A 144,179-nucleotide genomic window follows, 5' to 3' on the forward strand; every position below is an offset into this window, starting at 1 on the left:
TCAAATCATTCCCCCAATTCCATTAGATGACACATGGCATTACTGAAATTATAAAACCTGTTGTAGCCCATTTATGATTGAATTGTATAAAAGATGGAACAATGTGTAAGATACTATTTTTGGGAGCTCAGAGTGTCATTACTTGCATTAATAAGCAGTAACTCTTTTAAAGCATCACCTAAAGGGCAGCAATGACATCAAAATCATGAACAAATCTCAGCAAATGAGTCCAGTCAATTTTAGATGATCATTTACAGCTGTGTTGTGACATCATAGTGAGATCCAGACATGACTGAAGCACTGAACGTGACATTTATTGAGAGGCTAATTTCAGACTCTTCAGGATTAGACTGCAGTCATCAAGACCCCATAGAGTTCAGAACTACACTGGAGCGCACATATTACAATCTTGTGTAATACATAAAACTATCAGTGGCGGCTCGTCAGGGGAGGGAAGGGAGACACAGCCTATCTGCAATTTGAGGTAAAAATGGGAGGAGGATTTAATGTTCATACAATTCCTAGTTATTAATTTCATTTCATGTCTCAGAATGTGTATTTCTTGTTTGTAATTTCACTACTGTAACACCATACAATTTTACTGAAGTCGGAACCATCACTGCTCTTCCCCGACTGTGGCAAATCTGGCGATGCAAGTACAATCGTTTGGAAAACTTGGCAAGTCTGAGGGGATAGAGAAGGTAACAAAAATAATCCAATCATTACCGAGTATTTCACTTTCAGGGGTTGGAGTGTTGAGAAAAAAAAAAAAATACATCACAAGGGAAGCTAGCCTCCCTGGGCATATATTATCATAGACTATGTTTACATGTGCACCAATAATGCAATCATTTCTAATACTCAGAGTAAGGGCTTAATCACTGTAAGATGTTTACATGACACGAGCAGAACTCTTCACTCCAGATTACATGCAGTTTTCATTATTCTGATTATTCGCTGATGTGATTATACCACAGTCAGATAGGCATACAGTATGTATGTTAATCTACTCACCTCAAATAAAAAATACATGATGAACATCGCAATGGCGGTGTTGTGCCGAATTTCGACCCCCTGCCAAATTATTACCTCCCTCGTTGAAGTCAGTACCTGATTGCTTAATCCTAACCCCCACCCCTAATCCTAACCCCTCCCCCACAACTAATCCTAAACCTACCAATGCTAGGGGGGTAATATTTTGGCGGGATATTACACAGTGAGACATGGTTCTGAAATTCAAGAGGTAAAATTACTATGGTTTGTTTCTCAAGAGCATTAAAAAAGGTTTGCCAAAAAGAAACAACTTCATAAATGAATTTGAATTCATTATTCACAGAACATTTTGCTCTCCGCAATTCTTTGTGCGTTTTCTCTGCACAAACCCACGCAACCTCTGCGCAAACACAGATGTCGCGGACATGCGCATCACGTGTTCAGTCCGTAGGTATGCATGTTTGAATATATATGTGCGCAGGCGTGTAGTCATTCTTTACAACCCTCAACAAACTACTTGTCTGGCCTTAAAAATTTAGAATACTGAATTATTTATCGTGTCCGCGTAGCCACGTGGTGATTTGTGATTTTATTTTCTATTGGAAACATCATAGCTAAATTGCTTTTGTTGGCAGGTAAAGGATGATGATATTCAAGGGAAAGAAAACACAAGGTGACTTGTTCTACCCAGATAGTGTGAATATTTTGCTTTGATGATGTTCTAATTTAGAGTTGTCTTTTATCTCTACACTGCGATCAATGTGCAGACTAAAAAATCTTTTATTTGCTGAGTAAATATTTGAAAGGAAAAAAAATCTGAGCTCTGTTACCCCTGTGACTGTCCAATTCACCCTGAAGTACTTTCCAGTCTTTGAATTTCTTCCTATAATTGTGAAATAAAAAAAAGATTATTCAAATGCACGTTATTCATAACTCCAGTCACATGAATTGAGCAATCCCTGATGCCCTGTTATAACCCCACATGTAACACTCGCCCTGAATCTCAATAAGGCCAAATAAACCACAGAGAAATTATTTGCCCTGATCACCTGTTCGTTTAGTCACCTGGCACTCTCTCGCCATCAGCAAGGCAATTCATAATCAATATTCACCCAGAAAGCACACCTGCATCCAAGGTTGTGCAGCAAACCTGATTAATTAATGATGCTTTGTTGTGTCCCTGTTGATTTCATGATGATCTTTCACAACCAGAATGACAAAAGATCGAAAGAAAGATCGTTATCATGTTCTTAAAGAATGAAGCTGTGACATCAAGTGTAAAAAGTTTCTGACTGTTTTCTTGCCTCATGACAACAAAAACGATTAGGGGAGACAAAATATTTAAAAACAATATGTACATTTTACAACAAAAGTGATTTACTGATAGGTTAAGTAATCTTTTTTTTTCTTCCTCTAAAACATTTAAACTTTGTTTCCCTTTGTTCCAAGCTCACACACAGACAGTTACAACAGACAACAAGTTACAAAAGACATTTTACTTTACTTTGGGATTTACTGATCGTTTAAGAAATGATAAGATTGTGTCAAATTCCGTTTTTCCTATCATTCTTTTTTCCCCCTGTACCTGCAGCAAACGAATACAGTGTTATTTTAATCGCTGCAGATGCGGAACGTATTTTCAAATTCGGTTTCCCCACCCCAGGATAAGATCATTTAGTGTATTTGGTGTACTTTGATGTTGCAGACACATCTAAAAAAATAAAATAATAAAATAACAAAGGAGTGAGCTGCTTCCGGTGCACAATCTAAGTTGTCTTAAATATGAGATGTGCTTTATTTTAAGCGCTTCAAACTAAACCATAATAGTTTGCCCTAATGTCAGAGGCTTATGTCGTTCAATGCATTTGAGACAAGTTTTCCTCACTGTACAACTTACACGTTACATTCATTCATTAACCATTTCAGTCGTATCCATATCTTTTGCTCACCAGGGCTTTCCACCAGCCATTTCATAGCTTGGGATTCACACACATGCACGCCCACACTCACAATTTAGCATCTCCAATTCACCTATACTGAATGTTTTTTGGATTATTTTTTTTTATTATTATGGGAGACTCCTGAATATGCAGGCAGACTTCTGTATGCAAATCCTTGCTCAGTCGGGACTCAAACCTGAGACCTCCTTGCTGTGAGACAACAGTGCTACCCACTGAGCCACCGTGCTGCCCATACAGTTGTATATTAAAGCAGCACTCAGTAGCTTCGGGATTTCTTCGCTGTATTCTCGCTTTTTTGCTCGCAGGTTTCTCTCTAGAGCTCCCCCCACAGCTTCGGAATAGATATTTGACAACACTGTTGTAAAAACTCGTTGGTGATTCTCAGACACCAGAGGCTATAGATCAACGACATCAAAGCAGATGGGACATTCTTTAAAACGTCTTCTTCATTCGGGTTCGGACAGCGTGAGGGAGCGCAATAATGACAGCATTTTAGCAGATTTCTTTTGGCCGCAAAGCAATTGTTTACATCGCGAGAGCTGATATCACGCGATACTACCTGACGCAGCGGCCGGCGGCCCGCCGGCTCAAAGTTGCAAGGGCGTATTTTCCGCTCACGGGCACCAGGGGGGTGCGAAACGACCACCATTCAACCCGAAATAAGTAATATAACCATTCCAATGACTCCGAAGCTGTTCAGTTAAGGTAAAAAAAGTTGCTTAGTTCACCTTTAACATGTAGTACTTCCATTTTCGCATAAAGGATCATCCTGACAGCAAGCGAGTCTATGTTTAATGCTGTCTTCATGTGTTATTAGAATGATCATAAATATGAGTTTACTGGTTAAAAATTGGACATGAATTTGACATTTACCACTGGGAAGCCCTGGGATCATTTTGATACCCGAGTCCCCGAGTTGGGCAAGCCATACGTTTTAAAGATGGCAGAGAGGAGAATGATTTCTGCTGTGACAGGTAGGCCTTTGCATTATTCGTTTTTATTATCCACAATCAGCGACATCGCCTTGTCTTGTAATTAACGTAGTGCATATTTACATGTATGAATAATCACTTGAAGCATATTGCATGTTTTTGGGAGTTGAGACAGATATCATGAGGGAATAGGCCCCCACCCTAACTTTAAGGGGCTGGTAGATGCAATGATTCGTGCCATGGCCAAATTAAAGTTAGACTGGCCAGTAAAGAAAGAGATTGCCCCAGGCAGACTGGATGAGCGGATCATATGGGCCCAACTCTAGTGAGCTTTCCTTTTATCCCTGATCTCCATGATGTGTTTATGAGATTGTGGGATAAAACATTTTCAGTGCGTGTTCATGCCCGTCTAGCAACCAGCTATTCTAATGTGAAGGGGCCTGTTGAACATGGCTATGCGGGGATGAATGCATTGCGAGCTATATCGTACCTGGTGCAGCATCCTCGTGGAAGGCTCAAACGTTACCATCCAGGTCTTACCAAATGACAGCGGCCCAGGCCGGCGGAGCTCTGCACACCATGACTGTGTTGAAGACTTATCAATCCGACCTTCTAAAGGATCTCAATTGGGGTGACGGAGTACATCAGGACGCAGTCCTGGAGCTCTGCCGCATGACAGATATTGTCCTCTGTGCATGAAGTGTGGGCCGCTTGATTGCCGCCATGGTAGATATTGAGAGGCATTTATGGCTTAACCGGGGCTCAAAAAGAAGGAAAAAGCTTTTCTTCTTGACGGCCGGTGTCGCCTACTGGATTTTTTGCCACTGCTGTTGAGAGAGTGATCCAGAAGTTTAAGGAGTCTAGTGTTAAGTTAGCGGCATTTGAGCTGTACATTCCCCATCGCGGTCCCTATGTCTTCTGACCCTGTTGCTGGTCCCAGCTGGAGACAGGGTCAGAAAGAGAGTGTTTCTGCCCATGCCCCACCTCCAAGGAGATCCATTAGATCCATCTTCTTGGTTGACAATCAGACTAGTGCAGTTGGCTTAGTCTCCTTAAGTCTGGAAAACAGTGTTACTATGTGAAGTAAGTGGCATCATATTGCCCCACTTTTTCAGAAATAACTCTGGTTTTCAGGGCTACTATTGTGCTTCCTCTGTTATCACTCTTTTAGTAATGTCGGCGTGTTACTTTTTTAGCTATGAGTGTGTCTCCTCTATTAAATGGGAAGAGCGCGATACAGATGGGATAGCGGCTTTCACTGTGAGCACCTCACCCCTTTGTCTGTTTTGCCCTGGAACACTATGGGCATCCATATGTCTTCTTAACAGTAAGGCTAGCCTGTTGTAGAGGAGGTAGAGTGATTGTTACAGTTAATCCCTTACATTTTCTCCAGAAGCTTGAGTTATGGAGATTTTATGGATGTTGTCTCTGGTGTAGTGTGGCAGGTTTAGAGCTGGGCTCTAAGGCTGTCACGTCCCACTCTTCTACCTGCTGTCCTTCCTAGTGCAAGAGGGTTGATGCAGTGAATGTGTCAGTCACATGTCACTATATCATTTCAAGCCTATCCAGTACTAGAAGCATGGGGTTGTTATTGATGTGCCTCCCTGATGGCACATGAATAGCGGACCCAGGTGAAGAGATTGCCCATTCACGCTATTGCGTCCCACTCTTTCATCTGCCAGTATAACAGTATGACTGGCAGTTTCAGTATCCTTAATGTTTATAGGGGCAGAAGGAGGAAAGATGGCAATTCTGTTGTCCAAGCCTCTTTCTGGGTGCCGGGAGATCAGAGGTGGTAGCAATATGCTCCCTCTATAACAATTAACTTGTGAGAAATGTGGATTATGGGCAAATAACGCAACTTGCGTCCGACACCATCATTGGTCACCCTTCCCCCTCCGGCATTAGGAGTGCAGAAGTGTTAGACATGTGCTGCCTTTGAGATCACGTCAATAGGCTAGGCAATACAGGAAGATTGGGCAATACCACTCTAGCATCCCACTTCCCCTCCTGTCACCTTTGATGGCATGGGACTGAGAACATTGCCATGTTTCCTAGGTAGTGCAAACAGTGAAGAGGAAATTAAGGGTTCTCTTCTGAGGCCTCTCCAGTATTTAGGACGGGATGTTAAAATCGCTTGCTCCCCCAGAGTAGGTTTTCCACTTGTAGCAGAGATTTTCTTAATGGTTCTTGAGGGTATGAGACAGAGTTTAAAAGTGGACTCTGTCACAGCTTGCGACCCACTCTCTGTCATTAGCTGGAAATATAAGAATGGGCAACCACCAGCCGATAAGAGCTACTTGGTAGAGAATAGTACGAGAGCTTTAAAGCGCTCTGTTCTCTCAGTGGCCACTCCGTTTCATGCTGGAGTTAATAGTCAGATGACTGTATGTCGACTATTTCTTTAGGGCATTCCTAAAGTGTTTGGCAGCGAAGATTCTTGGTATCGGCATTGGAGAGCAAGGGGTTGCTATTGCACTCCAATCAGATGCTCTCTCGAAAGGTCTACCAGAAGCATATTGCTGTTTTCTAGGTAGAGCAAGCAGGATCGGGTCCTCCTGAGCCTCTCTCGGCCTTTAGGATGGGATGCTAAAATCACTTGCTCCCCGGGAGTAGGTTGTGCACTTGGACCTATAGCTGAGGGTCCGGTTGGCAGTGTTCGAGGCTGCCCCTCTTTATTATTGATCAAGAATATTGCTATGATTCCTTGGTAGAGCAAGCAGGATGTGGTCCTCCTGAGGCCTCTCCTGGTCTTTAGGATGGGATTCTAAAATCACTTGCTCCCCGGAAGTAGGTTGTGCACTTGGAACCGAGGGTCTGGTTGGCAGTGCTCGAGCCTGCCCCTCCTTATTGGTGATGAATGCAGTGAGTCTGCGATCTATTTAACAGTTCTATTCCCGATGATATAGTGAATAATATGGGCGTATTGAGCTGCCTCGTTGCCACAGGCTGTTTCTGGTCACTAGATGCACAGTATGGCAATCTTGGGCTACAGCTTAGCTTGCTGGTGTTTCACAGCACAGTGAGCAGGTATTTGTCAGTATGGTCTAGTGGGTATTTTGTTAAATCCCATTAAGCACTGTTGAGTTCCACTTTGAAAGGGAACGTCTCAGGTAACAACTTTAACCAAGGTTCCCTGAAAAGGGGAACGAGAAACTGTGTCGTGTTGCCATACTTCTGACATGCCTATACGCAGTGGTTAAAGTGGGATTTGGCAGGTGGGGGAACCCTCAAATTTTGTGTTGGTGCAATAGGGAAAAATGACTCGCCGTGGGACAACATATTGAGTATCGTGGTATAACAATACTTTTTGGGACAAGATTGTCACTGTGGCACCAAGTATCACAATACATATTTAATACTTATTTTAATGTTTTTTATTTTGGTCCATCTACATCTACACTGATATGATGACGATACTATGTAAAAATTGCTGAACACCACGATATGGAACACAACCTTGTTTTTCACAATGTAAATTTAAACATAAAAATGTGAAGTCCAAAAGTGACAGAAATGTGCGGTAGTTAGGGGGGTTCGGGGGCATGCTTCCCCGAGAAAATTTGGATTTCTCTGACCAACATATGTGCAATATAGGGCTTTTGAAGGCCAAAACAAAATTTGATAAGAAATAGCTTTAAAACTTTGTCATTAGATTATTTGTCAATACCTGCTCTCTCCTCATCTTCATCTTTCTTTTTCTCTCAGTCTCCTTCTTCCCTAATTCTTCCCCTCCTAAAGCTGAACTTTGACTGATAGTCTTTTCATTTCCGTCTGTGTCAGTGAAGAAAATAAACAGGCTCAACTGATGTTTATATGTTTTATGAATCATTTTCTGAGACAAGTTAATTTACTCAAGGCTACCAGGAAAGCTGTAGCCTAAGTCAGTATTGCCAATAGGAACCTTCTACAAGCTTTGGAATTTGAAAACGTCTGTTTTTAAATGTTAAAAGTAATTTTAAATAATACAAATTATAGTCTACGTTTAACGCAGTTGGTGGAATTGGCAGACGTTCCCTTAAGTACCATGCGCTGTGGAAACGCGTCAAAGCATTCTCAGGTATAAATATAATATATAATATAATAATAAATAATAAAATATATTACAAGGGAAAACAAATGTCCGGCAAATATCGAACCCAAAACTTACTTTACCGCGCTCAACCCCCGTGAGTGAAATCACGCATTAGTAGTCGCTGGCGTTCAGCGGGGAGGGGAGGCGTGAACCGGTGCAGATGCACTCAAATCAGACCGGAGAACCGTGACTGAGAACATAACGTCGGGAAGCGTGTTTGTGAAGGCGCGGCCAGGCGGTGATATTCAGTTTTGATTTGATGGATGATGAGAATCATTGAATTTGATGAGAATGATTTGATTCTAATCTATTTATTTATTCATTTATCTGAGGTGCCGGAACGCAGTTCCGGACCGTTCCGGCCCACTTTAACCCCTGCCTATACGTCTTCCTTTAGACAATACAAAGTTGATGTCGTTCTCTTTAGGCGCCCTTTTATATCCTCCCTGCACGCCTGTGACATCACCTTACGGCGGTAGCGAATCAAGATTGGCATCAAGAAAGATCACACAAGCCGAACGCACATGCCTATAAACACAAATTACATAATCTATATATTTTTTTGTCCTATTTTCATTCTAATCATCTTCAAGCCAGAAACATTCACTGACAATCTGATAAAAAAGTCCCCTTTTACTCCCTTTAAGAAAACTCATTTGGATAAATATTAGGTACACAAGATAAGCAAATTTTTCTCAAGAAAAAAAACAACTCACCTAATGCTGTAAACAGACAGAGAGCGCAGCTGGCAGTATTATTTAAGGTTAAAAATTACTAAATATAATGCGTTTTTTTATTATAATAACAACTTTATTTAATGATATAAGAAAAAATATAATAAATATGTAATATAGTAGGCTACACATATTTAGCAAAATACTCTCTATAGCTCTTTTTTTCTTGCCAAAATGGCTTTCCTGAGGTAAATCTGACATAATTGTTCTCCAGCTGTGTTATTGACCTCTTCACGCTGATAAAAAACACTGATTGGTCGATATTATGTATGAGGAATATACATTTCGGTAAGTTGTAGCCTAGGCTACTGTATCTTTCAACAGTGTTCGTGTTTTTTTTACTATTAGCTAGTAGAGATGATCGGTTCACGTGCGTTAGGGATCTGTCACATCACATTTAAGCGCCAAAACGGTATTTATTGTTTGAATTTCATAATAAAATTGACAGAATCTGAGAGCTGAGATTTTTTTATATCATAAAGTAACCTGCTCTGTCTAGTCTGTCGGTCTCCGTGTCCTCTTTGCTTCGCGATTTTTCTGTGCGTGAGAAAATGGATGTGTGTGAGAGCGTGTGAAAAGTGTCAATTGCCTGTGTCTCACGGTGAATGCGTGGGAGTTGGCAGCTCTGTGACATAGTTCGTCCATCCTCAGGATGCTGCTGTTCTTCTTCGCGCAATTTTTTTATCCCCCAAAAACTAGTTCAGCGGAGCCTACACCAAACACGGATCCCTAAACCTACCCCTCATTGTAACCTTAACCAATGAAATTAGCTGCAGGGCGGGATTTCTGCTTAACTGGTGTGCACCCAGTGGGATTTTTTTTTTTTTGTTATATATATAGAAAGATTAAAAATACGGGAGAAATACGGGAAAATATGGTACAGTATGCTTTGAACACAAAGGCTTCAAAAACATATATCATCCTTGAGTCTCTTGTAAGGAACTTTTACTTTTTCATGATAACAAAATGTTATATTGTGTTGATTTGTGTAATTCTTATAACCCCATTTCTTACTGTTGATATCTGTATCTTTTCATTTGCAAAAAAGAATAATAATAATAATAGACTAAACATGTAGGCCTACGCATGTGCATGACGTTACCGTTTTCACAGATTTGTGTTTTTGTAGTTTACACAGAGATGATAAGGGTGTTGTTTAAAAAAAAAAAAAACGTGCACTTTGAAACACGTTTTCAAAAGCATGCGATTTCTGGCCACCAAAACACCGTTGTCGTGTAACTGAATGGCCAAAACGCATAAAAAGACTTCTGTTTTTAGTTGAAAATGGTGTAGTGTAAACGGCCCCTAAGACACTGGCTCACCCAAACCATTTCCATAGCTTCTGAGAGAACTATGATTACAGTAACTGAGACGTCCCCTGTTTTTCAACCGAAGGCTACTGTTTAAACTGTTATTTTGCTTTGCAAACTTTTAAACAATAAATATATCTTTCAGTGTATATTATACAGCAGTAAGCTAGTATTTCAATCTGAACATAACCATTGTCACATCATTGACTCTTACGTCTCCTGACATAAGTTGTGAGGATTTCAGATTCAGAGGAAAATGTAGAGGTTACGTCAGCAGGTGCAGTACAAGGAGCTGTTTGAAAGAATATTTCTGAAGAGTAAGAGTTTGAAACAGGACTTCAGAGGGACAGGTTCAAAAGTTTTTAAACTAGTTTTCTCCAGTAAATGAACCTGTCGTTCCCCTGTGCACTACACTCTAGCTATAATGCAGCAAACTGTTCTCAGGCTGTTTATGAGGGCTCATATTGCAGTTTATGTATCAGCTTACAGTGCTTTTCACTTTGATGTTCATCACCAGCTTATATAGCATAAACATGCCACACCACTGAGATAAAAGAGCAATGAAATACTGTCTCAGTTTTAAAATGGAGTGAAATTTCTGTTTCTGAATATTTACACAAACAAGTAAATACACACTCATATTTTTAATCACTGGTCTGTAAATAAAAAAAAAAGGCATTAAACATTCAGTTAGACAAAAATTCACATTTATTTATTGTTAAACAAGTGTAGAACTTTACATCCTTTGTAGAGATGGGCTCTTTAACATGTTTATCAGAGATGGGTTTCTTAATTATGCTTATGAAGATGAACTATGCCGACCAGTGCTTTAAAATATTCACAAAAGTACCATTTTTAAAGAATAATTTAATAAATAAATATCCAACCCCAGCTGCAGTAATAGTCCTTAAAGAAGAAGGTTCTACTCCAAGCTCAGCTGCGACCTTTAGTCACTACATTTTTCATGCTTTGCACAGATTTGGACAAAATTCATTTGTGCAAGGCACGAGAACATTATAATCTAATTGATCTAAAGTGGCAAACCCATTTTCATGAACAGGACAGAGGGATCTCAAAGTCTTTTGCAGCATACATGAGGTCATCCACCAATTGCATCATCATAAACAACCTTCTGAAATTTTTACATAGTCATCTCATTTTCAAAATCTCTTCATTTGCTTTATATTTAGGGTTGTTATTATTTATTTTATAGCAATTTATTTTACACAATCAATACAACAAAATATATTGTTCTATGTTATAGCATTACCCTTGACAGTTCCGTATATGATTGAGAAAATATAAGGCCTAGGGTTTGATTGCTAGTGGTCATATGGGATTTTGTTGATGATTGTAAAGGGGGAACAGAACTCCTTTAGTTCAGTCAGGACAATCTCTGCATGTCTTAAGGTCCTGGAAATTCCATTTTTGTATATAATAATAAAGAAAAATCAAAACTGCATTCGAAAGAGAAATATGTGAACATATATGTACATCCTTTGAGAAACGTATGCACTGGAACGAGAAAGACTTTTTTTTTTTTTGGCTTAATTTTATTTTTTATGTGAAACTGTATTCTTATTAACAGGCCCACATGGAATCTGCAACCCAAGAACACCGCAGATTTCCGCATAAAACCCTCATTCACAAAGTTCTACTGTACACATCACGTGACCCTTGTATGTTTTTTTTATTAAATAATTGTGGCTAATCTGATTACATTCAGCTACCAATAATAGGGTAACAATTAATAATTGGAAAAATGATTTTCCCTATTAATGTTTTTTGTCTTGTTTTCAGTAAAACATCTTTGAGAGAATGTCTTAAATTAAGATTTGTCTTTCTTCTTTTAAGCACTAACCTACTTAATTATTGAAAAAATAACAAATATTCAATAAATATTATTTCAAAACAAAACTCTCAATGAATCCCAATTACAAATGTTTGCTACTCAAGTAAATTGATCTTGTTTTAAAGATATTTCGATATTTTTACTGAAAACAAGGCATAAGCTTTGTGTGTATCTCGCTGCAAGTTTCTGCCACAAATCAGCACAGAACATGCAACAAGTCGTCTGCAGATTCCGTCTGGGCCGGCCTGTAACTCGTTGGACAGCAGCGGTACTTCTCCATTATGTGTGCAGTTATGTGGTAGGCTAAAAAAAGGAAGACCACTCTGCCATCGGTGGATGGGCGGGGTTGTGTACATGGTGGGCGGTGCTTACAGTTTGTTTTAAAGGCTTGTGACCAGCTGCATTTGTCCCTCTCGTACGTCCCCCTCGGGGACACAAGCGTCTTTAGAGACGGGGATGATGAGGCCCTCGCTACTGTCTCTGCTCATCTGATAATACGCGTGCAGCTGTTGGCCTGACCCCAGGTTGGGCATGCTTTTATAGTAAACGTCTTCGTTCGGACTGTGTTTGGATGGCGAGAGGTCCTGGCCAATGTCTAGGCTGCTCTCCGAGAACGGCGAGTCTCTAAGGTTTGGCATGCTGGTGTACACCGAGTCTCTGTTGGGGGAGGGCAAGGCGGTTTCGGCCGGAGGAGGGAGCTGGTCGATGTAGCTGTGGGGTTGAGAAGCTTCCATGTCAGCCCTCGCTCTCTCCTGTGTGTGGTACAGGAGCGAGTGAGTTCGCTGGGGGATAAGAGGGGCACCGAGCGTGCGGGGATGCGTGTGGTGCAGTCCCAGACCGTCCATCTCGCTGTCCCCGCCCACCTGCACCAGGGACGATGTCTCTGCAAACACAGGTCCTCTGATGATCCCCTCCCCCTTTTTGGTGCTGATATGGGACTCGGCAGCCCTGAGGTTGTTGTGAACAAGCTCTGAGATGATCATCTTCTCGAAGGCCGTGTCATTGAGACTGAGCCCGCAATCCACCACCTGCACGCCATCGCTGTAGTTATGAAGAGAGTAGCTGTTATTAAAGTTGCCGTTGAGTGGTAGAGTACCGAACGTGTTTGTATCTCTGCCGCTGGTCACCGAGTGTCCTGCAGCAACACAAGAGGAAGAAAAGCATTTTAATAATCAGAAATAATCATCAATATAGTAATAAAATTAACAAATAATCTCACAATAATAAAAAATTAAAATTAAAAATCGAAATGTTTAAAGCTGTTTAGGACCTGCATTTGAGTCAAATGCAGAAATGCAAAAAATTTGGGAAAATGTAAAGATTGGAAGCCTTTAGAACTGTAAGGGGTAAACTCACTAAATAGTTCCCTGCAGAAAGGGATTTTCTTGTTCAGTATTCTTGTCTTGTTTTCCAGTACAAATATCTAAACATTTCTAAATCAAGATTAATTTACTTAAGAAGCAAAATAACTTAAGATATTGTTGTTTAAAAAAAATAACTACCCAAAATTACGGAGCCCTGTATATAACATAACATAAAAAAAAAAAAAAATATATATATATATATATATATATATATATATATATATATATATATATATATATATATATATATTATACATCAGCACGTTTTACTTATTCCTTCCCATGTTTTAATTAAATTGTGCGCACAATATAATTATTTGTTTCCTCAATTTACTCAATCGTGGCCACATTGTAGTAATTTGTTCCCTAGTTTTAGTTAAATCAAAATGAGGGAATAAATTCATTCAAATTTGTGGCCACGATTTACTAAAATGAGAGAACAAATTCTTAATTTGTGGGAACAAATTCTTACTTCATGGCCATGATGAGTTGTTGCTTAAAAAAAAAAAGTATCTGCCAATGGGGTCAGAAAAAGAATCTTGTTTTCCCTTTGAATTAAGTTTATTTTTCCAACCATGTAAGTCAAATTTTTTTTCTTGTTTTAAGCATAAACTCACTTAATTTTTATACATTTTCAGAAAACATGTATAGCATGCAATTTTGCTTCTTAAGTAAATGTATCTTGATTTGAGAATGTTTACATATTTGTACTGGAAAACAAGACAAAAATACAGAATAGGTGTTGCACTTCTTTTAGTGTGATCATATGCGAATGACTCGGAATCCAGTTTAACTTGCTGCTAAATGCGTTTAGTTCTGGATTTTTAAGTGCTAGGATAAAAGTTGTGGAGCGCAGTTCTACAGCCCCAGCAAAGTATGCCAGATCCACTTCATCTAGGTTTGCCTGACCCGCCAAATCTGATTTGCATAATTTCTGTACTGAATTGGCAGGCACAGGCACAACTTCATTCTTTGTGAATTCCTCCCAATTTGAGGTTCTAAATTTTTCCTCAATCAAACAATAAAAAAAAAAATGTACAATGTCCAATTTCAAAACATTGTTTTTAACTACATCCTAAACAACATTAAAATCAGTCAGTAGGCTTCAAACATCACAGAAATGAATGAGAGTGCGGCACAGATGTGTATTCACAGATGAAAGAGCGATGACAGTCAAAGAATTCATCAACATCAGCTTGTATTGAAACAGTTAAGGCGGTGGGGTGAAGGGTTTGAAAGTAACAACAACAAAAAAAGAGCCAAATAAAAAATAAATTAAAAAAAGCAAACAAAAAACCACAAACAGCCATTTTTCACACTACAGAGAGTGAATGAAAGCGAAAGCATCCAACAGACAGGAGAGAGAAAACTCACTCTGAACAACTCACATCAAGTCTGTCTGTTCAGGCCAGCAGACCTGAGCGCTGCTGATGAACAAAAAGAACACAAAACAAAAAGGAAAATGATTTATTGTAAAACATGATGAGTTATCACTAACAGAAAAAAGGAAAACAAAAACAAAAAAACAAAAACAAAATTACAACGTTAGTGCAAGCGAAGGATTTAGCAAATTAAATTAACATCACAATTAAGGCCTTTTCCCTCTGTTAAATGTCACAGTTGGGTTTGTTTGCTGGACTGGAGTTTATGTGGTAATTTGAGCTCATTTGCCCGCTGGTAAATGGGTGGCCGTCTGCATGAGCTACGATAATCTTTAACTGCATCTTATGAGAGCGCACCGGTGGGCGGTTTGGACACAGCCATTCTCAGAACCTCTCCACAGAAATGACAAGACAAAGGAAGGAGATGGCAGATGGGAACAGAAGAGGGACAGTAATTTGAGGAAAGGGAGTTTAAAAGAGATTTCTGCTGGATATTGAGACAGAAGAGCTAAAGAAACATGAGGGTTTTTCTCTGACAGAATTCTTCACCAAACTCGTAAACAGACAGAGAGATGTGGAGGGTAACAGAGAATATACAGTGGCCCCAAAAAAGGACACTATTTGGACACTTTAGCTAAAAACGAATGGAAATAAAATAATTTGCATTAGAGCTGCACGATTCATTGTTAAATGATCGCAATCTCGATTCAAAAATCCATGCAATCTTATTCCCAAATGACAGCCACTCTCCTGTGTCTATTAAACCTTTGACAAAATCACACCAGAATATACAAATCTGTGTTCGCGCTGCCGCTGACCCAGAGAAAACCGTTATCACGTATAGGTATAAAACAGCTTTACAAACAGTCTTTTCAACAACACAGTATGGCTATTTCTGTTTCAAATAGTCAATTTATCACAGAAGTACTGGGATAAAAGTTTATAGTTTTGATATAAACACTGATGTTTACGGTAGCGATTAAAATAGAAAATCGCCTTTTGAAAGTAACTTGGCACTTTAAATAACGATTGTATTATTATGTACTGTATCATTCAAGCAAAGCGTTCAAAAAACGCTGATTCATCCAGTAATATAACAAGTACAGTATTTATGAAACAGATTTTTTTTTTTTTTTGTAAAGAATACATTCAAATTTTTAAATAGACTGCAGCCATTAACATTTTGTCAGAACCTCTAGTAAATTACTTGCTATTTTGTTTAGATGTCTGTTAAGACAAAATCGTGATCTCTGTTTGAAACAAAAAAAAAATCATGATTCTCAATTTATCCTGAATCATGCAGCTCTAATTTGCATTATGAAACACAACATCGAACCAAATAGAATTTGTATTTTTAAAACAAAACATAAAAAAATAAACTGTGTAAAATAATTAAACTATAGATTAAAAGACAAAAAATAAGACAAACGTATTTGGACCCTTTCTGGTTCTGTCTTTCTTAAAAGTAAGACAACAGAAAAGTGAAGTTATATGGCTGAAGTGTCAATCAATCAAATCCTTTTTGTAGCCTAAATGAATTTTTTCATATAACATCTGAATCGGAGATTCTGACTTCTGACTAAATAAGCTGCAATAGAAGCTGTTGTAACATGCAGATAAAGGCACAACTGTAACTGCACATTATACAGACTGGCCTCAACATCTGTAGCCAAACTCAAAAAAACTCAATAAATCCAACCTAATGTCCAACGAGACCGTATTTAACAAAGAGAGAAGGCGACTGCTTTCAGTAAAATCTCCATTCAGAATGATGTGTGTACATTTAGACTTCGAAAAATATTAATTGTGTGTGCAATGTGCATGCATCGTGCCAGCATCCCAAAGTTGTAAATGCAGAGGTGATGAAAATATTGTTTCATTGAGAGCAACATTTCCTAATTTTAATGATTTCCAAACCATGTGCTGACAATATGCGGATGATCTGTTAATGGCCACTGAGTGTGCAAGAGTTGTGCTGATAAAATCATGGTAAAACAATTACATTTGATGGGCAAATTTAAAACTGATTGCATACTTGTCTCTCTGTAGGTCACTGAGTGTGTGCAGGAAAGGGAAAGAGAAAACAAGACACAAACAGTTAACAGTGTCATGTCACTCGAAAAAAATAAAAAATAAAGTTGAATTGATGTACATTTGCTTGCTTAAATATAAATATTAAATAAATTAAATTAAATAATCTTGTGTGCATCACAATTGTCTCTTGGTAAGGGAAAAATTGCTGTAAAAACACAAACTGAGAACTAGAGTTTTAATCTGTGAGCAATGGATCAATTCCTGTAGAAGAGGAACTGTCTGCAAGAAGGTACATTTTCTGTTTTTATTTGTAAAGGTTAAACGATCTGATATATTGGAATGATTTCTCATCACAGAGGGTCTGATACTACCTAGTACTCTGATGATACTCATAGTGCTACATAGTACCCAAAAAAAAAGAAAAAAAAAGAGAGCAGTGTATTAGTAGTCACACCTGGAGAGTGAAAGACTGGCACCGTTGGTGTGTTACATACGATAGTTTCAGCCAGTAAGGTGTTGTAGGGGTTATTAGTGCCTTGTGGTCTCAGAAGAGGGTTAGTAAGAAGATAATTGCCCGTCATTCCTAAAGCGACAAAAACAGAAGAGGACAAATAAGATTATGACCTCTAAGACGTCTATTTAATTTGTCCTAAAGATAAAGGTAATGATGAAATAAATGGATGTGTTTTATCTGGAAGCATGTTTATTTTATTTTATTTTATTTTATTTTATTTTATTTTATTTTATTTTATTTTATTTTATTTTATTTTATTTTATTTTATTTTATTTTATTTTATTTTGCTGCTTATTTATGTTATTTCATTTTAACTAATTACTAATATAAAATCAAATGGTAACATTTTACAATAAGGTTCATTAGTTAACATTAGTTACTGTATTAATTAACATGTAATAACAATGAGCAATATATTTGCTACTATATTAGTTAATCTTTGTTAATATTAGTTAATAAAAATATAGCTGTTCATTATTTGTTCATATTAGTGTACAGTACATTAACTAATGTTAACAAAAGTAAAGCCTTTTGATTTTAATAATGTATTAGTAAATGTTGAAATTAATATGAACTAAGATTAATAAATGCTGTAGAAATATTGTTCATTCTTAGTTCATTCTCATGTTAAGGTAGTTATCTGATGTTAACTAATAAACCTTATTGTAAAGTGTTACCAATCAAATTAATGTCAAGAAATGCACATCACCAATTGTAAACGTTAACAACATTTGTCAATGTTAGGCTTCATCATCCTACATACAGTAGATCAAGCAGTTGCGAAAATGGATGGATGAATATTTGTCAATGGCAATATTTTTTTTTTTTTTTATTGTATTCGAAATGTAACTACTATACTGGGCGGAACTTCTTACTAATTCAAGATCTCTGCTAAAATATTCAATGCTAAACATAATTACTATTATAACTTGCATCCAAAATGATTTTTTTTTCTTTCTTTTTTTTGCGATATGAATATTGCAAATAAAAACTGTCATTGTTGTGTTTGTTTCTGAAGAGAGAGACACTGAAGCACAGAAAGACAAATAGCATTTTTTCTTCTTTTTTTCACCTTTGTGTTTTGTGCTTGAACGCGTGCATTAAAAGCATGCTGAGTGTTTTAGAGCAAGCCAAAGCAAACGGCTCTGAATAATACAACCTTACCGCAGGTCAGCAAGAGTTGAACATCATCTTCTCATCACATGCATTTCAGCCCTGGCTAAATAATAAATGACAGTTTTTTTTTTTTTTTTTTTTTTTCTAAATCCTTCAAATAGCTGACCGAGGTTACATTGTCTACTGACTCACTTCTGTAGCTATGTAAAACAGGCCCAAAAAGGACTTTATCTGTCTTTAAATGAACAGTAGTCGTTTCATTTTCTATTAAAGTCAACATGAAATCAAAGTTGACCCTATTTACATTCTCAATACAGTACATCAGTCCCTGATGTTTTTATAAACGATTCATTGGTCCATGTAAAAAAAAGAAAAGAAAAAGAAAGAAAATGTTTGGCATCATAAGCTTTCATCAAAATGTAATAACTTGCTTCTCCTTTGAAACGACTTTCCTTTTTAGCTGATGACACCAATCCCTCTTATTTTTCACTCCCTCCCTTCCCACCACCTGTCATACAGAGACCACTTTTCACCATCTAATTAATTCGCTATCGGACAAATATGTCACATCACATTAGTAAAAGGGTTGCGGATACTGTTTCATGTTGACTTTAACTAAAATCACATATGAGTGGTTTAAAATAGATACTCGAGCATGTGTTCTATTATCATGCCCTTCTCAAGCTTATCAAATAAACTAACATCCTATTTTACATAAATATCAATCATATTTAAAATAAAATGTTAGAATTGTAAAGAGATAAAATACATAAAATAAAAATTCACTAAAAGCATTTGATATTTTATTCAAATTGAAAATGGTGAGTTCATTAGTGCAGAGCTTCCCAAATTATTGGATGTTAAGAAATTTGATTAAATTGGATGTAAAATTAAATACTAGAATATTATTAAATATGGTAAAAGAAATGTAATTAAACATGGATAACTGATTAATTTAGTCTCAGTCTATTAGTTAAGTTTCCATGAAACAGAGATGAAATGAGTTTGGCTGACTGACCTTGGTTGAGGGTTGATGTGCTGTTGATGTCTCCTGAGATGAAAGAGGATTCAGACTGTTTTCTTACTGTGTCATTCCACATTCTTCTGATTCGACTCTGTTAAATGAACAAACAGCCAAGAAACACTGATCACTATCTTTGGGAGGGAAAAATTACATGTTACATCTTCTTTCTTTCTTTTTTTTCTGATATGTAGTGGCCCCAAAAAGTATTTGAATACTTTTGGATACTTCACTTGTACTTATCTGTTCCTATGGTATTCATGCATTTACAGTATAACAAAATATCAAGTGGCATCTTCAAACAAATGATAGCCTTTCTCAGAGCTAACGTGACTTTTCTGAGCCATTTCAATGACTTTCAAGCAACTTGTGCAAATGTATCTATCTATCTATCTATCTATCTATCTATCTATCTATCTATCTATCTATCTATCTATCTATCTATCTATCTATCTATCTATCTATCTTTTCATTGAATAGTGAATTTATTTTATGTTTGATATTATGTTTTGTTTTTGTTATGTTTTTTTGATCGGGACTTTGTTGATACAGTATTTTGTTATAATGTGAAAAGTTAAAGATTTTATATTATTAAAAAATGTAGACCAGCATATATTTCCAAAAAGTATATATATATATATATATATATATATATATATATTTTTTTTTTTTTTACTAAAAAGGGCAGATTTTAAACATAAATGTTACATAAGATGCTGGCACATCATAATACAGCTTAGCAAGTAAATATTATTTTATACCAGAACCCTATCTAAACATTGTACACAAATATTATACACAACTATCGGTATGATTCCCAATATGATACAATCCATCATAAAGACTTTGATATAAAATCTCAAAAATATGTCAAAAAAAAAAAAAAAAAAAAAAAAAACATACATAAAAGATCTATGCTGCAGTACTGGAGCAGATGGAAGCACTCAGAGTGTTTCATTTCATTCCAATAGGAAATGTGTCTCATAACTGAGCGTCACATTAAAAGCGGTTGAAAACAATGGAAATTGGGTCAGTAGTGTTTGTACCTGAGTACCAGAGGAATAGCGAGCGCTTGTCCGCGTTGTTGAGGTCTTTGTGGAGCTGTGCGAGCTCTCTGTCGTGATCCCGCTACAGCAGTACGTGTGTCGGAGGCATTTGCTGTACTCTCTCCGAACCTGCAGTTTAAAACAACGTTTCTTTTTTTCAAGTGAACTTTCAACATGCACTTCTCGTTAAAACCAACTGCTGCCACGGCTCTGGTAGAACAACATATATCAGGGAGCACTTACTTTCTTCTGAAGCAGGCAGTGGAAGGTAAAGATAAACATGCCCTGGAAAGTGTTGAAGATGGTGAAGAGGTACGCTAACACAACGGACGACTCGCTGATGAAGAACAAACCAAATGACCAGGTCAGGCCCAAGAGACACAGCAGAGCAAAGCCGCCCATGACCCACGACCTTAGAGAGCAAATAAAAGAGAAACAATGAGGCGTGAGAGAGGGACAGTTTCATCCAGCAGAGAACAAAAATCATTACAGCATTACATCTACAATATTAGTAAAATAATACAAATCAAACACGGGTCCTGAAAATCATTTGGACTGACATCTTAGGCACAAGTAGATGGGAAATGCAGTGGAACATATCACTGAGAGGTTAATCAATCCCATATGAAAAGGGGATTATCATAAAGAAGGTTTAATCAGTATTGAGGCAGTGGAGTGTGGAGATATTTTTTGCATGCCACACTACTGGGTAAAGACGCATGATACTGGGCTGCATTCAGACGGAGGGGAAAGAGAAAGAGCAGTAATCATCTCTGATTGGTCCATTTTAGTGGAGGAGGCGCTGACAACAGGTCTCGGCTGGCTAAGGAACCAAAGAGATAGAGCTCGCTTTCATCAGAAGAGAAATGACAGATGAAACGAGAAACCAACATATGAAGATTTGAAGGGATGATGAATAGGAGGGCTTTGGGGTATAATGATTTTTTTGAGGGTACGTCGGTATAAGCGCATTGAGATCTATAAATGAGGAGCGAAATAGATAGAGCTAGAGATGCTTTGATTATAAAATTGTGTCCAATACGGATAAGCCAATGGTTATTCTCATGGTATGGACGACAACTGATAAATGATAAATAATCAAATATGGTAACACTTTATTTTACAGTGTCCTTGTTATGTTACATGTACTTACAACAATAACAGTAAATTATGCACAATTACATGCAACTAACCCTCAACCAAATCCTAATCCTATCCTAACCCAATATTAAGTACATGTAGTTAATTAATATCAATCAGTACTTAAATATATAATTACACTGTAACAATGACACCTTAAAATAAAGTGTAACCTAAAATACTATTGTGTCTAAAAATGAAGAAAGAAAGAAAGAAAGAATTATAAAAATATAATTTATATAATAATACTATTCAATAGAAGCTATTATTTGAAAAGTTTAAAATGCAAAAGCAAATTTTGACGTAACAATATTATAATGCATTAGTAGAAATAAAAAATGATGCATACATTTTGCCATAAACTAAATATTTAATTTAACATTGTTATTAAATAATACGTTTTATTAAAGATAAACTTTAAGTGAGTGCTAGATGACAGTAAAGTTCTCTAACTGTAAAATATATGTGAAAATCAGCAGTTAAATATGCAATACTGGTCATTAAATACTATTTGGAAGATGGATGGATGGATGGATGGATGGATGGATGGATGGATGGATGGATGGATGGATGGATGGATGGAGGGATGGAGGGATGGATGGATGGATGGAGGGACGGATGGATGGATAATAGTCATAATGAGTGGTATGACTGGTTTGGCATATGAGGGTTATAAGAATAGGAATATATCAGGTTGGCAATATGAAGGGTGAGTAATAGGAGGGTAAAAAGTGTTATGGGAATGAATATTTTTGAGGATATGAGGGTATCAGGTTAAGATATACAGCAATTTAAGACGGTCCAGGCGGAATACAAATTAAGAAAGTTAAGCCACAGAAAGACAGACAAACAGATAAGCGCGCATGAGAAGCACAGAGAGAGACGGCGCTTCTGGAAGAGCCCAGCAAACAGACAATAAAATGACAAGGGGAGCAACCATGAAGCTGTGGCATAGATGTCTAGCTAACGCTCTTACTTGATAAATGGTTTATTATCTTCATAGCTAGAGAGCATGGCCAGCAGAGGAGAAAGACAACATTAGATCAGGCAAATCAGTTGGATTATCATAAAAGTCCAAATGTAAGAATTCTGAAGTTAAAATGCAAATGAGGCTGGACAAAAAAACAAAAACAAAAAAAAGTGTTAGATTATGCCCTCAGCTGTGTACAAAACAAAATTATCTGAATAAATGTACCTGCCCAGGTTATAAATTCTTAAAGACAACATGAAACTACATCACAATGTAGTTGTGCATCAAATAACTTCCATAATAATATGTATAGTTTTCTATCAGTTTTTGATTTCATGTTGTCTTTAACACACTTGATGATTACATGACAAGACTTTTCATAAAACTTTACCGCCACAGTAAACGTTCTTTCTTTTTTCTTTTTTTTCTACACAGACTGCCAAGTGTATTTAATTTACCCATGCTGCATTGCCCTATCCCGGATTGTAAAGGGACTAAAGATGGTTCTCTCAGGGCAAATGTGCCAGTACTTTGCCTTTTACACTATTTAATATGGCAGTAATGTTTTATGAGCGACATAAGTTACGGTGTGCTGTGAATCTTACCCAGGCAAATCAGAATTATAATAGCCATCACAGACGCGATAATTACTGGTTAGGGTAAGAGAACAGATAGAGAACAGAGAAAGAGAAAAAAAGGACAGAGAAAAACAAGGGGAAATGGGAAACAGAGAAATGAAACGGAATGCTGCAGATTAGCTTGCTGAACATGCAACATGCTGCAATGAGCCCAGAGTTTAGCGGGTTGTTTCATGTCGCCCTGTGGTGATGGGTGGAGATAAATTTAGACAGCATACGGCCGACACAATGCCCGTGAGCAATATATTTCTCTAACGTGTTAGTCATGTTTATATCATTGTTAAATCTACTAAAATATGCATATTTCCCCAATGGCTGTGTGTTAAGTTTGAAAGATCACATTAAATGCAATCAGTGCCATATATCAAACCCAAAACATATACAGGCTCTTTCCATGAACAGGGTCCAAGGGTTGTAAAAAATGTGCTACCAAAATGTGGGACGTGGCTAAAGTTTAAACACTTAAAACACTTTACAATAAGGTTACATTTCTTAACATTGTTTAACTATATTAGTTAACATGAACTAACAATGAACACTACTTCTACATCAGTTGTTATTCTTAGATGTTAATTTCAACATTTACTAATACATTTTTAAAAGTTGTATTTCTTAAAATTAGAAACAATGAACAATTATATTTTTGCTAACATTAACCATAATTAATAAATGCCTTTAAAATATATTATTCTTTGTTAATTTGTTAGTTAATGCATTTATAATGTTATAAAATGAGACCTTATTGTAAAGTGTTACCAAATACCAATTATATTTGATCTTTTAATAACAAGATTGAATAGTTGGAATAGATACAAAATTGGTCTTCCCTACATGCAGTAAAAATGGCCCAGATTATGTTACTTCTTGCCTGACATTAAATAATGTTACATTTTTGTAATATAAGGGCCATTGTGTGGTAAATATTACTTATATTAGTACAGCTAAATATTACTTATAAAAAAAACAACAACAACAACAACAAATGTTTAACCATAAAAGGGGATACAGACATTTAACATTTTCAGGCTATAGCTACTATTTTAACATCTAATTGTTTTACAAGCTTATTCATGGAATGCGCCATAATAATTGGAAACACATTGGGAAAAGACTAAAAACTTCTTTAAAAAAAAAATCACAATTTTAAAACAATAAAAATATGTCATACATTATCAAATAGAACCAGTAAGACATGCATTGCCATGCCAGCAAAAAGAACCAAAAGACTTGTGTGGTCAACCAGCACACTTTTTCTGTTCTTTTCCGCTACAGAAAGAGATCTCCCTCTTAGCAACAGGAAACACATGGAAGTGCTTTCACTGTCTTTACACACACACACACACACACACACACACACACACACACACACACACACACACACACACACACACACACACACACACACACACACACACATCTGAATTCACTCCGCAAGCAGACTCTGAATACAGGGAGTTGTTCCAAAAAGAGTTTTGTGGTCACTGTAAAGGAGGAACAGCACTGAGCCTGTCTCAATCATTACGTGCCTCTCTGGCCATCGCTCACATTAATAGACGCTGTGCACCTGAAGAGAATAACATCTGTCTAGAGTCCATCTGAATCCCTTTAGTCGATGCACTTAAATTCATCCAAGCAAACAGTGTTGTAGACGCTACATTCAATGTGAGCAAGGAACAATGTCTGTTCCCATTCTGAATTTTAGATTAGCAGTGGTGCTACTTCTTAGTGTGTGGCGGCACACTTTGACTCCACATGAGCTGAAATATCGTGGGGAAAACAATGGGACTTACTTGATGTTCTCCAGCCGGCTGGAATCAGGTTTCAGCGATGTAGAGTGTTTCATCATTTTGTACATCGTGATGAGCAGGAAGATGAGATTGAGCTGTGCAAAAGCAAAAAAAAACATTTGTTAATAAACAAAAAACGAAACTTAAAAGATTAGATAAGTGTAGTTTTATTGGGAACATTAATTGAAAACAGCCATCTAAGCATCCCTTCAGCCAGTGCCTAATACAATAACCATCTGGCATATTGCGAGACAAAGCCAAGATGACTGGCGCCAAATGCAGTGTCACTATATATCAATACAAGAATACAAAAAAGCAATAAAACTGTTTAACTGCAGAATGAAAACACAAACATTTCAGAGAACCTCAGAGACCACACATGGAGAACGGATATTTGATATTTCCTCAGGGAAAAAAAATAAAACTTGAAGGAATATACCGGGTTATTTCATATACAAACATATACGGACCGCATTTGTGGCAAAACATCAGAGGGAAAACATCCCTCAGTATGTGAAAATGCATATTTACAGTGTTACACTCAGTGGAATCTTAGCAGGGAATCATTCAGCACTGCAAATAAATGTAAAATACTCAACTATCACTATTGCAAGAGTATAACTGTTACTTTGCACGCAGCATTATGGGACTTGCGTGTTTATTAGTTTGACTGGTTGCATTGTGTATTGATTATATTTCTGTTCTGTACATTTGTTTTACATTTTTTTTATTTAGAGTCAAATTTATTTTCTGTGGTTATCAACCACATACATTCCGCATATAGTATATTGTCCATATATATTAGGCGATTAAATAAAATATATTATTTAGTAAATATGTTATATTTAAATAGTAAATAACCTAGAGCAAATAAGTTTAATCTTTGCTCCGTGTACAAGAAAAGACAACTTAAGATAAATGATTAGAAATGTCCAAAGTGTTCAGAAAAATGTAGATATAGAATGTAAAATGATTTCAGATTCGAACAGTTAAAACAACTCACTTTTTAAAGCTATGCATTTTGAATGCACACATAAAGTAACAAACTGAAATGATTGTATCTGCTAAATACGATAGTTGTATAAATGTTTATTGGCAATTGTCTGCTAGACTTGCATTGTAAGTGTACTTGCTGTAAACACAGTCTTATTCAGTCTTAAATTAGTTATTAATTAAATAATTTTTCAATAGTTAATAAGCAAGAAAAAAATATGTATATATTATTTGCTTGGTAGAACAAAAAAAAACAAAAAAAAATAAACATCTTAAGATAAATTAGTAAAAATGTCCAAAGTGTTCAGAATGTTATAACATGTAAAATGATCAGATATTTAGGTGAGTAAATAATCTCCCATATCTGTTTCATGCATTTTCCATTTATTTACACAAATAAAGTAACTTTATTTAATTAAGTTTTTTATTTTTTTTTATGATAGTTGCAATTATTAGCAATTGCCTGCTTGCACTATAAATAACTAAGAATATTACTTAAAATGGTTTGATTTTTGCTCAGCGAAGAAAAAAGACAAAGATAAATTAGTATCCAGGGTGTTTAGCTATAGATCTACAAAATGTAACATTTCTGACTTTAAATTATTTCCAATCTTTTAGTTAAGACAAAAATCTCCTGTATATCTGCCTCATTTGCGAATGTTAAAACATTCAGGGACACTGAAGACAAACACTCTCTCACACACACACACACACACACACACACACACACACACACACACACACACACACACACACACACACACACACACACACACACACACACACACACACACACACACACACACACACACACTGTGAGAGGGGCTTTGTAACAACCTAAAGTAATACATTGGTCATACTTTATCACGTACTGTGTAAAATGACTTCCCAATAGCTACAACTATGTGGGACAACTATGTGGTGACGGAACATTTTCTGGTATAATCCATTTTCTGGAGCATAGACAGACGAGGACGTAGCAGTCTATCATTTGTGGCCGCTCTCATAAGTGGCGGTGTCACCAGCTCAAACAAGCTCTTCAGTTCGGCTCCTTGTTCGGGTGCACAAGCTCATCATTCTGCCATCAAAACAGCGATGGCGATCAATAACGCGCTGCTCGTGCAATCAAGCACCGCGGCTTCTCAGAGACAGCGCGGCAAGAGACAGAGAGAGAGAGAGAGAGAGAGAGAGAGAGAGAGAGAGAGAGAGAGAGAGAGAGAGAGAGAGAGAGAGGAGGGGTTGGTGGGATTATACCTGGTTTTTGTGGCCCCTGCGCCTGAATTTATGAGCACAGAGCTATAAAAGGCCTCTCACGCCGCCAGAGCGCTGACAGTGATCTGATGAGACGAGAGGAAGTAAGGACGCTCAGCAGAGGGAGAGGTAACCTAGCAAGGCAACCACTACACTCCTAAAGCTCCTTGTTCCTGCCCGTCCCATGGGCTTCCTCCATTTCGGAAAGAGCTTTTCCTGAACAACCCCCCCCATTCCTGAATCATCACTGCTAGCCAAGCAGAAGACCCTCAACTCCACTCTGGGACGCTGGAGATAGATGCATGTGTGTGTTTGTACGTGTGTGTGTGCGTCTTGAACTCCGATTGAACCAGATTAAATATTTAAGGTGCAGATGGAACTGTCTGCATGATGCAAATGTGTCACAGTCCAAGCGTGTTTTAACGTCACTCACACGCACTAATGGTTCCCGACCACTCATTAGCTCAATGTCCTGGTTTTCATGGATCTCATATGCCTGGTGCCCCAGAGCAGAGAAACCACTTTTCTACCAAAATGGTGGTGGCTCTCCTGCCTCAGCCAGTGCTCGACTGGTGGATATGCAAACTTTTCTCAGTACAACTGCCCGCATTTTCCACCAGGTTTTCACAGACTCATATGATGATGTGACAAACTTTGTTAATATATAAAGTGTCTACAAACAAAAGGTCTTTGTTTCCAAATGTTATGTTAATCTTACTCTGAGTTTTTATTCCATTATAAACTGCTTTTGATTAAAAAAAAAGAATTAAAAAAGTGTTAAAATGTATTGATACAAACTATATTTGAAAATTAAATAATTTTAGTCAGACATAAAAAAAAAAAAAGTAGAAAGACATGTATGTCCTTTAATTAAAATAAATTAATCAAATAGAATCAATTAAATAAATTAGAATGAACAACTTTGCTGAATCGAATTTACAGATCATTGCTGGTCTAGCTGGTGGTCCAGCATGGTCTTTCAAGTGAATCTATTTGACTAAGATATTTATCTTAGAATCACTGGATATATTTGCCTCTACCTACATTTCTGCAAAACTCCAAAAAGTACCTATATATACAATTCACAGCAGCTTCCAACTGAAACGACCACTAGAGGTGGCAGGAAAATGCCAAGAACTTTTACTCCTTTTCACACAAATGATGATCATGGGGCATATTATTCATTAATAAAGACTTATTTTTTGTGCTGTTCCTTGCACAATACTACGTTATGTCATCAAACCGCTTTTACAATAGCATATGATTTGTAAACTAATACATTTTGATGTTTCCATCACACAACCAGCTCAGAATGTATGTTTTTTCTAGCATAGTAAACTTGCTCAGAAGCTCACCTAGAATAGAACTAACCTAGAGATGGGGAGCACACAAGTCTTGTGCAACACGAGTCAAGATAAAAAAGCTTAAAGGCTTGAAGAAATTAGCTAAAATGGCATAGTTGCTTCAACAAATGTGTTTGTATCTCACATTTTCTTTTGTTAACACAATCGACTTAGGTATAGGATAGGGTTTGGTGCAATTTTTGACATCACTCACTGGACATTTCACAAACACACACAAACTTACACTCACTCACACAAACTTTGCTAGATTCACATTCATCTGTTTTGGATAAAACTGAACACGATTTTGGCGCCATTTATTCATTGGACAATTCACTCACAATGAAAGTGTCACAAATATAATATCAGTATTTCGAAATGACGTCACAGGCACGTATTTCTAATGCACCTGGGTTGAAGATAGCCTTGCTGGTTAAGATATACAACCGCACACATGTTGTTTGAGACCAGCAGGGTTTAAAAGCAAACGAAAAGCCAACATTTCTGGCTCAGAATCGCCTTTTCTGTGGTGGAAAATTGTGCAACGCTCCCATATTAGACACCAGCTCATGAGCCCTATTGGTGGAAAAAGGAACTAGATTAGCTGTGAAATTCATGGAGCTCTACATCGCTGCAGGATCGGGCATGAGGACGCTGAAAATAGATGTAGTATAATGAGAACCACAATGGGCTTCAACTAATTGAACAGGATCACACCATTCTATCCCTCTGCACAGCGAAAATGGGTGAAACTCTGAATAATGAGACTCGCTCTGGCTCTCTCATTGACAAGGACAAAGCCAATCTGCTGAGAATCAGGGGTCGGAGGTCAGGGGAAACCTTGGTCCTGCGTTCCCCTGAGAGGCTCTGGTCTTTGTGCTTTATCTAGCATTGTCAAGCAGCCTGAGGACTACGAGTCCTGCTTGCTGTCCGAGCAGAGCACGCAACAATAAATCAGCTTCATAAAGGGTCACAAGCGTCCTGCCGCTGATGGCTGGAACACGTATTCTGATTATCAGCAACACCGCAAACACATACATCACGCTTCATCCAGCGCTGTAGCAACTAACTAAGCAGATCTTAGGGTTTGTAGGACTTCCTCTAAGAGTGGCTGCAAAAACATGCATTGTTTGTAGTATTGTACAGTCTGTCAGTATCTTTAAAGTCAGATTAACATGTCCACAGACACGGCAGGCAAAAACATTGTTTTGTTTTTCACTGGTCAATTTTGAGATTTTGGGATATTTGTCTTCAATAACATGTCTTCTTTCAGACTTGTGTCCAAAATACACATTTAGGTCTTTATTTTACTACACTTTGTCTATTTGCATCTGTAGATTTCTCATAAATTCAACAAAAGTTGCCGTTCTAAATCAACATGCTGCTCCGCGATTGCTGCCTGCACCCTGTCATCACATATACCGTTGTAAAGTTCTCTCTCTCCTGTACAATACTGTCGGATCCTAATATGATCATTTCCTTTTTATCAGCAACCAATCGTGAAAGTAAAAGGGGGGATTTAACTCTAAATGCGCAATCTCATTGGCTGATATAAATCTTTAAAGCCCGTTTTCTCAAAATGACTTTTATCTCATACTCCAAGTCCGAAATCTCCACTTCATTTCGTTTATATATATATATATATATATATATATATATATATATATATATATATATGCAAATTAGCACATATTTTATTAGATAATACCTAATTTGCATATTTAAACATAAAATTACAGAAAACGTGTAATATTTTTTTTTTTCTCATCGTAATGTAGGTAATCAACTGGGAAAGTTTCATGCTGATAACTCCTAGTTAAAAATGTTACCCTATTCACCGGTAGTGTCTCGCCTTAAATTCCATTTAAAACTATTTAACAGCCAATTGATAATTATTTAAAAAAATTATGCATGCTTTATAAATATTAAACTTTTGTGACCTCATATTAATTGAGAGAATATATTAAATATTTGTACTTACATTTGCCACTCCAGAGAAGTATGTTTAATTAACTAGTCAAGGTAAAATGGTAAACAAAAATGTTGAGAAATGCTCTTAGTCCAATTTGTGTAAATTCAAGTGGCAAATCACATTTCGTTTTGCCGTATTATTTTTGTCAGTAAATTTGGAGGTAAATGTGACATACATTATATCGGCCTTGGTCGACCACTAAATTGCACTGATCACATGAATAAACTGATTTAAAAAAGGTCTGCAAATTGTCTTTTTTTCTTTTCCTGGTCTGCTTTTAAATTTACTCTATGGTTAGGATGCCATTAAACAAACCCCATTTAAACGCCACGGAGAGAGAAAAATCATTGTTTGTAAAATTCACATTACTGCTAGATTATTTGATAGTGTTTGATTATTAAAAGCAGATGTATATGTTTCCTTTACAATTGTATCAAGCCACTTCGCTAATTGCCTTTTAAATTTGATTGCGGAACGAACCTGTGTTCGAACCGTCTGCGTGTCTTTAAATCTGTTTTCAACTAAAACCTAAAGGCTTTCCAATAAACAAAGCTTCCATCACTGTTCACCCCGGCATGAAGGTATCACCAGGTCTGTTTATGTAACCATAAAGGATATAATAAACTCAACCCTCCACAAACATCTCTACTTGTCCTTCCATTTTCAGGAAGATGATTTTTTTTCATCCAGAGATTAGAGGGCAAACAAACAGCCAGACAGATGTGAATGCCACCTGCTAGTCTTCCCATCATGCAGACTCTCTCTATCTTTGTCTCTCTCAGGCCTACTTCCTCCCCAATCTAGTCTGAGGCTCTAATCTCTTAGTTCGGAAATAACAGCCCGTTTAAACTGCAGATGTGTCGATTTTGTAGTGTCAGTGAGGGTCATGAGCTACTCTTTAAAAGGTTGAGTCAGGAAAAAAACTATATATATTTTATATTTGTACTATTTGACATTGCCGTTTTTTTAATACGCATCCCGGGGGGGCTGTCTCGACCCTGTAGCTCGAAAGCGCCCCGCTGAGTATCATTTGAGGATAATGTTGTGCTTTAATGCCACGTTGAAAAAGCTGCATCGTATCAAAACGATTCCTTAGAAGAGCAGCATTTCCGAACCTCTCTGCAGACCGCATTGACTGGGTCTGCCGAGACTGAACTGATCTAAGCAGAAATCAATGGGCTGCAATATGTTGAATAAGACTGAAGAAACAAAGTTTTTTTTTTGTTTTTTTTATGCATGGGAGGATTCTGTCAATTACTCTTTAAACTGGGAGACACAGTCTTGCACTGTACAGAACTATTCTCTTTCTTGTTCTTTCACCTGGCGCATGCATTCAGCAGTCTATCACACACACACACACACACACACACACACACACACACACACACACACACACACACACACACACACACACACACACACACACACACACACACACACACACACACACACACACACGTACACATGCCATATACAATCTTAAGTCATGAAAAGGTCAGTAGATACTGAACACACCATAATAATGAAGGTGACGGGTCCAATGAAACTCCAGATAAAGTGATTGTCCATCCTGAGCCAGCATCTGCAAAGAAGACATGTTCACAGTAAAAGGAATGCAACAAAAGCAAGCAGTTTACAGAAAACATGTCAAAGTAATCCTGTTATTTAAGACAAAAGCTAGATTTTCAACTTGTTTTTTTTTAACAAAAGAAGCTTGCCTAAGCAAAACTCATAGTCAGTGGAGTGTTGTGGGTCAAACCCAGGATGTTGCCATGCGGTTGCTAGGGTGTTCTTGGTGATTGCTTATTGGGCCAGGTCAAAAGAGACCATCCTTTCTAGATACAACTCATCATTTTGCATAATGTAAATGTATTTTTATTTTATTTTTATTTTATTTATTTTTATTCCAGCTGTCTTATCATTCATCAGGTGAAAAATGGAAAGCTGATCAACTATTGAGCAAAACTATCTTTTGAGAGAATTGACTATGGAGAAAATTACTATAGAAGAAGACAGTTTAACCTATTATAATGCCCGCCTACTGGCTGATTTGGCCCGCCCCAGAGATCAGTTGGGTAAGTAATCTAGCAAAACACACTTACATGAGTGGACTTTCAATACCAATGCCATAGATACCATAGATATAATAGTTTATGGTAAGTGATGTTACATATCGGATATATAACATAACCACTATAAGTGGTTGACTGGGCCAACTGACCAATTAGATCAGACTGGGCTAAAAAGGTGGGTTTTAAAGAGAAATAAAACAGTTTCAAACAGAGGGTAAGGGGTACAATAACAATGCACACTATGGGAAAAATAATTTGTTTTTAAATCATGTATATATACATATATATATATATATATATATATATATATATATATATATATAGAGAGAGAGAGAGAGAGAGAGAGAGAGAGAGAGAGAGAGAGAGAGAGAGAGAGAGAGAGAGAGAGAGTCATACTGTGTCTGTATATTAGCACTGTTTGTTGTTTGCTTTTGGCATCTGATAGAGCATTGGGACCTGGAATCTGTGACACATGACATCTAACTTAACAAGCAGACACTTGCATCATAGTGTGAAATGCATTCTGACATATCTTGGAATGTATTAACGCATGAAATCAAGCAGTTTTTGCATTCATGTTCTTGCATAGAGAATGCTTTGGGTATTAGGGTTAGGATTCAAAACCTGCACCTTAATTATCTTATTAGAGATGCTTGCCTTTGAAAACAGCGGGAATAAACATACACACTGAGGATGATATCTGTTACTGAGACAGACTTGTGTGGGTTATGTTACAGTGTTTTATATGGGTTGATTCCACATTAGTTTATTTAACTTTGCTCAAAGACCTGTAATTTCCTGTAACGGATCCAGTTTCTCCAGAGTGCGACTTCCAGCAGGAAACACTGATCATATAAATTGTCGATGTTACAGTGCTCTAAGAAACCAAAGAAACATCTGAGACAAATGCAATGCTACAAGCATCACTTTCATACCAATATAAACTAATCTAAAGCAAACCACTGCACTCAGTATTAAAAGAAAATGACGTGGCATGCAGGGCCGACACACTTCCACCTGTTTATGTGTTATAAGGAGCAACCCAAGAGCCCATGCAGGGCTGAAGCACTGCCATTAATCTGCGTAAAAGCCTCTTTCTCATGCGGCCCTCGTCTGCGTTAGAGAGCATTTACAAACAACAGGTCACCAGAGACTCTTTGAACAAAAGACACTAACGCATGCAGCCTTGCCTGGAAACCGCATTTTGTACTGTAAGGCATCCTCTGAAGACTTTTTGTGTGTGTGTGTGGTACCTATGGAACCGTTAGATTGTGGTACACTCCCGCAGACAGCATTTCATTTAAAGAAAAAATCAAAGAAAATGTTCACTTACACTTTCTTGGTCCCGTAGCTCCTATAGTCTACAGCAGCGGACACGCCCACAACCACAGCAGGGAGGAGGTATCCCGCCATGTAGAAATACTTCCTGCGTGAATATTCGCTCTCAAAGACCTCCACCAGCATCAGATAGAGCTGAACCCCCTCCAAACACATCCACGCGAAAGACGCCAGAAAGAAGTAATGCAGTATTCCTGCAATTATGGAGCAGGCCATCTGTGGGACAAATGCGAGGGTCAAAGACAAATAAACTAGAAAATCTAGAAAATGCACATAAAAAAAATAAATAAAAAAAAAATAAAAAAAATTGTTTTGTTTTGATAACATTTTAGAACATTTTGAAAAAAAAATTTTGATGCAATGGTTCTGTTTTTTTAAGACTTTCAGAAATGTAATGACATGTATTTCTTTATTACTAACCAAGGGCAGTTAAATCACATTTTGACATTTACATTTTAAAGTTTAAGCCCCACAAAGGGTTTATAAAAATGATTTAAATTCACAAATTTAAAATATAATCATTGTATATGTGAAATGCATTTTTTTCTTTTACTAAATTCCAGACAAAAACTGTCAATATATATATTTATGTCGGTTTCATACTTTTATAACACAGTTTTGATTTAATGGCTCTAAAAATGTCACATAATGTAACCAGCAAGTACACAGCCAAAAGTATGTGGACCCCCTTCTAATGAATGGCTTTGGCTGAGCCCCTTAATACCAGTGAAGACAAATGTAAATCTATGGCATAAAACGACAGTCTAGAGAATTGTGTGCTTCCAACTTTTTGGCAACCGTTTGGGGTCTTTTCTGTTCCAGGATGATAATACTCCTTGCAAATAAATTGACGAGAAATGGTTTACTGGTGTGAAAGAACTTGACTGTCCTACACAAAGCCCAGACCTGAACCCCACTGAACACATTATCACCCGGTTTCACAGACAAGGCTTAAGCCTATAGTCCTAGACTACAATGCATGTTTGAGCTGTTTTAACTGAACGCAACTTGCACTGGCATATCTAAAAATATGTCAGTGCCATTGTTTTGTCTCAAGATGCACAAATCTGCCGGCAGTCGCGAGTAATCTTCCCCTCGCATTCGTCACGGTGACACTGAGTGTAAAAACGCGAGAGGCGAAACTTGAATTTCCAGGTATGTCCCTCTTTGGCTAATGTATTTTCAAGATGGTCAAACGACTCGCTCGTATGTATTCTAAATGGCAGATTCTACGCTTACGAGAATACTTGATTAGTTGGTAGAAGTAATTACACATTAATGAGCACATATAATTTTGAAAGAACAAAGTGTTTTTTGCTGAGAATCAACTTAAAAAATTATACAGTGTAGGTTTAAACATCCAAATTAAACTAAGGCCTAATCCTGGTTTATTCTAAGCCCTGTGTGTGAAACCAGGCCAGTGTATAGTAATAGTATAGCTCTTATGTTTAAATAGGAGACCCCCCCCCCCCCCCCCCGTTATGTAAAAAAAAAATGTGTAAAGCCTTCCCAAATGAAAAGGGACGACCAACTACCTATTATCATATTCTTTATCTCTATATATATTAGGAGTATTCAAAAATATTAATGAAACCTTTTTTTTTTTTCATAAAAGAAAATACAAAATATTTCAAATAAATTCTGGACAAAAAGTGACAAGTTACTGACTCACAAGCATCCAGTAAGCCTGAAAAACTATAATCATGTGTCAAAATACAGCTAGAATTCTCTGGAACTCCCTTCAAAAATTTTGTTTTGGATGTTGTGGACACGTCTCAAGACATTTCCATGAGACTAGCTGAAAACATCACATCCACTCAAGGTAACATTACCCTGGGCTCCGTCATGTCGATTCCGATGAGGAAGATGAGCTCAGCAATGAACAGGTTGATGCATAGGTTCTTGTGGATTGTGTTCCTGTCACTCTGCAGCCCACGGAAGAAACAGAAAGTGAAGATGCTCATAGCCAGACAGATGAGGGACACCACGATACCCACACGACTGATGACGCTCAACAACAGCTCCTGGACTGCATCTGCACCCTGAGAAACAAACAAACAGAGATGGAGTGAGAAAATTTAGATGCAGATCATAATCACCAACTGAGTAAATAATAGAGGACATCTAATTATTTAAATTTTTTGTTTCAGTTATACTTTATTTTAAAGTGACTGTTAATTAACTACATATACTTACTAGAGAGTTACAGTTAGGGTTTGGTTTGGGGTCAGTTACTTGTAATTATGCATAATTTACTGTTATTACTATAGTAAGTACATGTAGTAACGTGTATCCGCCACCTTAAAAAAAAAAGTTACACTTTATTTTAAAGTGTCGTTGTTACAGTGTAATTAGACATTTAAGTACTGAGTAATATTAAGTAACTACATGTACTTACTATAGGGTTAGGGTAGGATTAGGGTTTGGTTCGGGGTTAGTTGCATGTTATTATGCATAATTTATAGTTATTACTATAGTAACTACATGTAACATATGTAACAATGACACTATAAAATAAAGTGTTACCATAAATTGTTACAGAATGTTCCTTTCTCTTTTGAAATAAAGAGCTTGATGTCTAGAAGATATACAAAATATAACATCCAACAAATAATTTACGTGTACGTAACAATAACAAAATAAGCAAGTAAACACAAATATATATATATATATATATATATATATATATATATATATATATATATATATATATATATATATATATATATATATATATATATTTAAAACTGATAATACAGCGAGACACATTGCCAATTACATCAAATTCGATTTTCATGATTAGACAACTTTATATGGTTTTGCGATTCCATTTGGTAACACTAGTGGAACAAAAATGTCAGTTTTGAACCTTAACAGTTTCAAACTAATTCTAACTGTTTTTGTTTGAATGAACATTTACTAATACTAAAAGTGAACTAAAAACTTTTAAATAGGGTGGTTTGCAGCTGTCTGCAACCCAGCGAGTTAGCGTTTGGCTTAGAAAAGCAGATGAGTGTTGGCGGTGTCTATTATAACAGCTGGGTTTCACAGTAACGCACGGACAAAAGCTTAAATATTTATGAAGATCACATCTTACCAGCAGCTCTCGATGAGCCATGAGCACCGCAAAGTTGGTGAGATGACTACAGGAGCAGGTGGTGTGACTTTTATTGGCGTGGATGAGTTTGCAGCCCTGAGTGGACCAGTATCCCATCATGGTTCTCTCGGAGTAGTTCCAGAAAGAGCAGTTTGAGTTATAGTAATGCTGCATCTGTAATCGACAGGAGGAGACAGAAACATTCCTCATGAGTTAGCGGATGATAATAAATTGATATTTAGTAGCTGTCCCTCTGATAATGGCACCCGCGCATAAACATATGAGAAACGGCATTGTAATTCACTCTGAGTGTTGGCGTTCATTCTTTCGCAAATGATACGCTGGCCATATCAAACACTCTTTTGAATGCGCAGTGTGTGTTCTCACATAAACGACTAAAGAATCTAATAAGGTTAAATGACTGCGAAATCTAGCATGGGACCATTGATTATATGAGGTGCTAACAGGGGGCAGAATGGTTTGAAGGCATGTCTGTGGAAATCACACAATTACTTTGATAGAGAGCAAAAATCAAGCCGGGTCTCCTCTGGGAGTGTTCCTGACACTTTAAAAGAGAGCGAGATGATAATTGGTCCTCTGGTAATTTCATCCTGCATTGTATAGCTAATCTGGGAGTTAATTTTCCACTCCAAAAAAAGGAAATTGCATCATTTACATCCTAATGTCGACAAACGAATTAGTTTTCATTAAGAATTTGGTCTAGGCTGGTAATAATCATTGGTTCAGACTTTGTTAATTTCATGTTCGATGGCTTAAATAAACCCCTCTGTGACCTTGTAGGGTGTTTGAATTGAGACTGCTTTTATTTTATTTTCTTCGCTGTCTTGCTTTGCTATCCTGCTGCTTTTACGACCCCTTTGTTTGTTTATTGCTTGCACTCACATCGATGTGCTCCAGGGTGAAAATCACAGGCTCCGATATAAATACACGACTGGATTCTTTGTTTATGGAGGCGGCAATGACGTCGGAATTCACAGCCACGGAGAGGTTGCGTCCGTTAGCCTCGTGGCCGAGCTTCATTGTTGCATTCTCCGTGCTAAGAAACTGCCCGAGGTTCTTATAAAGGGCAAAAACCAACTTGGCAACACCTGCAAAGAGAAAACAGCACACCTTACTTCTCATTACAGTCTATTATGTCAGTGAGCCTCACAAAAACTGTCAAGAAGAAATCTGGGTTTTCCTTCAGCTCTAAATGAATGTTTTGCATAATTAAGCTTATTAGGAATAGGATTTTGCAATGTGAGATTCTTCTTATGACATTTAAAATACCAGTTCTCAGTAGCCTACTGTAAATCAAAAAATAAATAATCATTTATCATTCAAGTATATTTGTAAATTTCTAATTCATTAGTGAATTTTGCATTCACCCAAGTATACCAGAAAACATAATAGTCCCATAAATGTATATACCCCACAAAAGTTTCTAACCTCAGTAATTTTTTTTTCAAAGTGACCCAACAGCAGACCCAGTTATGTTTGTCGAAAACAACATATGTTGAACAGTATGTTCGCATCAATGTTCAGATCTTTCTCTGACCATGAGAGCATTTCTATCTCCATAGTTACAGGAGCAGTTAGATCTTATATGTTCTTATTCTCACTGGACTAATGCAGTTCAATGACCTTATATGTGTGCGTAGGCTGGAACATACCATTACGACTGTTGAGTTTCACAGTATTGGAAGACAATTGGATAGAAATACCACCCCTGCCGCTCTGGGGAAACCTGAAATCTTGAACCTGCCCATCTGTGCTCAGCACGTAAACATCCAGAACTGCAGAGACAAATGTTTCAAAATGTTAGTTCACCAAGCGGAAACAGAGAAAAAAAGGGGGGGTGGTTTATTTGCATGCACTATCTGAGTTGTTCGAATCACTAAAGGAATTATGCAAATTAGTTAGCAATGAAAACGCACCCACAAAATCTGTGCTGAGCGCAATTTGCATAACGCTATTCTGAATTTGAAGTGCAGACTTTCGCAATATGGCTTACTTTACTAGCATTTTATTTGTTTATTTTTAAAGTGTGCTTGTCTACTCCACATCTCTGCTTATAACACTCTTCTCCATCACCTGATGACTAAGTGATCTCATGATCAACAAAATTTCCCTATTATCGTCTGTAAATAAGTTTTCTAAATAAGGCACAATATGTAATGCGCCTCATTTACATAGGAGGGAGGCATGTTTGTGCTGAATATAATGACTTTGAAATATGGCACAGCGTATACCAATGAAAAAAAGTGAATTCACCCCATCACCTATTTTCATTTAAGCCTAAATTCAAGTGTTGATTGGTAGGTCCTTGTTCTTTATTATTCCCAGCAGTATATAAGAAATAAAAGTTTATAAGGGAAAGTGTATAGGTCCAGTAACTGGTCAAAATTTCTTTATACACCATTTTTAATCACATTTTTGCCTTCACTTCATTTTTAAAAGGTCCTGCGGTGTGGCAAATGAATGAAGTAGAACTATTCCATGTAGAGTCTCAATTAATATGAGGTCGTAAAAGCTGCATGCATAACAGTAATAAAGGAATTAGGAAAATGCTGTTTAAAATAGTACGAGATGGAGTTTAGCATTCCACACTGCAGGACACGTCAACTTCCCAAAAGTATTTTGCGTCAACTACCCATGTGTTAGTGGATGCTGTTATTAAAATTTCACGGCTGAATCATATTTGAAAACTCAAACTGATCAGCAGCAAAATAAGCCTTTTATGTTGTCAGTTCTCTTAGTTTTGCACATCTCTCATACTCACTTATATTATTGGCTGGTACTTTCACGATGGCCGGTTCCATTAAATTGTCAGCAAGGACAAAGGCTCCTTCCTCCAGGGTGTCCAGTAACATAGTTGCGGCGTGCGTCTGCTCCGTGGTATTCATATCTCGCCACGATTTCAGAGCCTCCGGTCTGAGGAGGTTGTCGACTGTATCCACGATAGCCTGCAGCCCAATGAGACGCTTGTGTCAGCACTAACCACTGTAATAAGGTCAAATGTCAAAGCCTTGACTTTATCAGCAGCTGTCTGCCCGTGCCCAAATGAAAGCAAACATGCACACTTTGTTTTAGGTCGTTATCAGGTGACACACATAAAAACAGACTGCAGAAATGTGCCCGACATGCTCTGTCTGTCTCAGAAGTGCAGTATTGAATGTCAAAGGCTCTTCAAGCACATAAATGGACACATATGCGTTAAAGAAAGACAGCCAGTCATGACACCTTATAAATGTGTCCTTTAAGATAAAGACACCATTGTTCTGTGTCATCAGAACTGAAGGCAAAGACCACTATTTTCAAATTTCATCCATTTGATCCTGCTTTCAATATGAAAACACAGTAATGTTTCTAGGTCTTTATGATGCACAAATCTAAAATGAAGAAAATAGCCACTTGTTAACACTGACAGATAATTTCTTTCTTCCATAAATTTTTGCTTTAACAGTGAGATGACTTTTTTGCACCATTAGTGACAGAAAGCTGAATCACAATCTGTTTGATACAATGAGGCCCTTCATTAGGCAATTTAGTTTGGTTCTACTAATGACAGAGAAATTACATATTTCACCTAAAAAAAATTCACTTCAAGATAATGGTTTTATGCTGGATATTCTTAATATTTTCAATAATATCATATGATATCAATAAAACAGCTTCCCCAAATGTTTGGTTAAATTATACAAAAAACAAACAAAACACACACACACACAAAAAAAAACAAAAAAACATTACACCTCACAGACTTACATTCTCATACTGATCAATCAGAGCTAGTGCACACATGCACCACCAGACTAAAATATCGATTCATACTTGTCGCCTCTTTGATAATTATTGTTCATCCGATTGGTTTTGCAGCTCTGACTCATATGATAATAAACTGCATTTACAGCTTTAATTGACCACATTTGTATGGTCATTTTGAACTACTCTTAATGCTAAATCGTTTTTTGCTCCTGCACACCAATAAAATTAAAAGATGCTATATGCATCGTCACAGTCCAGGGTTTCACAGTTGCTTAATTAGTTTACACAGCTTTGCCTTTCCAAAACAGAATCATGCCTTTCATCTGATCTCTACATAATATTTTCTGTCATACTTTTTTTTTTTTTTGGTAGGTCTAAAATCTTTAGCAGCTCAAGATGGTGTGGAAAAACCAATGTAGCAATCAATAGATTTCAAGCACCACAAATTGACATCTACCCTTTACAACAAATAAGAACAAGTTGAGCGCATCAACAACACATGCACCACCAACCTGCAAATCAAGCACACGTCAACAAATATTAACACTTGACTTTAACAATAAAGAAACTGAAAAATAAATAAACAGACCACCAACAAACACATAAAAAGTCATGAACTGGGCATAAAAATTGCAGCCGCATAATTTCCAATCCACTGAAATATTCAACCCCCAGGAATGAAGACAGACACTGGCGGAGTGAAATGCTGTGGCAACAGTGAGAATGAAGGGACACAGGACCATGCTGAGAAACAATAGCAGAAAAAGAAGAGGAGAGAGTACAGAAACAAGTGAAAACCATAGTAGCGTAGCACAGATATACCTTCATATACGCCCTGCACGTCCTTTCTCGCTTTTGAAGCTTTTTCATTTGAGAGAGGACACACACAAGAACAAAAACAGACCAAAGAAACACAGTTAGAAAGGTTGATGGTATACTAATGGGTTCTCCAATCCACAAGCACTTCAGAAACACAGTATAGCAGTTGGATCTGCTATGATGAAATCATGTAACGAATGAATGTAAGGGTGTACAGAGTTGCCTTGCTTTGAGAACAACAATTTAGTCTGGTGATTTCAAAACCAAAAGGTGATCTTGCAAAGTAAAAAAAAGAAAAAAAGAATCAGTAACTCATTAACCATCTGAAATATGCAAATGAAACATATGCAAAACAATATGCAGACACAGATTGCCTAAATCAATGTGTGGTTTACACACTGGGTGGATTGAGATCAGGGTTGGGGAATGAATGTGAAAGCTGAATTAAGAGAAGAGTTTGAGGTTGCGAGTAAAGGTGATTGTTAGTAATAGGAATTAAAAGGTAGGTTTTTAAATTGTGAGTCCTATGCAAAACATATGCTAAACAATATGCACATGTCTAAATCGTCTAAATCAAGGTGTGGTTCTCTCTACTCTATAAGATCGAGATCAGGGTTGGGGATAGCTAAGATAAGCTTAGCTAAGAGAAGGGGTTGGGATTGGATAGGGTTGAAGGTTAGGAGTAAAGCTGAGGGTTAGAAATAGTGGTTAGGCTAGAAAAGTTGGTGCTTTGTTAGAGCCAAAGGTTGAGATCCAGGTTAGATAACAGAGTTTACAGTCAGGAAAAATGACATATATATTAATTAAAGTTTAGTTCAATGGAAGGACAAAACAACAGTCTTATGGATTTGGAATGGGTTCATGAATAAATGATTCCTTTAACAACTAATGTCCAACCCCACCAAGTGATTTCAATTAAATATAGGCTCAGAAGCCTTGCTGAATAGAGCCATACATCTTTAAAACTCATGTTTGATGAATGTATGCCCCCAAAGCTGATCACTTATGATTGAAGTAAATGTTACATATCGGCCAGTAACCAGAAGGGAACATAAAGTGGTCGTACATATGAATTGTAAATGCAATGCAAAGGTTTTATATAAATCCAGCTAATATTTTTTGTAAACTGATAACTGGCTTCATTCATTTCCTTGTGACCTACTTTCAGAAAGTTACTGAGGCTGCATTCTAATTAGCATACTTGTAAAATGCACTAAAATATGTACTATTCTGGTGAAGTGAAAATGAAAAGTGTGCAGTAAGACAGTGCGCTAATATTGGGACATATTGCCATATTATACAATTGTGCCGTGAAACCACAGCCCCCCAATGTCATGTACCTTTTGTGTTTGCATCAATACATTGCCTAAATATTAATTATTTCTTAATCTTTTTATCCCTCTCTCATTTCAACCTTGTCATTCATTTTCATTTGTGTATTTAAAAACTTCAAACAGGCCTCACCATTTTTACAACTGAAAAAGTCCTCTTCTGTTGCTCAACAAGTTATATTAGTTCAAAATGCATGTACGGATGCACACGTCATCATACGGAGACACACTAATTCTAATTAGACATACTATTTAGGATGGCTAGTACGCAAATTGCACTGAGGGATTCGCTTCGGTCAGTGCATTTATTCTATTTTTGATTCTCTAAAAGCACAATGGGGTGTAACAAAATTAGTTTGATGCTGTTTAACAGTCAAGTGTCCTTTAAGCAAAGTGCCTCTGAAAGAGACCAAGGCATGCTGCTGCTTATTAAAAATCATGTTGAAAATGAAATCTTGTTAATACCTTATTGAAGCTGCGGCCGGTGGAGTCTTTCTCGCTGGGTCGCAGTTCCTGTAACTGAGCGTCTAGAATATCCACCAGCTGCTCCATGAGCCTCATGGTAGAGCTAATGTCACCGGCAAAAATGGCTCCTTTGGTATGTTTGGCCAGCTCGTTCGCCAGGTTGGCTGCATTTTCCCCACTCCGGATCTGAGAGATTACACAAATTAACCTCACAGCATGGCTCTGAAAAATATCATTTTGTATCTACGAGGCTCTTGACTCCCATTATGACATCACCATGCTGATTCAGCAACAGCCCCCGTGAGCAAATACAGCTATCATTAGAAACTGGTAACACTTTGGAAGAGCATTTGGAAACACTTCCTGTGTTTCAATGGCTAAGGCATTTCTGTAACTTTAGTTTTTTGTGGCTGTACTTTAGGAAGTTTGATGTCCCATTGTGCACATTCATTCTATTTACAGGAAGCATCTCACATTAACACAAAAGAACACACTGAAACGTGCACCAGATCAATCTGTAGGATCCCTGTTGGATGTTTGAAGGCTGTGAGTCTTCGTCTTAACAAGTGATGACAGAAAGAATGAGCTCCAAAATATGGCACTGGAGAGTATTTTATTTTTATGATGTTATGCTCTAAAAATTGCCGCATTTTTTTGCTCCTCATTCTGCGAGGACAGAAATGGTCTGGAACTACAAACCTTTTGAGCGACTTGATTCACCCAGTGGGAGGTACAGTTGCTCAGATCTGGGCCTTTTGGGTTCCAGGTCCCAGTGGAGAGAACACATAGGTAGGAGGCAGTACCTGTTTAAAAAGGACATCATCATTATCATTATTATTAGCTGCATTTGTACTAATAGTCCTTTGTATGCAATAACAATATAGATTGTTCAAGCTCTAAAATAATATTGTTTGATCTTTACGATTTGAAGTTACCAATAAGGACCAACTGACTGTACATCATTTTGATTATTACATGGCTACTTACCAATAAATAAATAAATACATGGACATTAACAATTGTTCATTACTATCAACAAATAATTGTAGTAAACACCTTTGTTAACAAGATGTGGTAAAATCACGGAAACGCTTGGCCTCTCATGGCTTTGTTGCTTTATTCAAATGTTGATGAAGTCGATCCTAAGAGAATAGACACATTTCTCTGTGCCTATAGGCAAAAACGCATATCAAAATAACTTGTGTGTGACTGATAGCAATTCAAAGAGCCCTGAGCGGAGAACTGCAGTGTGTTCCACTCCAACAGGTACATGCACCCACCTCGAGTTCCTTTGGGACAGGGTCGTTCCACCAGCATGCCCCTCTGCGTCTGCGGCCACAGTATCTCCCTAAGCTCTACGCTCTCACAGAAGCGCTCAGGTGGAGGGAAAGACTCCAGTGAGGGTGGTGTGGTGGTTTGGGGAAGTACAGCTGGTGATTTGGGTGTCTTATTAACAGCTCTGGTCCCTGTAGTGGTAACAGTAGTCACTTGACCTCTCGGCTGAGTAGTGGTTGTTGTAGTGGTTGTTGGTTTTAGTAACTTTGGCGTTGTGGATGCCTCTGGGATAGGTGGTGCTAAAAAGAATAATGGGTAAAATTAGTAATTAGGCGCAAATTATGACATGTTTTGGTTGTTTTTGTTATTGCTTGAAATATCATCTTGTCATCTGAAATGTCTTATCTGAAGAAAAATACAGCATTTTTTTTTATTTATTTTTTTATCCTGAGATATAATTATCACTGTATAATGCTTAATAAAAAATAATAATTTTGAAATAAAATATTCTTGCCTACAAGACCTTCAAGCTCTGTTATATCTCAAGAACTTATTTAAGAGCTGAATCGTTTAGTTGTTTGAACATACAGTATATTTTCTCTCACCCTCTCTTTCTTTGTTCCTGTCTCTTTATTTCATAATCATAATATATAACTAATGTATTGCCACAGGCAAGAAAAACATGGTACACATATCAGCGTAAACTGAGCAAAGTTTGCAGGCCACACTTAAAAAATTGTATTACGTTTTTTCTACCTAGAAAGTTACATAATGATAACCAGAAAGACATTCATACATGAACTAAAGGGTTTGAGTCCCAGATAACTCAATATTCTTTGCAGTTTGTATTGGTTCTTTCTTTACATGAACCCAAAAATCCCTCTGAACCTCACCCACTGCTTTCTAACCAGATGCTTTGAATGACAATGTGCAGCCAACAAACCCGGTGATGAAGTGGCTTATAGAAGTGAGAGAGATTTTAGCACAGTATTGGTTTGAGAGAATCTCCATCTATGTTTGTGAGATGAAAAAGGCTGATCAAGTGAAAGAAAAGGCTTTCTTTTTGAGGTTAGATGTGACCTACTGTGAATTAGTGTCAACTGGCCAGCCAGAGCTCTGGTTCAGATAAAAACTGAGCAAAAACAGTTGCAATGTAGACCTGTAGACCCCCATCTTTACTGTTTTCATCCATGTGTGTGAGTTTTGACACGGTTGGCATGACTGGTGTGCTATTATTGGGTTTTCACTCCAGATTCTGGCTGTTTGTCATGATGGCTGTAAAACAAGCTTAAGCTCAATGTTCCAGAATTAAACCTCAGATGAGAGAAGCCTGTTAAAGTCAACCGGAAACCAAATTTGCAACCCATTTTACTATATATTTCTGTAGCCATAACTATTTGTCTATTAGGTAACATTATCCATGCTCAGGTTACGTGATCCAAAAAAGTCATTCAGGCAGAATAATGTGTACTGATGAATTGTGAATAGAAATGTGTATTAAGAAAGAGAACAGTCAATTTCCCTACTGATCAGACAAAAATAATGACCAGTGTCAATTCCAAAAGAAGCATCCTAGTACAATGGCACTTTTTGTGAAAGATGTGTGACACTATTGTCCTTTGTGCTTTAGGTTTAATTTCAGTGTGGATTGTGCTGAACACTGAACATGCAGGCAGTAAATGAATACTTAGTCAGCTTTCTCATAGCACCTAGATGTATGTTATTATTTTACAGAACACCTTTGAAATCTGATTTATGGGTAGAAGTATTCATTTTCTCTTTGTTGTAACAAAGGCAATTTCTCTTAAGATAAGTACGTTTGCAATGCTGTAATGAAAATGTGTCTGACTCCCATTAAGCTCAAAGGAACCTTCAGTTCAATGTCAAAAAAAGAAGAAATATTATCTTCGCAACAGAACAATTTCAACCCAAATATTCAAATTAAGTTGTGCTAATAAGCCCATACGTACTAGCTCTAGTATGGAGGGGAATTTCCAGTAACTTATTTTGTTTTTTACATTGAGCTAATTATACTTTTTTAAACCTTTCCAAAAAATAGACATTTCTATGTTTATTAAAATGTTTGGCCGGTCCTGAAAATGTAGGCAAATTCAGAAAACACGCACTTACCTGACTAAATGACTAAATTTTCAGTGTGAGAACTACAAAAATGTACAACAACCAAAAAAAAAAAAAAAAGAGAGAGAGGGAGGGGAAATTGGCTAAATGAAGTTATACTGTGCATGTGGGAGGGGCTAAATGAGAATTAACTGGGGGAGGGGCGAAATTTGATTATCTGGGGAGGAGCTAAATGTGGGAGGGCTGGTGACAAGAGTAAATGGTTGGGCTGGAGGAGGAATTTACAAATAGCACCTAGAGACAGATTGAGAGGTGTGGGCAAAAAGAGGTGAAGCTCACAAGGTGAAAAATGGCATCTAATAGATATTGTAGCTGTATCAAAAGTAATCATTTTTAATCCAAGGAAGGTCTTTAACAAAAATAGAGGCCACAGAACAATCTCTCCAATTGGAAGTAGAAGTGAGACTAAAATAAAGCCAAATCCATTAGTGGTCTTCTGAACCCAAAACAGTATTTTTGCAGGCAGGAGAAGAGCAGGCTCTGCATAAATTTTGCAAACCATCAGCAGTGTAATATCACATGGCAATTATCACAATCAGTGTCAAACTAATTCCATTAATGACGAGCAAACATTAGATTAAGTGGCAAGCAGCGTAATGTGCGTTTTCCACCCCGATTCAGATGGCAAATATAAATGCTGTCTGTCTCTTTCACATCAAGATGATTCCCCATTATGATCCCAGTATGAATATGCTGCTAGTTTTAATCATTTTCTCTTTCAACAAACAGCATCTATGATGCCATTTAGATTTTTTATGAGATATCACACTAATATGTTATGCCTGCATTCAACATGAAGGAACAATCTATCAAGCCAGCAAACAAGCAACCAATCAAGTATTCTGGCAGGTGTGTGGTTTACATTCAACAAATACATAATATTTTATACATTTAAAACTTATATTTAATATGTATTACCAGAAATTAAAATACACAACAACAATAAAATTAGATTGCAAATTTCATAGAAAATTATCAGAAAATTAAACAGCACTCATGTATTGTGTTTGATCTCCTGAGATTGCCGACCATCATTTTCAGAATGTTAAACTTCTTCTTTCACTGGTCATTCAACAAAATGTTATATTTGTTAGAAAAGTCAAAACAGTTTCAGGCCTATGTGTGTCTGTGGCTGGGTATGATCTGTTGTTCTATGTCAGAAGAAGTGAGTCAGAATTCAAAGGACCAGAGAAGCATAGGTCTCCTTTCAGCGGAGAGCATAAAAAAAATAAAAAATAAAATTAAAAAAAATCTGCATTTACAGCCAGAATAATGTGATCATTACAGTCTGAGCAAAATGAAAGAGTTTAATTTCTAAATGAATAACTCTAATTAAGCCAAACAGTATCAGCGGCAAACAAATAAGCCACACTTAATACTGACCTTCTGCAGTCATTGATGTAGTCATTGGAGTATTTCTGCTAGTTGCATCAAGTAAACTAGATATACTGTACACAAGCAGAACTGTAATTATTGTTTTCTGAATCAAATAAATCCAATGGTATCTGATCTGTTATAAATCTGATATAATTTTCAGCACAGTCTGTAGAGTTTTACTTTAGTTTTTCTAGTTATTATTATTATTATTATTATTAACTTAATATATTATAGTGGTAATAATTGTTTCAAATTAACCTGTCCCTAAACAGCACATAAAAACAAAACAAAATGTTGTTGGCTTTACATTTTGATCAAGGTTTCTTCCTTTCAAAATGGGCAGTTCTTGGCTAGAATAAATTTCAAAGTGGACCAGATTTTATTCCAAATGTCAAAAGTCTGGCTATGCAAGATTGTATAGGCCAGGAATGTGATTTGCTTAATAGCCTGACAATTAATCTCAGAATCGCTCCATCCCTGAAAAGGAGGAGCTTATCTTGCCCTCTAACTTAAATGAGAGGCCTTATCATGTCTTACATACTCTAGTGGTTCGTTGTACCAGTGTGTCAAAATCAAGGTAATTTCACAGCTATCAAAGTAAAGTGGAGCAAACATCAACTCTATAGAGCACAACTCTGACGGCTGTGTGAGTGAGCTGATTATTGAGATGATGAGATAATAACCACATCTAAAATAGAGAAAACACATCAGTATACAAATGATGGCAGATTAGATTCAAGTGGGAATGGGGGGGTGGGGTATCATTCAACCCGCGCACCGCACAGGAGCTAATGCTAGTGAAATTAGCATGTTTTTGTCCTTCATCAGCACTGATTGTAGAGCTAATTACTTCCTTTACAGGCGGCTAAAAGAGAGGCAGAACATACACGGGCATATTCAATCAGCCACATCGCATAAGTGTGAACCACAAGTGGATACATTGTGGTAACAATGTGATAACATTTCCTTAATGAAAGATTCAAACCCTCCGAGGTAACACCCTAGAGAAAGGTTCAATGAATTTTATATTGAAGCCCCTAATACTTTGAACCTGAAGTGATATTGAGTTGATATTTCTTACTTAATTGCTTGCTTGTGCAGGGATGAATTTGTTCGATGGTTTTAATTCAGTGTTAGCAATTGCTTCAGGCTAAAGCAAAGCTGCTAGCACATGCTAGAAATGACTCAGATGATTCTATACTGATCTCAAAAATAAGTCTGATTTAATAAGTAGTGCAGATAGTAATATGATTATGAATGTCATACACAGCCTTCCAAGAGGTGTTTTGGCTCTGTTCCAAAGCCTTTCTGTATACGGTTTACATAGACACATTTTAAAGCAGTGTCTTAACTGAAATTAAAGCTGAAATTAAAGTGAATGATTTGCGAGGAAACAAATAGACTCAATTTACAATTGATTTATATATGTTTTGTAGTTAGCATGTTCTTAATCTAATGCGATAATTCATAAAAATGCACCTCACTTACAAATATTGGGTAAATTAGTGTTGATATAACTTTTTATATAACTTTTTCTCGATAATTAATTAAATATACAATGTACGGTCATTATCCGTTAAGTATATGAACATTTTCTTTAACCCTAAAACAAAACACTGCACAATACAATACATAATACAAAATATGGGTAAACACCTGAAAAATCAATACACAAGAAAATTGCTTCATTTTAACACAGTACAGTGCGCACTATTTTGTTATGGACTTTTCTTACTGTATATAAGGGAACAGCCTTAATTTGATTCTCATCCTACCTTAAGGGGAGATTTTTTTTCTTTAGCCATTGAAAACTATACTTCTTTCTCTGCTGCATGCGCATGTGGCGTAGCACAGGGTTCCGTTTTAGGCCCTGTCTTATTCTCCCTCTATCTTCTTCCTTTAGCCAAGATCTTTAGTAAGCATCAGATTTTATATAATTTGTATGCGAATGTTATACAGATTTATCTTCCAAAGAAACCAGATGAAAACACATCTCTTCAGTCACAGTTTGATTGTTTGAGTGAAGTTTAAGGTTGGATGACTTTCTTCAATTAAATGACTTTCAGACGGAAGTGTTGTTTTTTTGACAGCTTGCATGTGCTAACATCCTCTCAAAATGTCTTATTCCTGTGACCAACTCTGTTGGTAGTCATGCACGGAATCTGTCCGTGATTTTTGACACGACTCTTACACTTAAAAAAATAAAAAAACGAATTAGTTCAGGCTGATTGCTAAAACAAAATGTACTATTCCTCTAAGGGATCTGAAAACCATTACTCATGAATTTATAGACTGGACTGGACTACTGAAACTCAATGGGTTTAGCGATTGCTCGATTTTGTTTTTCTCGCCTCCAGCTGGTCCAAAATGAGGCGGCCAGGCTCTTAACAGGGACTAGAAAGAGGGAAAGTATTACTCCTGTTTTGATTAGTTTGCATTGGCTTCCTATTGAGTTTAGAATTCAGTTTAAGGTATTATTGTTTGTGTACAAGTCGCTGGTAGGCTTGGTACCATCCTACCTGTCTGATCTTCTGTCCTACCATCAGACCAATAAGGCCTTTAAGGCCATTGAATACTTTGCTGTTGTCAGTACCAATGACACGCTTGAAACTCAAGGGCAATCGTGCATTTTCTGTGGTTGCACCCAGAATGTGGAATAATTTGCCGTTGTAAATACAATCTGCTACTTCACTTCAGGTTTTTAAATCATTGCTTAAGACATATCTTTTAAAACGGCCTATGGGCTGGAGTAATCTGCTGTATAATACATAATTTACTATTTTATTGTTGGGTAAATTTGTGTTTCGTTTTATTGTTATTAGTTTTTTGTTTCTATTTTACTTTTGTGCAGCACTTTAGTCGATTATGCTGTTATTACATGTGCTATATAAATCAATAAAACTAAACTAAAACTGTGTGTATTTATAATTTATAATAATAAATAATAATTTATATAATAAAACATTTTGGTCAATTCATACATTATCTTTTTTTCATTGAACTTTTTTCATAGAGCTTTGATGCTGCCTTGAAATTTTTGTCAGTTAAAAAAGCTGCAGCCTTCAAACCTGAAGCACACCTATGATGGCTGGTTATTAATGCACATTTTAAGTTCTTTTGGATGCTATAAGCAGCCAACGATGCTTTTATCCAAAATACTTTATTCAAAGTACACTCGTTACGAGTACAGTTTCACGGTGGCTCTGGGTACAGTTACTGCGTTCAGTGTCTGCACAAGCAGATTCATCAGTAAGGTAGACACCGCTGGGTCTCAGCTGAAGAAAGACACTCATATTTTAAATTCTTAAGCCCTAGTAATCTGCGTAAAGTTGTTTGACCTCTATGCTTATCCAAGTCTTTCTGGAGTAATGCAAGAATCTCAGCCTCTAGACTGAGCTGGGATTATGGTAATTACAGTTATTATTTCTTCAATGTAAAGATGATCTGCCACATAGTATGGCCATCTTCTCACCGCTCTTGACAGCTAAATTAAAAACAGGCTATGGTGACGTGACCTTCGGGACTGATCCGGTCTCAATGGAGAGCCATCTCTCAGCTCAGACACATTGAGAGGCCTGCGAGCAAAAGTGTAAGTTGTTTGTTTTGAGGTGGTTAGGGAACGAGATCCACTCTGTTGGGGGAAAGCCACCTTTGCCGCAAGGCTGCCGATGTACCTGTCCAGACAGGTAAACCCTTTACCAATGAGGAAAGCGGTATCGTTCTCAGTGAGACAGTGAGAGGGAGTTTAGCCCCAAGTGTCTAAACATCGGGGAGGGATGGCTCTGTCTTCTGAAACCCCAAGGGATGCGTCTCTTATTATATGCTAACAACGCCTATGATGTTGTTTACTGCTGAGACCCACCACTTCACTCTGAGATGTTGCTTGCACTGAGAAAGGTTTCCGGAATACATCAAGCACATATTAAATCTGAAATTAAAAATCAGTCATCCGTGACATTTGACACACAGACTCGGGTGCCAGAGGAATACCAACTCAGTGGCTGAAATCTCACGACCACTTAAACAGATATCCAGAGGGACTTTGTGTGTGTGTGAGTGGCTAGACGGATTCGAGACAGGGCTTACCGTGAGCTGGATCAGGTGGTCCAAACACCAGATTGTACCGCAGGATGTAGAAGTTATTCCACACATACAGCTGGTTGTCTCGGGGGTTGTATTCCACAGCGGCGATGTACTGGTACTGGTTGGGGAAGTGGATGTCGACGTATTCGCCTCGGTTCAGTTTGGTGTTGTACATGTAGTCGATCAGGCTCTTACTAACCTCGCTCTCGTTGTCTTCATATGTGGATCGGACAACATACAGAACCCCGCAGATCATGAAAGCATTGGAGGCTGATCGCTTGTCGTAGGTGGTCTCCCAGGTTGCCTCAAAGCGAAGGGTGTAGGGGTTGAGCTGACTGATCACCATCATACCGTTGTTCTGCTCAGTGGCATAGATCACCCAAAGACCATTTTCATCTACCGCCAAGTCAATGTCTGTTTTCCCACCCCACTTATAAGGTGAGGTGTCATGGTAATTTGCGTTATTTATAATAGCCTCCCCGCTTTTAATTCTGGTCCGAAGGTCAAATTTGACAATGTTACGAGTCCTTTCCTTGTTAAAAAACACCGCGCCATCGTATACAACAAATCCTGTGCCGTCGACCCGATGGGGGAGTTTATATGTCGTAGTCTGTCGAGAGTTTTGAAAGTCGTCGAGCGAGTTGTACTCAATAAGAGTATCTGTTCTGTAAGGGGTCCAGGGCATGAAATAAACCTTGTCTCCTGCTTGGAGGGGGTCTTTGCACCACGACCCTGCTTGTTGCTCCGCCTCGTACAGAAATGACGGATCTCCAACCGCTTTCAGAGTTCCGGGACAAACAAAAACTAGTGATGGGAAGAACAGAGCAGAAAACAGTCAAACGTAAGCTTACACAGATCACACTAGTTGAAAGCAGAGGGCAAAGTGCCGTCTGACTCTACATCACTCTGATAACTGGGTAGTCGGTGAAAACAGAAACACACACTAAGAGGTCTAACAACTACCCACATTCACAAGCAGTAAAAGGTGCGAAGAATCTGCATCTGAAGGTTATTGAAGCTTAAACGGAAGCAAAAACAGTTTTTATGTGTCCATAAGCAAACAGTTTCGGCTCACTGCTGCTTGGACATACTGAAGGGGAGTGATGGAAAAATCAAACCACAACCAAACACAAAGGAAAAAAGGAAGGAATACGACAAATCTGCCCTGCAAATAAAAGCAGACGACTAAATAAGGCTTGAGAAAGACGCAGAGAAGAGCAGCATACAGGCAGTCTGTGTCCTGAGACAAGTTTTTCCACAGCTTTTACATCTTTCCTACGGGCCTAATGTTGCAATGATTTTACAGCATAAAGCATTTCCTTTCTTCTTAACAAAGCCATAATAATCAAACATGTAGAAAGGGTAAAGTGAGGAAGCAAGATAAAGACAGAGACAGAGACAGAGACAGAGATAGAGATAGAGATAGAGATAGAGATAGAGATAGAGATAGAGATAGAGATAGAGGGAGAGGGAGAGAGAGATAGAAAGACAGACAGACAATAAGAGGAACGGAAAGCGAGAAACTGTAGAGGCAGTGTAAAGTCTAGAGTAAATCTGTTACCAGAGCATGCTGGGAGTCTGGAGTGGGACTGGGGTTCGAACAGGCAATAAAAGAGTGTGGAGGAAAGGAAGAGGAGGGGGAAATGGGGCATTTGTACCCTCGGCATTACCGCTAACATTTAACTTGTGCTTTATCATTTTCTTTTAAAGCTTCCCTCCGATTGCAGCTCGTGCACTGACCTTTACTACAATATAAGACCCTTTCTGCTACTGCCTGCTATCAGAACAGCAAGAGTGGGCACAGGAAGGTTTTACAACCACAAAAAAAAAAAAATGTATATAAATATATATAAAGAAAAAAAAACAAGGAGCTGATTGTGTCAGTGATTTACCTTTTTGCTCCACTTCTATTTTAAGCGTTGGAAGAGAGAATGAAAGGAGTGCAAGGGGAAAAAGAGATTAAAATGAATTAACCATCATGTCCACGATCACATGCAGTTAACATGTCATGAGGTTACGGGCATAATGCACAGAGCTACAGCTGTCAGAGGAGGAAGAGAACGCAGGTAGACACCTTAAACATGAAAGAGAGGCAGGTTAAAGGCTGTTCTGTCACAGTACAAAAGGACAGCGTATGTGGCATTGAAGACAAATCAATCTGCTTTTGTCGAGGGAAAGCTGCGGGGAAATACACGGGCTGAATTCTAGATAGCGGCGTATAGATTTTCATAAGAACTCAGGGACATCGACCAGGGAAATCTGAATTCCAGGTGGACAGATGGTAAGTTGTGCTGGAGGGAAACTCAAAACCAGAAAAATAAAGCTGTTCCTCATCTCTACAGATCCTCTCCAACCACAGAGTTTTTGTCAGCCCTTCTAGGCTTTATTGGAACACTAGCTGTTTGGATTTCCAACATGCACATAAAGTTTGTCAAATATAGTCATACTTTTTAAAAAGCCATATTTTCATTTTTCTTTCGACCAGTTTAGAGTGCCAGTGGGTGATTGGTGGGCTGGTGCTTCTTACTTTGGAAATCATATTTCTGTCATTTTCTAGGGTTACTTTTCCTAATGAAAGACTATGGAGCCAAATGCAAACCATTTTCTCACCCTCAAAAAAAATAAAAAAAAATAAAAAAATATATACATATATATATATATATATATATATATATATATATATATATATATATATATATATATACATATACATATACATATATATCATTCTTATCCGTGCAATTACAGTAAGGCTGTGCATCAGCTTTGAGTAAAAATAATATTAACTTTAAAATGTTTTCAGAGTTTTAAATTTACAAATCTATCAAATGACTTTGAATAAAGCACACAAGTCACATGAAAAACCACTTTCATTACTTTTTATGGTAGTTCTCTGTCATATCAGAGTTTAACAGCATTTTCAATTTCGTAATATTGAAATAAGTGACCAGAATTTTCTTTAAAAAAGGTCACTTTATATATGGGATAATATTAATATAATTATGATACCCATAATATAAATAAATATGGGTTTGGAACATCATGAGGGTGAGTAAATAATGAATGTTTCATATGTAATGTACATGTAATTTATTTGCCTGTTTCACTGAATAACAGTGCAGTGCCAGTTCCAAATGTTACTGACAGCTTTTTCCATGGATAATAATTTTCTTAAATATATATTTCTAAACATCAAACAAATCATTAGCTTACACAGCATATTTAGATTTTTCAGATCTTTTTGGCTGGAACGGTAATGCTTGTTTAATATATATATATATATATATATATATATATATATATATATATATTTTTTTTTTTTTTTTTTGCATATCATTTTCAAATAACTAATTTACTAGCCAAGAAGGATATAATGCTAGTAAGATCAATTAAATTCAAGTTCAATTCTTATCGTCATTGTTTTGTACGAGCCAATACACTGTCCTTCCAATACAACTGTCCAGCACCAGATAAAGAGAGACATATAGACAGACAGAAAGACGGAATGCAGACAGACATACAAATAGAATCTTGACAGTCTTCAGGAGTTTTATCTCAGCAGCAGTATGTTACATAATCCAAAACGTGAACATTTCCAACAATATAAAGCTACATTTCTCAGATTTCCTTCTTGTATTATTATGATCGATCTACTAAGGGTGTCCATTCCCTGGACAATGAGACTGAGCATGGTGTTCTTTTTTATTGAAGTCACCATTTTGTACAGGAGCTCTATTAAGCATTTAAATGAATCTCATAAACCTTTCCAGAACACAGAAGAAATACAAAGAAGATGTAACAAAATACATTTTGCAGAACATAAATTATATTTGTCAGTAGGACCATTAATAATAAAAAGTATATGTATATTTTACTTATTTTTTGCAACGTGTCAAGTTGTATGATAGCTTTGATAGTATTTGTTGTTTTGCTGCCTTTGATTTATGCTGATTTAACAAATAAATACTGTAATATATATATATATATATATATATATATATATTTTTTTTTTTTTTTTTTTTTGTAGTACTGATGTATAATGTGAATCACAATTGAGAATAATCAAAATTGCAAAAAAATTATAATAATAATAATAATAATAAAAAACTCCCATCTGGATGGAACACAGTATAATATTTTAGGTTTGAAAATTTTCTTGATTGTCCTTAAAATAATATCAATGCAAAAAAATAAAATAAAAATAAAAAAACAATGGTCCATAAAATTGGTTTCAGTTTCTTAATATTACAGAAAAAAAAGGCTTAAATGAATGAATGAATAAATGATTGAATGAAAGAAAGGATAAATAAATAAACAAACAAATACACAAATAAAAAATTGTTTAGCCTTTACCCATTGAAAAATAAAATAAGTTAGTAACCCTTATAGTTCAGGGTTACTAATGAGGTAGGTTACAACTAATGGGAAAAAAAGAAAAGCATGGCAACTTCCATCTATGAGGCAAATCATTTATAGTTTAGTCAGCCAATATCTTTGGCTGGATCACAAAGTACGCAGTCCACTACTGAGACAAATCCTGTTCTCTGGGATACCATCAGCCAAAGAACCATGAACATTCCACTGTTGCAACCAAACAAGACAAGAAAATAATAAAGTCGAAAACAGCATTCAGCAGCCTGAGGGTGACATGAGGGCTCCTATGGAGTCAAACTGTGATTAGTAAATAAAACTGTTCCGGACTGCCAGGAAATGCCTAGAGGAGGTAATGCAAAAACATTAAGACAAAAATAAAATAAAAATAAAAATAAAATAAAAATATTCTGTGAAGGTTCTTGCATATCAGCATAGAAAAGGTGAACAATCACAGATATTCCAGGAGAAAAGCTGAAAAACATGAAACTTTATGAAACAACAGCTTTCAAAATTTTCTGTGGAATTTTGACTTCAATAACCCATAGATACGGATGTAGACTAAACTAATATTAAGCACAAAAATCCAGAGGGCCTTTGTTATCTTGGTGGGAAATGTGCGGCAGAGGACCCCGTCTGGCATGTGAAGTCTCTGGAAACATTCTCTGAGAAGACGAGACAATTCAATCAGAGAATAATATTACTATCTAATTGTTTAATGGAGCAAAACAATCCATACTCTTAATGTAATGGGAAATCTGAGAATAGAAGTGAGGCGTTTGTTTGGAGTTTGCTCATGTTAGATCCATGTGCAGTCATTTGTCTTTTCTGACAGTCGTATAGTTGTGGTTTCTTACAAGCAAACACAATAATCAAGCGCTAACGTAAAATATTTACGCCAACGTAAAATATCATAACTATACTTAGCCAAATAATTTTTTTAAGGCCAAAGAAATCATGCTGGTCTGTCTCTAAGCGATTATATTACTGGACAACAGAGAATGTTGCTTTGCTTTCATGTATTGCTGTGATGATCCTGATGGTTTACAGACGGCTAAAAAGAAACTTTTCAAAGGGAGAAAAGCACATTGAAATGGTTTACATGTAACTGCTTACATTTTAGTTTTTGTCAAATTTAAACAAGGCAGCAAAAAGCATTTTTGTACCAAGCTCTGTGCGCTAAAATCGCGCCTAATCCACTCTACATGGTTTTAGGATACAAATCAAACAGTAAAAACACAAGAAATCATGAATAACTATTTATGTCCTGAAGGAAATAGCAGTGCTTGCAAGGCAGCAAACGGATAGTGTTTTACATTTTAATCTTAGATTTTGGTGCAAATGAAACGCTGCATCAAAGACACTTTGGTGTTTTCATGACACTGTGTGCTCGTTTTATTTTCCAAAGACAAAAGCAGCTATATATGGTTAAATAGCAAGAAAACAAAAATATCAATCAGGATGCATGTGTACAGTAAATAAATGCAAGAAGACTAATGAGAATACACTGTGCAAATATGCCATCACTGTCATAAAATCACTACAGATATGTATACAGTCTTGCAAACACTGATATTGATAATACAGTGCCTATAAAAAGTTTTATATACAGTATATATGTATGTATATATACACACACACACATATATATATATATATACTGTATGTATATATATATATATATATATATATATATATATATATACACACACATACATATATACATATATATAGCAGTATGCATATTCTTACATATTATTATTATTACTTCCATGTCGAACTGCAACTAAATTTCCCAAAAATTTGTAAAAATGTATTTCGGCTTAGAGTCCTGCACGGGTTCGGGTACCGAATTTTGCTCAAACGGGTGAAAAATATCCAACTGTGTCGGATACGGGTGCGGGTCGGGTCGGACACGGGGGAAACACAGGTCTAAAACAATCACATGCAAACGTAAAAATATATGCATATTTTTAGGAACACATCTACAAAAATATTCCTGTATTTCAAGTTGATACAATAATTTAAAATCCACATCAGTTTATTTGTGCCCACGCGCCACCCCTCCCAGGATCTATAACGTTACCTAGGCTACTACTTTCACTTTGAAAAAATCCTCATAACTGCTTGCAGTCATCGAGATGGATGCTGAGGAGTTGAATAAAAGAATAGCTAGTGGAGATTGTAAATTTGTTGACAATACGTCATCAAAAGGCAAGTCCAGTGTGTGGGAGAAATTTGGAGTTATCTGAAGAAAACAATATTGTGCTGCAGGCATTTTCGTGTTGGATAGCCGCAAATGTGGAACTTCATCGCCGAGGAAGCACGCAGATAACTGTGGTAACAAACCAAGCAGTTCTATCGAACAGTATTTTTCAAATTGAACACTGTTCAGTATGTGTGGTGTGCAGGGCGTGTTTGAACCCATAATTGTCAGCAGGGGCGTAGCACAAGATCCCGGGCCCTATGCATAGGCCTAGGCAGTCCTGATGGGCCCCCATGTTCCTCAAAAAAATAAATAATAATAATAATATGGCCTCTGCTGCACACATTAATCTGTAGACCTAGATATTTATAGCGTAATAACTATTAACTGTAAATGCTTAGAGTAGCCTGATAATTTGTCATGTGTGCACACACATTTTAAACCTCCTTTTAACATTCTCTAGCCTACTTTACTGTGGTTACTAAGTTTAAGCTAAATGATATTACTTTTTTTTTTTTTATATATATATATAACACTCAGCGTAGGCTATATAATTGCTAATTTTAGATATTATAGCCTATTAATTTAAAATTAAACAGGTTTCAATTTAGGCTATTATAATGGTGTGTTGTGCAAACAGCATTGTTAGTGTACAGTTTATTTATTTAGCCTTTACCTCAGATTACATGTATAACCAAATTATCATCTGAAAGTGTATGTTCTGCTCTTTCAATGGGTTGTCTCAGTTGATTTTTAGCACTAACGATCGCGGAGATATTCAAGCAGTTTAGCACTACAGATTTCGTGTTCTAGATTGTGCTCACCTTTCTTTGAAAATAAGTCAGTTACCAATTGTTTCCCCTCATTTTGTTTTCTTTCCTTCTAATGTCGTTCCTTTCATTTTGGGGGGCCTGATTTGCCTTGCTTTGAGAAAGAAATTTCTACAGCAGAAGTTTGCGCTCCTCCAGATGCTCAACTAACTAACATAAACAAAATGCGTGCAGATGGACTAAACCATTTGGCACATTAGCAAGGGGTGGGACCAGTCAGTCAATCAACAAAGTTATTCAGCCAATACACTAATTTTACATTTCATCTGACATTCATTAGGCAATTTAATTAGGAAATGAAAATATCCAGGTAACATAAAATTAATTCCAGACTTTCCCTTTGGGGCCCTGGTAATCAGTACTGGTTTTACCCCCAGTCGACGCCCCTGATTGTCAGATGTAGGCTAGACCAGAGTCATAGAGAGAGAGAGTTGCGACACTCCCATAGACCTCCGTTGTAAATAATGGCGGCGCTTTTAACCGCCTACTTCCGGGATATGAAGATCGGAATAGTTCCAAACACTGTCATTTGGGCGTTGGACACCATTCACTTACATTGCTGCGCGTCGAGTTGTTCCAGAGTTAAGTTGCCGAAATGTCGACCTCTTTTGAATTGTCAACTGTCTATATTGTATCAGAGGCCCTTTGCGATGCTTATACTGGTCTTCATTTGTACATGCACAGCGTAATTATTTATATTTTATGTTGGTTGTTTCAACCAATTTTCAAGCACTGCCTGCTAGCTAACGTTAGTTAGCTAGCGCGACTTCGTCAGCTAAGAGTTCGGTAATGAATCGCTACCACCTTTATAGCAACTTTTATTTAATTTAATTTTTTGGGATATACTAACTTTTCATTATGTTATTATTGTCTTGAGTGAAGCGGCTTGTGAGAACAATGCTGGACCTTTAGGATTGTTATGGCCATCACCAGTCCTGTCTGTTTCATGGATCACCTGCCCCTGGTTTTTGTTTTTCTTGTTCACACACACAAGCACACATTTTTGTTGTCTGTTATTGTTTAATAAAAAATATTTTATTTGAAAACCTTCATTTGTATCAGCCATGCTTAAATTCGTTTTTAATATGTTATAGTTTTGATAATGTGTATGGCTTAATCTTAAAATAATATTCTTAGTCTTAACATGATTATGTTTCACGTTGTGGTCCTGGGGGTGGCCACTTTCATCAGAAGAAGTGAGCTAGCTTCTAAGCGAATTCTGAACGGACCGCCACGGCAGACCTCTTTGCGTGATCACAAAGGTAGGCTAATGGCTAAATCTAAATTTATAAGCAAAATCACGGGAATCAATAGCCTAATACAGCCCAGTTGTGCTAAAATAAATATCATGAGACGTCCATCATCAGATGAATGATATGGAAAAGTTAAGTTAGAGCCGCTAAAGCCAGTGCTACTACCCATGCGAACATGAACACTAAGCTTTTCCCTCCAAAAATATAGCTTAAAACTTATCTCCAAATGCAAAACTGACATTAACAAAATGCAATAACAGCTGAAAAAGTACTTGGGTGTGTGTTTTATTTTATATTTACCGTTCAATAATGCAATCGCTGCTGTCTGTCCCATAGAAGAACATGACAGCCAGCGTACGTTTTGGAACTATTGGGGCTTACATGAACCACGTGACAGCCATAGCGGCGACATCAAAGAGTGTCGCAACTCTCTCTCTCCATGGCTCTGGGCTAGACGAAATTGCGTGGCAGATAATAGGCTTGTTCGACTTCATACAGCTCTGCGCAGACCGATCGGCGGCTGACTTGAAGCAGTGCATGCCGGTTAGAAATTTTGTCCGACTTGATACAGCGCCGACGCCACGTGACTGTGACATATGCCATCAAAGTACCGCGAGAGCATTTCGAGAGTAGCCGGAGAACTCAGCCAGCGCAGCTTCTCAAGAGCGGCTGCACTGGGCTGCAGGAGGGCTGATGACGACACAGCTGTCCCACGATTGGCCGGATTCACCGCATGACAACGATCACGTGTGTTTCGTGTTTATTCGAACACCTTTAGTTACTCTAAAGCTCACAAATCAGTTTTTTATAACAGTAAACACTCTTTTCATGTCGTATGTTATATTGTGTCATGTTTATCAAATTAAAACTGATTAAAAAACGTATAGACTCCACTTCATTAATAGTAGCAATTATGTTGAACTTTATTATTGTTCAAACAGACGCTGTATGAAGCAGTACATAAAGTAGGCCTACGCTATTGAATGAAAATGTCTCTGAAACATCTGTGTATTATTTGGCCAATATTACATTTATTTCACTTCAGCTGTGGTAAAGTACGCGAACACCACGTGAGCGGTTACGGGAACCAGAAAGTGTCCGACTTCACGTCTCCGTTTGCAGCTCCTCCCCGCCTGCACGCGGCTACTCTCGCCAATCGGTTACATCCAGCCGCAGCCGATGTCGAACACACCTATAGTGTTGTAGCCGCGTCTGTTACTCAGTTTTGTGGTAACCTTAGCCATGTTCTTCATGTACCGGCCTTTTGACAGTTTCGGCTGAAGTTGTCCTTGTGTTAATTGTCGTTTTAACTTCTGTATGACCTGGCAATAAACATTTTTGTAATTGTGTCTATAATGTGATTGGCTAAACTGATTTTATTTCGGGTGCGGGTCGGGTGTCGGTTCTATTTTAAGCGGGTCGGGTCGGGTGCGGATTTTAATTATTGCTGTTGACGGATAACGGGTCGGATGCGGTTTGAAGCACTGCGGGTACGGGCGGGTGCGGATTTACAAAATCTGACCCGTGCAGGACTCTGTTTCGGCTATTTTAACGAATATTCACTAATTCAAAAACTGAGACCACACAACCTTCTTCCACCTGTTTTGAGACCTCGTGCCTTGCAAATTGTAGCCAAGATGTCATATGACTTATTTTTAACAACAGTAGCTTTATCTTTGGCACTCTCTCATAAAGCCCCGACTGGAGAAGCACCCAGGCAACAGTTGTTGTATGCACAGTCTCCAATCTCAGCAACTGAAGCTTGTAAATCATTGGTCTCTTGGTGGTCTCTCTCACCAGTCTTACACGGTCACTCAGTTATTGAGGACGGTCTAGGTAGATTTACAGCTGTGCCTTACTCTTTCCATTTCTTAATTGTTGATTTAACTGTACCCCAAGGGATATTCAATGACTTGGACATTCCCTTGAATCCATCCCCTGCCCTGTGCTTTTCAATTACATTTCACTTTCACTGTTTGGAGTCTGAAACTTCTGCAATAATGAATGCCCAGAAGTTGGGCCTTCTAGATAGAGCTGTATTTATACTACAATCAAATGAAACTACTTAACTTCTCACAAGTGATCTATTTAACACTGACTTCAGAAAACATATTAGCTATGCCAATGATTGTCCATGTGTGTCATTCGAAAGAGTTTTGTCTGTGTGTGTGTGTGTGTGTGTGTGTGTGTGTGTGTGTGTGTGTGTGTGTGTGTGTGTGTGTGTGTGTGTGTGTGTGTGTGTGTGTGTGTGTGCGTGTGCGTGTATTTTTTAACTATTTTACTTTTGACATGAAAAAGTCTATTTTTTAGTTGATCAGTGGCAAATGCTGTACAATGACAAAACCTGTAAAAGTGCCAACTGAACATGTTTTATAAACACTGTATCATCAAGGACAAAAACTGTATCCTGGAGAAATACATTTGAAGGCACAACCAAAAAAAAATGCTTTTAGTCTTAAACATAAATATATATATAGATAAAAAAAAAAAAAAAAAAAAAAAAGGCTTATACTTACTGTAGGGAACACATTCATACTGGACTTCAAGGTACTTATACGTTCCAGGGCAGGGGTCAGGAAAAACATCTGGTCCAGTGATGACGATGCACTGCGTTCTGTTGTTACACCTGAATGGAGCAAGAGAAATATAAAAGGAAATCAGATGAGTAAAACACATACACACAACACAAACACACACACAAATGCCCCAGAGTTTAAAGGAATGTTCTGGATTTTGCTCTAGCAACAGAATTTGTGGAGTAATGTTGATTACAATAGAAAATTAAACTAAAACTAAAAACGTATGCATTTTGGCCGTTCATTTACACAACAACATTTTTGAAAATGATACTGTTCTGTAAACTATAAAAACTTGAATTTGTGAAAACGGTTGTGCCACTTGCATTCAGTCTATAGGTGCACACTGTAAAATAAATCTGTTAAATTTACGGTAAAATAACGGTAACTGTGGTTGCCAGTACTTTACCATAAACAATAGGGTAGAAACATTTTAGGTTTTACAGACTTAACTTACATTTACAGTAATTTATCTGACATAATGGTAAATTACCGACATATTTTTAGTACTAATATTTGTTTTGTACCATTGTAATACACTGACAGCCACCAATCACAGTGGTGATTAGAGTCATTTGATGAATCAAAGCTCATCACAAGCAGCTTTTCCACAAGCTGAGAAAGATATTACTATTATATCAAAGCTGCACAGTGTCATTCATACAAGCACTAAACACCATCATGGTAACACACATGAAATAAAAAAAAAATGAAATAAACATTCATTTAACTACATTTAATGTAACATAAAACCAGAATGTACATAACTGAATTTTTTTTTTATAAATAAATAAATAATAATAATAAGAAACACTATGAAGAAAGTTATTTCAGCAAAAATACATCAAATGTGAAGTGTCACGCAGGGAATTGTGGGAATGTCATTTACGTTTTTCACTGTAAATTATACAATAATTTGAATTTACTGTAAAATGTATGGTTAGATCTATTACAGTTATTCACCGTATATAGTACGGAAACTTTCTGTTAACCAATTAACAGTTTTTCACCATAGCATGTTTACAGTCTTTTACCGTTAAAATCACAATAATTTTTTTCACAAACTTCTAGCCTGGCATGCATAATTCAGCCTTTTTTGTTGTTTTCGCGGATTCATGTGAACGAGGATCGTTTTGACAATATTATTGTCTGTAACGAAAAGCGCAAAAGAGTGGTGGTGTAAGCGTACCCTAAATGGTTTTTGTGTTAAGCTTAACTTGTATTGAACCCTGAACATTCCTGTATCAATCAGCTGTGAATACAATAGCTGCTCTTGTGGCTCACATCAAACCTAGAGCAACCCTGCAGACAGAGCTGATGGACGGAGGGATGGTGGCCCAGAGCAGGAACCAGATAAAAGACGGCGGGAATTAGCGGAGCGGATAGATGCCAAAGTGGACCTTTTCAGCCCAACGACAAAGATAAACAGCCTCATCTATGAGTGTTCATACCTGCCAGCACATGAGTTATACATCTGTATGAATCCCCCCTGGGGCCAGGCTGATTGTACCTATGATGGATTCATTTTCCCTATATGCCATTTCACTCAGAATGAACTAACCATCCCTCCACTGCCTGTTTAACAGGAAGTCATGCAGAAGGTGGTTTATGTGGGTTCTAGGAACTAAAATTAAGCACATCAATAAAAGATAAAGTGCAGAAATGATCTCATGGCTTAGAGACATGGTGTACAGCAAAATGCTGAAAAAGTAGCGGCAGTGTAGTCCATCAATCTGTGTCACGTTGTTCCTGAGGTCTGCATCTATGCTGTCCCCTGGCTAAATCTTCTAAGCAACTAAATATTTCCCTGAAAAATAATGGTTCAATTTAGAGCCAAAAAGGTTTTAAAGCCTTAAACGTGTTTGTTTGTTTTTTCTCCCCAATTTCCACAAATAACTCTACTTCTTTATTAACCATCAATATACTTGTTTAAAAAAAAACAGAATCCAAAACAAAATAATGGTTCAATTTAGAACCACAAAACCTTAAATGCTGTTTTCTTTTTGTTCCACAACTAACTTAGTTGCTAACAAAAACAAAAAAAATATGTTTATATATGTATATGTAGTGTTTGTATAGTATTTTTGTTTTATTTTAATTTTTTCCATGTTATCCATTCCTGTTATGGCAAAGCTGAATTTTAAGCAGCCATCACCTGGTCCTTCAGAAATCATTCTAATATGCTGATTTGGTGCTTGAGAATTTCTTATATCAATTATATTGTTAAAAATAGCTTTTGTTGCATCAATTCAGCATTTTATAATGATTTCTCAAGATTCACGTGACACTGAAAACTGAAGTAATCAACTGAAAATTCAGCTTTGATCACATGAATGAATTACAACATAACAACAAAATTTTAATTGCAATATTTCAAAGTTGGAAATACGAATTTGACCAAATAAATGCCTCCTTGGTGAACATAAAAGACTTCTTTCAAAAAAATTACAAATCTTCAAGATTTCAACTTTTGAATGGTATAGTGTAAATGTAACATCAAAATGTTTTATTTTTATTCATTTTTATTATTATTTTTATCTCCAAAAGAACTATAAAGCAACTCAGAAACAATGAATTATTGGTCTTTTAGAAGAGAACCACTGATACATATGTTTAGTGATGTTTGTTGGGCCGTATCTACAGACCAGGATATTATTGTAGATTTTAACATGAAAAATGTATGTTGTGTCTCACAATTTCTGAGAATAATGTAGGGTGATTGTCCTAACAAAGGTCTTTGGTTTGGGAATAGAGAGCATGTTTTACTGTAAGCGCAGCACGTTTTTCTGACCTGGCCTTGGGGCAGCATCTCTTCCTGCAGTAATTTCTCTTTACCTCAGCACGCGACCCTGACAATTCATTTGTCTTATGTTCTATTTGCTAATAAACAAATGGAGACTCTTCTTTTTTTCCTTTCTCTTAAAAGCAGCGAAGCACTGGAACTGAGTGCTTCTCCGTCCACAGCTGTGAATTCCCACGGGTAATGTTTGAAGATGAAAATTTATACATAGACACGAGCTTTGCTGAAAAAACACGTCCCTCATATGGGAGTTTCTTTATTAACGAGCACTCATATGTGGTAACAGATGAGGATATCAGCATGTTTACCCATATAAATGAATTATAGATCTAAAATTATAACACACGGCCAAAGCTGGTGCCATAATGTGGCGATTGGGTGTTTGGTTAGTTGTATTATAGGGAGACTGTTCCCATTCATATTTCATTCAGTCACACAGTGTTGTTCATTTGCATAATGTGCCATGTGAATAAATTATGATCACAAATTATCTTAAAAGAGGAAAAAGATTAATAATAACGTATGGAGTCAAAATAATGGCATTAACAAGCCTAACAATGTTTTATTATTTTAGAAAACTTGCCTTGATACAATATAGATGGAATTGACACATCTTTATTTATTTTATTTTTTTTGTAATGTATTTTAATGTTTTAGTTTTTTTGTACTATATTTCTTGTAGTGTTAAAATGTCATTCTTAATGTCATTTCTGCAATTACTTTTAAGCTTTCAATACCAGTTTATTGGATACATGAAGTTACATCCCATCCAGGCCACACAGGTGTAACTCATCACATTCATCCCAACATTTGACAACCACAAATACGTATTATTTCACTAATTAAAGCTAAACTTGTTGTGACTGAAAAGTGTGTGTGTGTGTGCTATCTTTCATCAAGGGCGTTTTCACACCTGGCTCATTTGGAGCTTTTGTTTTGGAACCTGGTGCATTTTCTCCATTAGTTCAGTTTATTTAGGAATATACGAAAAATAAATAAATAAATGAAAACAAATTCTGGGTAGGCTTGGTTGAGAAAAAAAAGCAATTCGTCCCAAGGTTTTTATTTTTTAATTTTTTAATTTTTATGTTGATTAAAAACAAATCAAATCAAATCAAATCAACCTTTCTGCACCTGTGCTCTCGTCATAAGTTGAATTTATAATTTTAAATATAATTAAATATATATAATCAGTGGGAATGACAGCTACATTAATTTAGTGTTTGCATGTGACACAGAGGAAACTCTTTACTCACGTGTGACATGCATAAACACATTTTGGTACATTTGTTGCCTTGTGAAAGCAAATCAAACCAAGAAGAAAATGCAACATTGCAACAAATTAAGTTCCTGTTCCGGAACAAAGCAAACGACCTACAGGTCTGAAAACAGCCTTAAATAAACTCCACTTGATTCGATATTTGTTATCTAATATAATGACATTTATACATTTTAATATGTGGACTAACTGTTCAAATACTGGGGCTACTGTATGCTAAATTCCCTTTCTCATAATGTTCCTGTTAGCCGACAGTTGGTGTTTGCTCTTCACACCACAGTCACACATTAAGCAGTTTCACAGGACGCCCCTCATTAGACAGATCTCTCCCTCCTAAAGTCTGAAAACTCACAGAAGCAATGCTTTCAAGATATCACAACATTTACAGTAGAAATTTCAATCATTTAAGCAAAGCAATTGTGTGGTAAGTTGGAGGAAATGTTTCAGTCAGGAAATCTGGACTTCGCCAATGTAATATAAAATGGCCACACAAAAGAAAAAAAGATATATTACAAATGAGATTCTTTGATATATCAGTTGTTTCAAGCAAATTAACTGATGTGTATAATTGTTGAAACTAGATATAAAATAATCTAGACCAAAATATGTCCCCACAAGGACAAGGATTTTGTATATTGCCATATTTGTGGTATGTCCCCATAACGTAGTCGTAGGGTATACCTGAACCACACACACACACACACACACACACACACACACACACACACACACACACACACACACACACACACACACACACACACACACACACACACACACACACACACACACACACACACACACACACACACACGTTTTATCAATCAAATTCATTATATTACTAGAATATTGTTGACAGGAGGCTGCTTTGATTGGTGATCTGAGTGATACAGTGATACAGTTCTTGACTGATCTATAAAAACATAACAATATATAATAAAGCACTTCTAAGATGATGCAGAGCACATTCTGTATTTGTCACAGTAACATGACATAAAGTAAAAAAAAAACACAAGGAACATAACTGCTCAATATTCAAAATTTCATATCTGCATATGAAATAAATTGATCTATATTATCATTATATCTATATATTATTATATTTATTCTCTGAATATATGCAGTGTTATGGCAGATAAGCTAGTAATTCACTCATGTCACAAAAAACATAACCACTTGTTGTTTGAATCTTTAGTTTAGGAAGAACCAGATTTGTTTGTAATAATAAACATTAATCGGGGAAAACAGTCAAACTGAAAAGGACAGAGATCAACCGAAGAATAGATCATCATGCATCCAATACAAAGTAAAACAAATCAAATCCTAGAATGAAATCAAATGTAAACAAAATTATGGCAGTATAATTGCAGTACTTTGATATTAAAAAGCAAAACACGATTTCTATTGTCTGTTCTGAACTAAACCTCACTTCCTCTATTCATTGCATTAAAGCAGCCCGAACCTCACATATCTAATTCAATCAGGAATCATGGGCTTTATTTAAGGCTTTATTACCAGGCCAATAAATTCCCAATGCTCTGAATTCTTAAACAGGTGTAGCTGTTGTTTCTAGAAGCCTGTATTTACGGTGACTTATGAAAGCTTAATCTGCAATGCTTGAAGTATTCACTAATACCATATGTACAGAGGGAGAGCCGTACACGGCTGTGCGCTAACGCTGGTCTTCTGAGAGCCATGCGGACGCCTCTGTCACGGATATTAATGGTGTGAATACAGAACAAATTTCCCCCGTACAGCACTGCAGCCGTTCCCTCATGTTCCCCAAAGCAGGGTACTTAGCAGAGCAAGGACGACAGGAACAAGAGAATTTCTGCAACAAAAGTTTTGTTTCAGATGTGTTGCTAAAGGACTAATGCAAAAACTTAAATAGTAATTTGAGCACAGCTGTGCTTATAAGTTAAATAATAAGTTGATTAGCCACGTTATTTTGAAAAAAAAAGAAAAAGAAAAGCGCAGCACACATATTTCTAACTTGTTGAGCCATGGTTCTAATGCGAGTGATCCAGTCTGCAACATTTTTAAATTCCATTCCCCCTATGTCTTCCCAATAACTTCCCGTTTCTCTCAACACTCACAGAATGCCAAATGCAAGAACAATTTGGCTTTAGTGAATAAAGGACTCGACAGTTGGCAGGAATTTTATTATAATATGAACATTTATATTCCTTGCATTAAAGTGCAACTTCACCGATTTTCAACCCGCTTTGTATTGTTATAATATCGGTAGTATATGTAAATTAACAATGTTTACTTATTCTCAATGTTATCTGGACCGAGAAATTATTATTTGTTAAAAAATACAAAATTTGTTGGCTCCAGGGATTTGGTGAAAACTATAGATTATACTTTGTGGTAATATGGAGCAGCTTTATTACCTGTATGCGACGGGGTTTTGTTTTGGGCGTTGGGCGGAACTGACAAAACAGCAGTTTATTTCAGTTTACCCCTTCGTTTGGCTTAAAACACTGTGTTTGTGGTCATACAGTTTGAAATGTTGACTACAAACAGGCAGGTTTCTCAGATTTTCCATGGAGGCATTCGTATTTAATAAAATAAAACTAAACTAAATGTTTACACTTTGAATTATTTCACCTGTCAACCAGAAGTTGACACCATTATGACTAAATGTTTGCTAAGAAGTGTTTCCTACTAAAGGCGGTATTTAGTTAAGCATATCCATGGCAGACTGGTGGGAGTGGCCTTAGATGACAACATGCCCATTACATTATGGGTGTTGAAGTTTTCCTAACAATTTGGTAAAAGGACCAAATAGACATTTTAATCTCTGTTCTCTCAAGTCAGGTAGCACCGTTTTTTTTTTTATTTTTTTTTTTGTTGCTTTCTACTGTATAGCCAGGCTAGTTTTATTAAAAACCCATTTTGCCGGCGGTGAAGTGTCCCTTTAAGTCATAAAAAAACACTTTAAAATGTTCACCTGTTTGTCGCAAATATAAATAAACTAAAAACAATTCTATTGTCAATATAGGATAAAAATATACATACATTTTACTGGCTTCTCTGATGTTGTCCAGATATTTATTTTGGACCCTCCTCTCAACAATATCTCAATTGTCTAATGTTCAAAACAAAACACAAAAAGACCAAGAGAAGTGTATTACAAAATAATGTAGAAAGTGCTTCTAGTTGCTCGAATCCTTATATAATTCCACAGTATTAAACAAGTTAATAGGCGACACAAACCCATGAGACATTGCATGAGGTGTTTATATCAATTAATTTGATATAAGCCTATATAAATCAACAGTAAAAAAAAAAAAAAAAAAAGAGACAGTTTTCTTTTACAAAGAAATGAAGTTGCACTGAGTGAAAGCTTCCATTATTAAGTATAGTAATCTATTATTAATGTAACTGTAGCAATGACAGATTGTGAAGTTATTGGTGATTCATTATTGACCAGAAAACTATCAAGATGAAAAGTGCACAACAATGCAATTTCACATCTGGACTTCTGCAGACCTGCGGAGGCAAATCCCTGCCTAGAGTTCCTGTGTAGATTAACACCCACTTGAGACGCCTAATTGCCTGCAGCTGAAAGGACTAATTGAGACGCCACATTTTCAAACCTTTTCCCCCACGAATCACGACATTCTTATAATAAGCTGAGCGGAACTGTATGCCACTCCCGCAGCAATACGTATCAAAGCCAGGCTCACACATCACTTCCTGTTTTTTAGCACAAGCCTCCAGATGCACGACACTGTCTAAGCTCAAAAGAAAATCGGATATGAGTGCATTGAGATCTGTTTGGTTTGGTTGTGGAGATTGTGGAGAGAAATGTTCTTCATGCACGCCACTGAAGATGCTCGTATTCATGCACTGTGTAATCAAAGACGGCCAAATGAGAGAGAAGACACGTTTTGAAGAGATAGTTTAGGGAAAGGAGGGTGAAATGTGACAGATCTTAGCATGGAAATGCGTTTGCATGAAAGAACTTGCCTTTGAGACATGATTTTGAATGCATCGGGCAGATAACAGTTGATGTTCTCCATTTGAAAGGGGTCAGCATCGCAGATCTTGTCGTCTGTCCGGCCATAATTGGCAGTCTCAATCATGATGACATCACTTCCTGGACAGCGTAGGTCAATGGGATAACCCTCGCAAGACAGCTCCCGCCTCACCAGACCAAACGGCATAGTTGCCCGGCTAAACCCTGAAAGAGAGAGAAACTTTAGGGGGGAAAAATACTTTTTTTCTTCACTGAAAAAAGTTAATTTGCTTAAATATAACATTCTCATAACTGCAATGTGAAAAAATGTGATTAGATCATATTATTGAAATTGTAAAATATTTTTACATCACAGTAGGAGTAAGATAATTGATCATTTGGAGGAAAATAATACCACAATGCTAAAAACTATATTATAACTATATTTATAATAATTATATAAATAGTTTACCAAAATAAAACAAAAATACATCAGTGAATTCCAAAGATGTTTATTATTATTATTATTATTATTATTAATTTAAATGAATGACAGATGCAACAATGCTAACAATCCATGTTACAATAATTTTATGTAATTTTATGGAAGGGTGAGAAATGCCAGAGAACAAGAGAGATACAGTCAGTAAAAAAAAATCTGCTATTGTGAACAGCATCAAAATGTCTGTGTTGAGAGTTAAATATGGTACTGAGTTCATACATCCAGCCAATCACAGGCCCTGACCTTAAATATAGCTCTATTTTTAGAAATTAATCTCACATGCAAAACAGAGCGCCGATGCACCAGAAAATACGTATACAAAAACCAATTATGTGCTATGACTGAGAATTACACATATCCATCTATCTAGAAGGTGTATTTAAAAAGCAAACCAAACAAACTATCATTTGAAAAAAATTAAATTAAATAAAAATATTAGTAGAGGTCATGTTTATTTCTTAGGTGCATCATTTTTTATTTGCCTGCTGCATCATACTGTAAATGGTGTTAAAATGTGTCTTGTTAAAAATTACATAATTTATTAGAAAGATTCATAACCTGAGAGAAAGACTGCTGTTTAATCTATATTTCCTCCAGCAATGTGTATAAACGAGGCCACATTAAGTAAAAATCCATCTAAAATCAGTCTGTACAATTGATTTATTCATGTAAGTGAAATTATAAAGTCAACATGACTCTGATTTTTTTAAATGAAGAGGAAAATAATCTGTCTGCTGAGAAGCTTCTCCTGTAATTATTCAGTCAGAACACAGTCACTGCGCGTTTTATCCACAGCATTTCCCCCTGAGTTTGACATGCTGAGATGTTCTCAAAGACACTGACAGCAAAATGGATTCAAATGACTTTAAAAAGTCCATTCAGTGGAAATCAAATCTAGGGCTGTTGAACCAAGATTTATCGCTGGGTTTTTTTCAGATCTTTAGTCATTCCTTGTGACCATTGGAAACGAAACACAGCAGCAAGTTTTGACTGATGACAGGTGTTACCGCCTCACATATGTCATTTTATAGTGCGTGCTGCTCAACAACATGCAATTCACTTTGTGACTCTGTAAAACCACCAGTGAGAGGTAAAGCTTAATAAAATGCTAACTGATAGTTTTGAATCTGCACTAGCATTCAAAACCATTGTAAAATGGCAATAAAATAGTTGCTACACAACTAAAAAAACGACATTACTTGGGTGAAATATTGTTTATTCAAATATCATTATTATTATTTAGATATTGGTATTGTTTATCTGTTGCCAACATTTTATAAAAAAATAAATAAAAAACAATAGTACTTTTTTTTCTCTCTAAAAATTACACTACTGTTCAAAAGTTTTGGATCAATACGTTTTTTTGTAGTCTGCAATAATGCATTCAATTGATCAAAAGTGACAGTAAAGACTTTACAATTGTCACACACACACAAAAAAATCTATTTAAAATAAATGCTGTACTGCAAAAAATGTAATCAACAAATCCTGAAAAAAATTTGTTTTAACAATATTAGGAATCTGTTTTTAAAATTGATAATAATAAGAAATGTGTCTTGAGCACCAAATCAGCATATACAAATTATATATATTTACAAATTATTTATGAAGGATCATGTGACACTGAAGACTGGAGTAACGATGCTGAAAATTCATCACAGGAACAAATTACACATATATTAAAATAGAAAACAGTTCTTTTAAATTGTAATAATATTTCACAATCACAACATTACTGTTTTACTCTATTTTTGATCAAATAATTGCAGCTTTGGTGATCATAAGAGACTGTAAGAGACTTATTTTAAAACATTCAGCATTTTTTATCGTGTGCATATTTTAAAATGGATCTGTCGTGGGTTGCTGAGCTGGCTTATTTTAAGCGAACAGAGCTCATGAAGCATTCAGGTAAATTGACATAGATAATGTGATTAAATCTGATCATGATTTATTTGCTCAGGTCTTTTCTGTCTTTTTGCTTGAACATTTATGGTCATGGCCTCTTTCCCCTGGCCTACATTCCACCGTACTCTAATGCAACTCGATTGCGAGGTCACAATGGTGTTTGAGCGGATCAATGGGGCTGCGGCGGTGTCCATCAGACCGATCTGCATTATCTCACTCGGCCCTTTTCCCTTCTGACTCCAACTACACAGGAATAGCACAGCCAAACCCGCCCCCTTTTCACCTCATCCGATCGACTCTGCTAAAACTCTCCGTTTTCCTGAGCTGCGGTTCTGCCACATGCAGCAGATTTGATCCTCTCAACCACACTCCATTCACCATTTCACCAGAACGCCAGGAAAACCAGAGTATGTTGAGGGCGTGGAAGGGACGATAATGAGAAACTTCGACGTGTTTCTGCGGCCTGGCATGTCGAGTTTACAACACGCGGTACTTCCCAAGTGTCTGGGAATTACATTAAACGCATTCCCATTGCCAGAGCCCCGAAACGCCCACCAGCGCAGTTCATGCATCATGTAGTCTGCTGGAGCCTGCTTCATAAACAGCTTTCCAAAAGCAGGACAATTGATTAGGCCTGGAGTCACTGCTGACTCACGCTGTTATGGACGGATATTTCAGGACATGGTCAAATCTATACAGTAGAGAGAGAGAGAGAGAGGGAAGTAAAAATGGGACAGACTTTCAAATCTAATTAAGGGGAAAAGACTTCATTCTGTGAAGAGGGATTTTATACTGTAAAAATGTTACAAAGCAGATTAAAGTAGTTCAAGCAGGCTGGAACATTAACATTATATAAGTTAATGAAATATATATTATAGCAAATTCCTTGCTGCTACAGCTTTTAAATGTAAAATAATTTTTAAGATTCAAACACCGAACGCCTTTAAAAGCGTTTCGTACATCTCTCACTGCTGACTAACATTTTCTGACAGTAAAGGAGCTTCTTACTGCAGATTTTAAGCAGTTGATTAACTAATGAACAGTTTTAATGATTTTTGTGTGGGGCAAATATAGGACATATTACTCCTGACGTGTAAGACAAACGCCCCCAACAACCAGTCTATTAAACCATCAGATAAAGTCTAAAGGTCAATGATTATTCAATTCTAGTAGATAAATGTGTCCTTCATGACCTGCTTAAAGGCTGGCCCACGCTAAAATATTTTTCAAATCTTCAAAATGTCAGAGACCACAAACAACAAACATTACGATAAAAATAAATCATAGATTTAACAGATTTATTCCAAGAGTGGATATGTTCCAATAGTTAAAGTGCCACGATGTGACTAAGACAGCACAACACACACTAACAGATTCCATTCACAAACAGCCAGATTCCCAACAGTAAATGCGGGAAATCTAGCAAAATATCTTGTGGTCAGATATGACTTTAGAATAAACAAACATGGCGGACGACGGGACAGAATAATGCAATAATAATGTTTGGACTGCTTTTTACAGTACATTTTCAGGAAAAAAAAGGTTTGGATTAGTTTGTGTTATGCTTCCATCTTCCGTCTGATTGGGGATCGTTTCGTTCCATGTGACAATCTACAGAGTCCATGCATGTTTGTCCTCGGGGGTTCCCCTCACACAACTGGATTTCTGATCGGAAATATTCAGCATGTTGGATATTTACGATTTGGTGCAGCCCCAACATTCTTACAAGCAGATTCAATCACTCTTAACACACCTCACACCACAGGAAAATAATATAAGATAATCTGTAGAATCATCAAGATAATCGGGACTTTACCTAGGATTATCGGGAGGGAAGAATTGGTCCCCAAATCCACCCGATTATCTTGTAGTGTGTGGGTGCCTTAAGAGGAACAGTCAGAGTTGATATAGCCATGACTAAAGAGAAATTATGATTATATTACAGAAAACATTAACCTTTTTTTTGTATATATATATAAAATTGTTCAAAGAGTGAAGAAATTACACAATGACGAAGAAACTGAATTCTGTACTTTGCTTATCTTAAGTTTACCACATAACTAAGGAGGATTCTGCCAAATTGATGAATACATATTTTATTACCCGGTTTCACAAACAAAGCTTAAGCCTAAGTTTGTGCTGTTTTAACCAAAATAAATTTGCACTGACAAATCGTAAAATATGTCAGTTCTATTGTTTTGTCTCAAGAGGCACACCAGTAATGTTTCTAAGGCATGATAATAAAAGCTACTTAACTGCCCTAATTGAACTAATGCCTAACCCTGGCTTAGGCCCTGTCCACACGGAGACGCGTTTCGCTGTATACGTATACATTTTTTATCGTATTGGTGTTTCGTCCACACGGATCCGGCGTTTTCGGAGACTGAAACCGCTATTTTTTGAAACCGGGTCCCAAGGTGGATAAATCTGAAAACGCCGCCCTTGCGTTTTCGTGTGTACGGCCAATCCGTACATTTTGCGAAACGATGATGTCATCACACCAAGTGTCAACTAGTCAGACACCGTTAAGTCACAGCAACTACATTTATGGTTTTTCATATTGTTCAACTTGATTAAAAAAGAAAAAAAGAAGCTACTGTGCCTAATATTATTGTTGTATACAGCGCACAAGGTTTATGCGCGAGCTCCAAGTCTTCTTCTCCGTTTTTAGTGTATGTCTGAGGCAGAATTACAGCGCCACATACTGGTCTGGCATGTATACTACATCATTTTGAGTCGGTTTCAGTGGTTTCGTGTGTACGCAGATATTTCTTGAGACGACGCGTGTTTACGGAATTTTTTTTTTGAACGGGAAAAAAAAATATCGGATAGGGAAAGCTCTGGCTTCGTGTGGATGTGGCCTTAATCTAAGCCCTGTCTGTGAAACTGGGCCTAAAAGTGTCAATCTACACACATTACATCCAAAAATTACATCCCCAAGTCAAAAATTTCAAGTGACCGATAACATCTACATTTTTCAATTAGTCTGACGTATTATTTCTCATTGAGCCAATGTTAACAGACTATTGCAACAAGAATTTCACTTGGGCCAATTGAAAAATGTAGATGTTATCGGTCACTTTAAAAAAAATTTGATTTGGGAGGGTTAGACATTTTTTACAGTGCAGATTATACATAAATATTTAATCTGGCTTCTTTATACGTTTCTAAGTTATTATACTTTGATATTTTCCTATAACACCCCAGCAACCGACAAGAACACCATAGCAACTCTGTCGCAATTTGAACACCTTGACAACCACTCAAAACATCCTAGAATTGTAGCGATGGGTTTTGGATGGGCAAGCACCTTTCACATTTTCTTCAGAAAATCCAAAAATCCAGTTTTATTAAAGATAATATTATATTAAGGCTCATGACTGAAAACAATCCTCTGTTTTTAATCGTAGAAAATATTGATACGTTGTATTAAGTGAAAAACATAGTGACAACACTAAAGAAACCACATTTGGCATTTTGCTCAAGAGAAAGAAAAGTAATTTAGATTAGAGCACCCCAATAGCGTTTGTAAACGGATTATAATTCTTTCAAGAAAAAATGGTTTTTATGTATTATGCTGCAGAGAGAGATTTGGAAGTCAGATCCTCGTTTCTTGCTTAATTTCCTTTATTATCTCAATAAAGCCAAGGACCCACTGTCTCCTTTGTCTCAAAGTTGAACGTTTATATAATTTCCGGTCTGGTTTTAGCCGGTCAGGGTCAATGAGCATTCGTGGTCAGACAGCAGGAAGGACAAAGTCCATTTGAAAGACATTTGCACCTCAATGACATGGAGCCAAAGTTTCCTCTATAGAAGCTTTAGAGATGTCCACTAACTACTTGAATTTGACATGTTCAGTCCTGTGTAACATGACCAAAGCCCACTGAGCGATGGGTCAGCCATTCTACTCCCAAAGTTATGAGTTTGCTCATTCAAACGTAATATTCAAATGTCTTCAAACTTCAATCAACTACTCACTCATTTGCCATTTGAAGCGCCTCACCTAAAAACTGCCATAACATGTATTTGACTTGTCTAATAATAGTCTGGACATGTCAAAACATTTTTGCTTTTTCGTATGCATAGACTTAATGGACTAATTCTGAGTCATCCAGTGTTTTGTATTGTTTGTTTTGGCTTTAAAGAAACAGCCTGTGGACTGCCTCTTGTGCCTTTCCTGCGGCGATGCGTAAACTGGCTGTTGGGATGGTTTTCATGTATAGTTTATGATCAGCCTGGTCCTTTTTTTTAGCATCTGTATTATGCTGTGTGAAACCCAGGCATAGGTGCGTGAACTTCCTGTGCATGAACCGGTGCTTTTAAAAGTGAATGGGTCTCCTGCTCTCCTGATTAAATGACGTGGGTCAGGAACGGAGGCAGTAAATAATATATTAAAGAGAATGCTCGATTTCATCGCCATGGCAACCTCTCCAGCAGTGCCATAATCGCTATAATCTCCCCCTGAGGCTTATCAGTCATTCTGGTCAGTCACCACAAGGGTCGCTTTTCAATTCCTTTCAGGTAGATAGGTAGCCAACTCTGAACTCCAGCGAACAGGCCCCACGTCGACACACAATGGAGTACTTTCAGAGCCCTACCTTATCAGTTGCACTGCTGTACACGACTCCACAGATCTGCTTGGTGCAACTGGTGGGAGAGCCTTTTAATCAGGGCTCAAATACACCTCCCATTTAACCTTGTCGTGCTCTGTTACCGTGTAAATGTTTTTATACATACAAGGTGCTTTTGTACCATCGAGATTCGTTGCGGAAAACCGATACATGTGTTTTTAATTACACACGATTTTGTACAATGTCGGGGCAAAGAGGTTTCGATAATGCATCTTATTACACTGCATTAAAAACATGCTGTTAGTAGTTTAATTCCTATATCCAGTGCTGCTCAACTAGTAATTTGCAGTTAATCTGCAATAGTAAAATAAAAATAATAAAATCACTAACCGTATAATTGTGCCCAGTTAGGATAGCAAAATAAAAAGGTTTATTAACTTTCGAAATGGAGGACATTTCTGTGTTGTTTTGTACAAAATTGCTGGTAGTGTATTGAGTCCCCATTTGGTTTAAAACACCAAATCCCAATATGAAATCTGAATCCTGAGGTAAAACCAGTATAGAAACACCTGCTATACTGGTGGCAACACTTTACTTGAAGCCTTGTTTTAAAGTATTTTTAATGCATTAATTATGCTTTGTAATGCAACTTATAATGCATTGTATGATGAATAACTGTAACCACAGTTAAACTACATTATAATACTAGCCTTTATACAAGTATTATGCATTAAAATACATGACAAACAACCAATTGCAGATGTAACCAGGAATCTCTAAATAGTATAATACATTTTAACTTTGGTTACAATTATTTATGAAAAGATTTATTGCATTATATAAAATACATTATGAATACGTTTATAATGCATTATACATAAAGGCTTTAAGGAAAGTGTTAGCGCACTGGAAGTACAGGGATGATCAGAAAAATGAGGCTGACACAATATAAAACTTGCCAGCTTTGCTCATGAATATTTATTGACACATGACGTATGCCTGATAGTGCTAAATGATTTGACGAAAGGTGAATACGGGTAAACAGATGCTAGTTAGATGCTAGTTTTAGTACTGCTAAAATGACATTGTTTGTTTGTTCAGTTCACTACTGATGCAACCAGGTTACAGAGGCTTTGGCTTGGTCTTAAGTTTCTCCATTCCAAGTAAAATCAACTTGTTTAAAATATAATGATTGTTTATAAAAAAAATAAAAATACAAAAAAACCTGGGTTCTTAGTAAATTTATAAAAGTATGAACGTGTTTACATGCTAGCTACACCCACCGTAAGCACAGCTAATAGTCCTATCTAGGCGTCCTTACCGGAAACACCCGGATCAGCTTTCGTCGCTGTGACAGTAAATCAGGAGTTCCTGCATCTCTGCTGCCCAATTCCCATGATCCTACTCTAATTCCGTCATCACCTTTGGGGTGACATTGACCCATTCTGTGAGCAACAGCCAGGCAAAAATGCTAATTTGACGAGGACAGCGGACGGTCTCTTCGGAGCCATAATATTTTAATCTCCCCAACGTGGCAAATCAATCGGAAAGTGACCATCTGCCAGGATATGAGTGTCACAGCAAAGGGGTAATGAACAGAGCGCGAGTGATAAAGATCACCATCATCGGTCTGCTGTAAGCTCCATCGTACCGACCGCAGAGGAGCCAGATGACAAACAGATGAGTCATGTCACCATGTCACCTAATAAAGAAATATTACCAGACTCAAGAAAACAGCCTACGGAAGAGTCCCTTATGCTTTGCGATTTTCGTGTATGATAATAGAATGCAGCGGTTTTGGTATTTGCAATAAGGTTGAGGTGTGATCTAAACTGCTTTCGTAGTCTTCCGGGAACAGCCACTGGGGCCGACAGCAAAGAGTTTTAATATGGTTATTCAAGCTTGACACAGCATGCTGTCCCACCGAGAACCGAAAAGATTCCGGACCTCATCATGCTTGCCAAGCCCTGTTAATGTAGTTTGAACTGTGCTTTGTCCTGTCAATGGCTACAGCTGTTTGTAAATGAGCTCGCAGTTTCAAAGCTGGCCACTATTATTACACACTTGCGGTTGACGACGTTGCTTACTGGGGGAGTTTTAAAGGAGGAAAGGGACCCATTATACCCCAAATCAGCTTGCAGCCACTGGAGACGCAGCTTGATACCTGCAATTTTTTGTTGCTTTCTTGCTCCCTGCTAGCCAAATACTAGAGAAATCTATGGAAGGCAAAGACGCCAATGAGGAGACGACTCTTCCTCCCACAGAGCGGTTTCCATAATCCCGCAATATCCTTTATAAGGGCATGTTGTCTTTAGAAGTCAGGTCTCACCAGAGGGAGAACAACAGGGCAATGCAAATATCCTCAACAGGGGAGACGCTCTCAGGCTGAATGAGATTTGTGTGGGGAACAAAAAAAAAATGTTTTTATTGAAGCTCGGTAAGCTACGATAAGGATTCAACCCTCAGCGTGGGTCCGAGCAAACATCTTCGGTATTCTGTGGCCAAATCGTAGCATTATTACTTTATTAACTAGGCAAATGCCTACAGTGGAAACTGAAGCCTGGTATTAATCCAGATATTGAGATTGCGTACAACTCTTACTGTCCTGACCCTTTATTGGGTCCATCAAAAAAAAAAAAAAAAAAAAAAAACGCAGTGTCAGTAGTTTAGCAAAAAAGCGTTAAACATGTTTGTGAGCTACCAGCTCGTAGGCTCATTGGTATTCAACACCACTATTTGCCCCAATTCATCTGCATCCTTCTCTTCCATGGCAACAGCAGGCAAGCTATCAGGAGGTTCTTTGATATAGGTACATGCTGGTAAAATAAAAAAAATAAAAAAAAACACTATGTCATTTAGTTTGGGGTAGGACTATAAAACACGTCCTGCTGGTTCTCGCATTGTTAAGAGACATCTTTGTAAAACTGGCTTCAAGCTTGTTAATGATTTGCATGAGGTCCAGGCCGTCCCCCTTTTTTTTACGTAACTCTGCCGAGTTTTACAGACTATTGCATGGTGTGACGCTATTTTTTGGCCTATATATTAATTAATTATTATTTATTTAATTTAAATAAGCATTTATTTAAGCATAAAATTTTGACAAAAAAACAAAACAAAAATCCCACTCACATTACTAGTCAGTTGATTTTAAACTGTTTACAAATGGTTTACAAATGGTTCCCCCGAAAACCATATGAAAGCAACATGAATCAAACAGGTCTACATTTCTAGGAAATCGGCATGCGATGTAAACATTTTCCAAGCAAATTAGTTAAGTGCACTTAGTAAATTTTAACTATAAAGAAATTTTATATATAAAGAAATGAATAGTGCTTACATGAGATTCATATTAGTAGCCATTTTATTTGACATCGAGTGGGTCACCTAATGGAGACCAATATGTTCAGATCACATGGCCAGTCACTAACTATACACTAACTGTCACTTTCACTGGATGACTGAGGATAAGCGTTTTTTTATTTGTATTTTATTTGTATTTTTTATAATAGTAACTGAACACATTTGCTTTTGCATGTTTTTTACTTATTCCAAAGGCCTTTGTAATATAAATAATGTACATATCTTAAAACAGGCATCAAATATTCTTGAAACAAAGTGGTTTTACAATAAAGAATAAATAAAAAAGATAGATATTATCACATTTCAATGACTAAGTCAAGCTATTAGATAAGAAGCCATCCATATTTCTGTGTGTTTTTTGGTGCTGTTAAGTGGCACAAGCGAGACCAACAACCTCCACACTGACTCACACATGTAAATCAACCTTTACACTTAATTAAGCACAATGGGCCATATCAAGGTCATGAATTCCTCCTTTATAGTCGTCTATTGACGAAGCATCAACTGCACCGCCAGCGTCTGGCTTCCACACCCTGCTTCATATCTGAAAACCCTCGAGGGGACACTAAAAATGCAAGGACAACCTAGAATAAAAAGGCCTATATGACACTTGTGCTGTATGGTTTTAAGTTCACAAGCTATGGGTATTCATTAGCAAGATATACGGTGAGATAATTCCACCCCGGAATCTATCTGCTTCTCTTAAATTGCTCATACTGACAGAAATTAGTGCTTATATGCCTTGTTCGAATTCTCATTTAACTACACCAGAAGAGAAAGACCCAGGGCAAAAAGTTTGCTGACATTTACAGAGACATGTTGGAATATTCTATTTTTGGGTAACACGCAGTTAATGGTCCATGACAATCTCATATCCTAATAAACCTTTTCCATCCAATCAAACAAGATTGCAATTCACACTATACTGTACTAAAGACTAAGTCTTCACCCTGCCTAGTATAACTGAAAATCAAATGGAAAACTGAGTTACCACATCCATGGTGGCTTACAGATGCCTTATGAAATAGAATGTAGTAAAGTTCGGAAACCCATACACAGGGGGGAGAATTGTAGAGCATCACTATTAATATAAATAGTTTGGAATTAGAACAAATCTTTGCATGGAATATCAAATAGACTAACATAAAAGAAGGGTCCAAAATAAAGAGTCGGGATAGGCTCTTTTTCAACCACATTTTCAACCACCCAGAACACGCTGGGAACGACAAAGACGTGTAAAAAAAAAAAAAAAAAAAAACACCCCGAAGACTTTAGCAACCACATTGCGACTCCCTGGCATCAACCCATAACACCCCTTAAAACAATAGAGGCTTTTGCAGTGCTCTAGCTATATTATTTTTCAATAAAATGTGTTTTATTTTAAGTAATGTGTTTTATTATGTAAAGCCTCTTTCTCTCAGAAATGTCAATTCTTAGTAAATAAAAAAGTGAACTCCAGTTAAGGCTTGAAGCTCTTTGCATGTAGTTTTAATACTCTTGACCTTGAGGTTCACATAATGTGCTTTAGAAACAGACGACACCACCTCCGGTACAAAATAAAATGCCTCCAAAAGACTTTCAAGGCTAAAATATGCTAATAAATGAATGCGAGAAAGAAATAGACAAAATATGTGCTGGATTGCTGTTCTGAGCTATAACGTGTTGCTGTATGGATTTCTGACCTAAAATGCTACATTCAACTTGCAGCCAGGTTATTTGGCCCACTTTGTGTTTGTCACACTCTGTGTTCATGGCTCATGATATATAATATTTGTTCATCTCTCCTGATACCATTACTTATTACTGCAGGAAACCCATCACACAAGTTACTGTCACTTCAGAGAGGATTATTTTCCGTGCTTTATACGTTTTATAAGAAAATGTAAAAATTACTAAAGTTTTATCAAGTTTTAAATGTTTTTTATATGTCTATGTGGAGTTTTTAATATGCTTTAAGACAAACCATGTACAAATTCATAAGTCAACACCATTGGTGAGTATTTTCTCTATTGTCTCAAAAACACGGTTTGAAATCCCTGGTGTTTCTGACATCACAAACTACCTTGTAACCAATCACGTCAACGTGTGATAGTCAACGAGCGGATCTCTGAGCTGGTGTGAGTGAGTGGAGGCGTGGCTAATTTGCATATTCATAGAACCGCATATACTAAATGAGGCAAGGGTGGAGAGTTACATTCAAGCTATTTTGAGGCATGAATAATTTTTGTAAAGGCCAAAAAAAAAAAAAAAAAAAAAAATTAAATATGTAATTTTGGTGAACAAAGGTGAGTATTAAGGGATATAATTATTGACTACAGGGGGGTTTAAAAAATATATTATTATTATTATTATTATTATTATAACAATTTATATCAGGGTAGAATTCTCACTATTAACTTACTATTAACTACAACTTTTGCCTCAAACTCCTAATTACTGCTTATGAATAGTTAGTAGCCTAATGTAGTTAACTAACTATTAATTCTAATTTTAAGTTTAGGTATTGGGATTAAGGGATGTGGAATATGGTCATGCAGATTAAGGCATTACTATGTGCTCTATAAGTACTAATACATAGCCAATATCCTAGTAATATGCATGCTAATAAGCAAATGGTTAATAGTGAGAATTGGACCCTAAACTAAAGTGTTACCATTATTACTATTAAAGACAACTAGAAAAGTCATGGGAATTCACTGACATTGGAGACAAAGTTAATACTTAAATAAAACATAAGAACTGAGCTATAAAAGTAAAAAAAAAGAAAAAAAAAATCCTCTGGGTTGATAAATAGTCTCTCCGTTAAACTCAAGACCTCATGTTTGCAGTCTGAACGGTACAAGAAAGCACTTGAGCCTCTGTTTTACAAAGTTCATGGGAATTGGCTTTGGTCAACATTACTTTAAATGTATGAATGTGAGGTTCTTAACTTTTGGACCACTTTTCAGTAAAATCACATGCACCCAGACTCTTCAGCACATAACAGCCCCCGCTGTAGTCCGGCTGAAAGGATGAGTGTGTTTGAAAACGTGTCTGACGCTGTCTGAAAAATATCAGAATGTAGTCAGTCACTCTGCAGACTGCAGAGACGAGGCGCAGATGGCCCGGAATGCTTGAGATGCTACAGCAAAAGGAAAACTGACTGAACAAAAGACTGAACATGAGCTATTTCCAACGTATTATATATATATACACAGTATATATATATACACTAGCATGGAATGCTGTGTAAACTTGGGAGTTTTTCCACATTAAAATGTCATATTCAATAATTATTATTTTAGGAAAGATTATATAAATCACGCAGACAAAAACCAGATTCAAGGTGTTTCTTTTAAAACATTGTTTCAAACACTGCTATGGGATTTAAGTACCAATTTTGAGCTTTATTTTATTTATTTTTTCCATCTGAAAGATAAACATTTTGCTCAGTCATTCAAGTGCTTGGGAAAAAAATGCATTACATTCTCATAAATCAGAGGAATTTTACATCCAAAATGCATATTATTGCGCAAAAATAATAAAAAGGACATTCCTTTTCCATTTTGAAATCTAATTTTAAAAATTCCTTTAAGAAATGTGTTTGTGTTGATAAACAATCTCAATTAATTAATATTAAGATGAGCAATAATCTACATTAAAAAGTAACAGGGTTGACAGTTTTACAGTTAATTTACTAGTCTGCGTATATATATATATATATATATATATATATATATATATAGTAAACATGTTAGGTTTAAATATCAAAATGTCAAAATATATGATAAAGTGAAAAGGGGATAAATGTATTTGTTCTTGTCGAGTTTTTAAAAAAAATGATTTGTATAATGATTATGCCTATTTTTTATTTGTTTAATTTAATAGTTTTGATGGTAACAGGGTTGATATGTGCACAACACATTTATGTAAAGTGAATTACCATTGTGTATTAAATTCTATATAAAATAACTTTGGAAAAAAAATGACCTAAATGGTTAGTCTACCATTTATTTTTAAATGTATCATTATTGTATTATTTACACATATGTTAATGAGAAACACAAAAGTTCCTCATTTTACAGAATGTCTCAGCATCAACCTTTTGTAAAAGGCTCAATTCCAAGGCACAAAGTAAAACTTAACAACACCAGCTTTCCGACCTTTAGATTAATCTTGTTCTTGGGAATGTTTCTTTGTCTGGGTGTCTACCTCAAAGCATTTTTTAAACTATAACAGGATACAGTTCATTTAGTAGGACTAGCAAGAACAAACCTCCCTGTGAGTAACAGAATCTGCTGCACATTTTCAGCCATCGATCTTTGAGATGACATCACTGATACACTCTCTGCTGAAGAACGACTGCAACATCTGCTGTGACGGCCACACAAATGGGAACTGTCCTAATTTATATAGCAAGAAACTGAGGATTGCTTAGCTAGTCTTTTAATACTCACTTTGAGAATGAAGCTATTCAAAAGCCAACTTTCATGTTGTTGTTATATTAATAGTTCACCATTTTTTTTATTTACTCACAGTCACATCATTAATAAAATATATTATATATATATATATATATATATATATATATATATATATATATATATATATATATATATATACTGTATATTAGTGCTGTCAAATCGATTAATTGCAATTAATCGCATCTAACATAAATGTTTGTGTTTACATAATATATAGGCCTAATAATAATACTTTTATTTCTCCATTATTTTTCATTCAATTCAAATGATGTTCACAATGCTTCAAGGGATTGTAGTTCTTTCCTTCACTAAAGCCATTAAGCAGCCAACACAGTCTTGTACCAAAAACATTTTTGCTTCAAATCAAAGTTTGTAGTGTTCACCTTGTAGTTGATTGGCTTGGTGCATGGGTTATAACTCTTTCATGAAGAATTTTTGGTAACATTTTATTTTACAGTGTCATTGTTACATATGTTGCATGTAATTACTGTAGTGATAACTATAAATTATGCATAATTACATGTAATTAACTCTAAACCAAACCCTCATCCTAATCCTAACCCTATAGTAAGCACATGCAGTTAATTAGTATTACTCAGTACTTAAATGGGTTCCACTTTATTTGGATAGTCCACTTTAGACATTCTACAAACTATAAGTAACTTCGCAACTACATGTCAACTAACTCTCATTAGAGTATTAGTAGACTGTAGTAGACTGTGAGTAGACTGTTAGGTTATGGTTGGGTGTTAGGGTTCGCGTTAGTAGAATAAGTTGACTTATAGTTGCCAAGTTACTTATAGTCAGTAGAATGTCAGTTGGGGGAGCATCAAAATAAAGTGTTAGCAGATATTAAGCATACAGTGACAGTCTACAAATGATCTAATGACAGTTAGTTGACGTGTAGTTGCAAAGTTACTTATAGTTAGTAGAATGTCTAAAGTGGACTATCGAAATAAAGTGTTACCCTTAAATGTATAATTACACTGTAATACTGATAACTTAAAATAAAGTGTAACCAATTTTTTCTTTAAATCCCTATGGGAAAAATGTATGGAAAAAAAAATACTCCCGAAAGGAGCCAGGCACTGTTGCACTGCACTCTTTGTCATATAAGTTTTGAATAACATGAAGGTGGGTTAATAGCAACAGAATTTTATTTTTGGGGTGAATTGTCAATGTCATTGTTAAAACGACTTCCAGTAAGTGAAAGAGAGACCTGTTATCTAAAGTCAACGTGGGAGAGACAGTCTGTGTGATCAGCGTCACCACTCTACCGCCATCTTGAATTTAGATCAGCGATGATGATCAGAGATTCAGGAGTAAAACAGAAGAAAGGAGATGAGTAACAGTGATGCATCTTTTCATCCTTGTTTTCAAAGATCCGAGACTAGAACATCTCAGAGGCGAATCCATAACCCCATCTCTCTCCTTCATCCATCAGTCTGATCGAATCTTTCAGACTCGAAACAAAAGCAAGAGAAGTGAAACAAAGATGGTTATAATAGGGGCCTGCATCTCGTCACGATATCACCCCCTCAAGATCTCCTAAACAACCACATTACAGAGAAACAGTCCTAGGAGCGCCAGAGAGCCGAATCGTAAATATATTTCACAGCACAATTCTGTTTAGATTTGATATGCGCTTTAACAAGAAGATAAGGTGTAAGGTCTGATTTCAGTGGGTCTGCTGTGACCTCCTGCTGCTGTACCCATCATTTCACCAACCAGCTTGACACCAAACAAGATAAGAGAGAGCCAGAGCCAGAGACACAACACACAGAGACTCATGTGGGCTACACTGAAAACCTGCAAACACTCAGGAACGTGTAATAAGAGATGGTCTTCATCACTGTCAATTTAAGCAAAGCATAGTTGTCTTCTCAGCTGAAACTGTCCATGAAAGAGCAGGCATTTCCCTCTAATGCCATCAGTGTTGAGGAAGCAACTTTTGAAACTGCAGCTTGCCAAGCTGTAAATAATTTGAAGTACTTCAATTTACAGTCAAGCTTCTCCTAAATAAGTAGTTAGTCCCAAATAGCAAAAGGTAACTCACTACACTGAACCTGCTTATTATCTACCAGCATATATTGACAGAATATATATTCTCTGAAAAACCAGCAATTGTTGTTGATTTGCTGATAATTTGTTATGATACAATTTTGACTTGAATACAACTGGATAAATTAAATGTTACATGAAGAACAATTTTAATTTATCTAAAAAAAACAAAAAAAAAACTGCAGTTTCGAATGTCTAAAAATGTAAGGTCTTCTGAATAAATGCTTGAAATGACATGTGTTGACAATTTTTATTTATGCAAGTGTATCTTGCACAAACCAATGAGGATGATATGTTTGGACTACTAAAATGATCAGTACCAAACTGCAACTTTGAGAAACTTAAACTTCAATAAGACCTTCTGTGAACAATGGAAGCTTGTTTCCGCCACAGAATAAAACATTTTAAAAGATAATTGTGACTTTGTATCTCAGTTTACATCTCATGCATATAAACTTACAATTACAAGTTATAAAGTCAGAATTGCGAGATATAAAGTCACAATTGCGTGTTATGAAATCAGAATTGTGAGACATAAACTGGCAATTCTGACTTTTTTCTCACAACTGCGACTTTATATCACACAATTTTATTACTCAATTTTGAGTTCATATCACGCAATTCTGACTTTTTTTTAAGCAATTGCAAGTTTATATCTCGCAATTCTGAGAAAAAAAAGTCAGAATTGTGAGATAAAAAGTTGCAATTACCTTTATATTTTTTATTCTGTGGCGGAAACAAGCTTCCAAAGGAAACAAGTTTTTCTTGGCATATGTAGTATTTTTACCACAAAAACAAAAGCAGACCAAACTGCAACATTTGTGGAACGTTTTAGTTTAGGCTTAAAATAACCTAGGATAGAAAACATTACCACAGTGTTTTAACAGCTTTAATAAAAAAAGCCCTGAACTAATATAGGAAAACATCTATCACTATCACATGACTTTGTTTGTACAAGTTTGTACTGCTGCTTATTTTAGTTAGGTGTTCCCCAACTGAATGCCACACGAAGAATTTCAGTCTGTTTAAAAAAGGCCTTCCTTATGTTAATCTGCTTTATGCAGCTGATTAGGGCTAAATGCAAAACAATGCAAATTAATTGACAACATGAAGCAGTTTCAGTCACTTTCTCATCAGATTCATCACCCACACCCACAAGTCTATTATCCCGAAACCATGCTGCAAGCTCACTAACACTAACAGAGACCAATAACACAATGTTTTGTATCATCCAGACCATGCGGGAAGAACAGGAAACAAAGTAACATGTGACTGGCCCTGTTTGATTTTTGCATGACAAACACCAATCAGGAGGCAGCTGTGATGAGGCTTAATCCATTAAAACCAGCGTCTCCTCCCGGTTAAATCCTAATGAGGATTTAAAGAGCTCGGCTGCAGGGGGCCGTCGGACAACAGACACACCTTGCTGAGCAGTCTGCCCCCGACCCACTATTCTCCTTTCTTATCATACAGATCAGGAGGAGGGCTGATGAAAGACGGCGAAGACGAATGCGGGCATATTGACCCCCCGGCCGCTCGGCATTATGGGAAGTCTGATCCCTCAGTCTGATAGAAAACCCCTGGGTAAGAGGAAAAACAAAAAGCAGGAGACAAGAAGAAGAAAGACACAAAGAGAGCTGTGTAGTCTGAGGTATAAAACCGAAAACAAAGGAATCCGAGATCTGGATCCAAGATCTTAATAAAGAAGCTTAATACGGGCGAATTCAGATATATTGATATTGACGGAACGTCGATATGAACAAAAAGCCACAGGGCTGAGGCTGAGGGGAATTGGCTTTAGCTGCTCAAAGATAATCAGTTTCGCTAGTTTAAATGTTTCCTTGCAAAGTGTAACTGCACAGATGGGATTTTGAGGCATGTGAAAAGCTTGTCCACACTTGTCCGTCTCTAAAGAGAATGGCGCTTTTTCACAGCAGGATCCACATAATTTAATCAGACCCTTCAGTAAGAAACAAATCTGTGACGAATCTTGCACTGGGTAGAATGAGTCGGTTGCTGATTCCAAGTTACATGATAAAAATTGTAGTTAGTATTGTAATCCATTATATTACACATTTAAAGTAATGTAATTTGACTACTTTTAGATTACTTTTAGATTACTTTTGACCTAACTCAATTATCATTGATTTGAATAGGATAGTCTTGTACTGTATTGATATAAAATACAAAGAAAAAGAAAATATATTTTATTCTTTATCAACAACATGTAGTGCATTAAATATTACATTACGTTGTCGGCACCGATAGCCTCGTGGGCAGCGCACCGACATATAGTGCTGTTGTGCTTCGGGCGATCCGAGTTTGAATCCCAGCTCGTGGACCTTTCCCGATCTCGCTTCCTGTCCACTCTATACTATCCTTTCACAATAAAGACAAAAATCACCAAAAATAAATAAAATAATACATTACGTCAGGGTTTCTCTGGGGGATTGTGAGTTTAATGAAAAGCTTGATTAAATAAACAATAAAAATTAAAATAAAATAACTACTAAAAAAAGATACAATAAATACTTACTAAAGATTAAAAATATATGTTTACCTGCATGTCAAGTGACCATAAACCTACCTCAGATTACAGTGAATTTAATCTCATCATTATTATTGGCTTAGTTGTATTATTGACCTATCTTATTGACTTAAATCTCAGGGGGTAATTCAAGTAAGTATATTAGGTTCAGAGGTTCAGCTGACAAAAATAAATAAAAAAGAATAATAATTGGGGAATCCCTATTATGAGACTAGCATGTAATCATGTAATCAATAAAACCATAAATCTGATTACAAGTATTTTAACACATATTATAATCAAATTACAAGTACTTAATTTTTGGAAACTGATTCCGTAGTACAGATTACATGTAACCAGTTGCAACCCAGCACTGTATTTATACCAGCCTAAACTGGTCTACAAGACTGGCTGAGCTGGTTAGGCTAGTCTATTTTGATGGTTCAAGAAGGGGTTTGGGCACTTCTCAACTGGCCATGCTTGGGAACCAGCAAAGACCAGCCAAATCCCTTAGGCAGGGATTTTCTTTCTTTTTTCTTTCTTTCTTTTTTTTTTTTTTTTTTTTTTTTTTTTTTTTGAGCAGGGTTAACATTACCAAAATGGATCTAGATCCCGGATCAAGAAAAAACAATTAGAAAATAGCTAGGTCTATTATTTTTGTTTCACTTACATTCCCCGGAATAGACATAAAATCACAATACAAAACACATTTTTCCGTAAAATACTTGCTTGACACATGAAGAGACAAATGCACAACCCCGTCAATCAAAGAACCTGGAAAGATCAGCTCTAATTCTGTCTGTGTGTGAGTTCAGAGAGACCAACAGCCCAGAGACATGGAGAAAAGGACAGAAGATGAGAGAGAGACACGTGGTTGGGGGAAAGACCGGGAGAGTGAGACAGCTAGACAGCAACAGAAAAAAACTCAACAAACCTTGATATGAGCATTTCCACAAAAAACAACAACAACAACAACAACAAAAACAAAAACAACCAGCCTTCATTTCTCATGATACAACACAAAACTTATATTTGTGCACTCACACAAGCACACACACACACACATATATATATATATATATATATATATATATAACTGCCATTCTAGACGTCCCTGTGACATATTTTTACTGTTAATCAGCAGACATTCAACTGAGGTGTTTAAAGAGTCGAGATAGACAGCTCATTTCAGTCAGAGAGACAGATGGCTCATTTCTGCCAGAAAGACAGACGGCTCGTTTCAGACAGAGAGACAGACAGCTCATTTCAGTCAGAGTTTGAAGGCAAGAGGGACAGCAGCTGTCCAAATAAGGGGCCCATTTGAGGTGGAAAATGTGATTTTTAGGTTACACTAAAATAGGGAAGAGTGTTAACCTTTGGGAGATGATTCAAATGTAACAAGGATTTGTAGAATTGTGGTGGGTGATATGACCAAAATTCACAATATAAGTAATTTCATAACACGGTTACTGTGCATATATATTTTTGTACCTATGTTTTTGGTTTTGTTATTTTGGAAAATGTTGGAATATATTGGGAATATCTTAAAAATTTGATTATCTGATAATGTTCTTTTTTAGAACTTAGAACGGAAATCAACAAATTATGAAAAAAATAGTTTCACATTACGTAACAATATTAAACACTTAAAATAATAGTAGTAGTAATAATAATAATAATAAAAGGATGTTTTTTGTAAAATTATACAGTAAAGCATGCCGATAGACAGTTTTGCAGATAATGGGCCCTATCTTGCACCCAGCGCAATTGACTTTGTACACCGACGCATGTATCATTCCTATTTTGCACCCGCGCAAAGCGGACTTTTCCCTCCACAGAAGCACGTCGGTTAACTAAGAAATACACTTGCGCTCCCGGGGGCGGTTCAGCGCAAAGAGGAGGCGTGTTCTGGCGCAAATGTTCCTTCATGCTATTTTGCAGGTTTAGAAAACAATTGCGCCAATAACCAGGAAAAAATTGTTTAAAGTCAGTGGCGCGTTGCGCATGTTATTCATATGCTATTTTAAGGGAGCATGCTTGGCCATAATCAATGTAGCGTGTGCACAAAGCGCACTTTGATTCTCTCATCTACACAGCAGCAGCAGTTTTCATTTTTGCAAATCATACATTATTACGACAGATAGATAGATAGATAGATAGATAGATAGATAGATAGATAGATAGATAGATAGATAGATAGATAGATAGATAGATAGATAGATAGATAGATAGATAGATAGATAGATAGATAGATAGATAGACAGACAGACAGACAATTTATTATAAAAGCATACATCTAACTTACACATTTACCCAAATTATCATACGTTTCTCCATCCCCAATGTCCCTGACGAGAACGTCGGTCTCCTCGGCTGTGAACCGCTGCTGGCGCGCGCCTGGCAAATCCGCTTTAGAACAAGCGTGCCTGCTCTTAAAGGGAATGTGAGATGACGCTCTGATTGGTTTATTTCACGTTACGCCCAAACCACACCTATGAATAATGAAGCTACTTCAGACCAACCCCTTTTAGATTTTCGCCGGGCGCAAGAGGCATTTATCCCGCCGGGAAAATAGCAACAGCGCCGGAGATCCGCCCACAAAGTTACTTGCGCTTTGCGCTTGACACTTGCGTTTCAGATCGTTAAAATAGGGCTCATAGAGAGTTGGCACATTTCGAACATTATGCGGCGTATATCGTTCAGCTCTTGCCAATGGTGAGAGTTTTCAAACATTTTCATATGCTTTGGAGACATGCAAATTACCTACAGCCCTGTATTTATGCATATCGTGTTTCGAATCCCCAAAAAAAAAAAAAAAAGAAAAAATCAATAGGGAAGACCTTTACATATCTTAAAAGATTGACCAAATCTCCAATTCTGAGTTAAAAAGTGCAGATGGAATGGAGGCATCATAGGTCAAGATTCCAATTGGCTTCCACGAAAAAAAGAACATCATGAAAGGAAACTATTCACTCGAAGAGAAACTGGGTTATATATTTGCCTAATAGAGGTAGGTGAAACTTAGCTCTTCGTAAATCAAAAGTTCAATCTTTAATTCTATTTTGTCAAAAGGCTACAGCAGCAGAGAATGCTGTTAATTCTTAAATGTGTGATTTGCCTGTCTGGAAGTCACACAGAAGCTGTTCTGATATGAATTAAGATGGAAATTAAGTGTTTTTATGAATACAGGCGGGTGGCCACCGGTCGAGGCCATGGTTCCCTGCTATTCCTTCTGAATGAGCCCAAGGCAGCAGGACACGGACGGATATTATTCAGTCCTTTCCATAATTAAAAAAAAAGAACGGCTCATATTACTCACAATCCTTACCGGCAAATTGTCCAGACATATGAAGCAAAGCTTTCTTTCAGAACTGCTTAGCCCCATCATGAAATAAGCCAGTGACAGTGTGTTCAAAGAAAACTGTAATTGCTGGTAAATAATGATGCTAATTTATCAGACAATAAACCTGCACCACATTACTGTACATGAATGAGTCAATATGAGTCCTGTTGTATTTTATAGTAAGTACAAAAACAATTCCTTTACCCCGAAAATGCAGACACAAATGCTTGGTCAAAATTTCACTTTCACTTTTACAAAACTATGGCAGTGAGAATGCAACAATACTTATGAATCATGTTCTGACAATTGAGATTGTGTAAAAGCGTCTGCGTTCACACATGTGAATGAAACATAATGATCTATCAGCTGAGGAAAGACAACGACAAATACTTTTTTTTACATTATTAATAATGCAAGATAGTTGGTCATTCTCAGTATTATTAAAGAATCATTATGCATATTATATAACATGTAGTTTCAATGTGTTTTCAGGCCTTTAAAATCCATCCCTATTATGACATTTCCTTCAGTTTTAAGGTTTATCATAAAATGACTCACTCTTGTAAAGCAGTAATATCGCTACGATTATCAAATAAGCATTAGGAGCTCAGACTAATATAGCATTCAGCATATACAACCCTGATTCATTTCTATAAGAGCACAATGCCACATTTCATGGCATTCAATGGCAGACATACTATCAATAAAACGGCTCCACAATACTTCATCACTGCTTTGCGTTTCAGCTTCATAAAATACCAGAAAATGTAGTTTGAGAAGATGCACAGAATACAAATGAGTTACATCCGAACTTATAGACGCCGTTCGGCCCACGAAATGAAATCAGAAATATGAGATCTGAAGTTTCTAGGATATACTCGAGAGAAACAGGGAGCAAACCCTCAAGCAATCAATCTTTCAAAGTTTCTGCACAAGCAGAAACTTCCAGCCATGGCTATGGCAGTAACCCATTTAATTCAATTATAAAAATGCATTAAAAAGATATTACGGCAGGGACAGAGTGTAATGAGGCGTGTTTACTTGAGGATATTGTTTATAATGAGCAGTTGTAGGGTTTAGGCCTATAGTTAGAACAGGACATGAGAGTAAACAGACGGAGATGAGATGAGGGAAAACTCGGAAACACTGTATGGTCTTTCTTTTAATTTAACCAAAAAGAAAACGAAGGCAAGCTCTGTGTTAATGCACACAGCTTCCCAAGAACCTCAGGCTATCTGTCTGGAAGGAAACAGTCATTATTTATCTGAGCTTTCAGAAATAGTGTCTGTCAAAAATCCACCTCATAAAAGAACAAAAAAAAGCACCATAAACACAAGAACAGCATTAAACCAATGACTAGTTCGGATGATAACAAGAAAATGTTTCTTTTACGAAAGATTTGTGAAAAAATGTCTTACCGTCAGAACTCTGTACAACCGTCAAGACGAACACCAGGCCACAGAGGACCAAAGACTTCCATTCTGAACATCCCATGCTGGCTCTGACTGGACTTGCCGCTTTCCACATGTCTGGGTCGAAATCACTGTAGTCACAACGATCCAGGAAAGTCACTCTGAGAGATAACCATCATTGACCTCCAAGCCTGCAAGAAAACCACAGTGGACTGTCAGTGTTTGGCTGTCGATGAAGAGCTCCTCCGGCATTAAAACATCCTCCTTTAAACTGCTCCAGTCTCACTCGCCTCAGTTCCTCCACTGATTTTTGTTTTTTTCCAGTAGCAAATTCACACAGATTTCCTCCCAGGTGTAGAAACCATCTATTGGAAGGTGACTGAGACCTGAAAAAGCACCTCCCACATTACAAACAAGCCATTTACCTCAAAGCCTGTCGTTACCGTTTATCTGACTCTTTTCTCCCAAACCTGTTCCGCTACCATCCTTTTCGGAGAGGAAGCAGGTTTCTCATCCACTAAAGCCCCCAGCGCATATTCTCCTGCTAAAGAGAACTCTGTCATATACAGTAGCTCATATTTTGAATGTTTTCCGTCTCTGCATGTTTACACCCTCCACCGGCCTCCCATAAAACACACTCACAGCCTCATGGGAAACATCGTCACTCCAGTAACGAGCCACTTAGGAGCCCATTAAAAACAGTGTGTGCACCCCCCCTAGGTTTCTTGAAGATACACTAAATATATCTCAGCACCCTTTAATACATTATTGCATTACAGAGCATTTCCTCATGTCTAGTCAAATAAAAAAAAAGTATTGGAATTTTTGCTTCTTGCATTGTCATATGGTTATGAGGTGAGAAAAGTATTCACTGAATTGTACATTTCGGTATGATCAGACAAAGAATGTCTAAATGCTAAAGCATTGTATTAATTGTATCAAGGTTTTGGCCTCCTATCATTAGTATTCAAGAGTCAACAATGTGACTATAAATAGTATAGTGTGTAATAATTAGCACGCGCACACACACACACACGCGCACACACACACACACACACACACACACACACACACACACACACACACACACACACACACACACACACACACACACACACACACACACACACACACACACACACACACACACACACACACACACACACACACACACACACACACACACACACACACACACACACACACACAATAGTTCCCTATATAACACCATATATATTATATATATACTGTATATATTGCATATAAGTGCACTTAGAGTAAACAGTCCGAATCCACTTTTGCTAGTTTAACAATGGGAAAAATGGTCGGCGCATGTTCTAAAAGGGTTGTCCCTATTCTCTTAATGAGTAATGGGTGTGTTTTGGGCGTAACGTGCAATAAACCAATCAGAGTCTCATCTCCCATTCCCTTTAAAAGCCATATATATAATTAATTTAGATAATTAATATATTTAAGCTGTCAAAACACTTAATAGATGATGTTTGTGTTTGGTTCGCATCAAATATCGTGGACACCAACAATACACCTTTCATGGAAAGACTCAAATGGTGGGTGTAGCAGTGTTTGCATTAGCATTAGCAAAATAACAGTGTGGTACTGTGGAGCCCCAGTAGGTTCTGAAAGAGAGTATATTTTCTCCCTAAAATCATCTGTGCTGAGATTTTCAGAGGTAAAAAAAAAACAAAAAAACAAAATACTAGCGAAGCCGTGGTGGCGGCTCACAGCAGTTAGCAGTGAGAAAAATAAATGCATAAAGGATGAGGGTTGATCCCTACATAGTCAAAGGGTGTTCGACTAAATCAACGACAACAGCTCCGTACTTTCATATCTTCGTCTCACGCTGTGAGCGGTTAACATGCTGATCAGTCTCCAGAAGCTGAGCCATGGACGAAGGCGGCCCGCCTGACTCCCGCGCTCCTCATTAAACGTGTTGAGGTCTCTCCCCTCCACGGGAGGCCTTATCTCCCTAAGCTGCAGCAAAGACCGCCGATCAACACCTGTTAAGTGCTTCAAACAAATACTGCCGTTCCATCGCTGACGCGGCACAGCGGGAAAGCCTGTTGTCGCCATTATGTGTGTTTTGTATTCGCAAATCAAATTAAAAACTCTAATCATGACAAATTAAGACAGCAACCATCCATCTTCAAAGGATCCGGGGCCGGGATGTTTGATACCGGCACTTCCTTTGATTATGGAGCAAACCGGGCTGCCGTTTTATGCCGAAAGCTTCACTGAATCATGTTGCTTACGTAGAAACTAGCAAAGCTATACAAGGGCTGTGATCGATGGAGAGGTCTAGACCCAGAAGGCTTTTTCACAGCTGTGTACATCTGCTTTAACAGATCTGCAACACTTAGGGTTCCTCAACGAGACAGTTGCATGAAATAAAAAGAGGAACTTTGAAAGAACATTCCACTTCTCCGGGTGCGAAGAGAGCCGTTAAAATCAGAGCTGAAAGGCCAGTTTGAGATGTTAATGCCAAAACAGAGAAACAAAGGGCAGATGTGTAATTATGCGGCCGTCTTTCTCCCAAGCGGGAGTGAGACCCACCGGAGAATAGAGGAGGAGCCATCCTTTCAGAGGGGTGGGTGCAGGAATAATGCACAAGAGGCAAGGCCGAAGGGGGGCGGAGGGGGGTTTACAAACTTAACAATGCGAGATTGACAGCTTGCAAGTCTCGCTTGACCTCTGAATTAACCCCCAAGCTTTCAATGAACTACAAAAAGAGCCATGAGATTGATGGTCAAAGAATATGACAAGTGTATAAAAAATGGGCCCATAAACAGGGACACGCATTCGCACAATAGAACTCAAACACACCAATGTTGGGACAAAGCACACAAGCTGACAAGCTAAATATTCATAAAGGGGAATTCGTGAAACATATATTTTCCAGTTAGATAAGGTGATTTTGTAGTAGTTTTTTTTTTTTTTTTTTTTTTTGTTACATTCCATCTGACCAATAATATTTAAGTGTTAACAAATTGCAATCTTCCATTTCATGATATAGCTAAATTGTTATATTGGCATAGATTATGTCTTCAGAAACGTAACAGAGTAACAAGGTTGCCAGTTTTACAGTTCAATTTGCTGTCTAAAATTTAAAGTCATGTTTCTACAAATATTTTTACAGTTATCAGTTGTTTATAATAAAAATGCATTGTAGCAGGGCAGTCCCCATGTAAGATAAGATAAAGTGACAAAAGAAGAGCCCCTACATCCTTAAAGCATTCACTTATTTATTATTATTTGTATAAAATAGAACGATTTTAAAGTAAAGTAACCGGGGGGGGGGGTTGTCTAAAAAAAATATAAAACAATTACTGTGCATTTAGAAAAATGTCTAGGAAAGGGTATTAACATATTAGGTAACACTTAATTTTACCTTGTGTCCTTGTTACAGATGTTACATGTACTTACTATAGTAATAACAGTAAATCATGCTTAATTACATGCAACTAAACCTAAACCAAAACCTAATCCTAATTAATATTACTCTGTACTTAAATATATCATTACACTGCAAGGACACCTTAAAATAAAGTGTAACCATATATTGGTATTGCAAGTAACTTACTGTCATTTTTTTATTTATTTTTTATGATGGATACAAATGTCACCAGTTTTACAGAATGGCCCATAATAGCAACACATACCCTTTCATGAACATTTGCCAGTGAAGAGTTTGTTTTCGATGTTTGCATATTTATGCTAGAATATCAGGTCAGTGATGACAGTGTCCCATTGAGCCAGAAACACTAGAGGAAATCAATCAGCGGTCCAGGGGTGGGCCAGTTAATGCACAGCAACACATGAGTCATTCTGAACACATCCCATTTGACTCTACTGTCATACATTCACCTTTGCCATCTGGACGCTGCCGCTTGTGTACATCTTAAAACCAGAGGACAAACATCATAATATCAGGGGTGACGGATGTATTAAGGTCAGATGGACGACAATGTCAAACACTAAATGAGCAAATGACAAAAAACTCAAAATGCTATTGTGCAAGCAATGAATGAGGAAACATATGTCATTATGAACTAAATGTAGAGGACAGGAAAAGCAAATCAAATACATTTGTGGGACAGAAACAGGGGATTTTTGCATTCTTTATGAGGCTTGAAAGTTTCAGTCTTTGTTCATTGCAATTAGATGGAAAAGACTGACCAGTGCAATTTCTTAATTTCTCTGTTTTTGCAACATAGAAGACAGAAAGACATAGTTTGTAACATAAGGGTGATTAAAAATGAGAGATTTTTCAGTTTTAGGTAAACTAATCCGTTAATAGCTCTTAAACCTCTTTCACGAATACAAATGGTACACTGTACTAAAATACAGTGTATCCTGCAGCGCTTTTCAACACTTTGTTGCTATTGAATCTGCATTGATACAGCAAAATAAATGATGTTTTATCTTTTTGTTAGTTTGCTTCCTAAATTAAACGTAATCAGAGAGAAAGCCTGGGCAATGTGAAATATTACAAAGACAATCAATAGACAATATAGCTTTCTGTTGTGTTTTGCGCTGATTGTGCACAACAACAAACACGGAGTGTTATGGAGAGTCTGACATGTGAAATATAAACTTTACAGACAGGGCTGTGTTTGATCGTTGAATCGTGAGCAACAGTAAAACAGTCAAAAACCAAACAAGAAACAACTCACGAATCATGAACCAGCTACATTAAAATGACTAAAGGACTTGTTCATGAAATCATTTATGGTCCGGAATTGGATCAGAATTGAATCATAAAAGAAAACAAAATCGTTCATTTTCTTGTGGTTCTTATTCCTGCGTTGATTCCTTACAAGCACAGCTGGCTTCTACACCAGAACTGCAAATGTATCATCTTAACTAGCCATTTAGCTCTGTGTTTAAGACCTGGAAAAGATACATGAAACCCTGTGTGACAAAACTGCCTCATGACCATGTCAAATCTGAATAACTACTTTAATGAAAGCATGCAGACATGGTAAAAGGCGTATATAACGCTTTGAGTGGTGGTAAAATACGGTAATCACTCTCCGGGAATGAAATCTCACTCTTTTTAACTTCTTTTCATCCTTCTCTGAAAGAAGATGCTTGTGATCCATTAATCAGAGCAATCAAGGCCTCTATCAAGCCGCCACACAAGCAAGAGACGGGAACTCGACTCAGAACCAGAGAAGAACCAAATTCCTCAGTACAAGCTGGAGCTTCTGGAGAAGTTTCTTGAAATAGATTGAACAGCCCCTTTTTAGTAGAGAATACCGAACACCACATTCATACTCTGCAGGAAGGGGGTAGTTTACTCATCTATTCATTATTCTGATACACACCATTCTAATTCCAACAGTAAATGACATGCACACCGGCGTAATAACGTGCAGAACGCATCCGAAATCCTATTAAAATGGCACGGTGTCTCTCTAAGACGATTATAATGGGACTCGACTGCTATGAGTAAGGAAGTTTTAATATGGCCTTCATATATTGTTAACAGTAATTTTGATGTTTTAGTGGACAAGGAGTGGATTATCTGAAAATGAAATTTAAAAATGTCATTTCCATTAACTGATAGCGCCAAATTCCTCCTTTCAGGTTGCCGACGATAAGGAGGATTCAGTCCCGTCGTGTTTTCCTGAGAAGCCTCCGTTTTAACGGTAATAGAGTGACATTAATATGGGGAGACGTATAAGAAGGTCAAAAAAAATTCTGAGGACCACCATTATACACGTATCTTACACGGATTGCACCTGCCAATCAGAAGAAAGAAGTCCTTGACACTCCATGTTTCCCCTTCAGCTACGGGGATAAGGGAGGGAAACAGACTTTCTTTGGCAGAAAAATGCAGAGAGCACTTCACACGAAAACGGCACACTTTGGAGTTCCATGCCTTTTTAAAAGCATTATCGGCACAAATGTTTGTTTATTTATTTATTTATTAGAACTATTAGATATATGAGACAATCTATTGTCTAACATAAATAATTTGATTTCCTTTTAAATAACAAAAAATTTAATTCCATTTTGCATGCGACAATGTTACTGTACGATTTTGTCCTTTATGTTGCATTTAATGTAACATTACTTAAAATTGTGACATCTAAGAAATAAACATATATTAGGTAATTTCTAAACATGTAAATAATAATTTACACAATTTGTAGTGCTGAATGCATTTGTTGAGCTACACCATTCAACCATGTTAAATATGTTGTTTTAAATTGTGAAAACGAGGATTTCTTTTTATTCAAAATAAATATAAATAGATCAGTAACTACAAACCAAAACTTGGTCATGAATAGTTAGCCTCTACTAATTTAGGCTAAATTTCAACCCTGTTTTGGTTGTATTTAAACACATATTTTAGTAACAGGACCGCACAAATTGCAAAAAAGCATATTTAATATTTAGTTTAGTTTAATATGTAGTACTCTTTTTACTTACTATTTGTAAAAGGAAGAAAAAAAGTGAAAAAATAAACTTAATTTTGAAGGCCTTATTCTGTAAATTTTTAATGGAAAGTGACAGCACTGTGTTTTTGCAACAGCTTGGCACAACAAGGAGAGCAAACAGGGAAACAAACAATGTCTTCATGCCACAAAAAGAGAGCCACCCAATGTAAGAGGTCATACAACATCAGGAGAGACTACAGAAGAAAAAAAAAAAAAGGTTTCTGCAATTCTCAAAGGCTCATCATCTCAGTTTCAACAAAATGCATCAATTGTTAATCCCTGCAAAAGCAAGGAAAGCACTGCTGCTGTCAAAAGGGTGCAAATGCACAGGTGGAAATGCATGCATCTCTCTCTCTCTCTCTCTCTCTCTCTCTCTCTCTCTGTGTGTGTGTGTGTGTGTGTGTGTGTGTGTGTGTGTGTGTGTGTGTACAGAGGGACAGTCACAAACATGTTCTCTCATTCAGCATGATTTGTTCAGAAACATTCATACTGACCTCACCTAAGTGCGCTCCAAATAATAAATGCTCCAAATAATTTGGATTTGAATTTTTAAGTATTTAAGTCACTGGATTAGTAAATAGAATTGGTTGCTGTAACTGTGTGTTTTTTTGTTTTTTTTTGCCGAGGCGGAGCCAAAATGAACATTTGTTTCAGTTACATTTACATTTAAAAAAAAAACAATTACAAAGACAAAGATTATTATAATTTGTTTTTAAGGATAATGTGTACCGATGGGGTGCACAATAAAATAAGTACATGTATTAAAAAAGAAAATCAAATTTGATTTCATGTCAGCTTTGATAAATATACTCACTCATATGTGTTTTTTTTTATGTGTCTTTCCTTCATTGCCATTTGATTATTGATTATTTAATGCACATACACACACACACACACACACACACACAATCCAACTCGCCTGTCTCTCTCAGACAACAGCAGTTGTGTGAGCGTAACGCCTCCTCTGTCCCTCTATTAAGCACTAGATCATCAATTATTCAGCTCCATCGTGAGCCATTATTCAACAGGATGATTAATTTTTAAGATGGCAGAAGTGAACACAAAACATAAAGTGAGGGGCATTAAAAGAACGTCTTGAATGGGTGACATTAAAAGCGGGGTGGTGCAGAAATCTACCGATGATTGATTTGGGCAGGTTGATTGATTGATTTCTTATGAGAGGAAATTATTTGGAGATGATTCGAGCTCTGATGGTTCACACGCTAACAGAGATGATTCAGGATTCCTCCACAAACCACAAACTCATTTAATTAATGACCACTTACTTTAATTAAAGTTAACAAGCTAAAACTGGAGATGGGTTTTCTTGGACATATCAATTCTTAGCAAAAGCCTCACTTAAATCTTCAAAAACACTTTTTTTGTGTGTGTGACTTTTCCAGATAAAAGCAAGCATACTGGTCTGAGGGTGAGAACAAGCTCGACAGTAAATCGTTATAAAATCGGCAGACAGATAAGGAGGGTGGAGTTTGTTCCCGGAGAGAAATCAAGTGTCAGGTCTAAATCTCTCCTGACAACGCAACCACCAGTTAAAGCCTCATGCTAAACCTGATGCTACGATGTTGACCTTTTTCAAAGGCGCCATCAAAACGTCAAGGCCATTCACTTTTGATTCAAATTTGCACCTGTTTTTGCACGTGAAAAATGTATGTTATTAATGCTGTTTTTGCTTGTGAAAAAACAAATGCAATTTTTTACTGTTGCAGAGCCTTCCGCCGGCCGATTTGTGCCGAGTTGCTGTGTGTATTTGGTTGAAAAGTGAGAAAGCAAAACAGTTTAGGAAAGAAGTGACTTTCATTTTATGTCCCCACCTCCCACAAGCTCAGTGGAACAGTCGGATGCTTGGCAAAGAGTCACAGAGAGTCAACTCTCTGCCATTTCTGTGGTTAAACAGGACAAACTTGTGGTCCAGCAGGTTTTGCTTTCAAAATCACCATCTTATTAAGTATCTCATGTATCCCTGGTATCCCTGGTATCTCATTTTATCACAGTTTTGATCATAATGAACTCTATATTACTTCAATCTTCCTCTCAGACCTCTAATAATATATATATTTGTTCTACTGGAAGGATGAAGATATTTGACTTGCAAATATAATTGCCTGGCCTATATGTTAAAAATGAGACACTTTCAAGTGTCATATGCACAGCTTTATGGTTACAAAACTTCTGTAACTGCTTGATGATTATGAAAGTAAAATTATGTCATTTTAAATCTAGTGAATGGGAGAAATTGTGTGGATGGAAGGAGCCTCGAACTCAGTCTCTTATATGGCTCTGGTTTATTTGTGTGGTGATTCTGTGGTGATATCTCATTCTGAGCTGTTAGGCTTGAGGCTCAGAAGAAGAAAGCCATGAGAGATTGTGTCTGGATCGTTAGCCTCATTTACATGTGTTAACTAACACTGTGAGCAGAGGAACTGAGACGCAGATGTCCCTACACTAGATTGAGACTGAACTCATTTGACCCCCTACACTTTTTAAACTTTTAAAGGAAGTTGAAGGGCTAATCTCCAGTTCTAAATATTTCAGTCCAAACATTGAAAAGGCCAATTTACATGACAAATGTTTGTCATGTGACTATGCTAATGGTTTTACAGTTATTAATGGATTATTATAAAACTGATAGTTGAGAATTTTGTTATGTAGTTTGGCAACTGTAAACACATAGTTAGGACAATGAAATACATCACTTGTACATTATATTATTCAAAAAATAATACTAGTAATAATTCAATCATGACAACCCTCAAAATAATTTTTGCATTTTAATGGTTATGAAAATGTATATATATATATATATATACACACACACACACATACATACATACATACATATATATATATATATATATATATATATATACACACACACACACATACATACATACATACATACATACATATATATACAGTATATATATATATATATATATATAATTACACATATTTATATATACACACATTTTGAATATATATATATATATATATATATATATATATATATATATATATATATATATATATTAGGGCTGTCAAAGTTAGCGCGTTAATAACGCGTTAACGCAAAATCATATTAACGGCACAAATTTTTTTTACGCGCGATTAACGCAGCGCGTATTTTCTGTTTGACCCGTGGCCCAATCTCTAGTTGGAGAAATGGAGATACATAGTGTTGCCAACTTAGCGATATTGCAGACCCCTTTAGCGATTTTTTTTTTCCTTCAACAAAGCGCCTAAACCTTATTTAGTTTCTGAGAATCTACCGGTACCGCCGGTACCGCTCTCTCAGCACGCGCGCGCACCTCTCGCTCTCTCTCGCTCACTCGCTCTCTCTCTCTGCGTCTCGCGCGGAGGAGCAGCGCTTTAATTCAGTAAAGCACAGATATTATGTTGCTTCTCTAATTTTACAAGTATAGCCGAAATCAGAGCACAGATATTGTCTTTATCTTATGTGAATTTGATTTCACCAGACGACGGCTCGATTATCAGAATTGTTGTGCAGATTAACTTAACATCTTAAGGGGGTCGCGTTTCAGTCACCATTTCAAATTCATTCCGTTGTTTGACAACAGAAACAGTAAAATATACCAATGAAAACTGTTTTATTGAGAATTTAGCTTCATCAAAATGGGCACAGAGAGAGACAAACTACAATGTAATAATAAATAATAAATGTACATTTAGCATTTTCAGAAGAGCTGCCCTGTCATGCAAAATCTAAACATGTTTGTGTTAGTAAATTGCTCAGTGCAAAGAAAGAGAAGTAATGGTAACCTGGCATTTTTTTGTTCTTTCTACATGTCTAATAGACATGAACAAGTTCTTTGAAAAACATCTATGACCTTTGAAACATGTCTCGTCCTTATGCTCTATATTGACTATGGTTTCAATAATAAACATACATTTGCATAAAGCATCTATATTTATCCATGCCCAGGTTGATTAGAATATTACAAACTTGAAAAGTATTAATTTAAGGTACATTTAGAACAAATAAAAAAATGTGTGATTAAATGCGATTAATTGCGAGTTAACTCATGACAATCATGTGATTAATCGCGATTAAAAATGTTAATCGATTGACAGCCCTAATATATATATATATATATATATATATATATATATATATATATATATATATATATATATATATATATATATATATATACTGTACACTCACATATCACACACATATATGTGTTTATATATATATTATATATATATATATACACAGACATTTATATTACATAATATACGATTTGACAGCACTGATTAATAATACATATTTATAGTAATTATTATTACACATCTAAATAATACTAATAAAAACAATAATTACCATGGTGAATTTAGAATATTTCACAGATTAGCACCTAGTTGCTAATGTTACTAAATCAATACATGTTATTTATTGTCCATGTCAGTGGTTCAGAAATCCCATTTCATTGTCTGTTCTGTACTTTACCAAAGTTTTGTTGCTGAAATATCTTATTTCGGAACCCAGACACTTGGTAATAGCTATTCTTGCAGGCTTGTGAAGTGGCTTTAGGGCTGTTTGATATCGGTAGCAAAACTGGCTTTATTTAGAAGCTAGTTAGCGGATCAGAGAATGTAACCACCAGATATGGTGGTTCTGTTTTCACACAGGTTAAATCGACACATAAACACAGTCAAACAGACACAGCTTGGAGTGACTGAAGAGTTTGTATGCTATATTAGCCTGAATGAACGGTATCTTCGTCGTCTTGTGCTCCGTCAGTCCTTCAAGCCCACGCGTAATGCTGTGATGGCAACAATCATGCAGAGAATGTGTGAAATAATATAACACCATGTTTCCTTGCAATTTTCTTCCTGTTTATAGTGTAATAAATGCATGATGGGATTGGGAACAGCAGTTTGCTGGAGGGCCTGAAGCTTGAATTTTATACCAGTTGTGAAATGTTTTCAGGAAAGGTTTCGAAACTGTTGTGAAATGGTTTCTCATCCTCATTTTGTTTATTTACAATTCAACTGTGACAAATTCACTGTCACATAGATGCTGTTATCTATCTCATGTATTTCAAAGGGATTTTTATTTCTTAAATAGAGTGCATAAACATCTGACAATATATAATGTTGGACATTCAACACCAGCAGAAATACAGGGCTGCTTCTAAGCTCATTTCAGTCAAATAATGTTTTGATTATAAAGTTCCTTCACAATTACACTTCATTTTTTGGACAATGATGCAGTCTGAACAATGAAATTCCTCAGAAATGAGCCGGGGTGCATCGGAAAAGCATTCAATAGCATACTGGCGCTAGGATGTGACATTGATGGGTTTCATGTCATCTAACTTTTCCTGCAGCGTTGCATGCAATCCTCAAATGGCTTTTGTGGAGCCAGAATGCTTTTCTTTTGGGAGACATGTCATATAAGTGACCTGCGTCCAGGGAAACAACCTCCCTACAATGGACTCCGAACCTGTCCAGAAATCAAAGCCTTTAGTGTTCCGAGGAATCTTCCTGATATAAATAGATTACCAGCATTTCAGCTGTCTTCTGCCACCCGCGGAAGGGCTGCAGATACAGAAGATTCATTTTCTGCCTCTCTCTGTCTGTTGTTTTATCTCTCTAGCCTCTTTATTCGTGTTCTTTCAGCTCTGGTATGTTGTGAAGGTCTCTGCCATTCAGTGTAATTTTCCACAATCTGAGTCCAGAGGAGGATATCATGAGCACACTTGGGGGTGACAGCGCAACTGTATGAAAGCAGGGATCAATTCAGGAAGGTTGCTTCACAAAGAGGTCAAAAATAACAAGTAGCGCTTCCCTCTGATCAAAGGCGTATGTTTAGATTTTAATAAGAGCTGAACATACAGTATGCAAATGATGCCATTAAATTATTTATCCATCATTCACGCAGACTTTGTGTTGCTCCGTGTCTTTGCACCCATCTAGCGTATAGTGCATATATCTTTGCTATAGCCCTTCAGTGAAAGATGACAACTGATGTTAATAGAGAGCAACGGTAGTGTTAGAAGACTACTATGAAGAAAAAACATCCATTTTCTTCATAGTAAATATTTATTTTCTAGTGATTATCTATGACTACTAGTTATATTTGGTAGTAGTCATAGATTATAGTACATTAAAAAAATCATGTTTAACTCCCATACTCTCAAACAACATATATTATAATATTTTTTAATACACTTAAATATATTTTGTTTTATACTTATATAAAAAAAGTATTAATAAGTATTAATAAAAATATTAATAAAAAATTATGTTGAACTCCCTATACTCTCAAACATATATTGTAATATTTGTCAATACATTTAAATATATGCTATTTTATACTTATATAACAATATTAATTTATTAATTAAAGAAATATAAATGTTTAACTCCCTATTACTCTCAAACAACATTGATTGTTATATTTTTCAATTCGCTTCAATATTTGCTATGTTATACTTATACACTACAATTAGAAAGTTTGGTGTCTGAGAGGTTTTTGTCATGTTTTTGAAAGAAGTCTTTTATGCTCAACAAGGCAGCATTTATATGATCAAAAATAACGTAAAAACAGTAATATTGTAAAATAAGATCACAATTTAAAATATATATTTTTTAAGTTATTCCTGAATTGTCATTACTCTAGTCTTCAGTGCCACATCATTCTAATGTGCTGATATGAAGTTCAAGAAACATTTCTTGTTATAATCAATGTTGAAAACAGTTTGAAAGCATAATACATTTTCTCAGGGTTGTTTGATGAATAGAACATTCAAAAGACATCATTAAATGAAATATAAATCGGTTTATAACATCATAAATGTATTTTCTGTCACTTTTGATCAATTTAATGCGTCCTTGCTGAATAAAAGTATTAACATTGCTGACCTCAAACTTTTGTGCTTATTTAATAATGAATAAGATGTGTTCCGAAACCTAGTGAGCTGTCTACGTAGGCATCATAGGAATACTTTGTTGTGAGCTCTTTGAAAAAAACACAGAACTGCTGCCTGTGTAGAGCATTCCAAAATTGTCTTATGAGGTTCCATTCTGTTAGGATGCTGCCTAAGAAGACAGCTGCCTATGTAGGCAGTAGATAGCAAGGCAGCGCAGTAGGTTTTGGAAAAGAGTCATAGTCATTAGTTTGTATATTGCACAGTCACTGTCTCTGATTCTAGTGTGTTTATTCGCATTCTCTGGTATTTCATTTTTCTGTTGTGCTTTCAGGGAAGAAAAAAAAAAATAGCCTCCAACATGAGATGAAGGGAAAGCTAGAGAGTTTCTTTCTAAGAACATGAGAGTCTAAAATGTTATTGAGGACAGGAAACCATTTGGTGCAACAGAATGAATTAAGCCAAAGCAATACAAGATTATCCAATTATAAGACTAATATGGCTTTAGCAAAGGTAATTGCTTTGATGGGGCTTGCGATTTGCTGCATGCGCCGGACAGAAAGTCCAATAGGAGATACAACTGCACCACAAAAGGCATCTTCCATCCTTATGTATTCTGTGACATAATCTATGAATCACATTAAACTCTGTGAATGAAAGCCCACGCACACACGCGCTCACAGAAGATGTTTCTACGCTTTGGTTGGGCATGTTTTCCTTTCTCTTAATTGCAGTGAAGTAACCAGACACACCACTGGAGGTTGGTGAAGCAAACACTGAGTAGATCTTATCAGAATACAACAAAAGAGGCCACTGGAGCCGTGGCGGTGACGGGGGCCGGTTGGGCCGTGGGCTCGTAGCAATCCACTCGCAGAGTATGAAGATAAAGCAGCGCTGTCCATCACGGGAGATAATGACGGTTCGAAATATGCCTATTAATTATAAATGCAATGATTTTATTTTTTTTGTTCTGTTTGTCAGCATTATGTAACTTTTGAATTTAACATTTAAATATTTTAGAATAAAATAGTATGTTTTCATTAAAAAAAAGTGTGTGTGTGTGTGTGTGTGTGTGTGTGTGTGTGTGTGTGTGTGTGTGTGTGTGTGTGTGTGCTTGTTTATATGATTTATGAGGACATACATTTGTATAATGACATGGGTATTACACTGTTATTACAACATAAATGTGGTTCATGAGGAAATTTCCTGAGTCCTCGTAATTAAAATGGCTTAAAAAAACATACTAAACAATGTTTTATTAAAAATGTAAAAAAGCTTTTTTTTTTTTTTTTTTTTGATGGGTAGGTTTAGGGGTACACTTAGGGTTATGGGGATAGAATATACAGTTTGTACAGTATAAAAATCATTATACTTCATAAATCTTATAAATCATACAGATTGAGTTTTTTTTTGAAAATGTAAAATGTAGAACATTTTGTGTGATGGTTAGGGTTAGTGTAAGGGGACAGAATATACAGCTTGTGTGTGTGTGTGTGTGTGTGTGTGTGTGTGTGTGTGTGTGTGTGAGTGTGTGTGTGTGTGTGTGTGTGTGTGTGTGTGTGTGTGTGTGTGTGTGTGTGTGTGTGTGTGTGTGTGTGTGTGTGTGTGTGTGTGTGTGTGTGTGTTCTCACATTCTCCAATATATCTATATATACTACTATCCTGTATATATACTACTATCCTGTATATATATATATATATATATATATATATATATATATATATATAATTTGTATGTGCTATCTATCTAAATTTTTCCCACATTGTAGAATATATACAATGTATTTTTAATGATGCCATTATTTTTAAAAGACTGCTCAACAGTTTCCCGTTTGATTTTTTCAGTGTTTTAAAACGCAGTATATGCTAAACTAAATCTCTTCAGTGGAATAATTTCTTTACAGATATTCAGTTAGATATCTGCTAGATATCTATGATTATGTCATATAACTCTCTTGTGTGTGCCGCGTGACAAGCCGCCCCACCACTGTTTGTGTGCTGTTAACTGGGGCGAAATTCACACCAGGCATGTGTGAGTTATGCAAATGCCATTAGGAAGTGTTTGACACTTCGCAGTTTTGTGGCATTCAGAGCCATTTCAGCAGGTGTGACAAACCAAAGATATCAAAACTGCCATGTGGCTAAAATACTATTTAAATAATTTAAATATCATAGATGGGCAGCAACTGTTGAGATTTTACACACATATTTGATCTGTAGTGTTATATAAGGTGTGTAAAAATTTATGCTTTTCTTAAAAGTCCGTGTTTATATATATTTTTACTACATATCAGCTCAGTCTTGTCTCGTCATTTTATGCTACGCCTGTAACAGTCTGTGACCTGTGTCCCCTCCTTAAGGAGTTCACATTGGAAATGCATTGTGGTCATTATAGTCAGCCTGACAATAAAGGAACTCAGCTTATATTGTCTGCTGCTTAATCCTGCGCTTTACAGTCCGAGCTACGGCCTGCCGGTGGAACACGTGCTCAAGACACACTGAGCACTGCCGCTCATTGTGGAAGACACGATCACACTCTATCTCTCTTTACGCATCATTTCCTGTCTTCTGTACTCCTGTCTCTCAAGATAAAAACATGATATGTTAGAGAAGACATTACAATTCAAACAAGACCAAATTTCAACATGGTTTCAATTTTTCTTTCTTTTTAAAAAATCTGTTTGCAATGTAATTGGGTTCTTTTTTCAAAGATAATGTATTAGTCTGCTGTTCTTTGTTTTTATTTCAATGGGGAATGGGACTTGATTTAATCCAGTGAGATTTCATTGGAGCATTAAAGTGAGCGTTACACATCAGAATGGTGCCAGACCTGAATGCGAGTTTGCAACGGGTCCAAACTCAAATCTTTTGAGGAGGCTTTTTTTTTTTTTTTTTTTTTTTGGGACTGGGACATGAGGGCTGAAGGTCAAATTCACCCTTGATAGCATTGTATCCCAGTTTTCACTTTCCAAACTTATCATTACTTGCTATTACTGCCTTAAACATTTATTACATTAATATTGATCACATTAAACTAATTTGTTAACTATTGGCAACATTTTTGAAGGGCTATAGATTACCAAGAGCATTACTGAAACATATGGTTAATAGCTATTTGGATGGAGCCTCGGTAACATCAGCCAAAAACAAAAGTCATTTTCGAGGTGAAACAAGTCTAGGGTATATTTGCATGTTTTTTTTTTTTTGTTCTACAAACAAATATCGTTTTTTTAATACCTTTTGTAAGACCAGCACAAAAAAATAAAAAAAAATTATGTATGTCCATACCAAACAAACCCATACAATCTCAAAATAAATCACGTATCTCATAATGGTTTACTTAATTAAACTTGGTTAAATTAGCCTAACTAAATGAAATTAACAATAAACCTTCTATACAAGGTTTCTATACTTATATAGTTGGTTTATGCACCAATATATCAATACATTTGAATATATATATATATATAGCTTTCCTGCGATTGAGCGTCCCAGACAAAGTTTAGTTGAATCAAATTACAAATACATCATTGATTGTGTCACTAAAATACCAATATTAACCAGGGGAAAAAAAAGTTTGATGCATAATGTGGGACTTTCATTATAAATGAAAACTCTTAGAACTCTTACTTTGAAATGTTTATGCATTACTACTTCAAGCTGGTCATTCAAAAAGCTGAGGGAGATCAAACACACACTCATCTATTTACCATCTACATGAGCAATCACTTGACGTGTGCAGTGTTCACTGATGGCGAACTGCTCTGAAATAGAATGCTCCTGTAGAATGTGCAACAGCACCGCATTCTGACTCTGAATGTGCAGCACTCGTTTATTTCATTAAATCGTAGCCTTGTGAAGACTTTTTATTACCTTAAATTTCATAAAACTAATTGTAAGACTTTTTAAGGACCCCCCAGAGATTCTGAAGTCATTAAATTCGAAAGAAGACGTCAACCTTTTTTATTTATCTTTTATTTTTTATATGAACTGATAAAACATTCACAATAAAATCTCTAATGTGTGTTAGAAAATTATTTGGTTCAGATTTTATATTATATTGAAGAGGTGTCAGATCAACTTACATATCTAGTTGGATGAAAATCACTGATAACATTCAGCAGATGATTTGTATTGTATTAATATGTCAGTCATGGTATAAATTTTTTTTTTTAAAAAAATAAAAAAAAGGATTTATATACATGAATCCAGTTTGTCCAGGTAGTAAATATTGCAGCTGTCATTCCTCAGCCTAGCATGGCTGATGCATTGCGTTAAATAAGCACACAAAACACAATGTCGCTGACAAGTTACATTTGAGCCCGAGCGGCCAGGTGAGTGTGTCAGAGCGAAACACACTGAAGGCTGTTTGTATTGGGCACATCAGCACTAGAGTAAAGAGTAATGACTGCTACCATAATGTAATTAACTTAGCTCTGCAACCTGGCTGTTGGTCTGAATTAAATTCTCCACTCATTATGTGTCATCTTACGCAATGTGGCCAATGGCCTCTTTTGGAAAATCAATGGAGGCGGAGATGTCAGGTGTCACTCGCAGACTGATTATCCAATCAGTGTACACCTCTGGCTTGCACAAAGGTTTCACACCTTAATAAACTGCTAATCTCTATATCTGAATTTAGATTAATGCATGGTAGCAACAACATTGATTTAGTCGTAATGAAGAGTTCTCTAGCTTGCTCTATTTGGAACGACCCCAAAGTGCTGATCTAGGAACAGTATCCTTTTTGAATTCCTGAGCTTAATCAGTACAACACTGGAGAAAAAATAAATAAATGCCAAAGATCAGCCAGTGGTGGCCAGCAACTCAACCCAAGCAGAAATCCCGTCGTCCCTATTGTCTAAAACATCACGGCGCTGTCGTCGCATAATTACAGACCACCGTTTTTTTTTTAATCTCGTCTGGACAGCTAAACATTTTTTTTTAAGTCCAATATTTTCATTTCAGATCTTTTCAATATACTTCACTTTAACAATCAGCGCTTTCATGTCACACACTTTCATTCTGATACATGTGATCCATTGTTCAGCTGAATCAGCACCTGGTGCAGTTTTTTTTTAACATGTGGAAAGATAATTTAAAGCAAAATTATCTATATCAGGAGGTCAAGAGATCCAGGAACACCCTCATGATTGGCTACATCTGCCCCGGTGAACCACACAAGATAAGTCTGACCTCTGACCCCGGAATGTTTTTAAGAAACAACTCACTGTTGACCCCAGATTAGATTAGTTATTTGAGGATTAGTGGAATCCACAGGAAATGTCTTAACCATTATTCTATTTCAGTATTTTCTGATAAGAATTTACACCATCAGTGATATGTTCAGACACTTAACCGAAGAAACTGAAATATTAGATTCATATATAATTCCCAAATGTCCATTGACATTTTTGATACCTTTAATGGACAATTGAAAATAAAACAAGTAAGATTAATAGTAAACTGTAAAGATTACTTTTATGTAGTAGATATTAATATATAATAATTAGTAAATAAATTATAAATAAATGTAAAAACAAAAACAAAAAACAACAGCATGAAACTTCTTAAAGTGTGCATTTTTATAATCTTTGAAATTTGGAGATTTTTTTGTTGTAAATAGTGAACAAAAGGAGAATTACACTGCAGCTTAAACTCTCCTCGGCGTTCTGAAATAACAGGTGTGTCTGCTTAAAAATGGCCCTTTCAAGTGTAAGCCATCCGAGACACAACCCTTCTCCCTACCACCAGACGTCTAATAAACCCCCTCTCTCCCTCTCTCCCTCTCTCCCTCTCTCCCTCTCTCCCTCTCTCTCTCTCTCTCTCTCTCTTTGCTCACAGATACTGTTTACCCTGTATCTGGGTTCCTACCTTCTCCTCTCTGATTAGAAATTGAATTTTTCTTTTCATTTTTTTTCCTAAATACCAATTCTGCGATAGATAAGTCATGCCTCCTGTGTGTACACCAAACTAAATATGTGTAGTTCTGAATTTGAAAACGAAATAACACGAACCATGCTGTGGACTTCATTTACATTTAAATAAAAATAAACATGCCAGAGTTAATTTAGTTTTAGTAAGTGATTGGATGTAAAAAGTGATTGAACTTATCACTCCGGCACCACTTTATTTGTTGTTATTATGTTATTGTTGCTAAAAGTGATACTATGTTGAAATATTATTATTATTATTACTTTTTATTCCTAAATTACTTTTTTAATCAACAATTGTTTGTGTTTAGAAATGATTTATATGACATGTACAGATATTTTGAAATGAATGAAACTGATTGCATGAGTGAACACACTGGAGTCTGGGTGTGTTCAGAGTGCTGTGTGCTGCCCACAGTCTGCAGCTGATTAAAATGGCAGCCTGTGTATGAAGTCTGCCGTCCCACTGTCACACAAAACCTTTCGCAAGCAGAAACAAACGCTTTGACAAAATGGCAGAGAAGGCGCCCTGCCTTCCACTGATTACTGATCGTAAAATAAAAACCACCGTAAAATGCAGGTATTTGACCCACCAAAGGCAGTTGAGCACTTTACATAAAACTCCAAGTGTAACAGGGCTGTTTATTCCCCGCAAATTGGCGAGCGTTTATCGGCACAGCAGGGTGCTCTGTAAACACACAACTGAATCAAAAAACAGGGAAAGAAATCATCTGATTTGATAATCTTGCACAACTGAATGTGTTTTCAGGTTTTATGTGCTTGGTAACCACGGCGTATATGGCCTGTATCACGGTGTCTCTAAAGTAACAACACTGCCCTATGGAGCAAATGACATGTCTAGTGGTCCACTTGTTTTTTCCCCTCAAATTCCTCTAGCACATTATTTTTATTTTTATTTTTATTTTTTTGCCATTAAATTCTCTAAACACTATTCAGAAACCATAGTTCAAGTCTACAAACTGCATGGCATATCTGTTGTTCATTGAGTCCGATTATTTGATTTGGCTGTGCAAACGATCTGATGTTCGGAGAACAATGGCTGTCAGTGGAATTACACTGTTGTGCAAAGCACACACACAAACACACAAACACACATACACACACACATACACGCACGCACGCACGCACACAATACCATGTACTAAGGCTCTAATAAAACTTATCCCACATTTTGAACAAAAGTGATATAAAAACACTTTTTTTACTTAGCTTGAAGTGACAAAATGCTCATATTTTATACATTTAACCATTCAAATGCTCTCCACATGTGTCTGATATTAACCATATGGCGTTGAACATAACATTGAAATGAGCACACTGGGCCACAAATCATATTTCTAGATCGCCGAAAAAATAAAATAAATAATAATAATAAAAAAATCTGAATATTATTCAGTGAGAACAGAAGAGATATATATAAGCAAATGAATATGGAGGTCGAAGACAAAGAACTCCCAAAGTAAACCTAATACAATCTCACTAACAAAATTATTTTTTAAAACAGATTGATATACGGATACACAAACTTTCAAAGCTGACTTAAAAAAAGAAAAAAAAAGAAATCCACATTATATTTAGGATAACATGTCAGCACTATGAAGACGAGGTGAATCGTGAATAATCAGACATCTGCCGGGCTTTATGTGAGATTTAACTCTCATAAACATAAAGCTGCACAATTGTGAGAAGAATTTCTGTGTAGGTGTTATAAATTTCATTCATCTCTGCATTACTGGAAATGTATAGAAAAACACTACTTTTCCGCTTTGAGTGAAAATACCTAAGCAAGTTCTCTGGTGGATCTCATAATCCTGCTCATGTTTGGCTGTTTTCATTTCTCTGATGCAGGAAGGGGGCCAGAAAGAAACAGAGCCAAGGAAAATATTCCTTTGAAATGAAAAGGATGGGATAGTGTTTTCACACACAAACACAAAGACGAGGAGAAATGAACTACAAGCCCTGGTCCCCTCTCACCCCTCCTGTTCTCCGGGCCTGTGCTGAAGCTAATAGAGCACAGGGCTCAAATAGAGCTCAGGCCACTTTGAAATGCTAATGGAGCGGCTTCAAACAGAGTCCATTCACACTTATACAAATTCAAAACATTTTTTGGTCAGAGAATGTCTATTTAAAGCACAAATGGTGACATGCAAGAATCCAGACCAAAAACCACATGCCATATGGTAAAACTCCACATCCTCATCTAAAGTTCTAATTCGGAGGACTTATATTGGGTATTTAAAATAGGGTATTTGTAGCTTTATGAGATCAAATATAAGCCTAGTACTTTTTTTCTAGTTAAATATATATATATATACACTATTACAAGATATTTTTCAATGTTATGAATGTAACAATGGAAACATGCCATTAAGAAAAATATTAGATTGGCCTGAATCATAAACTCAATTTTAAAATACAGCTCCCGTCTACATAAACAGCATCTGTAGGTCTAGACCGATCTGAAGCAGGCGAGATTTTCATTCAGGTGACTCGATATGTTTCGCACTTCAGTTTTTAGTGTCTCTCACGTCATGCACCGCAATTCAAACAACACCGCGCTCATGCATTGACTCGTATTACTGGGTCTTACACACTAGTGCAATGTTTACCCGAAAACAATTGTGATTTGCCCAGTGTTTTGGTAACATTTCAAATTGCAGTGTCCAGCTACATATATTATATGCTATTACATTTAATTGCTACAATAATGACAATAATAATGTGTAATTATCAGCACCGTAAATAATTATAATACATTAATTACAATAGTATTACTTATGTAATTACAATGTAACATGCATACTAATGCAAAGTTTGCCAGTTTCTCTGTGCCCCGGCAAGATGTTCGTTTCAGAGCAGTTCAGAGTGTGTTTGGGCAAAGAAGTGCCACCGACCGGATTCTGCTCATCTCACTGTTGGCACCAGGGGCCCGGGTGCGGATTAATTATGAATGTGGGGTTAAAGGATCTAATTTAACAGCGGCTGCTCACAAGTGTCCGATGTTACATTTAGAGAAAGTCAGGTTCAGACGATTTAAACTGCACTGGGTTCTTACAGTCCCCTAGTTAGCACTCTATCACTGCTGTCGGTGCACTCTGAACCATTCTTTTCACATTAATCATCCTGAGGAGTTAAAAACCAGCAAAAAGAGCCTGAAATTGCTTTTAATTATAGACACAAGACCTCAATTTAACAACCCAAGTCAAGCTTTAGTGAGTTCAACAGTTGATGTAGGTCACCACACGCTTGTTGTAGGAAGCAAAAAGGCAATGACAATAAATTAAAGTGTGCAGACTTCACCGACACCTTAAAAGAATTTCCAATGGAATGAAATATCTCTATGGGATTTATTTGCAGACCCCTAGATCCCCCCCATTCCCACACTAATAGTTTCCATTCAAAGAGAGAGTGAGAGAAAGAAAGAAATAAGACAAAGAGAGAAATGGCAGCCGACCAAATCAATCCACATCTGGTTGTGTTTTGATTAACCATTTCTCAATTAGCCATGGTCCCCCTTTCCATCATTTTAATTACTCTTAACAGAGTAGTTTTGTTCTTTTCGAGTCATCTGACTGGAACTCAATGCTTTCATTTTTTTTCCTCATTCATTTTTTGTTTGTTTGTTTGTTTTTTAATAAAATGTAATAGGCCTATATATTTAAAATACTCACTTTGATATAGCCTAACCTTTAAACATGCATGACCCAGATCATCAATTCCTCGTTCATATGTTTTTGCACAGAAAGTTTGAGTAACCAACCCAAACTTGATAATCATCCACTAGAGCAACAGGGTTTATCAGTATACGCGCATTATGATCATTAACAAAAAGGTTCTTACCTTTTGAGAGTGAACGGAGAGTTGAAGAAAATCAGACGGAAAGTTAATGAATCAGTTGAGGCAATTACAAGCAGGTCTTAGAATAGGAGCAGCGCGTCTCAGCGCACAACGCACACATGCTCCGCTCATCCGAGCCTTTCTCTCAGTGTGAGCGCTCACATTCCCGCAGACCCGCGCTCAGTCCTGCGCTCCGCCGTGCCGGGATGAAGAGATGCGAGTACGGAGAGAGTCCGTGCGTCTGTCCTGCTGGAGGAGAGGGACAGAGAGGACGCGGACCTGTTCGCAAGGCAACTAATAAAAAAAAGAGCAAAGAAAGAACGCAAGAAAAATAAACAAACAAAAGCAGTCCTCTTTATTTATTTCAGTCCTTAGAGCGTCTTCTTCGGGTTTGTTGAGTCCCGTTCCAGCCGGAGAGAGAGAGCGGCCCGCGGCTGAGGGATTTCTCTCTGTGCGAGCTGAGCCGAGATGAGAGAGAGAGAGAGGCAGAACTTAAAACCTGGAACTGGATTCCTGGATCACACGGATACGGAGTCGGCGAGAAAATGATCGCATAAGCATATTACCGTGAGTACAACTCAAGGCTGTTGTGGAAGACGATTACGCAGAGCTGAGGAGGAATGCAAAGTAGATTATTTGTTTTGTATATACAACTTTTTGGCCATTATCCATTGGATTTGCTCTACGTGCCCCTCATAGAGAAAGATTCCTCTCATGCTGTGGGCAGGCTGGCCTGTTCAGCCAATGACTGTACGTGTTTTCTCACTGTAATTCTAGCTTGCATCAAAAAGAAAAAGTGCAGATTTTCGTATTTTTTCCCTCAACTTGGCCTCAATCAGAAAGTGACTGTAGCCATGCTGCAACTGGAGCAGTAATCCACAGAACAAAGGGGCATACATGCCATTTTCACCAACACGCTTACCATTATTTCATTTGTTGACCATCATCACAGTCAGTGACCCTTAAATGCAATGCACATCCTAGAACTGTTAAAGAATGAGTTGAAAAGGCCATGGAAGGAAGCATGCAACTGGATCACATCCCCCCTTACACCTGGCTTTAATAAAGCTTTAGAGCAATATTTTAGTCAAATACAGCAACTCTGAGGGCGCATTTCTCTGTTTCACTCATACAGCAGGTGAAGCTTAGTGTAAGAGTGCACACTTATATTTCCACATGCATAACTTTACATAGTAATATATCCATTTTGAGGGACAAAAGAGAAAACAGATGTAGTAAAGGTCATTCTGATATTTTTTTCTGATGTTTATGCATTAGTTTTGCTGAAGTAAAACCACATGTGTGTTGCATTCTTGCAGTCAAAGGAAGGCGATGGGGTTTAGCAAAATCACATTTACACAACTACACACTCTCTCACATACACACATAAAAACACATCAGTTCTGTTACACACCACTGATTTTATCTATTTAAATATGCTAGGGTTGTCTCCTCAAAAAAAGCTCATTAAATGCTTTTGCTATTATGGCATTTATTTCTTCAGTATTCAGAACAAAATCTTAAACTAAAGAAAATAAACTTTTTTAGTATCAACAGATTTTACAAACAAGGGAAATACAATAAAAGTTACTATACATACAAATCTAAATCTTTACGAAATGTAATTGAACCTTAAAAGCATTCATAAGAGAAGAGATTGTGCTGATAATAATAATAAAAATAATAATGACGATGATAATCATCCTAGAAAGCAACATAAAATGTCATGTTTAATTTTGCACATGTGGATATTAAGAGAAACAGACCTTGTCAAGTGAATATGTGCAGCGGAGAACCTGTGACAGATTGTGTCATTTTTATATGAATACAAATTCAGCTGAACTATGATGTATTGTAACCGGATTGACTTAATGAAAATAACACTGGTTGATCATTTCAGGAAGGAATTCTATTCATTTTAGTTGCTCTTTATGTTATGTGGCACAGCAGATTGTAGCTTAAATAAGGATTAGTGCAGGTATTAGCTGTGTAACACTCTTCTAATCATGATCATCAGAAAATGTTCGGCTTTCCTCTGCTTAGCTGTCTTTGCTATGTCACATCAGACCAACCCCCCACTCCAACCCCCCCAAAAAAATTCCTCTGAAATATCAAGCAGCAACCCTCCCAGTCTTCTGTTTGTAATGTTTTATTTACATTGGTCTGTGTATGTGTGTGCTTGTGTTTTTCTCATTTCAATGTTTTTATAATCTGTGGTTTCTACATTTTGTATGGAAACAGATTTTTCATAATCAAACTGATTTTATTGCAGTAAACATGAGGGTTGCAAACGTAAATGTGTATGTTAGTAAATGTGTTGTGCCTCATTTGACATTCACAATACCAGCAGAAAGCAACTGTCCTGACTTCACACATGTCCAGATCACTTTCTGTTAAACCTTTTTTTTTATGTAAAAATGCAGAAGTTTTCTGTGATCTGTAGGGGTAGGGTAGAGAATTATAGTTTGTACAGTATACAAATTATTATGTCTATGGGAAGTCCCCATAAAACATGAAAACACATCTGGGTGTGTGTGTGTGAGAGAGAGAGAGAGAGAGAGAGAGAGAGAGAGAGAGAGAGAGAGAGAGAGAGAGAGAGAGAGAGAGAGAGAGAGAGAGAGAGAGAGAGAGATGCATAAACACTTTGAAATGTTTATAACTACAATTAGATGTGTTGTTTTGGACCGTTCTGATTTTTGAAAGGTTGGCAGGCATGCAATTTAAGATTAAAATGTATAAATCTATGAACAATTGCTTTGGACACGAAAATCACAAAAATGTCTCAGTCTATGTCTAGGTTTGCCAAAATACCAAAGTCAAGAGATTTCAAAATAAGCTCAAACATTTCTCATTAAATTCTTCAAATGCCAAATGTTGTTCTCTTTGCCATCCTCTGTTTCCTTTTCTCCCAAGGAATTTTAGGAGAACATCTTAGACTAAGTTGGTACTTAAATTCCGACTCCGAGTTATGTAATATTTTTTTTTTCCGCGTTTTAAAATCAAGTGAAATTCATCCAGACCACAAAACCAACTGCTTTTGACAGAAACAAAATGAAAACGTTGTAATAAACACCCAAAACTATTTTAAATAAATTCAAAATGCTATCAAGTAAAACCACCCCTCCTCAAATGTCTCCTTGCCACTCCAAATTTCACTTTTTACTCAGGAGAAAACGGGGAGGAACAGTCCCAAGCCTCAGAGGAAGTTCACATTCTACTTTCTTCATGACCACATAGGTTTCTGGATTACACAAATGTCAAATAACTGACCTGTAAAGCTAATGGCTTATACAAACAAATGCCACTCTCCCACATTTAACACTAACACAGCCTTCAACAGTTTCTACGTGTATGTCACTGTATTACGCCGCAATTTTGCATTCTCTCTCAAACTCTTTCTCTCTCTCTCTCTCTCTCTCTCTCTCCGAAACACGATATCTGCTAAAACAAATATCTGTGAAACAAATCTAACCAGTGCTGAATGGTTTAGCAACTGTTATTAAGGTCACTGTAATTTAAAGTCACTGTTACGTCTGAACTTGGAGGCTCGATGCAAAGATGTCCACAGCCAAGTGGAAACAGATGTGGCGTAAAAGCAGATACAACTCTAGCCGACAGCTCAGCCCTTCTCTGAGGTCCGCCAGTTAAGATTAATATAGCCCAGACATTAGCATATACAACTGCCGTACGATGACCTGCAAGACTCCAATTCATACTATTTACACAAGAGGCCAAAAAACACATTCTGCAATAACGTTGTCTCTTACCCATTAGGAAGCTTGGGGTGACTCAATGTCTTATCCAAACTGAACAATTATCTGATGTTTATACAATCCAGATATCATCTTTAAAATGAATAAAGTCCAGAATATTGCAGAACCAAAAACCGTAAACAGGCTTAATTTATTAATAATAATAATAATAATAATAATACTTTTAGTTATTTGCTTTTGTTTTGAGTTTTGCTGTTGTTAGATTATTTTATGCATTTCATTCACAATGAACTGAAGGCCATTAAATGTATCCATTTAAATTTAATTAATTCCTTAATTTAATATGTACTGCCATTCTAGGTAAATGGCTGGATATTAAATGCTAAAATACATAAACTAATAAATGAGCAGTCATTGTGTGCGTTGAATATTTACACCCGTGAACAATTTTAGAGATATAGAAAATGAATGACTGACCATTAGCGGACCTCCACCAGTTTTTGTTTTACACCAACGGGGAAAAAAAGAGTGCAAACTTCACAATTTAACTAGGGAAATACCTCAAACTTATGCACACAAAAAGATAATCATTTATCTGCCACATGTGTTTGGACATGCGAAGATGCTGCTGGGAAGTTTCTCTAGTTTGAATTAACATAAGTACAGTAAGAGAAAGGTAGACGTTCAAAACCAATGTGTCACTACAGGTCCCCTCTGAGGTCAATAATCTTCTGAAATAATTGCCTGAATATTTAATTGAGAGAAGATGAAATATCTCTCACAGTCATACATAATTGTAAATGCGCAATCCTCAGTCCAGCTGTGTACTCTTATTAATTATATTCATTTAAAGAGAACTCTTTCGGTTCACATAAAAGATGATAATTATAAAACTTTTTGAATGCATACAGCTTATTTCCATAAAACAGTATTGTCCTAAATGTATTCATTGAGTGCTCAGTTATGCATAAATTGGTGGAAATGAATGTTTAAACTCAGCTTAACTCCATAACAACTATGCAACCTCATGAGGCTTGTGGCATAGTAAAACAGGGTTGGATGAACATTTCATTTCCTATTTATATCACCTAATGAACTTAATTTAAATTGGACTAAATGGCAATTCAGTGTTGTGTCCCGTAATTTCTGGAAGCTCTTTTTATTGTATATATACTGTTATTTCAGTTCCGCCACATATCTTTAGGTGAAATCTTCTTTAATTTGTGTTAGGAAGAAAGGAAGAGAAAACTAAACACTGTGTATAAGATCAATGGCCAACACATTTGGCACGATATTTCTTCAGTCATTCATATAAACACCAGTGGCAGCTCTGGCTCTCTTGGTGTCCTGAGAAGACAAAAAGACATGTAAACTTCAATGCAAAATAAAATACATTTTAACTGTAAGATGGGCTAGTCTGGTCGTACACATTTTTAACATTAACAGGTAAAACTTGTATTTTTGGCTGAGTTTGGAGCAACACGAGGGTAGGTAGAGGATGACAACAGCACTTTCAGTTTGAAGCAAATGATCTGCAGAAGCTGTGACTTAATTGGACCAATCACAATTTGGATATACTGTATTATTATTTTTTATTTTATTTAATTGACTAAATATTATTTATTTATTTATGTATTGCATTCAAAATGTATTTGGCTCAAATAGGCTCACATGGGCTACTGATTGGTCATGACTCTTTATTTGCAAATGCTTTTGAGTCAAGGGACAAAATAAATGTGAATTTTCAAAAAAAATATCCAGTCTGGATTTGGTTAACCCGGGCTAGTTGGGTTCAGGTAAGCCCTGTCTGCTTCAAATCAAGTATCAGTTGCTTTATTTGTGTTTCTGTGATTTTTTGCTAGCAAAATGTTTATTCTTTTAGAGGTTTCAATACTTTTAGTTTTAAAAGAAAAGTTGTAACTTTAAATATAAATAAAAGGGAAAATGGAGATAGATTCATAAAAATATGCGATATAGATGGATGCAAAGAAATGCAGGCAGCTCAATGTTACACCTTCTCAGTCAGTCTAAAGGTTGGATTAAAAATATCCACCAATCACAATGCATTATGCAAAGAGAAAGAGCACCAATCAGAATTTAGCAACGCAAAAAAAAAAAAAAAAATCACTCAGTGAGAAATTTCTAATTTTATACCTTAATTTTATGGCTCACAAAAAAAAGATAGCACAAGTTTTGGGGTGGGGTGGAGAGGGTTCTGAAAGAAAAAAATGCACAAAACTCACAGCCATGGGAGTAGTGAATGGTTGACGGGGCATTGTTATGCAGTTGCTAAGGTATTCTGAATGGTTTTAGAATTTTGCTATGCTGTTGCTGGGGTTTTCTGGGTGGTTGCTTCCTGGTCCAAGTCAAAAGAGCTCACCCCCCTTGTCTCTGTGGTCACGTACACACTGCTAAATTTTTCAATTGACGGCTATACAGTACATTTGAATGCAGGAGTGAATCACCTACTTTAAATTAACGTTCCATGTGTGTGCGGAGAATAGTAGTTACTTTGATAATTCACTTAATGATAACCGTAACAACGTTTTAACTTTTCATGATAGTAAACTACAAACTACATTGTCAACAATTTAACCCTTTTATATGTTTTGGAAATTATTTATAATAAGTATACAGTAATATATACTCTGTAAGTATAGTTATAAAGTAAGTATAATAAGTATGTAAGGTGCTTACAAATCATTTGCAAACTATTAGTTTATAGTTCATTTATACAGTGTATATATTGTAGTCTCTTTGTTAATATAGTAATAGGTCATATACAAATAGTGAGTTCTTCATTCATTTTCACTGTAATTAACAAAATGATAATTATTATATTATTCAAATTTGTATTATTATTGTAACAAATTTCTTTTTTTTTAAATAGTTAGATCATGTTTTGTTATGCTTTTGTGATCAAATGATTAACCATATAAGTGATGTAAAGTATTTTAAACCGGTATTAAAGGAGTTATACATAAACACATACATACATAAACACGCACGCACACACGCACACACACACACGCACGCACGCACGCACGCACGCACGCACGCACGCACACACAGTATATAGACTATTAATATATTAACAATGTAGAGACTACAACATAATAAACTGAATTAACTATAGTTTACAGAGGATTCGTAAATACTTTATTACTGTAGCCTATACTTATTATAAAGTATTATATTTTAATAAAAAACAAACTAACATGATATGAACAATTTGAGACATGTTTGGGCCAGAAATGATTAGCAGAGGTGGTATGTTATAAGATTTCAAGCAAGTTTCTCTATACTGATATGCAGAGAGTGTGTTTCTGACACAGGTTGGTTAGAGAAATAATGGAGAGTATCATAATTTGCCAATTAGTGTAGACAGAGACCTAATTACATGAACAACTGGTTGTTCAGTTAATGTTAGTCCCTATATTAGCAACAATACAAAGTATTTGCTTTGGCAAACACAATTACAAATTCGGTGTGCTGTGCCACGCCACATCAGCGAACATATCAACTGCCATCCTTCGGCTGTATGGGAACAAGAAAAGAGATTTATTTAAACTGTTAAAAAAAAAAAAGAAAAAAAAAAGCTCCCAAGCCTTTGAATCATTTGAAGACTTGCCACCTACTAGAAGACAGTTGTACACACAGCTAGAGGATATAACTTCAGCAAAAGAGAATGACCTCTGTATGCCTCAGAGCTCCAAATCACACAGACCTTCATTTCTCCTATGAAAGACATCCCTGCTGCTTGGACTTCACAGCTGCCGAGCAACTCCATTGGAATATATTGGATTATTGGGAGAGCCGAGTGCACTGTGGAGTCTAGCCTCGCTGGGGTTGATTTTAATGTTAATTTACCACTGCAGAGTGTCTTCAGCGATACAATGGTCTGAAAGAAGAAGAGACGTCCCTGTCAACAAAATCCCAAACAGCAGCGTGAGGTGGCGGACTCCTCTTTAGAACAGAAATAATCCTTCGATGAAATCTGAGCCCAATTCCAAGTCAAACTTTGCTAGCCCATTACACGGTATCAGAAAAGAGTATGCATTCATTGTCCTTTTTCTCAGCATCATTTTAATTTTCAGCCGATGGAAAGCCTGCTTGCACCGTGATTAACTGTATGTTCCTTCATTCAGAAATCTGCTGCCACTTTCTATGTTCATATACTGTATGCAGCAATGTTTGCTTCATTGGACTTCAATTTAGTAATATGTTATTTTCTAGTTCATTTACTTAGGTGGGATCTCCTGGAATTGGGTTGGGATTTGTCATAAGGCGCGTTTCCATTAAAGATTTGCGCAAAACTTTTGCGATTTTTTCTAAATATCGATAAAAAACTATTGCTAAATGACGGCGAAAAATCATGGCAACGGACGTTGGTAAGTTTATATATATCACAGCCACGTACCCGCACTACACATTATTATTATTAATGGAAGGAAACGTAGGCGTGTTATCCAAGCATTAATGGCAAGGAAAGACCCTTATATTGTAAGTGGCACATATGAGGTGTCTCTGGGTTTTTCTCACTCATTTCTGCTCCGAGGTCTTGATTGTGGCATTTCTTTGAGGTTTAGAATCCAGTATTTCATGTCATTCTTTTGTCTTTTATGAATTCAATAAAGAACTCTGTCTCGTATTCTGTCCAAACGCACCGCACCTTCTAAGTCAGGTGACCTGTAAATGTGCAAAAACTGTTTCCATGCAGTTTTGCGAAATATTCCTTTTTCAAATTGCTTGAAAAACCACCTCATGCGAGCGTAAAAACTTTTTTGCGATAAATGGGAGTTTTTGAGAAATTGACGTGTTTCCATTGGGCGTATTTTCATTTCGCAATTTCAATTTGCGCAATTTGAAGGGTAATGGAAACGCGGCTATAGTTCCATAGAACAGAGATATTGCAAATCAAAGTCCACTATTATAAACAGGAATGCATTTGTATGTTCTTTTGTGCATACTCCTGTTGATTTGGTGGGAAAAAAAGACAGCAAACAGCCGTGAAAACTAGTTACAATACCTCACACTGTCAGCAGTTACTTAACTCAAAGCAAATTAGTTTACAATTGGTAACATAGTCCAGAAACGTGAGGCAGATGACATAACCAATCACTCTCCAGTCTCACGGTTTCGCTAACCTATTACTGTGCTGGTAAAATTTCCCGAATTGCATAGGATTCTGAAATGCCATCAGTGTTAATAAAGTGAATCTGAAGCAGTAGATTGTCTTTCTCCCTTTGCCTGCCTGTCCACAGAATAAATTAGCTCTCACAGATTCGCCTGTGTGTTTTGACGTAGAGCACCACAGCTATAGTATTTCCGAAGAATGTCATATTGCAGATATGTGAAACTGCAAAGCTGAATATGAAGCCAAGAGCCAAGAAATGTCATTCCTTTGACATTGTACATATTTCAGTGGATTTTCATTCTGTCAGTTATGGCTCCCTATACATGCCAGGAAGCAGAAAGCCAACAAATTATTTAACTAATTTTTCAGAAATTCTATGAAAGCCATTTTGCTTTTTTTCCAGAATTTTCAGCCTCAATTAGTAATAAATCCGGCATTAAACTCATGTGTGTATCCAGTTACAATAATTGCTCTATTGACAAAAGCATGCCTGGGCCTTTCGGAGTGGAGATTCTCTCTATGGTTCGCCGTCGGGCAGCTGTTGAAAGGCTTGGTTGCACCTTTGAGTGACTGCTTGTCAGCAAAGTTCTCTGGTATCAGACAGAAGCCAAGCTCAGGTGACTGGGAGCCCGAACCATCATGAAGTCTTGCAGCGGGTCCCTGGAGCCCAACTGCATTTCCTCACCATCACTCAACTCGGAAACATTTCATCCTTCGCTCTCTCTCACTCTCATTCCTCCCGGCAACCACCATGACTTGGTCTGACTCATAGTTTTGCGCTCTTTGCTTGAGGTCTCGGGTCCCTGAATGTTTGGGCATGAACTAAGGGATTATTGCCCTGATTTCAAGACTTGTTCTTTCCATTTATATGAGTATGCTGGAATCGTGTGATAGGCGTACTGTAATTGTGTGCACGGTTGACAAATCTTGAAGGACCTTTCAAATTAAAAGTATAATGATTCCTTATCCCCCTTGTGAAATATTGTCTGTTTTTGGAATATCACAGAGCATTAAATGATGCCATATGGTCTATTGGAAGTAGTAAAAGACTGAAATACAACACTCCATCGGAGCATGCTGAACACATGATCAATATGCAGCTACAATTCACGAACCAAGAAACTGATTAGCAGCAGTGTGAATTGATTATTCCACACCCACACTGATCTTTGTATCCTGAGACCGCTCACTGCATGCAAGTTCTGTATAATTACTTACACTAATCTCTCGTAGGCATGCTGATCTTTATATATTCTCAAAGACCTCTCTGTTCATATCTCTACATACTCCATCTGATCTCTGTTCTTTCTTATACTGATCTCTCTCTATGTTGAATGGTCTTACAATACTCAGTACGATTTATCCATACTGCCTCTGATCTTTCCATTATGAACTTATACCTGACACCTCCTGCTTAAAACCCAAAAAATCCAACAGGATCATGAGGCCCCACTTTCACTGGCTATATCAAATCTGAAAATCAAACTCTTTCAATACTGAAAATGTCTAATTTCTGAATCCCTATCATAGAATCTCTGAATCCCTATCTTCTGAATCTCATCATAGAATCCCTATGATGCATCCATACAGCTTCTGATCTCTCCATACTCACTGAGATATCTGCATAGTCAGTTGGATCTATTTCTATACTCATTCAGATCGCTCCATACTCTAATCTCAGAATATTAATTCTGATCTCTCCTCAACTCAGATATCATTATACTCATTCTGAGCTCACCATCTGAAGTGTCCAAAATCGCATACTCTCTGAGTTGGTAGTTCTTTTGAATAAATCATTACTTTGCGAGCATTTAAAAAGTATGTTTTATACAGCATGAATGTGCATAAAATTAATAAAACCCTGACATACTAAATCCATCATGTTGTCATTGTCATGTGACTTGTGTCACTTCACTGCCATTCACAATCTCGCCGGAATTAGTAAGTTATCTGGTTTCTTTTTGCCTACTGTTTTACGAACACTGGGAATTCGGGCATACTACTCTTTTTACATGCTGCTTTTCATCAATATATAGTTTGCGAGTATACAATTTCGGATGCAGACTCTCCATACTGATCTCTCCATGCTCTTTTGATCCCTCTATACTCACTTCGATCTCTCCATACCCACTTAGGTCTCTCATGCGTTTGTCTTGATCTCAGTAGAATCCCTACTTTCTCAATCTCTCTGAATTCCATACACTAATCTTTTCATAATTACCCAAGATGATAACTCCCAGTATTTATTCACTGTGATCTTTCTGTTTATGCATTAATCCTTCAGTTTTAGTATTACATAGTAAAGGTATTATGTGGAATTACATAAAAGTGAAATTCCTAATACGTTTAAATGCTTTGTATATAAGAATATTAAAGAGCATATAATTAATTGGTTCAAATGAGAAGTATACAATACAATACAAAAACTATATCCAATACTAGAACAGGGGCTGCTCTGGGGTTCTCACCGGTTTCCACTACCCATACAACAGAGTGTCAGATGGAAACAGTTTTTAATGAAATGACTCACGTTTTAATGCTACTGTGGCTCCACTTGAGAGGAGCTAGCCACCCCTAGCCTGAGCAGTCTGGATCCTTTAATATACTGCAGGTTTTATTGCAGTTGCAATCTATACAGATCTGATCAATGGATGATAAATTTGTGATTTCTTCAGGCTGTTTTCACGACCGTCAAAATTCCTCTTGTCCCAAGCTTTAGTGCTACCTTACCAAACGGCTTAACCCAGTTATGAAACTATGCAGTAATACACAAAAGTGAGCCACACCTCCTCCCAAACTGAAATAACTCAATGGGTATAACAAGCGGCTGTCAGTGTATGATAAAGCACCTGATCTGTGACAGGCCAACCTTGTGATACACAGAAATGAGAAATGGACGTCTTTAACAATCACTGTCAGAACGTGAACAGGAAGGTTGTGTAGATGTTGACTGGAGAATATGCTTGTGGAAATACTCTGAAATGTTAAAAATATTACCTGCATTGCCAAAACCGAATGCTGTGCTAAATGGTGTCAGGTCCTATTTTTCAATAAACAACCTGATCATTATGACCTTAGAGATGGCAAAAAAACTAACAAATACTTTAAGATTTTGTCCATAATGTTTTCACTTTCTCTTGTTCATGGGATAGTACAAGGGCAGATGTTCATTCTATTAACAAGATTATTTTTAAATGCTCCAACATGCACAACTTTATATTTATATATATATATAGTGTATATATGGTAACACTTTATTTTGATGGTCCCTTTTGAACGTGCTGTTGACTATAAGTAACTTTGCAACTATATGTCAACTAAGTTTCATTAGAGTATAAGTAGACTGTCTGCTTAATACCTGCAAACACTTTATTGTGACGGTCCTCCAACAGACACTCTACTGACTATAAGTATTTTTTCAACTACATGTCAACTTAATCTAACCCTAACCCTACCAGTCTATTAATACTTAACTAACACTCTAATGAGAGTTAGTAGACATGTAGGTGCAGCGTTACTTATAGTCAACAGAACGTGTTACCATCAAAATAAAGTGAAACCGTATATATAGATATATAACTTTAACTTTAGAAAAGAGTAAATGTTTATAATACATTAAAAGATTAATTCACCAAAATAAAAATAATTATTAGCCTTATGTTTTTCCAAACCCTTTGAAAATGTGTATTCATCAAGCAGTTATCTTCTATACAACGTTATAGTTAGTGCAGGCATTCATGCTTTTAAAATTGTTTAAAAATAAATAAATAAAAGTAGGCCATTTGAAACATCCTTGAATATCCTTCAGATAGTGCAAAAGTCATACAAGCTGTGCTTATGGTGATTTGTGTCCTTTTTGGAACTTTGGAAAATATCTTTGTGAAGATTCTCCAAAACTTTTGAGGGAGAAATAAAAGGTCAGCACATGGCTGGATTTTAAAAGAATGAGAAATCAAATGAATGTCGCGCTTAGGTGTCTTCACAACTTAACTTACGCTGACTCTCCAAAAGATCCGCTACTTCAGATTCCTAGACCTGCTTGAAAATAACCGAAATGTCCTCCAAACAAGATTTGTGAAATCAACTCTACAGACCAGACAGAGAACATAATTAACATTTCTATCTTTTTTCCCCATGGCTCCTTTGCCCCATTAATCTGAAGAGAAAGTTTGGTCATCATCAGTGTTGTTGTTACTGATTGCTCTCAATTCGTCAAAGTCATAAAGATGTGTTAACAACTAGAATAACACTCTCATCAGTATACTGTGCCAGTACTCAACCTGAGCAGTATGTTGAATCAGTTCATAGTCCACAGAAAAGCCTATCAGAGGGAGGGATTTACTGCTGTCACTTAGGGCTGCAACCAATCAGATTGCATCTCGTTCTAGGGACATCCGAGATGAGTCTGGTCTTTGTGGACTCATAATGGCTGCCTCTTGGTATAATGTTGGATGTTCTTCCAGCTGGTCGCAAATTGTCTTATCTCGGCACAATGGGTACATGTCAACAAGGTGGCATCACTTAAAGGATAGTAGGAACATGACGAAATGGCTCTCCTCTTAAAAATAAAGAAAGGAATTGATTAGAGCATCCTATTCTATAAATACCCAGTATATGAGTTGGCTCATGAGGCAGGCAGAGGAAGAAGGGTAAAAGTGGCTTGCATCAGATACTCTCAGGCAACCCATGTGAAATATTTAAATGAAAGGAGTTTTTTTCTAGTGCATAAGCTAATAGAAAAGCCTCTCTGTTGGCACCAGACTGTCTGACACAAACTCAAATTGATTCCTAATTGAGTTTGTATGGATTTTGATCCAGCTTTTGTTGGTTACATTAAGACCTGACCAGTCTCATTTTACTGGGGTCTATGTGGGCTGCAGGCAGCTCTGCACAGCGCACATTGGCTTACACGGCGAGTACTAAAACTGTTGGGGGGAAAAAAAGCACGTAATGGAAGAATCTTTCTTCTATTTTACTGGCCTGTTTCCTTTCTCTCACTGTGCTCTAGGCTCCTGATAAATCAAAGGAGATTTTACTAAAGGTGACAAAAGATGTTGTATTTTTTCTTCAGGCTGGTTGCCTTTTCTTGGAAAGGAGTACATATTTCACACCAGAAGGTTTTCCACTTGGGCTTCTAGTTTTATACAACATTAAATGTGTGGAAAACAAAACTATCATGTATATTGAGCTTTTGCCTTTGGCCTTTTGTGCAAGATAATATTTGAAATATCTGGAGTCATTTCAAAAGAAATTGGGCTATTTTGAAAACATTTATCTAATTTGAAAGGAACGCTTACTGTGCTAGGGAGACCAAATACTTTACCATCTGAAAAATAGGTTAAAGCCACTCAGGTAAAATATAAAGTCCACACAATGAAGATGAACCAGCCGGCGAATTAGCAAAGTCTCTCTGGTTTATTCAAATGTCCAATTATTTGGATCAAAGAGAGTGGGGCAGCGGGCAGTGGAGGTAATTTAACTGTCTATTCAGCGGGTCAGCCGTTGGGGTGAGAGTAAATTAACACACTCTGTGGAGACTTGTGATTTTTCTTTCGTTTAATGGGTGACAATTTTTGTTTTTTTATTTTATTTGATAAAGCACCAAACGCATGGTGGACTTCTATGATTAAGAGAAATTATGACAATTTCTTCTACTATTAATTTATTGTGGTTTAATTAGTTTCTCTCACTCACTCTCTTTCTCTCTCTCTCTCTCTCTCTCTCTCTCTCTCTCTCTCTCTCTCTCTCTCTCTCTCTCTCTCTTTCTGTCACAATGAATTTGGAAATAAATCCCATCTTTGTGAGGAATACGGAAAGGAAAACTGTGATCTTTAAAAGGAACGAACAGTGACAACTGTAGTATTTTACTAATATATTTATGGCATCACTACTGAGTCGTTGGCAAGACGCCCACCATGGGTTTGCCTGTGTGAGCTCAAGGTGGTCTCTTAACATCTCCGATGATGTCAGCTGTGACTAATAATGCCACTACCAATGTCCCAGATCTAAGGTTTCGGTCACTTCAGTTAAAATGAAACAAGGGTTCAATGACAGAAAAAAGTACAGCACAAATTGCCTCAGAAGCTCTCTCTTTTCATAAAGATCCCTGATCAGTCAAGATACACCAGCTGACTAAAATTCATTTTTGCTTCACCTCTCAGGTTTCATTGAGAGCATTAACAGAGCAGTTAAAGCGGATTTGGATTGAGGCCAGTTTCTCCGGTTCAGCCGCCACAGTGGCATCAACACTCTGCTCTCTTTCTATGGCACCTCTGAGAACAACAAGGTGCTAATTACCGCGCAGTGATCAGAAGTTCTCGAGAAAGGGACGTCAGCTGACCTCCACACCAGCTGTGATGAATGGCTTTGTAAACACCACCATAGTGCAGAAGATGAGGAGGTGCCAAGGTGTGAAAAGTGTGAATACGAACAACAATATGTGTCAGTGTTTGTGTGTATGTAAAAAAAAAAAGAAAAAAAAAAAGAACTACGGTAACAGGAAAACAGGTCAAAATGAATGTCTTTACAATACCACAAACACATTCTTGAGAGTGTATGGACTCAATTATTTTGTAAGGCTTTTGTCGGTTTTTCCGGTGTACCATTTGGTTTGACAAATACTCCAGTAACCTTTCATTAGCCAAATGTTAACTTGCAAAAGGTTTTCCTGCCTCTGGTTTTGGCTTAGTTCACTCTGGCATGGATCAACAGCTGAATAATGAAACTGAAAAAGCAAGAAGGTGTGAAAAATACGTGAGAGATCACACATTTAAAACGTTCAAGACCTCCCCTGCTAAGAGCTTATAGGGTTTGATTTGGAACACAAAGAAGCATACATTTATTTTGTGCTATTCACTAATAAAGAGCAAGATATTTTTGTCGGTTCATTTTAACTGGCTTTTTGGAATTCTAACTGAATTATTTAAAGGTGATTTTAAACGTTTTTTTTTTTTTTTTTTTTTTTTTTAACGTTTTTTGAGCACCTAGTAAGTGCAGAAATACAACAAGATGATTTTCACACACGCACTGAAATGATCAGTCAAATCATTCTATTCTAAATATAAAGCCAAATGATCAAGTGACAACCCACTATAGTGCTAACACAAATAGAAATTCCCCAGTAGCTCAACGTGAGCGATATCAATGCCTGCGTGCTTTCTCCTTGGTGAGAGATGTGTATGAATCAGAAATGAATTGAGCACAAAGAGTGAAAGCAAAAGGAAAACAAAACCTTCTGCATTTCTCATATGTGTAAAATAGCATATTCAAACCATTTTCATTCAGAGAAGTAACAATAACTCCAGACAAAACAAAACAAATCATTTTTGTTTTTGAGTCTTTTTATTTCCAAATATGTAAACTACAATTATGGAATGAGATTAAGACATCACACATAATACACATCACTATTTTTTTTATTTTTTTTTTTATTATAAAATCTCTGTACATTGTTGCAGTCAAAATATCACAAAACCAGTGGCTTTGATTTGAATGATATGAAAAATTATTTTAAACAAAATATATCCCAGTTGCCTGTTGGGGGGAAAAACAGGCATATATATATATATTAGTTTTTTATTTATTATTAATATTATTTTTATTTTTATTTAAAGATGACATATTAAGAAAAAATATGTCAGTTCTGTTCTAGAATAGAAACATTTCATCAAGGACCTTGATTTAATTTCAATAAATCCATTCTGAGTGAGGGACATAGTTGTTCTTTATTAAAGAATATTAAAACATCTCCCCACTGAATTTAATATGACCATTCTATATGACAATCACTGTAAGTGAGTTTTAACTGAGTAGAAATCTCTTAGTCAATATAGCCATCTTCACAATAGCGAGGGAGGGATTGGTCGTGGATTTTTAAAGGAATCTTTTAAACTACAATCATATCTTAGATAATAAAAACCAATTGCGTTTGGCCCGTAAAGAAGTTTATCTTTGCTGGTCATAGTAGCCTGCAGGGACAGGGGAGTTAACAGCATGGAAAAGAAGCAAATGGTGGAGAACATTTCTTAATCTGTTCCTGCTCGTCCTTAAACGCTGTAAAATCTTTCACCATTGATGCGTTCAAGAGTCCCGAGATTAAAAAAAATAGCATCCCAACTGTGTGGATTTTAGATAAGAAACGCCAGTCAGTTTATGCTTCAGTAATTTAGTGTTTCACAATGCAAGGATGATGAATTTTGAAGATAATTCTAGTAAATTGTTCTGTTGCCCATCAATATTTCATGAATACCACAACAATAATATTGCACATCTTTGGGTCTGGTTCTTTTCTCAGCGGAAACAAGTACCAACATGCATTGAAGTAATATTTGTAACCAAAAATGTAACTTCTGTTGTCATTTACCAAAACCTTATCCGATTCTTTTTTCTGCGGAACACACACACAAAAAAAGACATTTCAAAATTACATCTATTTTTCATGTAATTACAAAGATTGAGAACTGGAGCTTTTAAGGTTAAAAAGGGATGCAAAAGCATAAAAGTAGGTTATACTTGTATTCTGTATACAAGTCATTCAGTTGCTTTAAGAAAGAAAAAAATGTAAGCTGTTAAATCAAGAACCAAATCATTCAGAACAGGTTTTGTTAACTGAATCCACCATTTTAATATATTTGTCATATCAATGATATACATTTGGATGAATGGATTTGGATTTGTGTTTGGTTGATAAACCAAAAAGTAAAGTAAATAATGGTAAAAAAAAAAAAAAAAAAAGACAATGCACAATGCAAAATCCACTGCGTTGAACTCTGTTCAGTTTGATGACATATAGTAAAACACAGCTTTAGCTAAGAAGAAAGACCAACCAAAATCAAAAGTGACTTTACAAAGAAAACACAATGACCCTTAAAGAGGTCAACTGCACATAAAGTGTCATAACTAGAGAAAACTGACGAACCAACCAGAAAGGCTTTTGAAAGTGATGTCCACCCATGATTTACACACATCCTGTGAGCTAAAGCTGGTCCGTCTGTCTCTAAAACTGTATTTACTGGCAGAGACAGCAGGAAAAGCGTAAACGGATGGACCTCAAGACATGGGGAATTAAAGCTTTCAGCTCGATTGGACATGCTAACAGATACATCAGGGCGACCATGCAGCTGTTTCTCAAACACTTTACAGCATCCTGCAGAAACAGAACTAACGCTGAACAAAACATACGGCAATATCAGCCCACACTGAACACATTAACTGGCAATATGGTGTCTGTCTTTTTCAAAGAAGAATGTTCCTCCATCACCATATTGTGGGACGAAAGTGAGCGTATCTCAGAATAAAAAATAATAATAAAAAAATACAAAAACTTAAACAGGACTATCAGAGGGAGGCCTGTCTATTTGAAAAAAGTAGTAAAATTTCTGACAGCCCAGGCTCATTAGAAAAAGGTAGCCAACCTGTGACAACATTTTTGCAAAACGCAAAACATTGTGCACATTTCGCGACAGTTTTAAAGTGAAATGTCCAGTGAGTGACGCTAAAAGCCTGTTTAGTTTTTTTTTTCCCGGAACAGATGAACGCGAATATGGCAACGTTTTATTACGTTGGAGTTTGTACGCATCACTGAATTGAAATTTTGGCAAAGTGGCGCTAAAAGCTTAATGCTCCATTTTAAAATAGCGTACACCTACACTAAACACTAAACTTACTCGATAGTGTAAACAAAAGCAATGTGACATAAAAATGCAATTGTATCATGGCATTTAAGCTTGTTTTTGAACTCTTGTTTTTGAGCTCTTTTATAGTGGCTTGTCTTGATTCGTTCCCGAGCTCTCCGCATTACAAGTACAATTCTGTAGTAGCTGAGCTTTCGAGCAAGCTTAGCACGTTAAAACCGAACATTTGGATTTGGTTAAGTGATGCAAACTCCAAAATATATTAGTTTACAAATCATGCAATATGGTAAAAAGTGTTTTATGGTCATAACATAATTGTGCATTTCTGTATTTTTTGCATCACAAGTAACTTATTTAAACTGCATAGACTGATAAATGAATTAACAAATTAATGAATAGATTTAAAAGCTGTGCATTTTTGTCAACCACTATAACTAGTTATTTTTATAGTGATTTTGTTAATTACTGTTGAATATTCATAATTATATCTTAGTTCATTAATCGTTTACTTTAATACAGGGAAATTCATTCGAATTTTTTCCCCCAACTTGTTGTTGGGTTCACTTTTTTTTTAATGCATACTTTGTAATTATCAGGGAAGTTATTTGTTTATTTAATAAAAATAATCATTTTGTCTCACATTTGTAGTTTCGGTCGTTCTCTTTTGAACACTGTGGTTCAGTGTCGCTGTGAGTCGGGGGCCAGTGCTGCTGTGAGAGCTCGTGTCAACTGGCTGGTCTGTTTGCAGGAATAAATTGTAAGCATATGGTGTGCTGACAGAATCACTCAATCTTTTCAGTACATGAAGTGCACATTCATCATTCTGCCGCTTTCATCACACAGGAATTTCTGCTCCATTCTTTCAGGTGAAATTTTGTTTACACACAGACTGCTTTATATCTGCAGCCCATTCAAACTCAAAGAATCAATGCAGAAGTTTTGTGCTGCATTCAACAAAGCAAAGTTATACATGCACGTATCTGAATGTGTTATTTTTGAGCAAACTGATCTTTGCAGATGGATAATCAATATTACTGTCTAGTTCAGCTATTTTCACCCTGTGGACCTGATCAAAAGTCAACAACATCTCAAATTGTGGTGGAAATGACCATTTAAACATTTTTGCAACAAAAAAAATAAATAATAATATTGAATTAAGGCATGGTAAAAAAAACAAAAAAAAACTTTCTGAGATAGCTTTAATGTTATCTTCATATATATATATATATATATATATATATATATATATATGGTAAAATCTAATGGAAATATATGGAAATATAAAAAATATAATGGAAATCTTTTATTTTTAATTCTAAATTTCAAAAGGACATTTATTTTTTTAGAGCAATGCTATTTAGACAAATGAGAAATTCACCCAAAAAAAAAGTGACAATTAAATTTGAAATAATGATTGTGTTGTAATCTTAGTACCATTTATCCCAACGCAATCACATTTTAAAATGTTCTGAATGAAACGCACAAAGCGACTTCTTTTTCCAGTCTGTTAGAATGGCACAGTGGCCTCATCTGTGTGTGTGTGTGTGTGTGTGTGTGTGTGTGTGTGTGTGTGTGTGTGTGTAAGGCAGAGAAATGGAGATGAAAACACTGAGCCTAATTATCCGTTTAATGAATCAGACACATTTAGACTAGCAATAATTTACAAAATATTTCCCACATTAAAACAATGTTCGCACACTGAGAGAACATTTGGATGAGGATTTGTGTTGGAGCTTGTGTGAGAGTGTGTAAGTGTGTGTTCGGGAGTGTATAGGGTCACACACACCAATTCACACATGTAAGAACAGTGTTGTAGCACCACCTTTATGCCAGAGATGTGATCTCGGGTCTGCACAGCTTTATTAAAAATGCCCCATTCTTTTTTTTTTTTTTTATTCTGTGCAGTTTTATTAAAAATGCCCCATGTTTTCAATTAATGCTCTTTTTTGCTCTTATGCTCTATTTGACATAAAAAAAATTTTTTTTTATATAAATTTGATGTTTGTAGACATTTTAATTAGTTTGTTAATATTTTAAGATTATCAGTGCCGCCTGATAGCAAACTTTTAAAAACACAAAATTACACAATATATATTGCCATTTTCTGTTAATATGGTGTAAAAATAAAACAGGGTAAATTTTGTCTAAAATTTGTGTTTAAAGCAATTTTCTCATATCATATTATGTATAGGCTATCATAGGCTCTCTAGATACTAAAAATAATAAAAACAGCCAATAAAAAAGCTGCAGCTACTCAACATGTCAAAAAAACGTCTGTGAGAGTAGTGAAATGACATGGACTGCACATCTTAGTGCAATATTCCATGCATTTCGCCTTCTGAGAACACAGAAATTTATGTCTGTAGTTTGACACAAAAGCACATCTGTAGTTTTATAGTACTGTCGCCTGCTTGCTCGGAGCTATTACCTGTCTATTTGAAAACGGGGTGAATGATGTGGTAGAAAAACCTGGCAGTCACCGCATAGCTAGGGCAAGGGTATAGGGTATAGGGAATCTCAGCTTTTCAGTCTTTTCCCATATGAATGACTGACAGGATGTGACTGTACAGTATGTCACAAAACATGAAATCTCATTATTATGAAGAACTTTGATTAAATTCCCTAACATCGGCATTGTCGTAACTGAAATTTCTGTTAAACCCGCTGAATTTCTGAGCGGGCTTCACATAAAACAGAAGCTACATTAACGTGTCCATTCTTTACCTCCTCCCAAAACTCAGTGAAAGACAAGTTTGTAATATTAATGAAAAATAACTCTATGGTATGAAAGAGGCATTTCATTTTTTCAGCCATAAATGTACAGGAGATTCACGGTGCCCAGCTCAGGTTCTGAATAAAACATAACTCTTGATAATTGGCTGGGGCAATGTTTTCTTTTTCCTCTCTCACTCTCATTGGTAATTTTTTTCCTGAAGCTTTCACCCGTTTCTCCGGCAGATCAAAGTTAGTGTCACATGACTCTAGCGGAGAGCAGCAGAGTGACGTCTCTCCCGCTGAACGTTATCCCACAATTCATGATTAAAGCATGTAGGGTGGAAGGCGGAATTCAAGACAGAATTTTTTACATTTTTATACATGACCTGGATTCAGTTGAATGACGAGGACCGTGGCTTTGTAGGACGATGTAAATGAAGACTAACCTAGCGTTTCAGTCGCTTTGTGTATGCACACAAACTGATGAGTCATCATCAAAGACAAAGTCTACGGCTACACGGAAACTAGTTCCGACTAACAAAACCCAATAAATTTAGTGTTTTGAAACTTTCTACCATATTTTGCAAGCGATTAAAGTCATAGTTCCTTCAAAATTTAAATTCCATCATTATTTTCCCTATAATACCAAGCGAGTTGTAAGTAACAGTAGGTGCGCTGGGTTGTAAAACTATAGTAACATGCATTTTGCACTTTGTACATGCATTTATCAAAGCAATCAAATTTACTTCCAAATAAGGAAACACTTATTCTAAAATATGTCAAATAATGCATTACTATTATTAAAAAACAAAGATAATCTTCTGATTCAGAGTATTTCAGTTCTGTCATTTACCATTTATTAACCTGATCATATCCCAGAAGTGAAATGTTGATTTTTCTACCTCTATTTGTACACAGAAATGTAAAACTTCTGCTCTCATCTCAGGGTGATGGTGGTTTTTGATGACATGGACACATTTTTAGTTTTTGTTTGAATTGTGTTTGTTGGAAATGTTTTTGTTAATATATATATATATATATATATATATATATATATATATATATATATATATATATATATAAAAAGATTAACTAAACGTGCATTGTGATCCCCATTTTGATGTCTTAAAGAGTCATCAAGGTGTAAATCCACCCATCGTACACTATACTCTAAATTTGTATATACCGGAGCTCTAATAGAAGCATCTTCACAGTCTCTGCATGTTCTGTTCTGAAACAGACGGTCCATGGTTCGTAAACAGGCTCTCAGAAATGTTCAGTCGTCTCATCCCGAGGGTTCTGCTGCAGTGGAGCAGAAGAATTGAACCAGAGAAGACCTTGCTGTTTAGCAAACATTCATACTTTGGAGAGCAATTAATAATTTACAACCGTGGACCAACGCAACCTCGTTTTATTGTACCGCAAAAGACTGGTCATCAGCACGGCACAAGTTTATATAGCCTTGTCCTTCTCTTGCTCTACACAAATTTATTAATGTGTCATTGATTAAATTAGTCCACCTCAGTGGTCCACTTTCCTGTTGAATTGTGAATTAGCCGTACATGTCACGGAACAGATGGCTTGGAGGGTACGTGGATGAGTTACTCTCAGTGGATGGCAGTGTTTCCATATGTTTTTGAACACTTGGGGACGGTTCTTGGTAAAACCTGAATTTGGGATACAAAGGCTGCGTGCAATCACAGAATCTTGTTTTGTTACACGTGTTTTTGCGGAGAAAAAAAAAACTCATATGCACTCCATGCCAGACTAACCTGCCTAAAGGGGTATTCACAAAGAATTTTTGCATTTAAAAACAGCACGATGGAGTGCAACAATAACAAAAAAAAAACATAAATGGAATGCAAGAATGCTTTCTGTGTGAATGACCCTTAAAAACAATCCATATCTGCAATTAAATCAACATCACAACCAACGGAAAAGTAGAACCAGAGTTTGCATGTCTAATGCAAGTTACCAAAGAAGAAAATGAACCAAGAAAGGTGACTCACACACACACATACAGGTTGGCAGAGCAGATGAGGGCAGTGCAAATGTACCATGCTGCATTGTAACAATCTGTGGGCAGTTTGAAAACTCAGACAGGACCACTGGCCTCATTTCTGGACGTCAGACAGCACCATATGGCAGCAGCTCGCGCGCCTCTTACTTAGTGATCTAAGTCTGTATTTGTATGCAAGTATAAGAGTGATCAGCGTTAATTAGAAACACAGAAGAAGTGGAGTGGAGACAAGTTCACACGTTGTTCACCATAGAAACAGTCCCACAGGCATTGCTGTTTAATGTACAGCAAGTCCTTGAAACCAAGCGACTACCAAGGACAGCAAACTTTATGACTTGCTGTCAGGTGCTGCTTTAAATAGCTTAAAGTTATAGCTGGTTCATTCATGGTAGTTGACTGTTGGCTCAAGTAGTCACAGAAGAAACCTTGGTGATCTTTTTCGTTGGTACATAAAGTGTAGATGTTTTTGTACTTTTGGACAGACAGTGGTCTATGTACGTTTTGATGCCAGAACTGGAGAGAAAAAAAATAATAATTCAAAATGTGCACAGAGAATTGATTTCTGTAGTTGACTTTTTTAATGAGCTGGTTTTTTGATAGTTGTCAGCTTTTGTTTTACATGTGAACACACTCATTGAAATTTACACTGTAACAGCTGTGACAGCTTTCTAAAAAGTTGACATATCCACAATGAACAGATCTGAACAGATGGGACTTATAAAAGTCAAGTAACACTCTTAGTATATGGCTGAATTGAATTGTCATCAAAGTTCAACATGTTCACATGTAGGACCATCATTTCATTCATAGTGGTGTGTGTTTTCACAATGGTTTTGACTATTCTTGAGAAATCAAAAAACAGAACAGAATAAAACTGCAATAATTTTAAATTAAACATTTTTAAACTGTGTAATGCAGTTATTTATTTTTTATTTTTTTATGATTATACTTCAGTACCTCATTTATATGTCTCTAAAGTTGTCTGTTTTGGAAGCTAGCCATACCTTAATATTGTATGTATTTATCTTTATCTTTATCTTTATCTTTTCTTTTTTCTTTCTTTCTTTCTTTCTTTCTTTCTTTCTTTCTTTCTTTCTTTCTTTCTTTCTTTCTTTCTTTCTTTCTTTCTTTCTTTCTTTCTTTCTTTCTTTCTTTTTTATTCACTAGATCCACACTTGGTTTAAAATTAAACACATGAGCACATACCAAAGAATATGAAAAATCAATACAAAATAAGAATATAAATTCACGTTGGGGAATTCTGTAAGATGTGCTAATAATACTACTAATTATTATATTAATGATTTACTTATTATTATTTCAGAGAATGGACTAGATGTCTGTTCAGTTTAAGGGTTTGCAGTTATCTTGATAAAGTTTCTGGATATTTTCATAGTTACTCGTACCTGAGCTGAACCTAAAGCATGTCATCAGCCGGCACCACCAAACTGCAGAAAACACAACACATCACTCACATGGCTCAAATCACATTAACTTTGGCTGTTCACGGCACAGGAAGAACTCACACACTCATCTCCTGCTGTTCCTGTTGACTGTCTGTGGAAATAGGACAGGAGATGGCACTTATAGGGGGCTGTATGTCATGAATTCGGTGGTTTGAAGTCGTACATTTACTATAGTGCCAACACAAAAACCAGCTGCACCATCTGAGCATTTGAAAATGTGTTTCATATATATCAGGTTGAAGCCTGTGTAATCCCTGTTTGTTTCCTATTGGAGATCTGCAGGAAAAGTTCCAACAATGCAAGCAATAAAATACATTTATTGTCTTTTTATTATTACTATTTTATAAAAAAAAATTGCATACATGGATTTCAGCAAGCTATATGAAAAGCATTTTAAAATCTAAGATAGCAAACTGTGTAAATCCTTCAATATGAAAATTACTGCATGCAATTTAAAGCTATTTATATGTTAATTAAGCATAAAACCAATCACTCTGCTCAACTTTTTTATATTTGAATGCCACAGACGGCCATGCGGCATCTAAATTTTTTACCAAACCCTTTTGTACTCAACCAAAGTAAAATATTAATCATGTCTCCGTCACATGGGGAAGTTTTTTTTCCCCTGTTTTTCTTTTTCCTTTATTTTTATTTTATTATTTTTTTAAATCCATTAATCTCTATTGCCCAAGCAGTGTAAAATTCATTT

General features: G+C 36.5%; 1 protein-coding gene across 25 annotated transcripts; it reads right to left on the reverse strand.

Moving 5' to 3' along the window:
* Positions 1-10,695: 10,695 nt before the first annotated feature.
* adgrl2a (adhesion G protein-coupled receptor L2a) lies at positions 10,696-120,363 on the reverse strand. 25 transcript variants are annotated; one of them, XM_082156715.1, is made up of 24 exons: positions 118,791-120,362; positions 95,625-95,809; positions 71,486-71,699; positions 63,369-63,478; positions 52,196-52,996; positions 44,599-44,892; positions 44,018-44,121; positions 43,319-43,504; positions 41,526-41,564; positions 39,718-39,901; positions 38,609-38,731; positions 37,839-38,044; positions 36,936-37,109; positions 35,671-35,880; positions 33,834-34,054; positions 31,944-32,010; positions 24,873-24,964; positions 20,578-20,746; positions 20,335-20,463; positions 19,286-19,382; positions 17,092-17,220; positions 16,639-16,656; positions 14,610-14,645; positions 12,852-12,992 (listed from the first exon to the last, which is right to left on the reverse strand). In XM_082156715.1, the coding sequence occupies exons 2-23, from the start codon at positions 95,731-95,733 to the stop codon at positions 14,611-14,613; spliced, it is 3,711 nt and encodes a 1,236-aa protein (XP_082012841.1). In that variant the 5' UTR covers positions 95,734-95,809; positions 118,791-120,362; the 3' UTR covers positions 12,852-12,992; position 14,610. The 25 variants fall into 25 exon arrangements, 19 of the variants coding, with proteins under 19 accessions (XP_082012824.1, XP_082012833.1, XP_082012836.1 ...); XM_082156713.1 differs by having other exon boundaries at positions 14,610-14,648; XM_082156716.1 differs by having other exon boundaries at positions 12,854-12,992; positions 14,596-14,645.
* Between the last annotated feature and the right edge of the window lie 23,816 nt (positions 120,364-144,179).

This window comes from Leuciscus leuciscus (assembly GCF_965113295.1).
Source record: "Leuciscus leuciscus genome assembly, chromosome: 23".
NCBI classification, from domain to species: domain Eukaryota; kingdom Metazoa; phylum Chordata; class Actinopteri; order Cypriniformes; family Leuciscidae; genus Leuciscus; species Leuciscus leuciscus.

What these genes read in the sequence shown, in the direction of transcription:
- adgrl2a (XM_082156698.1), bottom strand. Translation starts at nt 95,733, where the DNA reads ATGTGGAAAGCGGCAAGTCCAGTCAGAGCCAGCATGGGATGTTCAGAA. An exon ending in AGCCGGCTGGAGAACATCAA is followed by an intron (nt 20,747 to 24,872) that starts GTAAGTCCCATT and finishes TTGCTCTCTAAG; the next exon opens with GTCGTGGGTCATGGGCGGCT. An exon ending in GCTATTCCTCTGGTACTCAG is followed by an intron (nt 19,383 to 20,334) that starts GTACAAACACTA and finishes TTCATTTAACAG; the next exon opens with AGTCGAATCAGAAGAATGTG.